The sequence below is a fragment of the Dendrobates tinctorius genome, unplaced genomic scaffold, assembly GCF_039654945.1.
Source record: "Dendrobates tinctorius isolate UK_male_01 unplaced genomic scaffold, ASM3965494v1 ptg000028l, whole genome shotgun sequence".
In the NCBI taxonomy this organism is placed as follows: Eukaryota; Metazoa; Chordata; class Amphibia; order Anura; family Dendrobatidae; genus Dendrobates; species Dendrobates tinctorius.
In genome coordinates, this window is record NW_027361696.1 from 65936381 (window position 1) to 66080559 (window position 144179).

Consider the following 144179-nt stretch of genomic DNA (forward strand, 5'->3'; position numbering starts at 1 on the left):
AAACTATAAAAAAAAAGTTTATTTACTCTATAAAATGAAGTGGATGCAGCAATAACACAGCACTTTAACAAGACGGGAAAATCCCTTTAAAGAAATGCTAAAGGAAACACTGTCATGTCTGCATCTAGAAATGATCAATACGTCTCCACAATTATCTTTTCTGAATGATGAGAAGGAAGGACAGGAATTAAGATATTCCTTTAATATTTTATGTTTTGGGACTTGGATGTTGTGTGAAATCAGTACGACTATGCTCCTTATTGCCACATTACTGCCACCACATTTACCTTTGCACAGCTGAATTTCATCTTTTTACTGCATATAATTATTTAAAGGGGTCGTTAAAGGTGACACTCAAGTAGTACCAGACCGTAGCCCTGCGACAAGAGATGACTGTTTTTTAGCCTATTTTTATACAACCACATTAAAAGCGACATATTATCCTCCCAGGAAGCAGGTGATTGTGTCCGGGGAAGTGTCGTTAGCTGTACATTTTCCCTCTAGCGGCCACTACTGGAGAAAAATAGTATTACTATGGAGTGAAACTAAGAAACCGTGTTATTATAAGAAGCATTTTACTGAGTTGCAGACAAAGCACTTTTGCTCAGAGCTGTATTATAAGCAGCCATAGTATGTTGCAAGTCTGTCTAGAAATAAGTTTCAAATAAAGTACCAAAAATGGCTAAAGATAAATATGTGTCCAAAGCTCTATTCAAAAGATTAGGAAAAAAATTGGCACTTTCCTTGGTGCCATCATCGTAGGTGCCCATTGCCATTATTGGGTCCCCGTGAGGTATGTTATAACTAGGCCTCATGCGACATCTTGAAGTTGCGGGAGACCTGGTAATCGTAGGAGGCACCAAGCAGGCCAACAACTGAGGAAGTTTGTACAGTCCTGGTCCGGGCGCCACGCAGTGCCGAGGGGCAAGCTGGACCAGGGTAGTGTGAATTTTTTTTTTTATCAAAGATATTATCTAGCAATATGCAAAAGAATAAATAAAATCTCTCTCTATGTACTGGAACATGAAAAAATATTAAAGTTTTTAGGCAGAGAAAATCCTCCCATAGACAACAGTGCAGCTGTGGCTCACTGTTAGTGGTTCTGCCTCTTACTCTTCCAGGTTCTAAAATTAACACCCTGCAGAGACCCATTTTAAAGAAGCCACTATTACAGTCATGGCCAAAAGTGTTAGCACTCTTTAAATTGTTCCAGTAAATGAAGTATTTCTCCCAGAAAATTATTGCAATTACAAATGTTTTGTTATACACATGTTTATTTCCTGTGTGTGTATTGGAGCAACACAGCAAAACAGAGAAAAAAAGACAAATTGGACATCATTTCACACAAAACCCCAAAAATGGGCCGCACAATATTACTGGCACCTTTCCAAAATTGTGGAAAAATAACTTTGTTTAAAGCATGTGATGCTCGTTCAAACTCACCTGTGGCAAGTAACAGGTGTGGGCAATATGACAATCACACCTGAAACCAGATAAAAAGGGGAGACGACTCAATCTTTGCATTGTGTGTCTGTGTGTGCCATACCAAGCCTGGGGAACAAAAAGAGGAGAAGGGAACTGTCTGAGGACTTGAGAACCAAAATTGTTGAAAAATAACAATCTCAAGGTTACAAGTCCATCTGCAGAGATCTTGATGTTCTTTTGCAAAAGGTGCGTAACATAATCAAGAAGTTTACAACCCATTGCACTGTATCTAATCTCTCTGGATGTGGATGGCAGGGAAAAATTGATGAAAGGTTGCAACGCAGAATAGTCCGGATGGTTGATAGCAAGCCCCAATCAAGTTCCAAACAAATTGAAGCAGTCCTGCAGGCTCAGGGTGTCAGTGTCAGCGTGAACTATCTGTCAATATTTGAATGAAATGAAAGGCTATGGCAGGAGACCCAGGAGGACCCCACTACTGACACAGAAACAAAAAAGCTAGTCTGCAGTTTGCCAAAATGTATTTGAGTAAGTCAAAATTCTTCTGGGAAAGTGTCTCATGGACAGATTAGAGCAAGAGAGAGTTTCTTGGTAAAATACATCATTCTACTTTTTACCAAAAACAGAATGAGGCCTACAAGAAAAAGAACACAGTACCTACAGTCAAATATGGTAGTGGTTCAAATATGTTTTGGGATTGTTTTACTGCCTCTGGCACTGGGTGCCTTGACTGAAGATTACCGAAGAATTTTGGGTCGTAATGTAGTGCCCAGTGTCAGAAAGCTGGGTTTGTGTCCTAGGTCATCGGTCTTCCAGCAGGATAATGACCCCAAACATACAACCAGACATTGATGGAAACAACAGTTCTGAACAGTTCTGAAGTGGCAGCAATGAATCTGGATCTAAATCCAATTGAATACCTGTGGATAGATCTAAAAATTGCTGATAGGAGAAGATATGAGGATATGAGAAACCTGGAGCAGTTTGCAAAAGAAGAGTGTTCCAAATTTCCAGGTGTAAGAAGCTTGTTGATGGTTATAAGAAGCCACTGATTGCAGTTATTTATTCCAAAGGGTGTGCAATGAAATATTAAGTTGAGGATGACAACAATTTTGTCAGCCCATTTTTGGAGTTTTGTGTGAAATTACCGTATGTCCAATTTGCCTAATTTCTCTGTTTCTGTTTTTTGCATTGTTCCAATACACACAAAGGAAATAAACATGCATATAACAAAACATGTCTAATTTCAGTAATTTTCTGGGACAAATACTTCATTTTCTGGAAGCATGTCAAGGGTGTTAACACTTTCAGCCATGACAGTATTTGTTTCTTCCAAATTTTTGCATGTCCTTCAGTTATTGCAGGCCACGAAGAAAATTTTGCTGGAAGAGTAAATTACAAAATTATTTACATATGATGATTAAAGGGCAAAGTCAAATTTTCTAGTCCACCAACAGAACGAGAAGCTTTGTGCAGGAACTTCTTGGGAAATTTTTTCTTTTGCAGAAATGCTTCATGTGTGTCTGTCCAGTACGGATATTTCATTCTTGCTCACTGTCAATGGCTGGAGATAAAGCAAAGCTTTCATTGCGCTACAGCAATAAGTTTTCTTTTGTGTTCATACTGCTCTTGCAAAGCCAACTTGATTACTGTCTCGGTCAAAAACGGTGTAATATCGACCAATGAAGACATCCCCAAAGATCCAAATAGGACCGGCGGGGGGTTGAATATCCAATCCCATGAATCCACTCAGGCATACGGTCTTTCCCATCTTTGATATCTGTACAGACAAGATGTAAAACAGTGAATACGATAGCATTTATTAGCCTAGTGGACTGAAGGGTCCCCATTTCTAGTTACCCCATCAGCCATTACTATTGTCTGCTGTTTTCATCTGCTGAAATGGAAACCAGTTTAGTACAGTAACCAAAAAGTCAGGGTCTGGGTGGTGCTATTGTCCCATTAATGGCAGAGGCATCTGGTGTCCTTTCTCTCATCCACACCCAGTCCACATCTGCTGATCTACAATATATGTGAGGTCCTTACCTGCAGCACATAATCTTCTCCGGAAAGATTGTACTGCGCTCCTCCCAGGATAAAAGTAATTGTGGGCAGAGATGGTATTTTATCGCAGTCAACCATATACTATTCAAGAGAAGGAAACATCATAAAGAAAACTAATTACATATATAAATATAAAAGCCAAAACATTCCAATAACTACTATACGCAAATGTTAGCTAAAAAAGTGCAGCTACATGATCTGTAACAATATTAGTGCTATTTCCTATAACTGCAGTTACACGTTCTGCAACAGTGCTAGTGATAATCCCTATAACTGTGCAGCCACATGCTTTGTATCACTGCTAGTGATATTCCCTATAACTGTGCTGTCACATGCTCTGTTACAGTGCTAGTGATAATCCCTGTAACAGTGCAGTCACATGATCTGTAACAGTGCTAGTGATAATCCCTATAACTGTGCGGCCACATGCTTTGTATCACTGCTAGTGATATTCCCTGTATCAGTGCAGTCACATGATCTGTAACAGTGCTAGTGATATTCCCTATAACTGTGCAGTCACATGCTCTGTTACAGTGCTAGTGTTATTTCCTATAACTGTGCAGCTACATGATCTGTAACAGTGCTAGTGATATTCCCTATAACTTTGCAGCCATATACTCTGTTACAGTGCTAGTGATATTCCTTGTAACAGTGCAGTGTAGCCATATGATCTGTAACAGGGCTAGTGATACACCCTATAACAGTGCAGCCACATCTTCTGTAACAGTGCTAGTGATATTCCCTGTAACACTGCAGCCACATGCCATGTAACAGTGCTAGTGATATTCCCTATAACAGCATAGCCACATCTTCTGTAACAGTGCTAGAGATACTCTATATAACTGTTCAGCCACATTCTGTAACATTGCTAGTGAGATTCCCTATGACCGTATCAGACACATAATCTGTTATGTCCCATGAATGAGACATTTTACAGACTGTCTTGTACATCTTACATGCTGTATTGCAGTCTCTCATATTGTTTACTGTTGTTATGTTTTCCTGTGTTTTGCATAGTTGAAATCCTCCCTCTCCATCAAGTTTGTCCCTCCTGTCTCCCTCTTCTGGGTGTCATGTCACTTCCTTCTTCTTCTCCCTGTGTCTCAGTCTCCATCTTGGCTTCATTAGAGGCACATGTGCTTTCAGCCTGTCTGAAGAAAGTCTTTTTCACCTGCTGCTGTTTGTATGCATTCAACAAGAATTCTTAAAGAAATCAAAGTCTCTTCTGGATTCTTTATAACATGTGTGCCAGCAGCTGAGTTAAGCTATCTGTGACCGTCGCCAATTGTAAGTAAGGTGAAGAGATCCAGCATCTCACAGAGCCATATTTGCAGCCACAGGCCCCCGGGACAGAATAGTAAAAAAGACTTACCAGATTCATATGTAAAGCCACCCACAGCTTCTATAAAGCTACAGAACTTCCTGCAGAGCATCCGCTCTTAGCATATAAGAGACTATACAGCTCCCCTTCTCCCTGTGAATCAGGATGGCTGAAGAAATGACTACACGGTCTCTGCCAGACCCATTGTTAGAGGCAGAGTGCATAGAACTTGATCCAACATTTAGTGAGAAGGCTAGATGTTCCGCAAAGCCTACATGGAAAGTAAGGGAGAATCTAGAATCCAGTAAACATGATCTTCTCCGTCCTATAGCAGAGCTATGGCAAAAACTGCTGAGTCATATAGACAGCCTGTTTCAGTCTGCTTCTCTCCAATGACCACCAGAGGGAACCCTTGCACAACTGTGTTCAGATTATCAACATTATGCAAAAATAGCAGGCCAGTACATCTCAGTGTTAAAGAGACTTAACCCATCAGTTACCTGCAAAGAGCTGCAAGCTTTCCAACAACTTAACTAGAGAGTAAGCATGGTGCATAATATAAAAGCCAAGACAGAGGCAAGAATCACGCTAATAGCCGAGATGTCATCTTGAATTTCTGGCTCAGCCAGACAGTCAAAGCGATCATCTAAGTCACCATTCTTCAAAATCCTCAACCCTTAGCGAACAGCTCGTAAAAGCATGTGCAGAAGCCAAGGCCACTAAAATACAAGCTGCCTTCGCTCAAAAGGAAACTGAGATGAAAATAGGGGCCCTAGAGAAGGAACGCGAACACTCCATAGCCATTGCAGCATTAAAGGTCCTGGAACAAGCCATCAGTGGGAGCCAAATAGACAGCATCAGTTTAAGTGATGTTGATACTGAAGACCCTCTTAAGCGTACTAGAGACTATGTACAAAGTCAATACAGTGCTACCACTGCTCCTGCAATCCTTCCTGACCGCACAGATGCTCCCCTGAGACAACAGTACACAGTGTTTACCCACATCCTGCACCCAAGGTCAGTACAATATGCTGCCAACCTTGCATCCTGATCCTCCTCTGTGCACCGAAATGTACCAGAAACCTGCACCTCACCAAATCTTATACACAGAAACATACATGCAGGCGAATACGTAGGCAAGTCACCATACTCCGGTCAGTCACACAATTCCAGTCCTATGTGTGGCAGAAACTAAGCTCATTAAGCCAGTTAATCGACTGAACACCTACGCTGCCCCATATGTACCTGCATTCCCATGTCAAAGCACAGACTGTAGGAACAATGCTATCCAGCCAGCAACGGTCCTTTCAAAATCGGAGAATGCTGATATGACTGGCCTTGCAAGGTACATGATTCGGCGTGATCTAACTAAGACCGGTCATACAGAGTTTGACGATAAACCTGAGAACTACAGGGGTTGGAAGTACACCTTTAAAACCACAATCAGTGACCTCTGCATCACCACCGCTGAAGAGCTAAACCTGCTAATCAGGTGGCTTGGGCCACAATCCACGGATCGGGTCAAGAGACTTAAATCCGTCCACATCAGTAATCCCATCGCGGGTCTCAACGCAGCATGGAAGAGGCTAGAAAGAAGCTATGGCAGCCCTGAGGCCATTGAAAAGGCCCTGTTCAAGCAACTAGAGGATTTTCCAAAGGTATCTAATAAGGACAGTACAAGGTTCCAAGAGCTCAGCGACCTCCTGTTAGAGGTTCAGCTGGCCAAAGCAGACCCGTAGCTTCCTGGCCTCAGCTACCTGGACACTACTCATGGGGCAACCACAATAGTTTCCAAGCTGCAGTCGAATATCCAAAATAAGTGGGCCATGCTTGGATCAAAATACAAAAGGGAAAACCAAGTTTCCTTCCTTCCATTTTCCTACTTCTGCGAGTTCATCGAAAATATTGCAGAGTGTAAGGCTGATCCAAGTTTTTCCTAGGGAGAACACAGCGACCCTGTTTCATCTCCTAAACACGACAGTCCACATCTTAACTACAGGAACCACAGAGCTCCAATGTCCATCAAGAAGACTGATGTTCTTCCAACACCTTCAGTATCACAAGATAAGAGCGACAAAGGTGAGAAGGTTGAGAATCCTAATCATATATGTCCCATTCACAAGAAACCTCACCCCTTTAAAGAAGTGCATCGGCTTCAGAAAGAAACCACTCCAGGAACGCAAAGAGCTTCTGAAGAACTTTGGGATATGTTACATGCGCTTCTACTGAACACTTTGCTAAGGACTGCAAAATATCTATTAAATGTTTGGAGTTTGACAGTGAGGAGCATGTGCAAGCGCTCCATCCATCCCAATCTAACACTGCACGACTTACACCTTTCCCCACCACAAAGCAAGGCGGGGAGGATGCTGTTCAAACAGTGAGTTCTATCTCAATATCTTCTTCATGCACAGAAGTCTGCGAAGAAGGCCTCTTGAACAAGTCGTGTGCGAATATATGCATATGTGTATCCCAAGGGTCGACCAGAGAAAACCGCAAGGGTTTATGTAATCCTGGACGATCAGAGCAACCGGTCACTTGCTGGGTCAGAGCTCTTTGACATGTTTGATTTAAAGGGAAACTCTCACCCCTACACCCTAGGCACCTGCAACGGTGTTACGGAGGTCTCTGGGAGAAGAGCCAATGGACTCACGGTGTTTTCTCTTGAGAACAATGTGGAGATACCCTTACCCACTCTGGTCGAATGCAACCAGATACCGTCCAACAGAGAGGAAATCCCAACTCCAGAGGCTGCACTCCATCACCCTCATCTAAGGACTTTGGCAGGCAAGATACCAGCTCTCGACAACAGCGCAAACATCCTGATCCTGCTTGGCAGAGACATTCTGCGATTACACAAGGTATGTCAGCAAATCAACGGGCCACACGATGCTCCTTTTGCTCAACGCTTAGACCTAGGTTGGGTTATCATAGGCAATGTCTGTATAGAGAAGATGAAGTAACCCGATATTTACCTGAGAGACCAGCATCCTCGCTGGTGCTGATCGCTGGTGAAGCAGCCTGTTTGGCAACTCACCAGCGATCATGTAGCGATGCACCAGCAAACCTGACAAGGTCGTATTGTTGTCGGGATTGCTGGTGCATCTTTATGTGTGATGGGGCCTTTACCGTGAGAGAAGACAGCAGAAACTGCCTCAGATTCCTATGGCACAAAGACAACGACGTCCGCAACAAGGTCATAGACTACAGGATGAAGGTGCACGTCTTTGGGAACAGCCCCTCGGCTGCAATGGCCATCTATGGACTAAGACGGACAGCACGGGAAGATGAGAGAGAGTATGGGTCTGATGCTCATCTATTTGTGGAAAGAAACTTCTACGTAGATGATGGGCTTAAGTCTCTTCCCACAAGTGAAGAGACTATCAATCTGCTCTCTAAGACTCAGGAAATGCTGTCAACAGCGAACCTTAGACTCCACAAAATCATCTCCAACAGTGAAAAGGTAATGAAAGCATTTCCATCTGAGGATCACGCTGCTGGTGTAAGGGATCTTGTTCTGGGTTCTGACGTTCCTCCCACGCAATGCAGCCTCGGTCTGCTTTGGGATATTAAGCAGGACACATTCACTTACCAGGTGTCAGCTCGGGATAAACCTTTCACTAAGCGAGGAGTCCTAACTGTTGTGAACAGCATCTATGATCCTCTCGGGTTTACTGCACTCATCACCATTCAAGGTAAGATACTGTTGAGACAGTTGACCGTCGAGAGTACGGATTGGGACACTCTGCTACCATCCCAGAAACAACAAAGGTGGGAGGCGTGAAAGAAGTCTCTGAAGGTCTTAGAGCATTTCCAAGTCCCACGTTGTTATTCCCCAGGCACCCTTTCAGCCACCATCAGAAGAGAAGTCCACATTTTCTCCAATGCTTCTACAGAGGCTATAGCTGCTGTAGCCTACCTGAAGACTTTAGAAGAAGGTAACAAGGTGCATTGTGGATTCATCTTCGGTAAGGCAAAACTATCTCCGAAACCTGCTCACTCTGTTCCAAGACTCGAACTTTGTGCCGCCGTTCTGGCAGTGGAGTTAGCTGAAGCTATAAAGGACGAAATGGACATTGCTATTGTTTCATTTACTTTCTACACAGACAGTAAAGTGGTACTTGGTTACATCTATAACCAAACAAAACAATTTTATGTCTACGTCAGCAATAGAGTAGAGCATATCAGAAGCTTTTCTACCCCTGACCAGTAGTACTACGTCCCTACTGACATGAATCTAGCTGACCGAGGGACGAGACTCACAGCCGCGTCTAAGCTCAATGACAACATATGGGTGTCACCTCCAAGGCTCCTGTACGAGGATTCCAGTTCAAGGGACTTCAACAACATATACGAGCTGGTGGAACCAGAGTCTGACAAAGAGATCAGACCAATCATTTCTACTCACTACACTTCTGTGTTGCCAAAATTGAAACTGAGATCTCTCCGCTTTGAGTGCTTCTCAAGATGGTCAGCTGTCGTGCGGGCCATAGCTCGTCTTATTCACATCACTCAGTCCTTTGTCGGTAACAAGATATCAGAGTGTTGTGACTGGCATATGTGTAGAGGACACCCTACCGTTGCTGATGTCAGACATGCCGAGCAATTTATCATCCGATGTGTGCAACAAGAAGGATATGGTCAGGAGATTGACAGTATCACAAGGGGTACTAGCCTGTCTAAGAACAGTTCTCTGTTTGAATTGAACCCAGTGATCGATCATCACGGATTACCAAAGGAGGACATCACATGAAAGTCGTTGTTTATGGACACAGCTCACGGCAGGGAGCCTACTGCCATATTTTCCTCCAGCTGTGTTGGAACATTATAACATTTGAACTTTCTCCAGCGGATTGTTGGGTTGGTGGAAGTGTTTGCACATTGCGGCTTCCCCAATCTGAAGATAGGTTTACATTTGGACTTGGACTTTTCCGCTATTGAGGACTTCATGCCTCCAACTGAAGATTGGACCATGCCAATTGGACTACAACTCTTGTTGTTATTACGTGCATGCTTGTTTTCCTTTTGTTTTTCAGGTCTACAGTGACATCTCCAGAGGACATCATAAAAATTATGAAATCTATAGATTTCTGATGGGGAGTGTTATGCCCCATGAATGAGACATTTTACAGACTGTCTTGTACCTTTTACATGCTGTATTGCAGTCTCTCATATTGTTTTATTGTTGCTATGTGTTCCTGTGTTTTGCATAGCTGAAATCCATGAAGTTTGTTCCTTCTGTCTCCCTGTCTCCCTCTTCTGGGTGTGATGTCACTTCCTTCTTCCCCCTGTGTCTCAGTCTCCATCTTGGCTTCATTAGAGGCACATGTGCTTTCAGCCTGTCTGAAGAAAGTCTTTTTTACCTGCTGCTGTGTATGCATTCAACAAGAATTCTTAAAGAAATCAAAGTCTCCTTTGGATTCTTCATAACGTGTGCCAGCAGCTGAGTTAAGCTATCTGTGACCATCGCCAATTGTAAGGAAGGTAACAGTAACATAGTAACATAGTTATTAAGGTTGAAGGGAGACTTTAAGTCCATCTAGTTCAACCCATATCCTGTCCTAACCTGCCCTAACATGTTGATCCAGAGGAAGGCAAAAAACCCCATGTGGCAAACAGTAAGCTTCACATAGGGGGAAAAAAATTCCTTCCCGACTCCACATACGGCAATCAGACTAGCTCCCTGGATCAACGCAATATTAAGGAAACTAGTGTATATACCCTGTAATATTATACTTTTCAAGAAAGGCATCCAGTCCCTTTTTAAATTTTAGTAGGGAATCACTCATTATAACATCATATGACAGAGAGTTCCATAGTCTCACTGCTCTTACAGTAAAGAATCCGCATCTATGAGTATGCTTAAACCTTCTTTCCTCCAGACGTAGAGGATGCCCCCTTGTCCCCGTCACAGGTCTAAGAGTAAAAAGATCATTAGAAAGGTCTTTGTACTGTCCCCGCATATATTTATACATTGTAATAAGATCACCCCTAAGCCTTCGATTCTCCAAACTAAATAACCCCAAGTGTAATAACCTGTCTTGGTATTTCAGACCCCCTAGTTCCCTAATAATTTTGGTCGCTCTTCTCTGCACCCGCTCCAGTTTAGCTATGTCTTTCTTATACACCGGAGACCAGAACTGTACACAGTATTCTAAGTGTGGTCGCACTAGTGACTTATATAGAGGTAAATTATGTTCTCCTCATGAGCATCTATGCCTCTTTTAATGCATCCCATTATTTTATTTGCCTTTGCAGCAGCTGCCTGACACTGGCCACTAAATGTGAGTTTGTCGTCCACCCATACACCCAGGTCTTTTTCAGTGACAGTTTTGCCCAGTGTTTTAGAATTAAGCACATAATTTTACATCTTATTCGTTCTACCCAAGTGCATGACCTTACATTTATCCCCATTAAAGCTCATTTGCCATTTATCAGCCCAAGCTTCTAGTTTACCTAAATCCTCCTGTAATATAAAATTGTCCTCCTCTGTATTGATTACCCTGCAGAGTTTAGTGTCATCTTCAAATATTGAAATTCTACTCTCTATGCCCCCTACAAGGTCATTAATAAATATGTTAAAAAGAAGCGGGCCCAAAACTGACCCCTGTGGTGCCCCACTGCTAACCGTGACCCAGTCCGAGAGTGCTCCATTAATAACCACCCTTTGTTTCCTATCCCTGAGCCAGCTCTTAACCCACCTACACATATTTTCCCCTATCCCCATTGTTCTCATTTTATGTATCAACCTTTTGTGTGGCACCGTATCAAAAGCTTTTGAAAAGTCCATGTACACCACGTCCACTGCATTCCCTTGGTCAAGTCCGGAACTTACCTCTTTATAAAAGCTTATCAGATTAGTCTGACAGGAACGGTCCCTTGTAAACCCATGTTGATATTGGGTCATGAGGGTATTCTTCTCCATATACTCCAGTATAGTATCTCTTAGAAGACCCTCCAGGATTTTACCCACAGTTGAGGTTAAACTTACTGGCCTATAATTTCCAAGTTCAGTTTTGTCCCCTTTTTGAATATTGGCACCACATTTGCTATACGCCAGTCCTGTGGTACAGACCCTGTTATTATGGAATCTTTAAAGATTAAAAATAATGGTCTATCTATGACTGTGCTTAATTCCTGCAGTACTCGGGGGTGTATCCCATCCGGTCCCGGGGATTTGTCAATTTTAGTGATTTTTAGACGCCGCCGTACTTCCTGCTGAGTTAAGCAGGTGACATTTAATGGAGAATTTTATCCCTGATCATGTTATCCGTCATGGGATTTTCTTGTGTAAATACTGTTGAAAAAAAGTAATTTAGCATATTGGCTTTTTCCTCATCCTCATCCACCATTTCACCCAGACTATTTTTAAGGGGACCAACACTATCATTTTTTAGTTTCTTACTATTTATGTAGTTGAAGAATATTTTGGGATTATTTTTACTTTCTCTGGCAATGAGTCTCTCTGTCTCAATCTTTGCTGTCTTGATTTGCTTTTTACAGAATTTATTTAATCTTCTGTATTTATTTAATGCCTCATCACTACTTACTTGCTTTAATTCTCTAAATGCTTTATTTTTATCTCTTATTGCGCCCCTTACAGCTCTATTTAGCCATAGTGGTTTCCTCCTATTTCTCGTATGTTTATTCCCATACGGTATATATTGTGCACAGGTCCTATTCAGGATGCTAATAAATGTCTCCCGTTTTCTTTGTGTATTTTTATGTCTCAGGATATCGCCCCGTTAATTGCACCAAGATCATCTCTCATCCGTTGGAAATTTGCTTTCCTGAAGTTTAGTGTCCTTGTAACCCCTCTACTACACATCTTATTAAAGGATACATGAAAACTTATTAATTTGTGATCACTATTACCCAAGTGACCTCCAACCCTTACATTTGATATGCGGTCTGGCCGGTTGGTTAATATTAGGTCTAGCAGTGCCCCCCCTCTTGTTGGGTCCTGAACCAGTTATGAAAGGTAATTGTCTCTCATAGTTGTCAAAAACCCATTACCTTTGCTGGAACTGCAGGTTTCGGTTCCCCAATATATTTCAGGGTAGTTGAAGTCCCCTATAATAATGACTTCTCCTTGAGTCGCTGCTTCATCTATTTGCTTTATGAGGATATTCTCCGTTGCTTCCATTATTTTTGGAGACTTATAACAAACCTCTATCAGTAATTTATTATTTTTCCCCCCTCCCCTTATCTCCACCCACAGGGACTCTACATTTTCATTAGATTCATATATATTATCACGAAGGATGGGTTTTAAGGATGATTTTACATATAAACACACGCCTCCCCCTCGTTTATTTGTACGGTCATTTCTGAACAGACTATAGCCCTGTAAATTAACCGCCCAGTCGTGGCTCTCGTCCAGCCATGTCTCAGATATCCCCACCATTTCATAATTATGTTCCAACAACATTAACTCCAATTCCTCCATTTTGTTGGCGAGGCTTCTGGCATTAGTATGCATGCACTTTATGTAACTCTCTGTACCTCTATTCTTTCTTAACTTATTAACTGTTCTAACCCCACCCCCCATGCCACCCCCACCCCCAATTTCATTATTTGCGCCCAGGTCTCTATCTGCACTGTCTTCCCCTTCTATAAAAGGAATACCCTACCCCCCGTCCCTAGTTTAAACACTCCTCCAACCTTCTAGCCATTTTCTCCCCCAGCACAGCTGCACCCTCCCCATTGAGGTGCAGCCCGTCCCTAGCATAGAACCTGTAGCCAACTGAGAAGTCGGCCCAGTTCTGCAGGAACCCAAACCCCTCCTTCCTACACCAATTCCTGAGCCACTTATTAACCTCCCTAATCTCCCGTTGCCTCTCTGGCGTGGCACGTGCTACAGGAAGTATTTCCGAAAATACCACCTTGGAGGTCCTTGCTTTAAGCTTACAGCCTAATTCCCTGAAATCATCTTTAAGGACCTTCCACCTACCTCTAACTTTGTCATTTGTGCCAATGTGCACCATGACAGCTGGATCCTCACCAGCCCCTCCCAGTAATCTGTCAACCCGATCAGCGATGTGTCGGACTCGAGCGCCAGGTAGGCAGCACACCGTTCGACGATCCCTGTCTTTGTGAAGTTATCCATCATCTCACAGAGCCATATTTGCAGCCACAGGCCCCGGGGACAGAATATGATCTGTAACAGTGCTAGTTATATTCCCTGTAACAGTGCAGCCACATGATCTGTAACAGGGCTAGCGATGTGCCCTATAGCTGTGCAGTCACATCTTCTGTAACAGTGCTGGTGATATTTCCTGTAACAGTGCAGCCACATGCTATGTAACAGTGCTAGTGATACTCCCTATAACAGCGTAGTCACATCTTCTGTAAAGCCCCCCGTCACAGCGAGATCGCTAGCGAGATCGGCGCTTAGAATCCCGCTGTTTACCTTGGATACCAGCTCCCAGCACCAGCACGCTGGTATCTAAGGTACACAGCAGGTAACTAAGCGACGCGCGCGCTTGTTACCCGTGTCGTTGCTGGTCCTGATTGCTGGTGAGATCTGCCTGTTTGGCAGCTCACTAGCGATCATGTAGCGACACCCCAGCGATCCTGACAAGGTCATATCATTGTCGGGATCGCTGGTGCGTCGCTATGTGTGACGGGGGCTTTCCAGTGCTAGCAATATTCCATATAACTGTGCAGCCACATTCTGTAACATTGCTAGTGATATTCCCTATGACAGTATCAGACACATGATCCGTAACAGTGCTAGTGATATTCCCTATAACTGTGCAGCCACCTGTCCTGCAACAGTGCTAGTGATATGTCCTATAACAGTACAGCCGCATGCCTTGCCATTTTATGCACAGGACCCCAGTGTAAATACTGAGGAGGGAGGGCACCACTAATGCATGGAAAAAAGTCTTACTGGGTTATGATTCTTTGTTTTATTGCTTTTGAAAAGGATCTGTCACCAAAAACACACTGCATGAATTATTATCTAGTTCTTAGACCTAATGAGGCTGGGGTACGTCTTTTGAAAATCTATATCAATACGGCTGGGCAACTCTCAAGATAAAATGAGCAGTTTATGAGTCCAATTTAAACTGTAAAGGATTATAGAACAAGGCTGAAATGAATTTTCAAAGTAAGTACATCAATCTCATCAGGTCCATCAGATTTATTTAATAATTTGGGCAGCCTGTATTGCGGAATCTGGCGATTGATCCACTTTAAAGTCTTTACTTTAAATGATAACAAGGAGGATTGTTATTTCTATGAGCCATTATAGGAAGACAGAATGAATGGCCCAAAGGGTGGAATAAGACCCGTGTGTCATCTCTCACCTCGCCATTGAACAGTGGAAGTGCTCCTATAGCAACGTGAAGTGCTCTGATTTCTGCGGCTGGACCTGTAATCAAAGACGTCCCAGTGTCCACAATGGCCTGGCAGCCTCCTTTACAGAGGATCAGTTGGCTTCCAACTCGGACTCTAAAGAGGGAAAAAAAGTAGCTTGGAAGATGGCTTAGAAGAAGAGAGATAAGGGTTACAGAGCCTTCTAATGGGATTCACTGTTTTTGTGCCACACCTGTGATACATAGATGCTGTAGAAGTCAAACAGCCCAATGTTTTTTGGGGTCTTTTTTAAACCCCATTACAAAAATTCTGGACTGACAAAAACACATGCATTTAAAGGGAGTCTGTCATCCCACTATTCAAGTATCAGCTGCCGGCACTGCCATATCCACACAGAGCGGCGCACACTGCCACAGTCAGGCGCGGGAGCGCCGCTCTGCCATACAGCGGGATAAGGTCCTGCACCACATAAAACGTCCAGGAATCAACATTGTGCTGTAACAGCGCTTTTTTGGCACCTTCCTAATTTTATTAGCTCATGGGACCACTTTATATCCTCACTGCACCATTGTGCTTTATTTCGTATATGCACTGCAATCTAAGCGATATATGATTATGACCCTGGCAGGGTCGAAACGTCATCTTTAATGGCATATGTAAATCTGCTCCCTGGCTTAATATTTGTATCACAATAAAATTTACTCTTTGTGCAAGTCATTCCACTTTAGTGTGCGGTGAATATTAATCCTACCCATCGGACCAAACCCGGACCCGGGACCGCCCCCCCGGTGAGTATAATATATCTCCTTTTTCTTCTCTTTCAGGTTACATCGGGGGCTTATCTACAGTATTACAGAATGCTGTAGATAAGCCCCTGATGGCGGTGCCGGCAGCTGATACTTGAAAAATGGGGTGACAGATTCCCTTTAAAAACGAAAAGGACATACTGTTTAAACAGAACCTGTCAGCGAAAAAAAACAAAAAACATATTTACAGTGGGGAAAAAAAGTATTTAGTCAGTCAGCAATAGTGCAAGTTCCACCACTTAAAAAGATGAGAGGCGTCTGTAATTTACATCATAGGTAGACCTCAACTATGGGAGACAAACTGAGAAAAAAAAATCCAGAAAATCACATTGTCTGTTTTTTTTTCATTTTATTTGCATATTATGGTGGAAAATAAGTATTTGGTCAGAAACAAAATTTCATCTCAATACTTTGTGATATATCCTTTGTTGGCAATGACAGAGGTCAAACGTTTTCTGTAAGTCTTCACAAGGTTGCCACATACTGTTGTTGGTATGTTGGCCCATTCCTCCATGCAGATCTCCTCTAGAGCAGTGATGTTTTTGGCTTTTCGCTTGGCAACACGGACTTTCAACTCCCTCCAAAGGTTTTCTATAGGGTTGAGATCTGGAGACTGGCTAGGCCACTCCAGGACCTTGAAATGCTTCTTACGAAACCACTCCTTCGTTGCCCTGGCGGTGTGCTTTGGATCATTGTCATGTTGAAAGACCCAGCCACGTTTCATCTTCAATGCCCTTGCTGATGGAAGGAGGTTTGCACTCAAAATCTCACGATACATGGCCCCATTCATTCTTTCATGTACCCGGATTAGTCGTCCTGGCCCCTTTGCATAGAAACAGCCCCAAAGCATGATGTTTCCACCACCATGCTTTACAGTAGGTATGGTGTTTGATGGATGCAACTCAGTATTCTTTTTCCTCCAAACACGACAAGTTGTGTTTCTACCAAACAGTTCCAGTTTGGTTTCATCAGACCATAGGACATTCTCCCAAAACTCCTCTGGATCATCCAAATGCTCTCTAGCAAACTTCAGACGGGCCCAGACATGTACAGGCTTAAGCAGTGGGACACGTCTGGCACTGCAGGATCTGAGTCCATGGTGGCGTAGTGTGATACTTATGGTAGGCCTTGTTACATTGGTCCCAGCTCTCTGCAGTTCATTCTCTAGGTCCCCCCGCGTGGTTCTGGGATTTTTGCTCACCGTTCTTGTGATCATTCTGACCCCACGGGGTGGGATTTTGCGTGGAGCACCAGATCGAGGGAGATTATCAGTGGTCTTGTATGTCTTCCATTTTCTAATTATTGCTCCCACAGTTGATTTCTTCACTCCAAGCTGGTTGGCTATTGCAGATTCAGTCTTCCCAGCCTGGTGCAGGGCTACAATTTTGTTTCTGGTATCCTTTGACAGCTCTTTGGTCTTCACCATAGTGGAGTTTGGAGTCAGACTGTTTGAGGGTGTGCACAGGTGTCTTTTTATACTGATAACAAGTTTAAACAGGTGCCATTACTACAGGTAATGAGTGGAGGAAAGAGGAGACTCTTAAAGAAGAAGTTACAGGTCTGTGAGAGCCAGAAATCTTGATTGCTTGTTTCTGACCAAATACTTATTTTCCACCATAATATGCAAATAAAATGAAAAAAAAACAGACAATGTGATTTTCTGGATTTTTTTTTCTCAGTTTGTCTCCCATAGTTGAGGTCTACCTATGATGTAAATTACAGACGCCTCTCATCTTTTTAAGTGGTGGAACTTGCACTATTGCTGACTGACTAAATACTTTTTTTCCCCACTGTATATATAGCCAGTGTTAATCTGCAGGCAAATACCCCCTTTTTATTTTTTTGTTAAAAGTTCCATTTAAAGTGAATGTGAGATCTACTGTTTAAGACCTTATTCACACGTCAGCATTTGGTCAGTATTTTGCTTCAGTTGCATGCCAAAGCCAGGAGTGGAACTTAAAGAGATTAATTATAACTGAAACATTGACATTTGTTCTGGGTTTTGGAGACACGTCTGGTTTTGGCATGCAAATACTGATGACATACTGATCAAAAATACTGATGTGTGAATGAGGCCTAAATCAGATTTTTATGTTAAATGTTTTTTTTAATTTTTTTTTAATTTTTTAGCCATGTGTCTTTTTCCCATACCAAGATCTGTAAAACAAAAAATAGAAATCTTGCAATTTACAGTGACCACTGATGCTTTATTAGATTCTAAATTCCCATAGTTTTATGAAAATCCTCAAAGAACAGACCCACGACCCTATCTTTTGTATTGTAGTGTCTAATGAGTGTGCGCAGAGGTCCATTGTGAAGGCTGGGGGCGCAGGGGAGCTGTGACATCTCCAATTGTGATTGGTGGATCCTGTGTTATCAGCTGTTTTTAGAGCTGTAACCAGTTATTGTAATCCTGCCTCTGATGATAAGGAGTCTGCTGAAACCAGAATGAAAGGACAGCTGTAAAAAAAGCCCCATTCACCAGTGTTAAAATTTATTTTAATATAGTAAAAAATGTGCAATTTTTTAAAAATACTTGTAACACAAAAACCTTATATAAACTATAGGTCATTTAATAAGGACTGCGTGACTGCTTCCCTTTCAAAGTGTATTTTTTGTTTAAGAAATAATGACTAGAATAAATAATCACTTACTCGTCAGTCTTGATTTGCCAGAAAGCCATGCGCGTTACATTCAAGTAATGGAAGTCCCCTGTATAGTATTTAGAGTCCATACCACCAAGTAAAAGTTCACCTCCAACTGGAGCAGTGGGGTCTCTTAAAAAAATGGAAGCATAATGTATCAGTGCATTTCAAGAATTGTACAAACCAAAGGAAGCAGAGTATACACTGCTACCTAATTGAAACAAACCATAAATAGGATAAAAAATTAGCTTTATTAGAAACAATTCCAAAAAAAAAAAAGCCACATATTCCAAGTTCACATAAAATACCCCAAGGGGGAACACTCCAATAAAACAAGGACAAAAAATACCAAGATAAATAAGAAATTATTTACGGCAAAATATAATATCAATATATATGGAATTGAACAAGCAGAGAAAAATACAAAGCATATGGATGATAGATCACTATGAGAAGCATCTATAAATTACTAAGTGCTCAAAGCATACTATCACATCCTCTTCCCATACAAACATAAAGCAATGTGCTTAAACCCACACCAATGTAATGGCGCCCTCGGAAGAAGCAAAAGGGCAAAACGCACGTCGGGGCACAGGGGGATCTCCATCTCACCACGGACTTAATCTCTGCTTATCTACTAATAGGTAATGGCACTTGCACTTTGATTATGCTGTATATTGGAGGGGTAGGATCAGGCTACTTACGTTGCAGGCATTACATTGGTGTGGGTTTAAGTACATTGCTTTATATTTGTATGGGAAGAGGATGTGATAGTATGCTTTGAGCACTTAGTAATTAATAGATGCTTCTAATAGTGATCTCTCATCCATATGCTTTGCATTTGTCTCTGCTTGTTCAAATGCATTTTTGGATATTATATTGTCCCGTAAATAATTTCTTAATTTATCTTGGTATTTTTTTTCCGTGTTTTATTTGGAGTGTTCCCCCTTGGGGTATTTTATGTGAACTTGGAATATGTAGCTTTTTTAATACTTTGGAATTGTTTCTAAGGCTGGTTTCACATTTGCGTTAAAACAACGCTGCGCCCTGCGTCGTTAAGCCCCGCCCCGAGCCGGCTCCCTGCCCGCCCCATCCGGGATCACCGCCTACTTTCGCATTTGCACGCATGCGATCGGCGCACCCTATCTTTAGCATAGGGTGCGCAGATCATGCGCTGCCAGTGTGAAAGTAGCGTGCTGCGCACTTTTGACGGTGCGCCGTGCGCGCCGAAATGCAACATGCTGCATTTCGGCGCGCACGGCGCACCGTCAAAGGTACGCAGCACGCTACTTTCACACTGGCAGCGCATGATCTGCGCACCCTATGCTAAAGATAGGGTGCGCCGATCGCATGCATGCAAATGCGAAAGTAGGCGGTGATCCCGGATGGGGCGGGCAGGGAGCCGGCTCGGGGCGGGGCTTAACGACGCAGGGCGCAGCGTTGTTTTAACGCAAATGTGAAACCAGCCTTATAAAGCAAATTTTTTTTCCTATTTATGGTTCGATTCAATTAGGTAGTAGTGTATACTCTGCTTCCTCTGGTTTGTACTTAATGTTTTGGAAGTGCAATTTTTTTCACTGTTGGACATTTTTTGAAGTAATTCTATTTCAAGAATTGGAACATTTTTCAATTAGTTTTGTCTTAATCTTGAGTTAAAGGGAACTTGTTTGCAGGTATTTTGCTATTTTATCTGAGAGCAGCATAATGTAGAACCCGAGACCCTGATTCCAGTGATGTGTCACTTGCTCACAGCTTGTGAGAGTTTCCAGTGTTTTATCAGCAGGAGATTATCATTGCAGGACTAGGTGCCTTGTGCCAGGCAGTCCAGCTAATCTGTATAAACCCGCCCCCACCACTGATTGGCAGCTTACTTACACTATACACAGGAATCTGCCAATCAGAGGTGTGAGCAGGGTTATATATCTACAGAAGAGAAAACAGGGATCTATCAAAATGTATTTCTTTATTCCAATAATCCTAGTTTAAGAAAATATTTGTTTGTCTCTTGACGCAGCCTTTTATGATATCACAATCAGAGTCGAGAGAATTTTTCAATATTCAGTTCAGATTACGATCGCCAGCGAATATTGTATTCGCAATATTCGCTGAACACAGCCGAACGTCATTGGAGTCAATGGGAGTTGAAATGATCGAATATGTTCAGAATCAATCATCAAACTTAACCCCTTAGTGACAGAGCCAGTTTGCAGCTTAATGTCCAGGCCAATTTTTACAATTCTGACCACTTTCACTTTATGAGGTTATAACTCTAACGCTTTAACGGATCTCGCTGATTCTGAGAATGTTTTTTTATGACATATTGTACTTCATGTTAGTGGTAAAATTCCTTCTATATGTCTTGTGTTTATTTATGAAAAAAACGGATATATGGCGAAAATTTAGCAATTTTAAGACTTTAAATTTTTATGCCCTTAAATCAGAGAGATGTATCACACAAATTTCTTAATAAATAACATTTCCCACATGTCTACTTTACATCAGTACAATTTTAGAAACAAAATTTTTTTGTTAGGAAGTTATAAGGGTTAAAAGTTGACCAGCGATTTCTCATTTTCACAATAAAATTTACAAAACCATTTTTTTTTAGGGACCACATCATATTTAAAGTCATTTTGAGGGGTGTACATGACAGATAATACCCAAAAGTGACACCATTCTAAAAACTAGACCCCTCAAGGTGCTCAAAACCAATTCAAGAAGTTTATTAACCCTTTACGTGCTTCACAGGAACTAAAGCAATGTGGAAGGAAAAAATTAACATTTAACTTTTTTTGCAAAAAATTTACTTCAGGACCAATTTTTTTATTTTCACAAGTGTTAAAAGAGAAAATGAACCACAAAATTTGTTGTGCAATTTCTCCTGAATACGCTGATACCCAAAATGTGGGGGTAAACCGCTTTTTCAGCGCACGGCAGAGCTCGCAAGGGAGGGAGCGCCGTTTGACTTTTTCAATGCAGAATTGGCTGGAATTGAGATTGGACGCCATGTCACTTTTGGAGAGCCTCTGGTGTGCCTAAACAGTGAAAACCCCCCACAAGTGACATTATTTTGGAAACTAGACCCCTGAAGGAGCTTATCTAGATATGTGGTGCGCACTTTGATCCCCCAAGTGCTTCACAGAAGTTTATAGATGCAGAGCCGTGAAAATTAAAAAATTTTTTTTCCTCAAAAATGATTTTTTAGCCCGTTATTTTTTATTTTCCTAAGGGTAACAGGAGAAATTGGACCCCAAAAGTTGTTGTGCAATTTGTCCTGAGTACGCTGATACCCCATATGTGGGGGGGGAACCACTGTTTGGGCGCATGGGAGAGCTTGCAAGGGAAGGAGCGCCATTTTGGAATGCAGACTTTGATGGAATAGTCTGCGGGCGTCATGTTGCGGTTTGCAGAGCCACTGATGTACCTAAACAGTATAAACCCCCCACAAGTGACCCCATTTTGGAAACTAGACCCCTGAAGGAGCTTATTTAGATATGTGGTGCGCACTTTGAACCCCCAAGTGCTTCACAGAAGTTTATAGACGCAGAGCCGTGAAAATTAAAAATCATTTTTTTTTCCTCAAAAATGATTTTTTGGCCCATTATTTTTTATTTTCCTAAGGGTAACAGGAGAAATTGGACCCCAAAAGTTGTTGTGCAATTTGTCCTGAGTACTCTGATACCCCATATGTGGGGGGAACCACTGTTTGGGCGCATGGGAGAGGTTGGAAGGGAAAGAGTGCCATTTTGGAATTCAGACTTTGATCGAATGGTCTGCGGGCGTCATGTTGCGTTTGCAGAGCCCTTCATGTGCCTAAACAGTATAAACCCCCCACAAGTGACCCCATCTTGGAAACTAGACCCCCGAAGGAGCTTATCTAGATATGTGGTGAGGACTTTGAACCCCCAAGTGCTTCACAGAAGTTTATAACGCAGAGCCGTGAAAATAAAAAAGGATTTTTGTTTTCCACAAAAGTGATTTTTTTAGCCCCCAATTTTTTTATTTTCCCAAGGGTTACAGGAGAAATTAGACCCCCAAAGTTGGTAAATAGTGGAAACCCCTCAATTCTTGCTCCAACCCTAATCCCAACACACCCCTAACTATAATCCCAACCCTAATCCCTAATCCTAATTCTAATCCTAATTCGCCCTAACCCTAATTAATAATAATAATAAATTGTATTTTTATAGCGCTGACATATTCCGCAGCACTTTACATTTCGGAGGGGATTTGTACAGACAATAGACATTAAAGCATAACAATAATCACATACAGTAGATTATAACAAATACCAAGAGGAAAGAGGGCCCTGCTCGCAAGCTTACAGTCTATGAGGAAAGAGGTAGACACGAAAGGTGGGTGGTAACAGTTGCCCTGATTGTATGGACCAGCCATAATGTTAAGTGTGTAACAGTACAGACACAGAGGGCTAATGGATGCATAAAGCATGTGGGAACATGATGCGGGAAATCTGGTTATGGTAAAACTTTTGGCTGTGCCACACAGGGATAGATTAGGTTAATGTGTTGAGGCGATAGGCCAGTCTGAATAAATGTGTTTTCAGGGCACGCTTAAAATTGTGGGGATTGGGGACTAATCGTATTGACCTGGGAAGTGCATTCCAAAGAATTGGCGTGGCACGTGTAAAGTCTTGGAGACGAGAGTGGGAGGTTCTGACTATTGAGGATGCTAACCTCAGGTCATCAGCAGAACGGAGGGCGCGGGTAGGGTGGTATACTGAAACAAGGGAGGAGATGTAGGGTGGTGCTGAGCCATGGAGGGCTTTGTGGGTGAGGGTAATAAGTTTATACTGAATTCTGGAGTGGATGGGTTGCCAGTGTAATGACCGGCACAAGGTAGAGGCATCGATGTAACGATTGGTGAGGAATATGATCCTGGCTGCAGCATTCAAGACAGATTGGAGAGGGGAGAGTTTGGTAAGAGGGAGACCGATTAGAAGAGAGTTACAATAGTCGAGACGAGAATGAATAAGAGAAACAGTAAGAGTTTTTGCAGAGTCAAAAGTAAGAAAAGGTCGAATTCTAGAAATGTTTTTGAGGTGCAGATGACAAGAGCGAGCCAGTGATCGAATGTGGGGGGCAAAGGAAAGCTCGGAATCAAGTATGACCCCAAGACAGCGGGCCTGTTGCTGGGGAGTAATAGTGGAACCACACACAGAAATAGCAATGTCGGGTATAGGTACATTAGTAGAGGGAGGAAACACAAGGAGTTCAGTCTTTGACAGGTTCAGTTTCAGATATAGTGAGGACATGATATTAGACACAGCGTTTAGACAATCGCTGGTGTTTTCTAAAAAGGCTGGCGTGATGTCAGGAGAAGAAGCGTATAATTGGGTGTCATCAGCATAGAGATGGTACTGGAAACCAAATCTACTGATTGTTTGACCAATAGGGGCAGTGTACAAGGAGAAGAGGAGGGGGCCTAGAACCGATCCTTGGGGGACCCCAACAGTAAGGGGAAGGTGAGAGGAGGAGGAACCGGCAAAAGATACAGTAAAGGAGCGGTCGGAGAGATAGGAGGAGAACCAGGAGAGAACGGTGTCCTTGAGGCCAATGGAACGGAGCATAGTGAGGAGGAGCTGATGATCCACAGTGTCGAATGCTGCAGAGAGATCCAAGAGAATTAGCATGGAGTAATGACCATTTGATTTAGCTGTTAGCAGATCATTAGAGACTTTAGTGAGGGCGGTTTCAGTGGAGTGTAAAGAGCGGAACAGAGTTTTCTGAGAGATATCGGATAAGATGGGAGTGGACCAGGCGTTCCAGGAGTTTAGAGATGAAGGGAAGATTAGAGACAGGTCTATAGTTAGCGGCACAGTTTTGGTCGAGGGATGGTTTTTTAAGTAGTGGATGTATGATGGCATGCTTAAATGAGGGAAAAATACCAGAAGAGAAGGAGAGGTTAAATATTTTAGTTAGGTGAGGGGTGACAGCAGGGGAAAGGGACTGGAGGATATGTGACGGAAATGGGTCACTGGTGCAAGTAGTTGGGCGAGAAGACGCAAGGAGCCTGCTTACTTCTTCTTCTGTGACTGGTTCAAAATCAGAGAGTGAGCTAGTTGAAGTGGGGGAGGGAGGACAGTGCATGGTATGAGGTGATTGGGAGATAATTTCCTGTCGAATCTGGTCAATTTTTTCTTTGAAGTAATTGGCCAGATCGTCAGCTCGGAGCTCCGTGGTTGGGGCCTGTACACTTGGATTGAGTAGAGAATGAAAAGTGTCAAAGACACGTTTCGGGTTATTGGACAGTGAGGTGATGAGGGTGTTGAAATAGGCTTGTTTGGAGAGGTGAAGGGCAGTGTTGTATGTTCTAAGCATAAACTTAAAATGGATGAAATCTTCGTGTAGATTGGATTTTCTCCACAGACGTTCGGTGCACCTGGAGCACCGCTGCAGGAAACGTGTTTGCACCGTGTGTCATGGTTGTCGCCGTCTGCGTTGTGGTGTTCTATTTATAGGGGGTGCAAATTCATCCAGGGCACTTTGAAGTGTTTCATTGTAATGCTTCAATGCAGAATCAGGACATGAGAGGGAGGAGATAGGGGCCAATGAAGACTGCACGTTCTTCATAAGTTTATGGGTGTTAATGGCCTGTATGTTTCTATAAGTCTGGACAGTGGGGGTGACCTGAGCAGCCTGGCAGTTCTTGATAGAGAATGAAAGAAGATTGTGGTCAGAGAGTGGGAGAGGGGAGTTTGCAAAATCATCCACTGCACAAAGCCGAGAGAAGACCAAGTCGAGGGAGTTCCCATCTTCATGCGTTGGAGAATTAGTAAGCTGCGAAAGGCCAAATGAAGAGGTTAGAGATAAAAGGTGAGTAGCAGATGGTAAGAGGGGAAGAACAATGGGGATGTTGAAATCTCCCATGATGAGGGTAGGGATGTCACAGGAGAGAAAATGTGGAAGCCAAGTGGCAAAATGATCCAGGAACTGATGGGAGGGGCCGGGAGGACGATACACCACCGCCACTCGCATGGAGAAGGGGGTATAGAGTCTGACGGCATGGACCTCAAAAGAAGGGAAGACAAGTGAGGGTAGTTGAGGGATAACCTGAAAGGTACATTTTGGTGATAGGAGCAGACCAACGCCTCCACCTGCTCTATTGTCTGATCTTGGGGTATGAGAGAAGTGTAGCCCCCCCGTATGAAAGAGCAGCAGCAGCGGTAGTGTCTGACTGCTGGATCCAGGTTTCAGTAAGAGCCAGGAGGTTAAGAGAATTAGAAAGGAAGAAGTCATGGATGAAGGAGAGTTTGTTACACACTGAGTGAGAATTCCAAAGTGCACAATTAAGAGAGACAGATGGCATGCAGGGAATATTAATAAGATTAGAGAAGTTTCTAAGAGTAGCAGTCGGGGGGTTTGACTTTCTATAACATGGGGGACCAGGGTTGGGAGCAATGTCTCCTGCGACTAGGAGAAGGAGGATAGAAAGAGTGAGCAGATGGTTAAGTGATTTGTGAGAGCATCTCTGATGTTGAATGGTGGGACTGACTGGATCTGTGCAATTTAACAATGTGAAAAGAGCGTGAGTGCTATACATAGGAGAGGAAAGGTGCGAGGGGCCGATATGGATGGAGTGTAGAGAGTTAATGCCAGGGTGGTGGATGTGTGTGAATGCAGCGGCCAGGATATAAATTACACAAATGCATATGGTATATATTTGTTGTACTCCTAATGTACAGGGAGTAGATGTATATAAATGTCTTACCTGTCTCCTGCCCTGTCTAACTACCATGTTATAACTGCCAGTAGTACTTTGATACATGTACTTCGATTATATGTGCATAAATACCACCCCTGCATAAATGCTCCCCCTAGCTAGGTCTGAATATATAGGAGGTTAAGGCTAAGATTTTTTTTTTTTTTTCTTTTGGTCTCTCTCTTCTCGTTAATCAATCACACTAAATTGAGACACCAGGACCCAATAAAGTGTTGTGGTCAAATAAACACATGTCCAGCACTACATGGACTACATAAAGCACTTTGAAAAGTTTCTTGACCTCACAACATAAGGGGACAAGCAGAGTAAGTTGAAAAAATAACTATATACCAGATATAAGCTTGCATAGTTGCAAACACATAGATAGCATTCAGGAATAACTGCTTGCTGACATTGAATGGAGACACAGGAGTGGATTCAGAGCAGAGATTGGAAAAGCTGGTTACCAGATATAAGCTTGCATAGTTGCAAACACATAGATAGCATTCAGGATTAACTGCTTGCTGACATTGAATGGAGACACAGGAGTGGATTCAGAGCAGAGATTGGAAAAGCTGGTTACCAGATATAAGCTTGCATAGTTGCAAACACATAGATAGCATTCAGGATTAACTGCTTGCTGACATTGAATGGAGACACAGGAGTGGATTCAGAGCAGAGATTGGAAAAGCTGGTTACCTGTATGAAGAGAATAGAGATGCGTGTCATATTCATCCATGTTATAACTGCCAGTAGTACTTTGATACATGTACTTCGATTATATGTGCATAAATGCCACCCCTTTCTATGTTCATCCATCTTTTATTTTATATTTGTAACTGTACATAATTAATGTCTCAATTTTATAGCAACTTTTATCTGTAACCACTGCCCTACTTTTTCGGGGAATAAATGACAAAATTATTTAGTTCTGTCTCTATGCTCTAAGAATCGAACTATACGCCTTGGTTAGATAATCGCTACTAATTTGTCGGGTTGGCTTCGAACCCCTCCCTTGAGTCTATAACTTAAGCGGAGAAACCAGGAGCTGGTGGCAGCGCGTTGTGCACGGTGATTGCGGCTTGCTGGCAGTCCAGAAGGGTCTTATATTGCTGAATGAGGGGCTGCGTGCACAGCATTGATAATCCCCTTACTGCAGAAGCCTAATTGCCGGTTCACAACAGGCAGCCCATCCGGCGACTAATTATCCTATGTGCAGTTCCCTGACTGACCTGAGGGTAAGGGGGGCGCCGGAGAGCTGCGAGTTCCAAAGTGGAACTGAGAGAAAGTGGGATGTACATAAATCCCTGCAGTACTTGGAAGATTGATAGCAGTGGTGGGGCATCCAAAATACTCCCCTGCGGCAAATTGTAGAGCGAGATTAGCTTGCTGGATAATTTTTGGTCACACGGTGCCAGTGGTGGGATAACTAAGATAAGCCCCCACTGTGACTGTGATAGCCGTGTGCCGGCATTGTGTCTCGTCCCTCCGTCCGCTGATACACAGGTGTCAGTGGTGGGATTGTGACATAGTGGTGACACAGGGTCCGCTGTCCGTCGCGTTTTGGTGGCAGTGGGACCCCCGGCAGTCGCCCGTATTTGGACGAACGGCGGTGGGCTGTTCGTCACATATTGGTAATTCTAACCCTAACCCTAATTCCAACCCTAACCCTAATTCCAACCCTAACCCTAATTCTAGCCATAACCCTAGCCCTAACCCTTATTACAACCCTAACCCTAATTCCAACCCTAACCCTAGCCCTAGCTCTAACCCTAGCCCCAGCCCTAACCCTAGCCCTAACCCTAATGGAAAAATGAAAAAAAAATATTTTCTTTATTTCATTATGTTTGCCTAACTAAGGGGGTGATAAACGGGGGGGTTATTTACTATTTTTTTTATTTTGATCACTATGATAGTTTATCAGTGATCAAAATGAATGAATGGAATCTGCCAGCTGGCAGATTCGCAGCGGGCGCACTGCGCATGCGCCTGACATTTTCTTCCGGATCCAAGATGGCGGCGCCCACCGGAGGACGCCGGCGAGACAGAGGACCACCGGGAGGGAATTCAGGACCACCGGGAGGTACAGGGTGGGGATCAGGGACCCTATTTCTCTCTCCTCTGGTGTGCGATCACATCAGAGGAAAGAGAAATTAAATGCAAAATCGCGGCTTTTTTTTTTCGATCGCCGTTATAGGGTTAATAACGGCGATCGCAAAAGCGGGGTCGGTAAAAACTGACCCGATTCATGTTCTCTGGGGTCTCGGCTACCCCCGGCAGCCGAGACCCCGGAAAAAATCCGACACTGGGTGGCGCTATTTACTTACTTCACAGCGCCGTGAATTAAAGCTGTGGTTTAAGTACCCTTAATTACCGCCGTTAAAAGGCGTATCGGCGGTCGTTAAGGGGATAAATTTGGCACAAATAGGGTACCAATATGGCAAATTCAGATTCAGCGACTGATTCCGAACATATTTGCTCAACTTCAATCACAATGTGATATCTGTAATTTTACATAGGACTATAGGTAAATTTAGTGCAGGATTTGCAATAAACGCTGACACCTGTTGCTCGGGTCTCATTGTTTTGGCTGGAGAAGTTACATCACTTCTGGAGCCATTCACATGGTAGAAGGAGCGAGCCGCTGAGCTCAGTGATTGGCTACAGTGGTGATGTCACAGCTGCAGCCACAACACCGAAATTCAAGCAGTGGCGGAGAGATGGCGTCAGACCCAGGGAGGATGAGTAAAATCCTAAGTCAAGGCATTGTGGCTTGATAGCATGCACCCAGTTTCCTGCATTCGGGGCACCAGTCTCTCTAGCCCCCTCCTAGCTGAGGACTTGCTTTAGGACTATCCTTGAAATGAAATCTTACAATTTGCATTATTCCCATATCTATAATAGCCAGAACCGACGCGTGTCAAGAGAGAATAAATGCCACTGACAGCAGCCAGCCAGGGACGCATCACTTGTGCACAGAGTTTACAACGTTATTGCAGATGAAAAGCCTCAGACATTTTCTGCATGTATTACATTAGCAGAGAATTCTTACCCATTGAGTGTTTGTGTGTGTAGTACTAATTACTAACTATGTCTGTCATAAATTCATTAGCAACATTTATTCAGATGGTGCAGGGCTAATGATGGGATATCGTTAAATAGATCCATCCTTATGTAACATGCGGTATATGGATTTTCCTATCACAGCGTCTCTCTCGCTTTCTCTCCTTAACGCCTTGAACTGGTGCCAAGCTGATTAATACCAGCCAATACGTTATTATATCCTTACTGGCCCAGACTCCGAGAACAGCAGGTACATTGACTGCGACTAAGAACTGGCATCCACAACTTCCTATTGAAGAAGGAATGGTGAAATAATAGAGAAACAGTCCATTAGATAAGCATAAAATGACCACATTCACACAATGTGTGGGAACGATCGGTTCCCGATAATCAGTCTGTCTCAACAGGCCGTCAAAAATGCGAAAAGTGAACAAAAGGCTCATTACTAGGGTGAAATGATAATCTATGAGCACAGAACGATCATATTAATGATCGTTCTGTGCACATTAACTGCGGTCAGCCTGTCTAAATAGGCCATGGAACCATGGTAGGTGGGCTTCTATGCAGCCTATAGGCAGTTGATTAATGGTCACCATCAGTCCCTCAAGTACACACATACAGCGGATTAAATAAGTATTGACACATAACCAATTTTCTTACCAAATATATTTCTAAAGGTGCTATTGACATGAAATTCTCAACAGATGATGGTAACAACCCATCCAATCCACACAGGCAAAGAAATCAAAGCATAGCTTTCCATAAATTCCATAAATTATGTTTAATAATGAGAAATGACACAGGGAAAAGTATTAAACACGCTCAATGAAATTTAATTAAAATTTCATACAAAAGCCTTTGTTGGTGATGACAGCTTCAAGATGACTCCTGTACGGAGATACTAGTCACAGGCATTGCTCAGGTGTGATTTTCGCCCATTCTGCCACACAAATACTCTTCAAATCCTCAAGGTCCCGGGGGCTCCTTCTAAGAACTCTGAGCTTTAGTTCCTTCCATAAATTCTTTATAGGATTCAGGTCCGGTGATTGACTAGGAAACTTTAGTAGCTTTATTTTCTTTCTCTGAAAAAAACAGCGTTTCCTTGGTTGTGTGTTTGGGATCATTGTCTTGCTGAAATATCCACCCTCATTTCATCTTCATCATCCTGGTAGATGGCAGATTTTTTTCAACAATGTCTTAGCATATTAGTCCATTCATCCTTTCTTTAATTATATGAAATTTGTCAGTGCCGTATGCTGAAAGACAGTCCCACATCATGATGTTCCCATCTCCAAACTTCACTGTTTTTATGGTGTTTTTGAGGTAATATGCAGTGCCTTTTGGCATTAAAACGTGCTGTATTTTATGGCATCCAAAGAGTTCAATTTTTGTCTCATCTGACCAGACAATATTCTCCCAGAATTTCACCAACTTGTGCTTGAACATGCTTTTTGTTCACCAATGGAGTCTTTCATGGTGAGAGTGCATACAGGTCACGAAGAATGAGTGCATTACTTATTATTTTCTTTCAGACAATTGAACCTGCCGATTTCGAATCTTTCTGTAGCTCTACACAAGTTGTCCTTGGCTCTTGGACAACTCTGATAATTATTTTCACTCCTCTGTCTGAAATCTTGCAGGGAGCATCTGGTCATGACTGGTTAATAGTGAAATGATCCTATTTCCACTTTCTGATTATGGCCCCAACAGTGCTCACTAGAGCATTCAGTAGTTTAGAAATTCTTCTGTAAACAATGCCACCTGTATATTTTCCAACAATAAGGTTGTGATGGTCTTGAGACAGCTCACTGGTTTTACCCATCATGAGATGTTTCTAGTGTGGCACCTTGGTAATAACACACGTCTTTATAGGCCAACAGTAGAACCAGCTAATATTATTTTTCACCAAGTGGCAGGAATGCTTTCTAATTACTGATAAATCTCAGCTGGTGTAATGACAATCCATGGCTTTTTGCACCTCTCTTTCTTCATGTGTTCAATACTTTTTTCCTGTGTCATTCCTCACTTTTTTCCTGTGTCATTCCTCATTATTAACAGGTTACATCGTATAGCATGTACTATTGGTCTGGATTTGGATTTATTATATGGGACCAACAGCGCAGATTTTCCGCAAATCCTCCTTATCTGTGATTTCTCATTATTACACATAACTTATTGACACCTCTTGTTTGATTTGTTTACCTGTGTGAACTGGATGGGTTGTTACCGACATCTGGTGAAAATTTCAAGTCGACAGCTCCTTTAGAAATATATTTACTTTGAAAATTGTTGACGTGTTCAATATTTATTTCACATGCTGAATGTTTTGTTACAGTGCACTAAAGTGGTAGACCTGGAGTCCATGAAAATTTATTAGCACCTGGTGATGGCATCATGGGGGGAACAATAGGGACAAAGGGAGCTTCCTTCATCTGGTCAATCAATTAGATGCTACAGTCACTATTGTCCAAAGCATCTAAAGAGGTATATGGCCAGAATCGGATTTATGGCCGATCCAGGCTGTTGTGGAGAGTATTAGATGTCATTTACAGCTGAAACTCACTACATATGGAGCAGGCTCAGCGCTTGAGCCTGCTCTATATGCTACCAGCAATAAATGAATGTGACCAAAGTTCCAGTTGATCCCACTCTTGCTGACGCTGCCTTGGAATGATTATTTGCATGGGAAGACGGACAATTTTACGACCCCAGTTTTACCAAGTCAATCTTGAGTTTTAGTTTAATGGGGATCCGTCTGACATTTTGATGTATAGAATAAGCACGGCAAGTCTGATTGCAAGACGGCTACGAATAAAACATCTGAAGCAAATGTTGAGTCATCCCCACAACATGATGTATGAATAGCTAGAACATTTCTCACCTATTCAAGTAAAATGAAAAGACGTTCTTCTCAAACAATTTCTGGCGCATCATGTTGTCAAACAGAGGCTGGACGCCATCCACAGAGATGTGAGGGTAGCCCATACCGAGGATGCCATCAAATTGGGCAGCAACAAAAACAAATCCAGGCTGCTTTACTGCCTCGGCAAACGTCTGATTCACAACTTGCAGCTCGCCGATCTGTAGAAAGGATTAACATGGTGACATGGAAACATGATCTAACATATGCACGCAACCTCTAGAAGAATTACAATAACTACTCGCTGTTTTTTAATTTTTTCAAGGGGCAATGATATAAAATATGTGCACCACAATGATAAAATACTGAATATGAGAATATTTGAGAAAGTACTTTGATTGGGCACAGATGTATAATATACATATCGTAGAGGAGAGGTGTAGAAGGCTTGGACCACCACTTGACCCATGAAAAGGGGTATTCCCATCTTTATAGATGGATGGCACTTTTGGAGATCATAGCCCAAGAAATGCATTAGGATATGAGGAACGGAGCTTGAAATGTGTTGACCCATTAGAAGTCACTGTAGTTTGGTCACCACAAGCCAGGTCAGATATACTCCCCTCAATAGTGTGCATCAGAAACACCAACCTTGGCTAGAAAACAACATTTCAAACTTTGTTTTAGCAAAAAGCCCCTAAACCATATCATGTTGCATAATGATTAAAATTAATAATGCATGCCCGGCAGCCGACCATTGCAATTTTCAGCACCTCAGCCTCTGGAAAAGAAAATATCCATCTTTATAATTATGGAAATCTTATGTTCATCACGGAAGCGATTGCTCCAGAGCTTCTCATCGGTGGTCACAACTATGCAAAAATTAGGCTGATATTTCTGTGGCTCATCTCCTCCAATGCAAAATAACTGAAGTCCTCTGGCAGCATATGACTCTAAAAATGCCCCACATCAGTTCGAGAACAGGTTGTATGAGCAAAAACGCTTAAAAATATATATTTTTTCATCTTTTACCTTTACCATTAACCCTAGAGCCCTTTAAAAACAGTCTAAAATTGTGTCCTTCACAGATGGGTTTATTTTAAAGAAATTTTCTATTAATTTTGAAGACCTTACACGAGCTGTAATTCACTTGACATAAAACCTAAAGTTATCTGTGTTACTCTTAGGGCTCGTGCACACCACGCCATATTAGCACTTGTAACAATGATATTCTCTGGGGCTGTCCACATGTCCAAATCTTTTCATCGGCCCAAGTGGTCCTAGGAAAAAAACTGGAGATATATACAATTATGAACCAAGTGTCGGATCAAAATCAACGAAGCAAGTCTAATGGTTTGTGAAAAACGTGATAGAATAGAGTGGAGAAACTTTTTTTATTTTTCCATTTACCTCTGAGAAAAACTGATTCCGCTCTGAAAAAACTCTGATCAGACTCTAATCAGAATAATAGGACCGTTTTTCTTGGATGGAGAGAAAATAGTCATGTGCACCTGACCTTAGAGTGGAATTATTTTTATGCCACTCCAATGTACAAAATATACTACATAGTGTGGGTTGCCAGCGCCCAGGGCAAAACAAGAATTACACCCCATAAGTGCCCCCTTTAAGTAAATAATGCCTCCTGAGTTCCCACTTTAGAAAGTATTAATGCCACCAGAGTGCCCCCTCCAATTATAATAATGTCATCTTTTTGCCACCTATCGAAAGTTAACGTAGTGTGCGCTACAACATCTTTAGACATCAAAGCACCCACTGAGATTTTGTAGCAGAGGACGCTTGAGGAAACGGATGACTGTGTTTTTATTGAATCATCTTCTTTAGTGACTACTCTGATTCTTTTTTTAAAACATACAAATATATTCAGTGTTCCAGAAAATCATTTTTTTTCCTCCGAAAAATATTGTAATTACACGTTTTGTTATACACCTTTATTTCCTTTGTGTGTATTGGGTCAACACAAAAAAATGAGAGAAAAAAAAGGGCAAATTGGACATCATTTCATACAAAACCCCAAATATGGGCCAGACAAAATTGTTGGCACCTTTCCAAAATTGTGGGAAACAAACCTTGTGTCAAGGATGTGATGCTCATTCAAACTCACCTGTGGCAAGTAATAGGTGTGGAAAATATGAAAATCACACCTGAAACCAGATAAAAAGGGGATAAGTTGACTCAATCTTTTATTGCGTGTCTGTGTGTGCCGCACTAAGCATGTACAGAAAGAGTAGTAGAGAACTGTCTGAAGACTTGAGAACCAGAATTATTGAACAATATCACCAATCTCAAGGGTACAAGTCCATCTCCAGAGATCTTGATGTTCGTTTGTCCATGGCGTGCAACATAATCAAGAAGTTTACAACCCATGGTACTGTTGCTAATCTCCCTGGATGCGGACAGCAGAGGAAAAATTGATGAAAGATTGCAACGCAGGATAGTCTGGAAGATGTATAAGCAGCCCCAATCAAATTACAAAGAAATTCAAGCTGTCCTGCAGGCTCAGGGTGCATCAGTATCAGTGAGAAGTATCCATCCACATGTGAATGAAATGAAACACTATGGCAGGGGAACCAGGAGGACCCTACTGTTGACACAGAGACATAAAGAAAGCTAGACTGCTGTTTGCTAAAATGTACTTGCATGCCAAAGTCCTTCTGGGAAAGTGTTTTGTAGACAGAGGAGACCAAGAAAGGGCTTTTTGGTAAAGCACATCATTTTGCTGATTAACAAAAGCAGAAAGAGGCCTACAAAGAAAAGAACACAGCACCTACAGTCAAATATAGTGGAGGGTCAAAGATGTTTTGGGGCTGTCGTGTAGCCTCAAGCACTGGATGCCTTGACTGTGTGCAATGCATCTTGAAATATGAAGTCTACCAAAGGATCTCGTGACGCATTGTTGTGCCCAGTGTCAGGAAGCTGGGTTTACGTCCTAGGTCATGGGTCTTCCAGCAAGATAATGACCCCAAGAATACTTCAAGAAGCACCCAGAAACAGATGGAATTAAAATGCTGGAGAGTTCTGAAGGCGCCTTCAAATATGAGAAACCTGGAGCAGTTTGCAAAAGAAGAGGGGTCCAAACCAAAAATTCAGTTGAGAGGTTTAAGAAGCTTGTTGATGGTTATTGGAAGCGACTGATTGCAGATATTCATTCCAATGGGTGTGAAACCAAATTTTAAGATGAGGGAGCCAACAATTTTATCCGGCCCATTTTTAGATTTTTGTGTGAGAATATGTCCAATTTGCCTTTTCTTCCTCTTTTTTTGTGTTGTTCCAATACACACAAGGAGATAAATGTTTATAACAAAACGTGTATTTGCAAAAATTTTCAGGAAAAACGACTTCATTTTCTCGAACAACTTGAAAGGTCCCAACACTTTCGGCCATGATTGAAAATGAGCAAGTAGATTCCAAACAGAAGCTGCTTGAAAAATGGCCAGGTCACTTCTTTTATCCACTTTACTGTTTTAGAAACCTGACGAGCTTAAAAAAAGCTAAAAAAAACATGGAACATGTGCACAGCAAGTTTCTGTTAGGCGTCAGATTCCTGCGTTGGCTCTGCAGGAATCCAGACCCTCACATTCTGCAGTCTCCTGCTGTTTATCTACTGCAGAGGAGATTGCAGAGGAGATTGCCTTGCAGCAAATCTCTCCAGAGGAGTCCTTCTGTCCATCTTCTGAGCATGCTCATGAGACGATCTGCTATTGGGGATCGGGAGTCATGTGCTCAGGTCATGCTTCAGATCTCATTGGTCCAGCTCGGAGATCTGGAGGCTTCCGAAGGTCCTGGCTGCTATAAAAGGCGCGCATGGCTGTTCCGCCATGCGCAAGTATAGTCATACTTGCTGCTGTGTGAATGAGGATGGATGCATGATTCTGGTGAATGACTCATTTGAAACCCCTACCCTCTGATATTACGTTTGTGGTTAAGGATTGAGTTTAGTACCAGCGCCAGCGCGCCTCTGCTTCATCATCCACAGTTGCTAGCGTCCGACATTGCGCTTGCGTACTAGCATTGTCATGTAGCGGCAGTGTCCCACGCCGCGCTGCAGTAGCAGCACTCCTTGGTGTCCGCAGTTGCGACGTCGCACCCACGGTAGGTCTATAGGAACGCAGTCCCGCTGTCCTTGGCTCTGCTCCTGTCACCTGATACTGTGTGTGCAACTATTCTGAGCACTGTGACTTTAACAGGCTCAGCCCTATTGTATTTGTCTTGTGTTTGGCATCTCTGTGACTCAACAGAGATTGCTCTGCGCACCTGGGTGAAGTTTAACCTCGTGCTCACCTCCGCCATATTGCTCCTGCCACCACTTAGCAGCGGTTATATCACCTACTGCACAGTGGACCCCGAGCAGCGAACGCACTTTATTAGTTTTTTATTTAGTGCGTTCCGCCGTTCCTAACAGCTTCTTTAGCATTGCTGTGCATATTTTATTTTTTTTGTACTTTTAGAATGCTTTTTCAGTCCTCTTCTTCTCTGACCACAGCATGGTATGGCACAGTTGACATAATGCATTGTGCCTCTTGCATTGGGATGCAGACGTCTACTGCAGTCTGTAACCTTTCTGGATGACCTACAAGATCTAACTCTATTGACATGACATTGACCCCAACAGAGTTCAAGGTGAAGCCTTCTCAGAGATCTGGGGTATATGCAGTTGCCTGGATCTTCAGCGCTAGCAACGCCACTTCATAGTTGAGCAACATTTTCAAAGAAAAAAAAGGAAGAAAGTAGTAATTACCTTTTGTTTTGAAAGTCTGAACCGTTAACAATTTTGCGGCAAAGAGAACAGCCGCAAGATATGCCACTAAATGTGTGGCAAAGTATAACATTTTGCTCTGATTTTCAGGGACAACAAAAATGGTTTCTTCTAGGGGCTTCAGCTATGAACTCATTGCTCAATAGGTGATTATGTAGCTTTAAGGCTGGTTTCACATTAGCGCATTTTCAGCGCGCGCACGGCCGGGGGTAGCTCCGCCCCCGAGCCGGCTCTCTGCCCGGCGTGCCCGCCCCTTCCTTGTAGCGCCGCCTCCTAGCGGACAGCGGCGCCTGCGATCGGCGCACCCTATCTTTAGCATAGGGTGCGCCGATCGTGCGCAGGCCGTGCGCTAGTTGCGCTTTGACCTGCGCTGCGCACTTTTGACGGTGCGCCGTGCGCGCCAAAATCAAACTTTTCGGATTTTGGCGCACACGGCGCACCGTCAAAAGTGCGCAGCGCAGGTCAAAGCGCAACTAGCGCACGGCCTGCGCACGATCGGCGCACCCTATGCTAAAGATAGGGTGCGCCGATCGCAGGCGCCGCTGTCCGCTAGGAGGCGGCGCTACAAGGAAGGGGCGGGCACGCCGGACAGAGAGCCGGCTCGGGGGCGGAGCTACCCCCGGCCGTGCGCGCGCTGAAAATGCGCTAATGTGAAACCGGCCTTACTTAAACTATTGGAGCCAAGTTCTTCCGACTTCACAGTTAACTAGAAGGAATGTGGTAGCCAAGTATGCATGCTTCTTGCGATTAGCAGAAGAGTGTCCCGGACTGGTGAAAGGATTGTTTATGTTAAATATAAATTTGCCATTGTTTACCATTTATAGGATCTGCAAACAATTATTGGACAATGAAGGATGAGATCCCAATACCAAAAGAGGGGAATACTGGAAACCAATGAAGCATCAATAAATTTGCACAATAAATATGATTGTAATTAAGTGTCCTCAATAAAGTGCAGGTGTAAAATAATTGTTATAACATAACATATGTCATGATGAATTTTTACCAACATAACATGACAACATAACATGATTGGCCTAAATAGTATAGTCACAAATAATGGGCAGTAGATACCAATACTAAATAGTATAAGCATACATGTTTCACTGCAGACTGGTGCCAATATAATAGGAATAAGTATACAATTCCACAATGCACATTTATATACTGTGAACTAATGCCACTCTATATGCACCAATGTGCTGCAAACTAAATGGCCATGCCATATTGTATACAATTATAAGAGTCACATGTTAGGAAAGTAACAATAAATACCTAATATCAGTTAAGCCTTAATATCATGTAGTCAGGTGACTATCAGAAGGCATAATACTCTGTAAAATATCCCCTGATGAAGGCAGACGCTGAAACGCGCGTCGGGGTCGGACGTGTACTGGGAACCTGGCACCAACTGATATTAGGTATTTATTGTTATTTTCCTAACATGTGTCTCTTATAATTGTATACAATATGGCACGGCCATTTAGTTGCAGCACATTGGTGCATATAGAGTGGCATTAGATCCCTATGAGCTGTTTTCTTTGCAACCTTTTACAGAGTATTATGCCTTCTGATAGTCACCTGACTACATGATATTAAGGCTTAAGGCTTATATTGGCACCAGTGTGCAGTGAAACATGTATGCTTATACTATTTAGTATTGGTATCTACTGCCCATTATTTGTGACTATACTATTTAGGCCAATCATGTTATGTTGTCATGTTATGTTGGTAAAAATTCATCATGACATATGTTATGTTATAACAATTTTTTTACACCTGCACTTTATTGAGGACACTTAATTACAATCATATTTATTGTGCAAATTTATTGATGCTTCATTGGTTTCCAGTATTCCCCTCTTTTGGTATTGGGATCTCATCCTTCTTTGTACATATATATATATTTTTTGTATATGTTTTAACAAATAAAAATCTTGGATACTTGTTCGGTTTTTCGTAGTTTGATTTTAGTCAATTTTCCGAATTGTCCTTTTACTTGTCCATTTGTGTGCAAAAATTGGTTTATTATAACTAATTTATTGAGTTAGGATAAGCACTATTGTCTTGGAATCTATATTAAACAATTATTGGAGAAGGAATCCTTGGTTATTTTTTTGCGGAGGAGCCTCCACCAACCTTGATCCATCTCTGACAGTCCCATTCGAGTGCCAACGAGAACATCTGACCTTCAAACACTTTGATACGATGTGAACTTACCGTGACCGTATCCTGGCTTAAGAATCCAGTGAGACTTCCAGTTCCATACTGTATTGAAAATGTTGTATCATTCTTTTCGTAAGTTTTGGAGGCCCCAGAATTATATTTTTTGTGGAACCCTGTAAAATAGCAAAGCAGTAAAAGTTATTACACCATATATTAGAAATACAGTATATTGTATTCAATTGAGCCAAAAGTAGATATTGCGAGTGGACTTTGTACAGCAGCACAGAGTATTTATGGTTTGTATTTTGTACTTGCACAGGCAGTGAATGTTCCCGTATGGTTCCTCCATGACTGTATGGACTTGCAGCTACACAGAGGTATCCATAAGGGCTCACAGAAAAGTATAAGTGCAGTATCACATACCCATGCTATGCAACCTCAAAATATGACTATGCATATGAAGTATTAGCATAAGTCTGTGTTGTGCCATGAACACACTACCTGCATCAGAAAGTCCACGCGCTATTTTCAGTATTTGAATGGTCACTTTTTTTCAGAAAACTTTATATTATTTAATAGATAATGTGATAACTATACAATGTGCAAATCACTGTGTATATAAAAATAGTATTTTAACCCCAAAAATATCACTACAAGATGTTTCTTTTCTGTCTATGTCTCTCTACAATAAGTGTTGATTGACTTTGTCTCTTTAATGGAAATGAGGGTAAGTATTTGTTTCTCTACAGGAAGTGGGGATGGACTTTGTCTCTCTATAGGAAGTGAGGGTAGGTCTTTGTCGCTCTACAGGAAGTGAGGGTGAGTCTTTGTCTTTCTACAGGAATTGAGGGTGGGTCTTTCTTTTGTCTTACTACAGTAAGTGGGAGTCAGACTTTGTCTCACTGCAGGAAGTGTGGCTCTAGCTTTGTTTTTTTTTACATGAAGTGGGGGCGGTCTTTGTTTCCCTAGAGGAAGTGGGGACCGGTCTGTGTTTCTCTCCTGGAAGTGGGGACCAGTCTTTGTCTCTCTAGAGGAAGTAGGGGCTGATGTTTCTCTCTCTACAGGAAGTGGAGGATAGTGTTGGTCTCTCTACAGGAAATTGAGGCCAGTCTTTGTCTGTCTACAGGAAGTGGGATTTGGGTCTTTATGTCTCTGCTCATAATCTTCTGTCTGTCAAACTGCAAACAGGCATAACAAACAAATGGGCTTTATGTTAAGGACAGCCAAGGTTTAATAAAAAACAGGTGCAATGCATTCTGGGAAGAAAAGAAATAGTAAGTCCCAGTACCTATCATGTTGGCAAAATGCTGACGAAGACAAACATCCCACTCAATAACATTGGATGGGAAATATCAAAACAGGAGAATGAGCAAAATTCCTGGACAAATAAGTCATGTGCACCAAAAGCAATTTTAATTTGTGGGTGATGATTTAAGAAAGACCGTGCTACAGGAATTGTCTAACAGGATGGGTATGAGTTGAGTAAACTTTTTACTTTCCTAGAATCATAGAATGTTGTTAGATTAAGACGGGACCTCTGTTGTGAGTTCATTCTATGGTTGACCAGTTGTGAGTTCTCCTTCCAGACTCCCTCTGGTGGTTACAGGAGGTAGAGAGGCTGATTTAATCGGTGATCTGTCAACAGAGAATGAGGATGACGATTGGATCCCAGGAGTCTCAGATTGGATTTAAGACAGCCGACGCCCTATTCAGTTGCTGGTGATTCCTTCTGGCTTGTCAGCTCTTGGTTTTCAGCTCTGTTCCAGTCATCTAAAGCTAAGTTTTTCTGCTAATGTTCACACTTGATTTTGTTGGTCTATTCAGTTTTTTGGTGTGGTCAGCCAGCCCCGGCTGGGGGCTGTGCTGAATTTCCACTCTTATTTATCAGTATTTTGCCAATTGGCTTTTTGTCCCTTACTAGTTCGGTCTCTTTTTGCTCTGTCTCAGAATATTTCAGAGTGCTGATATAGTGGGAGAAGTCTAGTGACTTCAGGGTTAATTTTGCTATCAAAAGTGTTGGACATGATTTTTGCAGGGTTTTTTTGCAGGTTGCAGACTGTGTCTTTCCTTTCCTGTCTAGTTAGTTTGGGCCCCATCATTTGCTCAGCCTATTTTCCTGACTGTGTTTGTGCCTTCATCTTGTTTCACTGTCAATACATGTGTGGGGCTATCTATTCCTTTGGGGTCTGCTCTTGGGCAGTTAGTTTTCCCTTTTCTTGCTTTAGGCTTATTTAGCCCACCGGCTGTGACGAGGCGTCTAGGAACATCGTAGGCACGCTCCACGGCTACTGCTAGTTGTGTGGTAAGATCAGGGATCTGCAATCTGTATAGTTACCAACCTCTCTGGTTTTCTGTGACTTAATAACACCAGAAGCACAAAAAGAATAACCCCTAAAATTTAGCTTTTAATTCAATGACTAAAAACATTAATGTTTTTAGTCATTGAATTAAAAGCTAAATTTTAGGGGTTATTCTTTTTGTGCTTCTGGTGTTATTATTGAATATATAATCCCACTGATTAATTTTGAGGTCTGTCTTTTCTGTGACTTAGCTTGTTTTGCTTTTTCCTCCTCGGTGACCCATTCTTAACAGACCTCCAGGGTCATCGTGTCCAACCCCCTGCTCAATGCGGGACTCACTAAACCATCTCATACAGATATCTGTGCAGTGCCTGATTGAAGACTTCCATTGAAGGAGAACTCACCACCTCTCGCAGTAGCCTGTTCCACTCATTGATCACCCTCACTGTCAAAAATGTTGTCTAATATCTAATCTATATCTTCTTTTCAGTTTCATTCCATGGCTTCTCATGTTTCCATGTGCAAATGAGAATAAGGATGATCCCTCTATCCCTCTACACTGTGACATCCCTTCAGATATTTGTAGACAGTTATTAAGTCTCCTCTTCGCCATATTTTTTTGCAAGTTAAACATTCCCAGATCTTTTAACCGTTCCTCGTAGGACATAATTTGCAGTGCGCTCACCATCCTGTTAGCTCATCTTTCAATGTCTTTTTAAAAATGTGATGCCCAGAACTGGACACAGTATTCCAGATGAGGAGAATTAGAGGAGAATAATTACTTCATGTGATCTAGACTCTATGCTTCTAATACATCCTAGAACTGTGTTTGCCTTTTTTTGCTGCTGCATCCATCACACTGTTGACTCATCTGCAGTTTGTGATCTAATAGTATACCCAAGTCTTTTTCACACGTGCTGTTGCTTAGTTCTATTCCTCCCATTCTGTAGATGTAATTTTGTTTTTCCTGCCCACATGTAGAATCTTGCATTTCTCCCTGTTAAATACCATTCTATTAGTCGCTGCCCATTGTTCAAGCTTATCTAGATCCTTATGAATCCTATCCCTGTCTTCTCTAGTGTTAACTATACCTCCTAGCTTTGCATCGTCTCCAAATTTGATTAGTTTAGTTTCAGTTCCCTTATCTAGATCATTTATGAAAATGTTGAAGAACACTTTGGCCAGGACAGAGCGTTGTGGTACCCCACTTGAAACACTCTTCCAATTGATTTTGCAACCACTTATTACTACGCTTTGAGTACTATCACTGAGCCACTTATGAATTTACTTAACTGTAGACTTGTCAATCCTTTACTTGTTCATTTTTTCAATAAGGATAGTATGAGATACTTTATCAAATGCTTTGCTAAAGTTGAGATATACTATATCTACGGCATTTCCCTGATCCACTCAGTCAGTGATTCCATCATTGAAGGAAATTATTTTAGTCTGGAATTATTTGTTTGCTACAAACCCATGCTTGCGCTAGTTAATTACTCTATTCTTAGCCAAGTATTTACATACATTTTGTTTAATAATTTGTTCAAAGATCTTTCCTGGTATAGATGGCCTTTAATTTCCTGACTTCATCTTCTTTCCTTTTTTGACGACAGGGGTAATATTTGTTCTTCTCCAATTGTGGTACTTCTCCAGTTCTCTTAGTAGCCTATGAGGATTACATACGTACATGTGCAGATTCTCTCTACCCATAAATTTAATTCAATTCAAAAGATAGGGTCAGAGTCTATTCATTGCTTTCAATGTACATGTGTTGTTTCCTAAAACTACCTTAAGTTAGAGTCTAAAAATGCCCCAGCGGCAGGTGTGAGAATTGTAAGATTTCAAACTTTTATTTTTAAAACAGATTGAGATATATATAAATGAAAAATAGCCAACATAATTTTTAAAATACATTTAACACACAAAAAAAATCTGACTTAAACAATAGGTCAATTTCTGATGACACTTTGTTTTCAAGCATGAGGCCCACCTGAAATAACTCTTCCCTCTTTAGTAGCCCTGACCTATGATCTCTCTCTAAAATGAGAACTTGCTTAACATACTGTAATGATACTTGTAATGATACTGTAATATCTGATCTAAGGTTCCCTGATTATTACACTACAGAGGAGACTTTGCCTCCTAGCAGCTGCGGCCCCTCCTCCTTCCCCCCGCAGCTCACACACACACACATTCCAGCTCTGTGCCTGTATCTGTAACAGGACACCAGACTCTTCCTGTGCCAACCTTCCCCTCCCCAACTTAAGAATGTCCTTTGTCTTCACCATGCGGCGAATTCAAGTGTGGGAAAATATTAAAAAAGGTCGTACAGCAGACCGAATCCGCGGCACAAATATGAAAATGGCATATTGGTAACGTGCCCCGATTGGGCTCCACTACTGTGGTTCTTTCTAATTCCTGGTACCAACAGAACCTGAGAATTGGAGTTCTCCTATCCAGAGTGGAATAAACAGCTGGTGTTTGGTGTCATTACGAAGCTAATTTCAATATAAGATGAATGATGGTCCTGCCGATACTCTGCTAGGTTCTCAAGCCCAGATATGGTGGTAATAAGCTTTCCGGACCCACATCTGTACTTTGAACAGGAGGCGGACCATCACCAGCCAGTCCCTTTAGTGATGTCACCGACCCTAGGTTATAAGGTATTCCTTCCCTAAAATTCAGCCATTCCTGCCAGAGATCTCATGCCAAGAGGTTCTCAGAGTGGAGACATGTGCCTGGCTGTCCCTCCTCCCCACATGGTTAGCCTAAGACCATCTAAGCACATGTAAGTGTTAATTTCTGTTTTTAAACCTGTTTGTTTTTTATTTGCATTGTACATATCTAATGTATCAACTTTGTAAGATCTTTTATCTCTGTAAACACTGCCCGCCTTTTGGGGAATAAATTATAACTTTATAAGGCTAGTTTCACACTAGCGTTTATGAGCGCAGCGACGGCCTGCGCACGGCCGCCGCTAAGCCCCGCCCCCTGCCGCGCCTCAGCCGGTAGCTCCGCCTACCGGCGCATGACGCTGCATGCACCCTGCGTCCCCTATCTTTATCACTGGGGGCACAGGCCGTGCGCAGTATGCGTTTGGCGGCGCATGCGCCTTTTTGACGGTGCGCCAGCGCAACCAAACTGCAGCAGGTTGCGTTTGGCGCAGGTCGGCGCACCGTCAAAAGGACGCATGCGCCGCCAAATGCATACTGCACACGGCCTGCGCCCCCAGTGATAAAGATAGGGGACGCAGGGCGCATGCAGCGTCATGCGCCGGTAGGCGGAGCTACCGGCGGAGGCGCAGCAGGGGGCAGGGCTTAGCGGCAGCCGTGCGCAGGCCGTCGCTGCGCTCATAAACGCTAGTGTGAAACTAGCCTTAGTCTGTCTTAATGCTCTAAGATGAATTTACGTGCCTTTCAGATAATTATGCTACTGAATTGGTTTGGCTTCGAACCCCTCTATTAAGTTTATAAACTAATAAGAGAAATCTGGAGCTGGTGGCGGCGAAGTGTGGTCTGGGTCCCAGGTACTGCTGACAGTGACGGAAAGGGATTTTATAAGCTAATTGGGTGGCTGCGGCCAGAGCATTTTATAATTCCCTCACTGCAGCATGCTGGGTGGCCAGACCTCATTGAAGCAGCCGGACGGCGACCAATTATCCCAGGTGTAGTTCCCTGACTGACCTGAGGGTAAGGGGGGCACCAGAGAGCTGCGAGTTCCAAAGTGGAACTGAAAAGTTTCGTGAAGTACTGTTGGCAGTGGTGGGACACCCAAAAAAAAACCCCTGCGATAAATTGTTAGGGCAAGACTAGCTTGCTGTTTTTTTATCACATGGTGGGATAACCCAGCGGTGGGATAACTAAGTTAAGCCACCTCTGCCTGTGATAGCCATATGCTGGCAGTACATCATGTCCCTCCGTCTGTGACATACCAGTGTCAGCAGCGGGATCGTGACACATACAATTGTCTAACTACCTCTGACAGGGTGTCTTTGTGCCCTTCTCCCCATGCCATTTCCATTCCTGTACATTTTTCACTTTTGTGTTCTAATATTGTAAAACCACATGAAGACAACAAAAGACCACATATGAAGACCACATCCCTTTTCTTTCTTACGAGTGTAAGACCAACCAAGAATGGGACCATCGGAAACTCATGGATTGCCCTTACTCTATCCAGTGCTAGCCTATAGAGGCAATATTAATTTCTAAACGGGACCTGGACTAATGACCCCTCCCCTTCTTATTGACTACTGAAAAGCCACTTGGTATACTCTTATTTTCTCCTCCTAATATTGAGGAAGTTGAGTCTACAGTTTAGCCTTCAATGGTCATAAGTAAAAAGTCCTTAGCTCTGTGTTCCTCCTAATACATTTCATTAGGACGGCATGAATATTTGAGGACATTGCTCTTTTCTATTTTTTTTAAGGAAGGAGAGAACGGGGAAGGTTTATAATGTCATTGTCTCCTAAAGGAAGCAATCTCTCTTCTGCCTCTTGACTGATTTCTTATTGTATAGCTTGCTAAGGAAGATTTAAAACGGAGTGCTAAACCATTTAAGTGCTTTGATAGTCTATGTTTCCTTCAAAACATTTTTTTTCTTGCAGTGACTGCACCATTGAAACAGAATTTAAATGAACCTCTGGATAAGCATCTGAAGCCATATATCTAAACAACCATAGATCAGAAGAGAGAAGAGAAGCAAAGGCCGCATCCCTGCTTGAAGCCAGTGCTCGCTCTGTGAAGTGTTCCCTGTTGCTCTGACTGATGATCTATTCCCCATATGGATCCGAGAGTAAATAATAATCTGCCGAATTCTCAGAACGGTAACTAATATGAAGGTGAAAACCACCAAAGTATTTCTGGACCAACAACGGGAATAATTGGCCCCGGGAGGCCATATTTATTTCTAAAAGTGAATTGATGGCGCTGATAAAGTTCTGCAAATAGATAATTCATTAATAAATAAAGCCCTTGGAGTGGTTTCCTATACAGAGAATTAAGATGCTTAACGTGACATGGAGGGGCAACGATCACTTTTGCTTTATTACTCACAACAGGCTAGGTCAAAGAAGGAGCAACGGATGGAAGGGACCCAGAGGTTGGAGGAACCCGTGTCAAAGATGACAGTAAACTTCTGTGGAGGCGTTCCAATGGAGATCTCTCCATAGTACTGGGCCTATGAGATAAAAGAAAAAAGTGGTCAGGACGCCGAGAGAGCGCATTTATCACAAGAGCAGGGTTGGTCGTAGTGCTGCACACCATGTGGTTCCCCGCACCACAGTGCTGCTAGCTCCGTCTTTTTTTAATCATTTACGTATTATTATTTATTGACTTTAATACATGACTTTCTAAATACTACCTTATCTTGTGCTGATCCTTTATTATACCCCAGAGCTGCATTCGCTATTCTGCTTGGAAACAATTAAAGAGTCACAAACGTTGCATAAATTAATGGTATAAGGAAATATAAGAAATTTCGTAATGTATCTGATCAGCAAAATAAGCTTCTTTCTCCACTTCCCTGCTTTTTTTCTGGACTCATCATGTACTTTTAAACAATAACTAAAAGCCGTCTTACTCAAGACAAGTCGGACTGTCAACTCGTAAGGGATCAGAATACAGCTGCCGATTTAAGTCTATAGAGAAGGAAGGGGAGAAGGCTAAAGAGGAGCGTGAGAAAGAAAGGCAGATGGACATGGTGCTGCTGTTTTCTAGTAAGTGTTGATCTCACTTCTGTTTGTGCTGGATTCACAGATACACTGCTCAGTAGTGTTGTATAACATCCTCCATGCTGAAGCTGATGCTGAACATGTGTTACATAGAAGCATGAGAGAAGAAATGCCTCATGTCTCTGTGTTCTGTATATAGGACCATCAGTGTAACTAGCTTCCACCTACCATCTCAGAGACAACTCAAGACTTAAAGCTCGCAGAGGAGAAAATTGGTGATATAATAGCCGGAAAAAGTGTTATTCCTCATGCACACACATGACAACTGAAAATTCAACTGATCTCCTGGAATTCAGGGGCACATCTAGATTTCCCGACATTGCCTGGTGTTAATACTGATTTTGCCCACTGCAAATAAGTCATCTCTGTACTATAACTCAAGATCAGCACAAAACACTTACTGAACTTATTTTATGCTTTCCTTAAAGTGTATCTGCACTTTAATGACATGAGGAAGAATGATCTAGATCAGCGTTCCCCAACTCCAGTCCTCAAGGCCCACCAACAGATCGTGTTTTCAGGATTTCCTTTGTATTGCACAGGTGAAGCAATTATCACCTGGGCAATACTAAGGAAATCCTGAAAACATGATCTGTTGGTGGGCCTTGAGAACTGGAGTTGGGGAACCCTGGTCTAGGTGATAAGATACCCACTAATCGTGAAAACGAAGGGACAAAGGTGATCAGTCAAGTGGTTTCCTCCTCTGAGGCTGAAGATGGCCTCAATAGAAAGTCCATAGAGTCCTTCCTCAGAGGAAAGCAGAGCTTAAGTGAGTGATTATTTGGCAATCAGTGGGAGTCATTGCACCCCACCAAACTGATTTTCAGTCATACTAGCATCATTGCTTAAAGGGAATCTGTCACCCCTTTTTTGAGATATCATATAATGATACCATTCAATTGTGTGTCACATAAGGATTCTCTTAGTACTTTTGCTTCCCCCTGACCCCGCACCTTTCATGCATAAATACCTTGTTTATATCGGTTCAGATGTATGTAAACTGCCACGGTCTGGTCCGATGGGCGGGGCTTATTCAACTGCTCCCCCCCTCCCTGTCTTGCTCTACACAAGAAGAAATGCGTAGAGCAAGACAGGGACAGGGAAGGGGGGGAGCTGGTGAATAAGCCCCGCCCAGCGGACCAGACAGCGGCAGTTTACATACATCTGAACCGATATAAAAAAGGTATTTATGCATGAAAGGTGCGGGGTCAGGGGGAAGCAAAAGTACTAAGAGAATCCTTATGTGACACACAATTGAATGATATCATTATATGATATCTCAAAAAAGGGGTGACAGATTCCCTTTAAAACAACTAAAAACATACAAAACCACAAGGCAGTTAGATGACCCATGCTTATGGCTAATATCCCCGGCGATCCAAAACTGACAAACATTCACCAAGTTTTTTTGTCCTTCTTACATCCAAGTAATTGGTGAGTTTTTCTGGGATTTGTGTCAAATAATTAACTGGCTTTAGGTTCACTCCTTTATTTTCCAAAAGTTGGCTGTCTAGATCCTGTGTGGTAACAAGGTCACTCAGCGTATGCCTGATGGATTGGACCTTCTTGAGGGGAATCCTGAAACACAAAGAAATTTATTTTAACATCCTGTCAATGCCCCATCTTGTATCCTGATTTTAGTCGTGTAGGACACATCCAGATGGCTGGTTCCTCTCTGCACTTATGTTTGAAGGTATAGATAAGGCCTGGTCCCAGGGGAACCTTGACAGCCCATTTGTTAGGTTTGGAGTGTAGTAGTGATGAACGAACGTGCTGGGATAAGGTGTTATCTGAGCATACTCGGGTGTCAACCATGTGTCGTCGACGTGCTCGAAAAATATGTTCAAGACCCCGAACCTGCATGCCTAGCGGCTGTTAGACAGATGCCACACATATGCGGATTGCCAAAAATTGCCAACAATATCTAGTTTTGGCTGTATTTTAAAATGGATAAAGTAATTATTTTATAGTAGGGGTTTGCATATGTAAACTATTATTTTTGAGACCGCTCTGATTCTTGCCAGAAAATTCTAAATACCTAGGGGTTCCCTGGCCTTCATCCTTTAATCCATATACAGATATCAGGACTTATGCAGGGTCCCCAGGTTACATCCATGGAACGGCTGCTGGCAGGTGGTGCAAACTGGCAGAGAATACTTGACTAAGACTTGCGACAATATTTGTTGGCAATTTCCTCAGCAGCACCTCCATCACTCTTCAACATTCAGCAGCGCAGCCCAAACTCTGGTCACAACCCCCTTCAAGGTCACCTCTTTATCAATAGCTTGCCGGGCAATTTACACACACTTGCCGGACGACCATTCTTAGTTACCATATAAAAGTTCCCCTGCACACAGAAGTCAAGTTTCTTAACCATCTTCTACCATGGCATTCCTCTTTACACTTAGGCATTAGTTTTCAAACTTTTCTGGTGTGGTTCTCTATGGTGCATGCAATCTTCACTCTTTCGTCTGCTGTGGCAACACCCTTCAAATGCAGGTTCTTTATTGCACATGCAAACAAGTGTACTTCACCTGGGACAGACCTCACACACTACAGATCAGACTGGACCTTCTTGGCCCTATCTAAGCCATAGAGTGTGGTACTTTAATGACGAGTGCTTACCCTCCTGCTATCTTGTAGCGCTGCATGAGATCTTTGACCCCTACTGGAAGAAAAGTCCCTTTTGTGCTCTCTAAGCACTACAGAGGGCTTAATGACCCACTCCAGGCTGACCACATGTTGACTCATTTAGCTGTTTCACCTTCAACCCAGTGCTATCATGCTAGGTGATGGAGAAGCAAGGTGCACAACAATGGGAAGAGGGAGGGGAAGAGCAAACATTAGGGAAGGAGGGAGTGAAGACCCCTAGGCAGAACTAGCAACACTCTCTCGCCTGACATCCCTAAATAGGTTCCGCACCTATCGCTGAGCAGGAACCTAATCCCTGCCTGACCCTAGTGACAAGCCCTGGAGATGGAGTGGATAGGGTGAGCGCTAGTCAGCCACCACTACAACTAAATACAGAGAGGGTGGACAAACGAGGGGTTACACCGGGATATCACGCCAGCAATCCTCCAAGAGTACAATAGCCGACTGCTAGTACTTCCAACCAGACAGAGGGAAATTGAGCTAAGACCAGCACGTTGCTGAAGAGGCTGAAAGTATTTAAACCATCAGCAAGGGTGTGTTAATTAGCAGTAGAAGGTGGGAGTAACTGTTCTAGAGGGAGAAGGCTATCATTCCACAACAGAGATGCAATAATCAAGAAGGTGCTTGCAGAGCTAATCACAATGACCTTCTTCCAGGATGACTGTCTGTCACATCTGACACACCCGTGACAAGTGACATTAAGGATGCAATGTACAGATCTTGAACATTTTGCAGGACAATCTGATATTATGCAACCTACTGTATATTTTTCACTTCTTTGACCTGTAACATAAAGACATCGAAAAAATTCCAGGCAGTTTTACTATCTTGTAATTTCATTATAGGCTTCCATTGCATCAGCCAGAAAGGTTTTATATTCTTACAATCACTTGACAAATATTTGCAAGAGAAGCAGATGTCTCAATGTAAGGAGTATGTCTCTTAAAATGATTGCATTATAAATAATACAGGATGCATATCTAATGTATCGGGTAAATGGAAAGTTATTGAGTGCGTCCTCACCAGACTTCCATTTGGTCTTGTTAAAAAGCGATGTGCCACACGTCTGTAGGACAATAGACAAATCAAAGACACTTATTCTCAAGTAGCTGAGCTTGAAGTCTCACCCTGGCACCCTTGAAACTTCAAGCTCTTAAAGAAAAAGTATGTTCATGGTCGTAAAAGAGGGGACCGATCCAGGTTAGTCCCATCTTTTTTTTTTCTCGGCTGGCAGGAACATGCTTGTACTTCCCCATACTGAACGATAAAAAGAGGGTTAGGAATGGCCCAGTGATCATAGAAAGGGTCTAAAATGGGGAAAACAAACACCAGTCTTTCTGTCCTGTAATCAGCACTACAGACAGGGGAACATGCTCAGGGGCCTCCATCACTTTGGGGATTTAATGATACCATAATGGGGGTTCATTTTGATCTCAGCTATGCCCATCTCTTCTATGTTTGTCACTGTGTGTGAGGAGTTCGCATACATTTTTTCACAAATGCAGCCAAATATAATGATCGCTAGTAATTATCATTAGTCTGTGATTCAAAAATAATCAGTTCTCGGATGGTTTTTTTTTTGGATGTCTTTCAAACTTTTTCTTAGTGGGTATAGCCAAAATTCCAGTCCAATATGGCGTTTCTCAGCCCTGTTCTTAGAATAGGCGGGGGGTCCGAGCGGTGAGACCCCCAGAAGTCAGTGAATTATTACATAATTAAATAAACAGTCAGACATATGCAGAGATTGGACCTCAATGCATGGTCTGGCTAGCGAGTTTCCCAACCCGAGCGTGACAGCTTTATAGATCTCGATCCAATTTATACGGACATCTGACTGTGAATTTAACTATTACATGTAACTAGTTTTTTAAAAAAATCACTGAACTCTTGCAGTTTTCACTTTCACCACTAAAGCTCATAATTGGTTGACATATTCTGTAGAGATCACTTTTCAACAATCATCTCATTTCCATCACAGGCAGGACTACAAGGATGGGTATAATAACACCTACGTATAGTTTATAAAGACCTCCTGTGTTTCAGTGTACTGCCTGTCGTCAGTTCAAAGTGTGAGATCTGGTCAGAAGTCTCTCACCCAGCCAATCAAGGTCTCACACTTTGCACTGATGAGGGGCAGTACCCCCCAAAACACAGTGTCTGCAAATTGAGATTTTGGTTTTCACTGTTATCCTAAGTCATGAGACAAAGCTTGCCAGAGAGTCAATATTGCCTTTTAGGATAGCCACAATAGGTGGCACTAGAGTTCTAGTCCTCTTCCTCTCTGAAGAGACAATTTTGTTTTAGGGTGTTTCCCCATTTTCTCTTTAACTGGCCTTGAATAACTGCCCAGTTTGTTTTTTTGTATTAAATACATCTGGGAGTACATATCTGATAAAGATACATGTGAATGAGATTGTGTGACAGGAAGTCTATGCAAACTGCCCCCAACTTATCACATTTTATCAAAAGATCTGAAAAAGATGTGAAACTATAGCTTATTCTTTTGCACAGACCTACCTTATATTATGTGTTACACAGCTCAAGAAAGTAAAGAGTTCTGTAAAAAATTTTTACATTTGCAAGTACTTTTGTAGTTTTATACAGGACTCAGGAAGATAAAGAAGGCCACATAATTATAGGGAAACCCTTGTGAAACGTGCAAGTACGAAACCAAGTTCTGCAAAACACGTGTTGGCTTGTGAACTGCAGGATCCCCAGGAATCAGCACGTTATCTCCTATAGATAGAGGATAGATTGCTGTTTGATAATGACCCTTTAAAGTTTTTTTGTAATAAGTGAACATATTGATGGCTCTTCCACACATACACTACCGTTCAAAAGTTTGGGGTCACCCAGACAATTTTGTGTTTTCCATGAAAACTCATACTTTATTAATCAAATGAGTTGCCAAATGAATTTAAAATCTAGTCCAGACATTGACAAGGTTCGAAAAAAAGATTTTTATTTGAAATAATTTTCTCCTTCAAACTTTGCTTTCTTCAAAGAATGCTCCCTTTGCAGCAATTACAGCATTGCAGACCTTTGACATCCTAGCAGTTAATTTGCTGAGGTAATCTGGAGAAATTTCACCCCATGCTTCCAGAAGCCCCTCCCACAAATTGGTTTGGCTTGATGGGCACTTTATGCCCACCATACGTCAAGCTGCTCCCACAACAGCTCAATGGGGTTGAGATCTGGTGACTACGCTGGCCACTCCATTACAGATAGAATACCAGCTGCCTGCTTCTTCCCTAAATAGTTCTTGCATAATTTGGAGGTGTGCGTTGGGTCATTGTCCTGTTGTAGGATGAAATTGGCTCTAATCAAGCGCTGTCCTGAGGGTATGGCATGGCGTTGCAAAATGAAGTGATAGCCGTCCTTATTCAAAATCCCTTTTACCTTGTACAAATCTCCCATTTTACCAGCCCCAAAGCAACCCCAGACCATCACATTACCTCCACCATGCTTGACAGATGGCGTCAGGCACTGTTCCAGCATCTTATCAGTTGTTCTGCATCTCACAAATGTTCTTCTGTGTGATCCAAACACCTCAAACTTGGTTTCATTTGTCCATAACACTTTTTTCCAATCTTCCTCTGTCCAATGTCTGTGTTCTTTTGCCCTTATTATTCTTTTCCTTTTATTAGCCAGTCTCAGATATGGCTTTTCCTTTGCCACTCTGCCCTGAAGGCCAGCATCCCGGAGTCGCCTCTTCAATGTAGACATTGACACTGGTGTTTTGCGTGTACTATTCAATGAAGCTGCCAGTTGAGGACCTGTGAGGCGTCAATTTCTCAAACTACAGACTCTAATGTACTTGTCTTGTTGCTCAGTTGTGCAGCGGGGCCTCCCACTTCTCTTTCTACTCTGGTTAGAGCCTGTTTGTGCTCTCCTCTGAAGGGAATAGTACACACCGTTGTAGGAAAGCTTCAGTTTCTTAGCAATTTCTCACATGGAATAGCCTTCATTTCTAAGAACAAGAATAGACTGTCGAGTTTCACATGAAAGTTCTTTTTTTCTGGTCATTTTGAGAGTTTAATGGAACCAAGAAATGTAATGCTCCAAATTCTCAACTAGCTCAAAGGAAGGTCAGGTTTATAGCTTCTCTATTCAGCCAAACTGTTTTCAGCTGTGCTAACATACTTGCACAAGGGTTTTCAAGGGTATTCTAATCATCGAATATCCTTCTTACACAGTTAGCAAACACAAAGTACCATAAGAACACTGGAGTGATGGTTGTTGGAAATGGGCCTCTATACATCTATGAATATATTGCATTACAAACCAGACGTTTGCAGCTAAAATAGTCATTTACCACATTAACAATGTATAGAGTGTATTTCTGAATCATTTAATAATAGCTTCATTGGAAAAAACTGTGGTTTTCCTTCAAAAATGAGGAAATTTCTAAGTGACCCTAAACTTTTGAATGGTAGTGTAGGTGCAGAGCTCTGATCATACACTAAAGCTGCTGTACACTGACGTTCACATCGGCCATTATTATTTCACTGTACATAGCAGCAAGTCGGAACAAATTGACACAGATTACCCACCATCTGATAACGGATAAGAGCATAAAGAGTTAACCACATTCTGAGATACCAATCTGAACAGTTGGGCAGGGATATGAGAAGGGAGAATGTGTTAAAAAATGTTTAAAGATTAAAACATCTTTGTACAGAATATTTTTCATAATGTATTTCTTAAATACAAATCTAACCCTATCATGACATCCGCCGTATATGTACGGCGCATGTCGGAAGCGGGTGTATGGAGCGTGCCTGCCCCATACCCAGCAGGTGATAGCTGTTTATTACAGCCAGGACATGCCCCTAATAACTGAGGGTAAACCGGTGCTCCGTCTGCGATTGTCAGCCTGTTAAATGTCGCTGTCAATCTCTGATAGTGGCATGTAACATGAGCCAACGCGTGGTTGTTTTAACTCTGCCCATCAGTGCACCCATGATATGCTCACAGGGCGCTGATGGGTGGTCCTTACAGCCAGCTGATGACCTCCGTGCTTGTCATTACAGAGCTCCTTTAAAACCCTGTCTAAGGTCGGGCTTCAAAGGAGACTGTGATTTCTGCTATATACAGCGATTCAGTGACATCACTGTATATAGCGCAAACGATTGGACGATCGCATATTCAAGACCAAAAAGAACAGTAAAAAAAGGTTTTAAAAAATATGAAAAAAGTAAAAAAGTAAAAGTTCAAATCACCCTTTCTTTCCCCCATATTGAAAATAAAGATATTAAAAAAAATAAAATATAGATGTGGTATCGTCACGATCAGAAAAGTGCAATCTATCAAAATCTAAAAATAATTAACACCATAAAACAGAAAAAATTCAAGAATGTTAAAATTATCTTTTTTTGGTCGCTGCAAAATGCTGTAACAAGTGATCAAAAAGTCACATCTATCCAAATGTGGTACCAATAAAAATGTATTCTTGCCCCGCAAAAAATAAGCCATCAAACAGCGCCATTGGTCGAAAAATAAAAAAATGTTCCAGGTCTCAGAAAATGTATGCACAATAACAAATATTTTCTTTTGCAAACTTCTGATTTTTTTTTCATCACTAAGGCTGGTTTCTCACTTGCGTAGGGCATTGTTGCGGAGGGCTGCGTAGTTCAGTTAAGCCCCGCCCACTGCCACACCTCTTCCATTCAGCTCCGCCTACATCCGCATGCATCCTGCGTACCTATCTTTAACATTGGGTACGCAGGCCATGAGTATGTATGCAGATGCCTCTGCATGCATCATTTTGACGCTGTGCTGACCGCAACAAAATGCAACCTGTTGCGTTCGACGCAGTTCGGTGCAGCGTCAAGACGATGCATGCGGAGGCATCCACATACATTCGCATGGCCTGCAAGCCCAATGTTAAAGATAGGCATGCAGGACGTATGCTGACGTAGGCGGAGCTGAATGAAAGAGGTGTGTCAGTAGGCGGGGCTTAACGATGGAACTACGCATCCCTCCGCAGCTCTGCCCAACGCAAGTGTGAAACCAGCCTAAAACAGTAAAAAAAAACTGGATATTTGGTATCGCTGTAATGGTACTGATGAGGACAATCATATTGTATGGTTATTGATATACAAAATGTACACCGTAGAAACAATTTTCAAAAAAAAATGTCAGAATTATGGGTTTTTTTGCACAATTTTACCGCACTTCGAATTTTTTTCCCATTTTCAAGTACACTATGTGGTAAAATGAATGGCGCCATTCAAAAGTACAACTCATCCCGCAGAAATCAAGAGCTCATACGTCTATGTGGACAGAAAAATAAGAGCTATGGCTCTGAGAAGAAGGGGAGGAAAAAATGGAAACTGGCTGTGGGATGAAAGAGTTAAGCAACATAAATTCTACCATTTTGCTGCTGGAGAGTCTGTCAGCTCTTTATCTACTGATCTGTGAAGAAAAAGTTTCCAATCCATCAGAGCTCATGGTTCTCTCTGCTCCTCTCTCTGTGTTAGATATAGTATTAGGGAGAGGGTTGTGTAAAGATTTCCACAATATGGAGAAGGTATCTACAGTTTTAGGGAGTGCAGAAAATGGCTACAGAAAAAGGGGAAAGCACATGAAGAGGAAATAGGTGCTGGCTAATAGCTGTTCTGATACATGAGCTAGTAAAGACAGTTGCACCCTGAATACAAATAAAGCTCATATCCAGCCTATATTACTGGGAAACACACAAAGCTTACATACAGCTTATACTACTGGGAGACAGAGCTCACACCCAGCCTATATTACTGGGGGAGACATACAGACCTCACATCCAGATTATATTACTGGGAGAGACACACAAAACTCACAACAAGCCTACACTACTAGGAACACACAAAGGTCACATCCAGCCTAAATTACTGGAAAAAACACTCAAAACTCACACCCTTCCTAAACTAAAAGGAGAGAATCATAGAGTTCACATCTCACTGGGAGACTCACAGAGCTCACATACAGTCTATATTACTGGGAGAGACAGACATCACATTCAGCCTATATTACTCAGAGAGACACACAGACCTTGGCTGAATGGCACACGCCGGGGGTTGTGGCTCCACTGTGCCACAAACCAGACTATCTTGGATGGGGCATGACTACGACAGCTACCTCGGTCTTCGCTGGAGTCTGTGATGGTGAGGTCAGGCTGGTGCGGCAGGTAGCTGCTGGTTGCCACTCCAGGGTGTGGCTGAGACACAGGGCAAGCAGGCACGGCTTGAGACACTGGCAGGCGGGCACGGCTTGAGGCACAGGGCAAGCGGGTGTGGGGAAGGTGACTTGACGGACAGACTTGACTGGGAGTAGGAGGGGACGATTTGTGCACTACAGACGGAGATTGGCAATGACAGAAAGGTAACAGCAGGGAAAGACAGAAAAGGAAGTGCAGTACCAAAATTTGACCACAAGATGGCAGGGGGGAGTGTAGTTCAGGACTTAACATCAGCTTACGGCTATAGAAACTGCTTAGTCATGGGGGCGGGGAGATAGGAACCCAGGAGGGAAATGCCCAGTGAGAGAGGGGATAAATAGGACTGGTTGGGGTTCCAGAGGCTAGGCTAGTTCAGGGAGGAGCTCGGCAGAAGACGGTGAAGAGAGAAGAGCTCGACCAGAGGACAGACAGCAAAGAGACAGTCAGGGGGTGGCCCTGACCCGACAGACCGCAGGACAGACGAGGCTCCAGGGGTACCGATTGAACGATGACCTCGGGCAGGTGAAGCGTTGGCGGTAGATTGGTCTAGGACAGCCCCAGGGAAAGATCCGCGAGGGATGTTACTTCGACTGGAGCAAAGGTGCAGGTACCCGGGCCTGGAGACAGAGAACTGTAAAGAGGCTGCGGTGCGTGGTTGTGGTCGTCAGGAGGACGACGAATAAATCCGGAACTGTTACTAGTGAAATCTGTCTCCGCCTCGTCCTTGCATCGCCTGGTGTCTGTGTCATCCGGACAGGGCAAGCAGTGGTCCACCCCCCAATCCTGGCCTGTCATGAACTCATTTTCTGCTACACCAGTTGAGAGTTCCCCTTCCGTTCTCCCTCTGGTGGTGACAGGAGGTAGTGCGGTTGGTTTAAGTGGTAGTGATCTGCCACCTGATGAGGAAGATAACGATTGGATCTCTGGAGTATCAGACTGGATATGACAGCCGACGCCCTATCCGGGTGCTGTTGATTCAGTCTGCTTCTCAGGTCCTGGACTTCAGTCTTCTCAAGTTAAGTTTGTTTTTTGTTAATGTTCACACTTGCTCTGGTTGGTCAATTCAGTTTTTTGTGTAATCAGCCTGCCCCTGCTGGGGCTATGCTGAAATTCCACTCCTATTAATCAGTTTTTGCCAATCTGCTTTTTGTCCCTTATTAGATTGGCCTCTTTTTTGCTCTGTCTCAGAATATTTCAGAGTGCTGATATAGGTTTAGAAGTCTAGTGACTTCAGGGTTAATTTTGCTATCAGAAGTGTTGGACAATATTTTTTGTAGGTTTTTTTGGCAGATTGCAGATAGTGTCTTTCCTTTTCTGTCCTTTTTAGATGGCCGGGCCCCATCGTTTGCTCAGCCTATTTTCCTGCCTTTGTTTGTATTTTCATCTTGTTTCACCGTCAATACATGTGGGGGGCTGTCTTTCCTTTGGGGTCTGCTCTGGGGCAGTTAGTTTTCCTCTTTTCCTGCTTTAGGCTTATGTAGTTCTCCGGTTGTGACGAGGCGTCTAGGACCAACGTAGGAACGCTCCACGACTGCTGCTAGTTGTGCGGGTAAGATCAGGGATCTGCAATCTGCATAGTTACCAACTTCTCTGGTTTTCTGAGACTTAGCTTGGTGTCTTTTTTTCCTCCTCGGTTTCCCATTCATAACACCGGCTCCTACCACACGGGCACGGCTTGAGACACAGGGCAGGCGGGCACGGCTTGAGACATAGGGCAGTCGGGCACAGCTTGAGACACAGGGCAGGTGGGCACGGCTTGAGACACTGGCAGGCGGGCACGGCTTGAGTCACAGGGCAGGCGGGCATAGCTTGAGACACAGGGCAGGCAGGCATGGCTTGAGACACAGGGCAGGCAGGCATGGCTTGAGACACAGGGCAGGCAGGCACGGCTTGGGACACAGGGTAGGCAGGAGTGGTATATGAAGAATAGCAGGCACCGGTACTGATACAGGCAGGAAGGAGTGGAATATGAAGGAACAGGTTTGGACCTGTTCACACAGCGGGTGCAGGTACGGATACAGGCAGGAAGGAGTGGAATATGAAGGAACAGGTTTTGGACCTGTTCACACAGGAGGTGCAGGTACGGATACAGGCAGGAAGGAATGGAATATGCGGAGCCGCAGGAGTGCGGAGTAAGTGGAGCTGCAGGAGTGAGGAGTAGGCGGAGCCACAGGAGTGCGGAGTAAAGCTGAACCACAAGGTCTGTGGAGAGAAGCTGCAGCAAGAGGTTCTGCAGCGGCAGCAGGAGCGTAGCAAAGCTGAATCACAAGGTCTGTGGAGAGAAGCAGCAGCAGGAGCAGAGCAGGCAGAGCTGCAAGGGTGCAGAGCCGGCAGAGCTGCAAGGGTGCAGAGCTGCAAGGGTGCAGAGCCGGCAGAGCTGCAAGGGTGCAGAGCCGGCAGAGCTGCAAGGATGCAGAGCACAGACAAGGAGAACACAAGGAAAGACACAGCAGGGAAAGAAGCCAAAGACAAGGAGGCAGGGTAAGGACAGAGTTCAGACAAGGTACAGGGACAAAGACTCAAGGACCAGGATATTCTGCCTCCTGGCAGGCGGACAAGGTACTAGGCAAGACAAGGAGTATTCCTCCAGAGAAGGAGGATATACACAGGAAAGGACCTGGCAGGCTCAGTAGCAAGATACTAACTGAGTTTAGACATTGCACCAGCAATGTTCCAGTGGATGGGGCAGGCCTAAATAGTCGAGGGCTCTAGGTAATTGGTGAGGGACAAATTAGACAGGTGCACCCTGACTGCATAAGAAGCAGAGAGTTCAGGCGCCGCCCCCCTATACACACAGTCAGTTAGAGGGACAGAGCATGGAGCTGGCAGTATACAGAAATCACAGCAAGGCTTGGAGCAGTGAGCAAGTTGGTGAGTGGGGGATGGGAGGCCATGCAGTGACACCAGCGGGGATGTTACAGTGAGACACACAGAGCTCACATCCATTCTATATTAATGGGAGAGACACAGACCTCACATTCAGCCTACATTACTGGGAGAGACACAGAGCTTACATCCAGCCTATATTACTGGAAGAGACACAAAGACCTCACATCCAGCCTATATTACTGGGAGAGACACACAGAGCTCACTTCCAGCCAATATTAATGGAAGAGACACAGACCTCACATTCAGCCTATAATACTCGGAGAGACACGAAGACCTCACATCCAGCCTATATTACTTGGAGAGACTCACAGAGCTCACATCCATTCTATATTAATGGGAGAGACACAGACCTCACATTCAGCCTATATTACTGAGAGAGACACAGAGCTTACAGCCAGCCTATATTACTGGGAGAGACACGAAGACCTCACAACCAGCTTATATTACTGGGAGAGACACACAGAGCTCACATCCAACCTATATTAATGGGAGAGACACAGACCTCACATTCAGCCTATATTACTGGGAGAGACACAGAGCTTACATCCAGCCTATATTACTGGGAGATATACAGATCTCACATCCCACCTTTATTACTGTGAGACACACACAGACCTCACACACATCTCACTGGGAAACACACACAGCTCATATCCAGCCAATATTTTTGGGAAAGACACACAGACCTCACATGCATCCTATATTACTGGGAGACAAACACAGAGCTCACATCCAGCCTATATTACTGGGAGACAAACATAGAGCACACACATGTAGGGTCGGTGGGCCGAGCTGGGGGGTGGTCCCTCTCTTACCGCGCAGAGACAAAACAGAGACAAGATGGAGGCAGGTTCTGGGTGCAACAGGTCCAAGTTTATTCCACTCGCCGTCCGCCTGACGGCCTCTGCAGTACACCGCACTTCTCTTCACCTCACGGCCCTCCGTTTCTAGGGCCTGTTTACACACCGTACCTTCACACTAGGGACGTACATGCACATACCGTCCCTTCTTCACTGTTTGACGCTCCTGACAGGTCCGTCACTGTGGCCGCCTTAGGCCCGTAAACCAACAGCAATTTTACTGGTCAGGCGTCGTGTCAAATACGGTGTCCCACACCCGGTGTCTCGTCTCTTCTGCGGTACTTTCCTGTCAGGACCACCCCCCTGACGTTCTCTCTCCTCAGTCCCCCTGGTTCAGTTCTCCTCAGAGTGCACAAACTGTCGTAGTCCTCCTGTCACCTGAGCTCCCCCTGGGGACTGGAACTTTCTGGAACCCTCCCTCAGTATTTATACCTTTCCTGGTTCCCTGTGACTCCGCCCCCCATGACCTACGGTTTCCTAAGCCCTAATCTGATGTCATGTCCTTTGCTCACACTCCTCCCTGCCCTCTAATGGTCAACCCAGGTACTGCACGTCCACTACTCTTTCCTAGCTGTTTCCCCACTGTAGTAACTGACAACTATCTGACCTGTGCAAACCATTCCTTCTCTATACTGACAAGTCCGTCCGTCAGGTCACCTTCCCTACACACACATCTCACTGGGAAACACACACAGCTCATATCCAGCCAATATTACTGGGAGAGACACAGACAGCTCACATCTAGACTACATTACTGGGAGAAACACTCCTATAAGAGAAAATCTGAATCTTGGATTAGACTGCGAACTACATATCAGGAGGTCTGAAAATGGAGGATATGGGGCTATAATGAGCATCCATATCTCCAATGGGTTCATGGAAAATTAAAAAAAAGTGTAATATACTACAACCTAGAAAAAAATGCTAGACAAGGCACTTTATGGCGGTACATGTGGCTATGAGTCCATAATACAAAAGAGTGGAGACAAGAGTGTGCATGAACCCTAAAAAGTGATGCAAGGAATATTGCACCAATACCATCAATTTATATGATCTCAAGGAAAAGCGAATTATAATATAGGGGAAACATGTGACCGATAGACCTTGTAGTAGGTTTCAGGACAGCTAACTGTTTTGTCCACTGCTCAGTTTGCTCCTGGGCAAGTATACCCTCTTGCCACACAAATCTAGTGATGACTCCTTCATTCGGCAGTTGTAGTCTATCTGCACAGCAGGTCCTTATGGCTCTGTGCACAGTCTCCTAATTTTGTCCTTATGGTCAGTGACTCTCTAGAAATTTCATAGTGCAGTGTTTAGTGCTGCAACACTTCTGTAGTTCAGCATCAGGTCCTGCATGGTGCCAAGCGTAACTAGAGAGGGTGTAAAGGTTGTGTTCACACCCCAGAGCTTCGGGAGTTGCAAAAGGTCCCATTGACTCATGAAAAGACCTTTAATGTTTGGGGGCCCTGTGGAAATTCTGCATTGGACCCTATAAGCTTCAACTTATGCCTTTACACCATGATATTCCTCCTGCAAATTGGCAGGGTTATACATTGCTGCCACATACAGGTGCTTACTGAATATCTGCCATAAAAGGGGCATCATAAAAAAGGACCAACACTCAGGGACAAAACGTAGGGGGGACACACCAAAGAAAACCAAAAACCAACGCAAAAGGAAAAATGGAAAAATGCTAAAAGGGCATATTCAGATGTCCGTGAAACACAGTCCTTGTACTGTTGTCCACCTCATAGGGATATATGAGGCTGATAAGTTCAGGTCTGGAGACCTGTGTCAGTGTGTCCATGGATTGAGTTTGATGGACGTCTAGGGGTTACCCACTTAGCCATATCTTATAGATTTTTGCTCTTTGGCTAAGCGGTTTCACCAATGATGGGCTAAAGCCAAGTAGCGCACTGAGCTCAGCGATATTCATAGTATCTGCACTTACCGAATCATTGCTTTTGTGCTCCACGAGAAAAAGAAAAGCAGAAAAAGTCTCTGAATCTTCATTGTGCTTCTCATGGTGCCTCTGGTCAGGGCAGAGCGCTTGCTCAGTTTTTCTGCATACCGGTGAGCAGTCAGATTAAAACGCACTTCTCTGGGCGTCACACAATTGGTCCTTGAATTTGTCATTCCTGGCATTTGGATGATAATTGTCTAACAAGTGCACATGACTAATCACGAGATGAAGCTGCTGACGGTCAACGAGCTCAACAGTGGAAGGGAAGCCGCTCGTTTCCAATTAACCCTTCAACACGATTACAGCTGCCAGAGTTTTTTTTTTTTTTGCAAAAAGTTTTGTAATTTATGTATAATAATCACAAAAGAGGTAACTAAAAATTGAGGGGTGTAGAAGGGCTCGTCTATAAGGGTACGTCCGCATGGCTTATACACCTCTGGCAAAAATTAAGAGACCACTTTCAAATGTTCAGTTTGTCTGATTTTTCTCTTTATAGGTATTGTGAGGCAGTGACCGGAGTCATATGTGAGGGTCGCTATGTGTCCCCCAGGATGTGCTCAGAAGCGTGTTAATTCCGCTGGAGTGCCTTGTGGTCACAGCAGCGTGCCTGTGAGTCACAAGGCAGAATAAAAGTAAGCTTGAACCTGGTCAAGTTATTTTGACCAAGGAACTTGTTCAGGAAAACCCGGTATGGGCATTTATTTTTGAAACGGACAGCAGGAAGGTAGTGGGGTCTGGTCCATTTCCTCCAGCCCAGATCTTATAAGTGGCCTATGACCACAGATTGGAGTGAAGGAAAAAAAACCCTGCAGGAAGAGTTTGGGTGCTTCAGTTTTGCTCTGGCAAGCAGACAGAGCAGTTGGCCTGCAGAGCACTCCCTGTGCGAGGCAACACAGGGCCAAGCGGAGCCAAAGGGTCTGGCACCCCCTGCATACACGCAGAGAGGTCGCTCACGGCAACTAGCCCGGACTGTCTCTTTATACTAATAACAATAATAATACATTTTATTTCTATAGCGCCGACATATTCCGCAACACTTTACATTTCAGAGGGGACTTGTACAGATGATAGACATTACAGCATAACAATAATCACATAGATCATAACAGATACCAAGAGGAATGAGGGCCCTGCTCGCAAGCCTACAATCTATGAGGAAAAAGGTAGACATGAAAGATGGGTAGTAACAATTGCCCTGATTGCTTGGACCAACCATAATGTTAAGTGTGTAACAGTACAGACACAGAGGGCTAATGGATGCATAAAGCATGTGGGAACATGATACGGGGAATCTAGTTATGGTAAAACTTTTGACTGTGCCACACAGAGATAGTTAGGTTAATGTGTTGAGGCGGTAGACCAGTCTGAATAAATGTGTTTTCAGGGCACGCTTAAAATTGTGGGGATTGGGGACTAATCGTATTGACCTGGGAAGTGCATTCCAAAGAATTGACGCAGCACGTGTATAGTCTTGGAGACGGGAGTTTGAGGTTCTGATTATTGAGGATGCTGACCTCAGGTCATCAGCAGAATGGAGGGCATAGGTAGGGTGGTAAACTGAAACAGGGGAGGAGATGTAGGGTGGTGCTGAGCCATGGAGAGCTTTGTGGGTGAGGGTAATAAGTTTGTACTGGATTCTGGAGTGTATTGGTAGCCAGTGTAATGACTGGCACAAGGTAGAAGCATTGGTGTAACGATTGGTGAGGAATATGATCCTGGCTGCAGCATTCAAGACAGATTGAGAGGGGAGAGTTTGGTAAGAGATAGACCAATTAGAAGAGAGTTACAACAGTTCAGGCGAGAATGAATAAGAGAAACAGTAAGCGTTTTTGCAGAGTCAAAAGTAAGAAAAGGTCGAATTCTAGAAATGTTTTTGAGGTGCAGATAACAAGAGCGAGCCAGTGATTGGATGTAGGGGCAAAGGAAAGCTCGGAGTCAAGTATGACCCCAAGACAGCGGGCATGTTGCTGGGGAGTAATAGTGGAGCCACACACAGAAATGGCAATGTTGGGTATAGGTACATTAGTAGAGGGAGGAAACACAAGGAGTTCAGTCTTTGACAGGTCTAGTTTCAGATATAGTGAGGACATGATGTTAGACACAGCGTTTAGACAATCGCTGGTGTTTTCTAAAAAGGCTGGCGTGATGTCAGGAGAAGAAGCGTATAATTGGGTGTCATCAGCATAGAGATGGTACTGGAAACCAAATCTACTGATTGTTTGACCAATAGGGGCAGTATACAGTGAGAAGAGGAGGGGGCCTAGAGCCGATCCTTGAGGAACCCCAACAGTAAGGGGAAAATGAGAGGAGGAGGAACCAGCAAAAGATACAGTAAAGGAGCGGTCAGAGAGATAGGAGGAAAATCAGGAGAGAACGGTGTCCTTGATGCCGATGGAGTAGAGCATAGTGAGGAGGAGCTGATGATCCACAGTGTCGAGTGCTGCAGAGAGATCCAAGAGAATTAGCATGGAGTAGTGACCATTAGATTTAGCTGTTAGTAGATCATAAGAGACTTTAGTGAGGGCAGTTTCAGTAGAGTGTAAAGAGCAGAAACCGGATTGGAGAGGGTCGAGAAGAGAGTTATCAGAGAGATAGCAGATCAGACGGGAGTGGACAAGGCATTCCAGGAGTTTTTTAGAGATGAAGGGAAGATTAGAGACAGGTCTATAGTTAGCGGCTCAGTTTTGGTCGAGGGATGGTTTTTTAAGTTGTAGATGTATGATGGCATGCTTAAATGAGGAGGGAAAGATACCAGAAGAGAGAGGTTAAATATTTTAGTTAGGTGAGGGGTGACAGCAGGGGAAAGGGACTGGAGGAGATGTGACAGAAATGGGTCACTGGTGCAAGTGGTTGGGCGAGAAGATGCAAGGAGCCTGCTTACTTCTTCTTCTGTGACTGGTTCAAAATCAGAGAATGAGCTAGATGCAGTGGGGGAGGGAGGACAGTGCATGGTATGAGAGGATTGAGAGATAAATTCCTGTCAGATATGGTCAATTTTTTCTTTGAAGTAATTGGCCAGATCGTCAGCTCGAAGCTCCGTGGTTAGGGCCTGCACTCTTGGGTTGAGCTGGGAATGAAAAGTGTCAAAGAGACGTTTAGGGTTATTATACTGAGGTGATGAGGGTGTTGAAATAGGTTTGCTTGGAGAGGTGAAGGGCAGTGTTGTATGTTCTAAGCATAAACTTATAATGGATGAAATCTTCGTGTAGATTGGATTTTCTCCACAGACGTTCGGCTCACCTGGAGCACCGCTGCAGGAAACGTGTTTGCAGGGTGTGCCAGGGTTGTCGCCATCTGTGTCGTGTTGTTCTATGTATAGGAGGTGCAAATTCATCCAGGGCACTTTGAAGTGTTTCATTATAATGATAGCAAAGAGTAAGGAGGGCACCGCTAATAATAAAAATCAGGGATACACCAATAGTCAGTATGGAGAAATCATGCAATAAAAAGAGAAAAAGATACTGACCAAAAAATGGGATCACCACTATCAAAACTGGACATGTAAGTTTTATTAGGTCACTCAGACAAAAAACAATATAAAAACATTTAAAAAGTCACAAAATGACAATTAAACCCTTGTGGGTTAATAATATAACCCTAACAGACTCCCCTCTCATCTGAGGTAATAATAGAAACTGACAAGTGGTCCATGTGATATCAAGCATATGGTACAATTGCACGGATATTAGAAAACCCCAATTGGGGCACTATCAAACAAAAGCTGCTAAGCTCGATATATATATGCAGTACATTAATATATCAGCAATATCACAGTTGTTTATGAAGCATTGATAAATGCACTGTGGGACCGAAAACCATGAAAATACAATGTGCTAAAGCATGCACCAGATGTCAAACCAACCCCCTAAATCAGAGAAGGACATGGTATGGAGGTAAAAAATGCAAAGACATATGTCTGTGCCCTGAAATTGTACATTCAGAGCCCAATGGACAACCTCCAAAAAGTGCATACAATATGCACTAGGTGCTGTGGCAGCATACTATACCCAAACAAGGGGGAGCCTGTGGACGTGCCCAGGCTCCCCCTTGTTTGGGTATAGTATGCTGTCAGGGCACGGACATATGTCTTTGCATTTTTTACCTCCATACCATGTCCTTCTCTGATTTAGGGGGTTGGTTTGACATCTGGTGCATGCTTTAGCACATTGTATTTTCATGGTTTTCGGTCCCACAGTGCATTTATCGATGCTTCATAAGTATTTTCATGGTTTTCGGTCCCACAGTGCATTTATCGATGCTTCATAAGTATTTTCATGGTTTTCGGTCCCACAGTGCATTTATCGATGCTTCATAAGTATTTTCATGGTTTTCGGTCCCACAGTGCATTTATCGATGCTTCATAAACAACTGTGATATTGCTGATATATTAATGCACTGCATATATATATCGAGCTTAGCAGCTTTTGTTTGATAGTGCCCCAATTGGGGTTTTCTAATATCTGTGTAATTGTACCATATGCTTGATATCACATGGACCACTTGTCAGTTTCTATTATTACCTCAGATGAGAGGGGAGTCTGTTAGGGTTATATTATTAACCCACAAGGGTTTAATTGTCATTTTGTGACTTTTTAAATGTTTTTATATTGTTTTTTGTCTGAGTGACCTAATAAAACTTACATGTCCAGTTTTGATAGTGGTGATCCCATTTTTTGGTCAGTATCTTTGTCTCTTTTTATTGCATGTTTCATTGTAATGCTTCAGTGCAGAATCAGGACATGAGAGGGAGCGATCGGGAGGATACAGCGTGCTGTGCAGCATGTGAGTTTTGTTGGACATTAAAACACGTTTTGTTTTGAACTTGCTTGGGTCACTGCCTCATCACTGCACAGCGTGAACACTGCTGCTTTACAGTACATTTTTGAGTAAAATGTAAATTGTTCTTTTAGGCTATGTGCCCACGTTGCGTTTAAATCCAGACACTGAAAACCGGACTCCTTCACAGAAATCGTGCGTTTTTTCCGCTCGACTTTACCGCGATTATGTTCGCGATTTTGCCACAATTTTCGAGTGTGATATTCATTTGAAGCATCGCTTGGAAAGTGATTGACAGGTTGGTCACACTCGTCAAACATAGTGTTTGACAAGTGTGACCAGGTTTTTACTTTTGAGGCCGCCTATGCGGCATCAATAGTAAAAGAAAGAATGTAAAAGATAATTAAAATAAAAAATCGGGGTATATTTACCTTCCGACGTCCCGCGCAGCCTCAGCGACGCTCCCGTTTCCAGCGATGCCTTGCGAGACCTGTGATGACGTTGGTCTCGCGTTGCTATAGTGATCTCACGAGACCGCTAGAGTAACGCGAGACTACGTCATCACAGGACCTTGCCGTAAGGCATTACTGGGAACGCTGGGGCCCGGGAAGGCAGCGCGGGATGTCGGAAGGTAAATATACCCCGATTTTTTATTTTTTATTCTTTTTTTTACAGGGGTATGGTACCCAGGGCCTGGAGGACAGTCATTCCAGAGGTTTGCAATGGGGTTCGGGTCTGGAGAATGGGCTGCCCATGACAGGGTTTTGATGTGGTGGTCTCTTTATTTTTGCCAGAGCTGTATATGCTGTGGCTTCCAAACCTGCAGGGAAGTTTGCTAGAAAAGTCATAGCCAACCTGAACCCTGTAGACATACCTGTATTTTTTCTGCACCAAAATACACATTGCGAATTGTATTTTTATTGCGTTTTACCTTTATTTTTAAATATGTTTTTGCCTCAGCATTTTTTATGATTTTTTTTGTGCTTATATTCTTTTGTGCTTATATTCTGCAATTAAAAACGCAGTTTGCAATTTTTACATAAAATTTTTCAGGCTCTCCATAGAAGCCTATAGGGAAAAAAAAACATGGCAAGAAAAAAAATCCAGCATTCAAAAGTGTCTTTAACCCCCCGGGGGTATTTGCGTTTTCATTTTTTGCTTCCCTTCTTCTCAGAGCCATAACCTTTTTATTTTTCCTTCATGTAAGAGCTTGTTTTTTGCGGGAAGAGTTGTACTTTTGAACGACACCATTGGTTTTACCATGTTGTGTAATAGAAAACAGGAAAAAAAATTCCAAGTGCGGTGAAACTGCAAAAAAAAAATTGCAATCTCACACTTGTTTTTTGCTTTGCTTTTTAACTAGGTTCACTAAATGCTAAAACTGACCGGCCATTATGATTCTCTAAGTCATTACAAGTTCATAGGTGGTGAAAAAAAATTCCAAACGTTGTTAAAAAAAAAAAAAAAAAAATTGCGCCGTTTTCCGATACCCATAGCATATCCATTTTTCGTGATCTTGGGTTGGGTGAGGGCTTACTTTTTGCGAGCCGAACTGACATTTTTAATTATACCATTTTGGTGTAGATACTATCTTTTGATCGCCTGTTATTACATTTTAATGCAATGATGCGGCGACCAAAAAAAGTAATTCTGGCGTTTTTAATATTTTGCTGCTGCGCCGTTTAGCGATTTTTTTATCGATAGTTCGGGCGATTCTGAACGCAGCGATATCAAATATGTGTATGGTTTTTTTTTTGTTTTTTTTGCTTTATTTTGAATAGAGTGGAAGGGGGGTGATTTGAACTTTTATATTTTTTTAATATTTTTAAAAACTTTTTTTTTACTTTTGGCATGCTTAAATAGTCTCGCCTGTATGTAATAGATTTACTGACTCGCTATGAGTGCCGACCACCAGGCGGCACTCATAGCAATATGGCATTGACAACCATAGAGGTCTCCAGGAGACCTCTGGTTGAGATGCCAACCCACCGGTGACCTGCGATCACGTGACAGGGTTCACCTGTGGGCGAATTTCCGGTGCGATTGCACATGTTAAATGCCGCTGTCAGCGTTTGACAGTGGCATTTAACTGGTTAATAGCTGCAGGTGGATCGCGATTCCACCCGCAGCTATTCTGGGCAGATGTCACCGCCGGAGCACACATCAAAAGGAGGAAGTCCGACATCGGCGTACTATTATGCCTGATGTTGGAAAGGGGTTAAATCATACACTGGGCATGAATTTTTGTTGTTTCATGAAATCACATCCATTTAGCTTGAACTGGTAGGCCTAATTCAGATGACCAATTTTCACAAACGATTGCTATCCCTGTTTTTCATGAATAACACTTGTACCTTTGATAAACTATGGGGCCATTCACATGTCCGAGTTTTTTCTTCGGTCTGGATGGTCTTCGGAAAATATTGGATACGTGTCCGATTTTGATCCGAAGGTCGGATCACACTCAACAATGCAAGTCAACGGGTCCGTAAAGAAAAAAAACAGATTGCACTTGTATGACATCCGAGTGCTGCCCAATTTCCACGGACTGTCAGAATGAAAAAGGTGGAGAATCTGCTGGGTTCTGCAGAACAACTCTTAGTTTTTTACCCACAAGCTGCCACTACTCTTTGAAAGAAACTACAAAACAGCCAAGAGTCATACCCCTACTGATCTGCTATTGATAACCTATCCCGTAGATAAGTCACCAAATAACTATATGTGGACAACCCTCTTTCAAAGCTGTATGTGACATACAATATCTTTATATATTTTTTCCATTCCTAAATCACAGAAAAAGAAATGTAAAAATTTCAAGCAATTCTGCAAATGTGATTTCCTGTCAAATGTCACATAAAATCAAGGTCATTAGACCAGCAGGAGTTCTGCCGCGATGCGTCTAAAAAGTAGCCTAAAATCTCTGCTCATATATGCAACATGGTTTTCATTTATGATGGTTTTCAAAATTTTATGATGGTTTGCAAATTCCACAAGGACTCCCCACCCACAGGTGTTTGGCTCAACCTCCTACCTCTGCTCCTTGGGAAATAATTGGCTAAAACAGTCCAAAGACGAAACTATAACACAAAAGCAGCATTATTTCTTCCCCACAAAAAAAGTGAGTATGACTGCAGAGTCAAACTACAGAGAAGGACTTCATGGTCCCGGAATAAAAGGAACAAGGTGAAGAGGAAGTCCAGCAACTCGATGGCTTGATACTATCAAGATAATGGCAGAGAAGACCCTGGTGAACCTATCTAGGCTTACATAAGATCAACCATCCTACAGAATATCCAACCATCAAGTCACCGTGGCTCTTGATTGAGCCGAAGGCCGTTAAAAATAAACTAATTAATAAATCAGTAGTCAAATTAATTAACAAACCTAAAACATGAATATTTAATAACGTAAAAATGCAGTTTTGTCTTAGGCCTCTTTCAGACATCCGGTGTCAGGGGTCCGGCGACGTGCGGCCTGCAGCGGTTACACCGGATGTACATGCGGCGCCTGATGCGGCTTGGAGGACATTTAAAGGAGCCTCAGCACCAGGGGACAAGAGAGCCAGCCGGAGAGAGATCGGGAGGCGAGAGAGCAGCCAGAGAGACAGCGGGGGACGAGAGAGCAGCCAAAGAGACAGCGGGGGACGAGAGAGCAGCCAGAGAGACAGCGGGGGACGTGAGAGCAGCCAAAGAGAGAGCGGGGGACGAGAGAGCAGCCAAAGAGAGAGCGGGGGACGAGAGCAGCCAGAGAGACAGCAGGGGGCGAGAGAGCAGCCAGAGAGACAGCGGGGGACGAGAGAGCCAGCCAAAGAAAGGTATAAAGCTTATGGAGAGAGAGGGAGAGAGAGAAGGGGAGGGGGAGAGAGAGAGATTCGCCCCAGGCACTTGTGGGGTTAAAACTCACAGTGCCCGGGCATGCGCTGTTGAAAAAGTCGGTCCGGCGCTGCAAAAAAAGTTGCAGCCAACGTTTTTTGCAGACGCCGGACGGCGAATGTTTGCCATATCCGGCAAAACCCGGAGGCGCCGCATGTCCATCCGGCACGATGCGGCGATCATTACATTCTATGTGAAAAAACCAGATCCAATTCCGGATCCGGTTTTCACAATTTTTGCCGCATCGTGCCGGGTTTAAAAAAACGGATGTGCGAAAGCAGCCTTAGGAGAATATCTATGTGTGCAAAATTATTGTGCAACTTAATTAAAAACGTAAATTTCCCTTCTCATCTGTTTATTCTGATCAGTGCGAAGAAAAAACAACCGACAAAATGTACAAAAATATTTCTGACATTTCCATAAAAATTTTCAGTGACCAATATAGTAATATAGCCGCCCCTTTTTCTCAATAATGGTCATAAGCTCAATCCCTTGAGTCTCTCATTTCTTCATTTGTTGACAAGTTTTTGGCCAGTACCAATCACAGTCTCAGACACTGTTCAGAGAGGTGACTGGTTTCCTTCACTGTAAATCTCCCATTTAAGAAGGACCCACAAGTTCTCACTAGAGTTTAGGTCCGGTAACGAAGGGACCATTTCATTTTTCCTCCATCTTTAAGGCCTATACTGGCAGCTGAGCAGTGGAAACTTTGATTCTCTGATGGAGCATTATCCAGCATAGAAGTCATAGTTTTCTTGAAAGATGCATACTTTTCCTGGACCACTCCTTGAAGAAAGTGTCTTCTAAAAGGTGGCAGTTTGTTTGGGAGTTTGCGTTTGAGTCCTTCTTCAACCCAAAAAGGTCCAACTAGCTCATCTTTAATAATTCTAGCCCACAGCAGTACCCCACACCCTCGATGCTGGCGTTGGAGAAAAAGTGAAGGTTTCTGCCATTATCCAGAATCAAGAGTCATGCTCCAGTGATTGCTCTCTTCGTATGATGAGTCCAAAGTAGGCAAGTCATAGCTTGGTGATCCTTGCTTCCAGTGACATGTCTGGCTTGATTTGTTCCAAGATTGATTTGTTTGTTCTTCTTGCCATCCATGGTATTGATAACATCCTTCTCCAGCACCACATTTCGATGTCGTCAATTCTTCTGTCTTGTTTCTTTATCGTCCAGGTTTCACATCCGTATGATGCCAGCACTGTAGTTGTTCAATAATACAAATTGCCAAATACTTGTGCATATAGTGTAGGCAATCAGACCCTGCTTCCTTAGTATCATTCGAGAAATGTCATCTCTTTCGGATCCAGCACTGATCCGTGTTGGCAAAAGACACAAGGTACTCAGTATAATAGTAAAAGAATCGGTAAGTGAGACAGAAATAAGTATAAAATAAGAGAAAAGCTATTAACGGCAATTACATGGAATTTGCCCGTATGTGCTTTGACTCGTAGGTCAGCCTGTTTCATTTTTGATAACATTAGATTTGCTGCCGCTTCTGGAAATGAATTGTTTAGCTCCATCTTTTGTTCTCTATTCACTTGATCAGACAACCAATTAATAATTGTGTTCTGATAGTTTCTGCAGAAAAGCTAATGGAGTCATCTAACTGCACAAGCTGCAATTAAGATCAGTAATCTGCTGCCTTTTCAGATTTCTCTTTTTATTTTTTACAAGTCAAGTTGATGGAGACTTGACAGGCCAAGCTGCTTCACATATACTATAAATCATATATATGATTCTAACAATGAGATGACTCATGTAAAAGTGACTCAGTATCCTCTGGGTATTTCCTGCCCGTTCCTGCACATTTTATATTTTGGCTTCTTTTGGATCTGAGATTTGGAGATTAGATTTTGGGGAAGGAGATACAGCTGACACCTGATGAAACCATGGAGTCTGGCTGGGTCATTGCAGCTGTGTATTTTTTACTTCAAAACACTATCCTTCAAATAACTGTTTGAGGACGGTACCTGGTGCTTTCTTCTCACCCCAATCCCCTAAACAGACAGGTATCACACATATCATAGAATCTTAGAGTTGGAAGGGACCTCCAGGGTCATCGTGTCTAACCCCCTGCTCAGTGCAGGATTCACTAAACCATCTCAGACTGATGTCTGTTCAGCCTGTTTGAAGACTTCTATTGAAGGAGAACTCACCACCTCTCGTGGCAGCCTGTTCCACTCATTGATCACCCTCACTGTCAAAAAGTTTTTTTCCAATATCTAATCTGTATCTTCTCCCTTTCAGTTTCATTACATTGCTTCTAGTGTTTTCATGTGCAAGTGAGAATAATGATGATCTCTCTACACTGTGACAGCCCTTCAGATATTTGTAGACAGCTATTAAGTCTCCTCAGTCTTCTTTTTTGCAAGCTAAACATTCCCAAATCCTGTAACCGTTCCTCATAAGACATGCTTTGCAGACCGCTCACCTTCTTGGTCGCTCTTCTCTGAACTTGCTCCAGTTTGTTGGTCTTTTTTTAAAATGTGGTGCCCAAAACTGGACACAGTATTCCAGATGAGGCCTGACAAAAGAGGAGTAGAGGGGGATAATTATGTAGGGAAGGTGACCTGACAGACGGACTTTTCTGTAGGGAGGAAGGATGGTTGGTGCACTATAGATGGACGTTTGTCATAGTAGAAGGGAAACAGCTGGGGAAAATGGAATAGGAGTGCAGTACCTAGGTTTGACCACAAGATGGCAGGGGGGAGCGTGAGAACAGGACTTGACAGCAGCTTAAAGCTAGGAAAACGCTTAATCATGGGGGGCGGAAAGATAGGAACCCAGGAGGGAAATTCCCGAGGAGGGAGATAAATAGGACAGGAGAGGGTTCCAGAGGTTTCCAGTCCCAGGAGGAGCTCAGGAGGAGAAGAGAGAGTCAAGGAGAATGAACAGCAGTGGAGAGCTCAACCAGGGGACTGAGGAGAGAAGTCAGGGGGGTGGCCCCGACATGAAGAACCGCAGAATAGACGAGGCCTCGGACTGGTGAAGCGTAGATAGGCCTAGGGCAGCCCCAGTGAAAGAGCCGCGAGGAACGTCACTACGACAGAAGGAAGGTGCAGGTACCCGGGCCTGAATACGGAAAGCTGTAAAGGTGCTGCGGTGTATTGCTACGGTCGTCAGGAGGACGGCCAATAAACTCGGACCTGTTGTACCCGAAAATCTGCCTTCGTCTCGTCTCTGTGTCGTCTGTGCGCGGTAAGCAGTGGACCACCCCCCAATCTGGTCCTTACTACAATTACTTCACATGATCTAGACTTTATGCTTCTCATAATACATCCTAGAACTGTGTTTGCCTTTTTGCTGCTGCAATACACAGTTTTAATCAAAAAACGTGTGATCCATAAGTACCATGTGCTAGAAAGATAGCATGAAAATCCCGTCTGTGACACTATTATTCTCTAATACTGACAGAAAAGTGACCAGAAAAAGCACAAAAAGGAGAATTATCTTATAAAAGTCAATTGCAATTTTTATTAATATACAAGTGAAATAACACAAACAAAAATGAAAAAATAAATATAAAACAAATACCTTCAATGTGTGGGACGCAAGTAGCTAGGGATACCATTAAACACACATTACTAGTAATTATATACTGCAATTTACAGATAAATATATCCAACCATAAGGTGTAGAAAAAAATGAGTTGGTATAAAATGCCATCTGTCTAATACAGCCTATATGGAATGCCTCAAACTGTATTCTGTAGTATGAAAAGTGCATGTACTTCAGTGGAACAAAAATGGCAGACAGCATCCTAACCATTAGTATATGGATATACTAAGGCCTCTTTCACACATCAGTTTTTTGCCTTCAGGCGCGATCCGGCTTTTTTTTGTAAAACCGGATCCGGCAAAATGCAATGCCGGATCCAGTTTTTCCCCATTGACTTACATTAGCGCCGGATCGTGCCGGATGGCATTGCGTTTCATCCGTTTTTTGCCGGATCCGGCAACTTGTCTCATTCCGGCGTCTGGAAAAAACGGCTACTGTAACGTTTTTTGTCTCCGGCGAAAAAGCCGGAAGCGCCGGATCCGGCGCTTCCAGCTTTTTGCTACAATGAAAGTCTATGGGCGCCGGAATGCGCCGGATCCAGAAAAAGACGGATCCAGCCACCGGATCCGTTTTTTTAAGTCTGCGCATGCTCAGATCCAATTGGCCAGCCCCCAGGAACAGATATAACCTGCTAGACGGATCCAGCAAAAAAACGGATCCGTTTCTACAGTTCTCCAAAATTTATGCCGGATCCGTTTTTTCTAAAAATAGCCGGATCCTGCCTGACGGCAAAAAACTGATGTGTGAAAGTAGCCTAAGAGCAAAAAGCCTCGCAATGGGACTCCACTTAGATCATGGATAGTAGCCACCAAAATGATCATGAATGAGGCTATATGTATAGGAATCAAAATCCACTCCACTGATAATTAGAATTGCAGGTTAAATGTGCAGGATTCAACTTACTTTTGTGTGTGATGTCCGTACTTGCGTCCCTCCACTCCGATGCGAGTTTCATCCACACTTCTTCAGGGGGCCCCCCTGAAGAAGTGTGGACGATATGCGCGTTGGTGTGGAGGGACAAAAGCACAGATTCTGCACATAATGTGCAAGCAGGACTCTTTTACCCAAATGCAAAATTTTAGCCTATAACTCCTACAAAGCTAAGCGACACTACTCTGTCTTCCTCCTACTGGACCGATCCTCTGCCTTCGACACAGTGGACCATTCCCTCTTACTACAGAACCTCTCATATTTTGGCATCACAGACTTGGCCCTATCTTGGATCTCCTCATACCTAACATACCTAATATTCAGCATCTCCCACTCACACACCACCTTCTCATCTTCAGTGTCCCCCAAGGTTCAGTTCTAGGACTCATGCTCTTCTCCACCTACACCTTCAGCCTAGGACAGCTCATAGAGTGCCACGGCTTTAAGTATCACCTAAATGCTGATGACACACACATCTACCTCTCTGGACCCGATATCACCTCCAGAATCCCACAATGTCTGTCTGCTATTTCATCCTTCTTCTCTGCTCGATTTCTAAAACATAAAATGGACAAAACAGAACGCATCATCTTTACCCCATCTCAAGCAACCTCCCAACAAACCTACCACTAAAGTCAAGGCTGCTTACTCTCTGCAGTCTCACAAGCTCACTGCCTCATGGTAACCCTTGACTCTGATCTCTTCTTCAAACCACATATCCAAGCCTTTTCCACTTCCTGCCTGCTCCAACTCAAAAGTATTTTCCAGGTCCACACATTCCTTACTCAAGAAGCTGCAAAAAACACTCGTCCATGTGCTCTTCATCTCCTGCCTCAACTACTGCAACCTCCTGCTCTGTGGCCTCCCTTCTAACACTATTGCACCTCTCCAATCCATCCTAAACTCTGCTGACTGACTAATCCACCTATCCCCCCACTATTCCCCGGCCTCTCCTCCCTGTCAAACCCTTCACTGGCTCCCCATTGCCCAGAATATCCAGTTCAATACCCCAGCATACAAAGCCATCCACAACCTGGGTTCTCCATACATCTGTAACTTCATCTTCTGATACTTACCTGCTGTAGTGCAGCGGTAGCACACTTATGCAGTGAGGAGGCAGTGACCCACAAAGTTCCAAAACAGTCTCTTTAATGTGTTACTTCACAACATTAAATGTCCATTTCACACAGGTGCATAGCATGCATGTTTAGTTCACACAAGTGCATAGCCTTAATGTCCAGTTCACCCAAACACAGCACTACATAGTACATGGCATCTTTCCATTTACAGTCACTAAACATGCTGGACGTCCCATTGTCCAGTTACCGTGGGTGACTGCAGCACTGTGTCAATGTCTCTTACTCACAGCTTTTCACAAGACACGTCCTCCTTCAGTTTATACTGTCACTAAACATGCTGGACCTCCCTCTGTCCAGTTACCATGGGTGACTGCACTGCCTTGTCATTGTCTCTTACAGCTTTCCACAGTCCATGATATCCTCCGGATTACAGCCAGGAAGAATATCCTCCTGTTTGCAGTTGTTACACATGCCAGTCCTCCTCTGACCAGTTACCATGGACGACTGCAGCGCTGTGTATGCTGCGGGTGCCAGGCTATTCAGCTGCTCTGGCTGGTGGCTCCACTGGCCTGTGTTTCCTCACACAAGTACAGCTCTGCAAAGCCGACAGCTCTGCACAATAGCATACACCAGACTGACACTGACATTATACCTGACACACCCATATCCTTTCCTGCAGGGTTTTTAACAAAGGAACCTGTGGCCTTCAGCCACATGGAAAACCTGGGCCTGGAATGAAACCGACTGCACGACTACCATCCTGCAGTCTGTTTCACAACACAACATCCCAGAGCAGGTTTTCCCTACATCTGCCTTGGACACTAGCTTGTGCAAGGCCAACACTTATTTTCAATATTTTAATCTGCATTGCAGTCACAACTACACCCATGACTGCCATGCACTCCTATGGCATATAAGCCCCTCATGGCCTCAATACGCCTCCGTGCGTATCCTGGGGAGAACACACAGTGACCCCTACCTGTGACATGGGTCACTGTCTCACACAGCACGCAACTTTCAATCGTCACAAGATGTCCTTCTCTATTCCCCTCTTACAAAAAATAAAAAGTCGCCCATCCCTCGGTATTACACTTTTACTAAAACATGAATTGTATGCATTTTTTTCTGCCTTTTTATCTGTGGTCATATATTAGTGGAAAGTCAATAGATCAATATGAAACACACTACAAACCATTGCTTTTAGTGGCATTTTCTTCTCTTTTGTTGTAACATAACAAAAAGAATTAGACTTACCGGTAATTGGGTTTCTAATAATCCCCCATGACAGCACACATGAGCATGTCCCCTCACCCTAAGGCTGTGTGCCCACGTTAGCGTTTTTGAAGCGTCTTTCGGGATCAAACCGCTTCAAAAATGCTTAAAATAAGCATCCCATTCATTTTAATGCATTTTGGCCTTTTTGTGCCAATGGATGCGTTTTTTTCCGCATAGGAAACGCTTAGGCTGGTTTCACATTTGCGTTTTTTAGCGCTGGAAAAAAACGCATACGTGCGCATGCGATTTTTCCCCTATATTTAACATGGGTGCGCATACCTGCGCGCTGGCATGCGCACGTATGCGATTTTCATGCGCTGCGTTTTTTTGGGGTGTGCGTTGGTATTTTCCAGACGCAGCATGTTGCATTTTTTGGCCCTGGAAAAAAGCGCATGCGCACTTATGCGCACGTTTTGCGCTAAAAATGGCCATTATAGCCTATGGATGCGCATACGTGCGCACTGGCATGCGCATGTATGCTTTTTTTTAGCGCTGCGTTTTTTTGGTGGTGTCCACTTGTTGTCCTAGTTATAATCTTCTAAAGTCAAAAAAAATAAGTCTATATAAAGGAGGTGCCTGCCAAAACTCTGCCACTACTACACTGACAGATTGAAGAGCAGACAGTCAACCAAGAACCCATTATATCAGCGAAGAATGTGAGTATATTACATTATATGCCTGTCCTTTTAAATTATGTATGTACTAATGATTTTTATTATTTTTACATGCAGTATGTCTTCAAAATCCGAGTATTCCCCATCGCGGCAGGAATTGGCGCAAGCAGACCGTGAGGTGATTATTTTCGTGCATCTGGTAAGTATATCTGCTGCTTCTCCAAATCTCTTACGTTTTTTTCAACTTTTTTAAGACATCGTCATCATCATCTGCGGACGGGACTAGTGAGGGCGAAGAGCAGGAGCAGCGAAGCCAAGTCCCGGTGGTGATACGGAATGTAAGTATCAAATGATTTGTAATGTTCTTTATTTTTTATCTTCTATTTTTACTCTTTTTTATGTTTCTTTTTTTGTAACTTTTTATTCAATTTAAATTTGATTATTCTAATGAATGTGTTTTGTCTAGGTTCCACAACGGGATGAAGACGTCTACCTGGATAATGAGCAGCTCATCAGCCTGGTCCAGGAGCGTTCGCCGTTGTGGGACAGCTGTGACCGGCTGCACAAGGACATTGTGGTGACCCGGCGGCTATGGAATGAGGTGGCCGCAGCATTGATGGATGGCTGGGACAGCGCCACAGCATCCTCCAAAAAGGCGTTTAGTGAGTATTCCCCTGCTCTGTATTGTGCCGCAGTGACTGTTGTCCTTGACGGCACTGTTGGGTTTCGTGCTAGGTGTATTCTAGCAGGAAACCCAACAGTGTCATCGTGGTCTACAGTGACTGCCTTGAGTATTGTATTGCTACATTGTGCCGCAGTGACTGTTGTCCTTGACGGCACTGTTGGGTTTCGTGCTAGGTGTATTCTAGCAGGAAACCCAACAGTGTCATCGGGGTCTACAGTGACTGCTTTGAGTATTGTATTGCTACATTGTGCCGCAGTGACTGTTGTCCTTGACGGCACTGTTGGGTTTCGTGCTAGGTGTATTCTAGCAGGAAACCCAACAGTGTCATCGGGGTCTACAGTGACTGCTTTGAGTATTGTATTGCTACATTGTGCCGCAGTGACTGTTGTCCTTGACGGCACTGTTGGGTTTCGTGCTAGGTGTATTCTAGCAGGAAACCCAACAGTGTCATCGGGGTCTACAGTGACTGCTTTGAGTATTGTATTGCTACATTGTGCCGCAGTGACTGTTGTCCTTGACGGCACTGTTGGGTTTCGTGCTAGGTGTATTCTAGCAGGAAACCCAACAGTGTCATCGGGTTCTACAGTGACTGCTTTGAGTATTGTATTGCTACATTGTGCCGCAGTGACTGTTGTCCTTGACGGCACTGTTGGGTTTCGTGCTAGGTGTATTCTAGCAGGAAACCCAACAGTGTCATCGGGGTCTACAGTGACTGCTTTGAGTATTGTATTGCTACATTGTGCCGCAGTGACTGTTGTCCTTGACGGCACTGTTGGGTTTCGTGCTAGGTGTATTCTAGCAGGAAACCCAACAGTGTCATCGGGGTCTACAGTGACTGCTTTGAGTATTGTATTGCTACATTGTGCCGCAGTGACTGTTGTCCTTGACGGCACTGTTTTTTTTTTATCAACAGTGGACAAAGTCCGAACACGTTGGCGTTCGATCAAGGACCGCTTCAACAGTGATGTTCGTGCTGAGGGCCAGGTTCGCAGTGGATCTGCGTCAAGGACCAGAACTAGGTACCGTCACTATCACGCATTGCAGTTCCTAAGACCGGTCCTTGCCACGAGATCGTAAGTATTATAAATTTTGGGTTTTTATTTTTATTAATCTGTGTTTTTCTAATCCACAGCTGATGCTTCTTGTAAAGGCATGGTAGTAATGATTTTCCTTTCTTCCACAGCACCTGGAGCAGCACCCTGCAACCTGGCCCTGGAGCGGTCCTTCCTCGGACGTCCTCTGACCCGTCCCAGCCATCCGACAGCCAGGAAGCACCTTGCAGGTCAACCACACACACAGCTGGTGACCAGGAAGCTGGGCCATCAGGTGTTCCCCTGTCCCAGGTCTCTGCCACTGGTTATGCGGGCACTACCCGCCAGCGGCAGAGGGCCTTGGACAGGAATGTCTTGCCCGAGTTTATGCATTTGAGCGAGACATTTAATTCCAGCCTCAAGTCACTGTCCGACAGAGTTGAAAGCGGTTTTGCACTCATGGAACGTGGTTTTAACCACTTTGAACACCGCTTCAATTCTGTAGAACAGCGCCTTGACCGTCTGGAGGCCGACCTCAACAGACCAGCACACCATTTTTTTAGTAAGATTGAAAAGGGCATGGCGGAACACCTTAGTCCTGAGCAACAGCTGAATGTGCTGCAGGCCTGCAACAATGCTTTCTTGCAGGCTATGCAGCATAATCGGTACGGTCAGCAGTCAGTGGTGTCCTTTCCACCTGTGCCACCATTGACTCGCTTCACCTCACTACCGACTTGTGCTGCATACCACTGCACGGACACCTCTATTCAAAGCCAGGACACCCACCGTTACACCACCACAAGTCTGAGTGCAGCTGGTCACTTCACCGACACCACCATGGCAAGCGCTGCTCCTGTCTGGAGCACCACCGCCACTCCCATGCATGCGTGGAGCTCAGCCACCACTAGGCAAACATGGAACAGCCCTGCCGCTACAACAACATGTAGTAGCCCTGCCACCACCACTCTGCAAACCTGGACCATCACTGCCGCCACCAGTCCTCCTGCAAGGACGAGCACTGCCAACGAAGAGCAGCAGCAGCAGCCACCTCAGCAGCAGCAGCCACCTCAGCAGCAGCCACCGCAGCAGCAGCCACCTCAGCAGCAGCAGCAGCCACCTCAGCAGCAGCAGCAACCACCTCAGCAGCAGCAACCACCTCAGCAGCAGCAGCCACCTCAGCAGCATCCGCCACCTCAGCAGCAGCCGCCACCTCAGCAGCAGCAGCCGCCACCTCAGCAGCAGCCGCCACCTCAGCAGCAGCAGCCGCCACCTCAGCAGCAGCAGCAGCCATACCAGCAGACGGGGGACCTACATTCAATATTTGCCCCTAGTTCAAGGCGAAATCTATCAAGGCGGGCATTGGGCCAAAGTCGGTCCAGGCACACAAGCCTACGGCAACATGCCATTACAACTAATGTACCTGAACAGATTTCCTCTCCTCCAAGTGTTCCTAGTTTAATTCCCTTAACTGGACTACCTTCCCCCACAAGTTTTGTTGCCCCTTCCCCTCAAACACCGTCTTCAACTGCAAGTGTTGCATATTCCCTGCACACCCCCAAATTGAAACCATCTGGCCCCAAACGCCGGAAAAAATAATTTTTTGGTTTATTTTTGTGATAAAAAATAAATTTACATTTGTGGTTCACCATTACTAAGTTTCATTAATGTTGTTTGCGCCGCTCACACACACTGATGGGTAAATACATGTTAAAAACCAACCCAAGGCCTAGTATAGTCATATGTGAAATAACACGGACTAGTATAGTCATACCAAGGCCTAGTGTAATAACTCGAGTTTTACCAACTTGGATCTGGTTTCATGAAAAACAAACTGTTGAAACTTGTCTTAAAAATAAGTTTCTTTCTAGTTTCACCAGTTTGTTTTTTGTGAAACAAGATGCTAGTTGTTAAAAATCGAGTTATTACAGTAGGCCTTGGTATGACTATACTAGGCCGTGGTATTTCACATATTACTATACTACTAGCCCCAAGGCCTACTATACTCATATTTGAAATACCACGGCCTAGTATAGTCATTACAAGGCCTAGTGTAATAACTCTAGTTTCACCAACTAGAATCTGGTTTCATGAAAAACAAACTGTTGAAACTTGTCAAGTTTCACCAGTTTGTTTTTCGTGAAACAAGATCCTAGTTGGTAAAATTCGAGTAGGCCTTGGTATGACTATACTAGGCCGTGGTATTTCACATATTACTATACTACTAGCCCCAAGGCCTACTATACTCATATTTGAAATACCACGGCCTAGTATAGTCATTCCAAGGCCTAGTGTAATAACTCTAGTTTTACCAACTAGAATCTGGTTTCATGAAAAACAAACTGTTGAAACTTGTCAAGTTTCACCCGTTTGTTTTTCGGGAAACAAGATCCTAGTTGGCAAAAATCGAGTAGGCCTTGTTATGACTATACTAGGCCGTGGTATTTCACATATGACTATACTAGTAGGCCCAAGGCCTACTATACTCATATTTGAAATACCACGGCCTAGTATAGTCATTCCAAGGCCTAGTGTAATAACTTGTAAGTTGGAATGGAGCAGATTACATTCATCCACTCAATGCTGACTTGTATTCCCCATGGACTTTCATTGGGGTTGGGTTTTGAGGGTTGTGTTTTGAGAAAATCACATACTTTGTTTTCAACTAGTTGCACAATTTTCTCTTGAAAAAAAATGGTTTCCTGATTCATGGCCTGCAGCTTTGCTCGTTCCAATATATTTCACGCAGACTAGCAATGCTGCATTGTAACTCATATGTGTATTTACCTGCCCAGGTGTGTGAACATCAAAAAATTCAGTTATACATGGGAAGTTTTTTATTTAATTGGAGTTTAAAAAATATAGTGCACTCAGTAATGGTATCAAATAAGGTTTTTTATTACCATAAACAAACAAAAACATTACACCATTTCATCTTGCCAGTGCACCCGTCCTACATCAGAAATAAAGTAGGCCGCAAATTGGTCCCTCATTTGGCCAACTTCAACGGATGACCTGAGAGTGTGCTGAGTGAATTCAGGCAATGGGTTAGGAGCATCATCGTCCAGTTCAAAGGTCGGGTGCTCTTTAGCCATCACAAAGTTATGTAGAACCACACAGGCCTTCACCACCTCATCGACTGTTTCAAGTTTAAGATTAATGGCCGTGCCCAGAATTCGCCATCTGGAAACAAGAATCCCAAAAGCACACTCGACAGTTCTTCTGGCCCTGGTCAGCCTGTAATTAAATATTTTTTTGGTGTGGTCCAAGTCCCGGCTGGAGTAGGGTTTCAGTAAGTTTCCGCACATTTGAAAAGCCTCATCGCCAACCATTACAAAGGGCAGTGGCGGAGCTTCGGTGTGAGGAAGAGGCCGTGGCATAGGGAAATTAAATTGGTTGCCATACAACCTCCGGCCCATGTCTGAGTTTTTAAAAGCCTGTGAGTCATTACCACGGCCAAATGCTCCAATGTCCACTGCTACAAACATACATCCGGCATCCGCAATCGCAATGAGTACTATTGAAAAGTACTTTTTGTAATTATAGTACTCAGATCCCGTTCTTTGGGGTTTGATGATCCGTATGTGTTTCCCATCAACAGCTCCCAAACAGTTGGGAAAATTGCATACTGTCCAGAATTTGTCAGCAATTTCCATCCACTTTTCAGCGGTGGGCAGGGGCATAAATTCTGGGCAAAGAACATTCCAGAGAGCCCGGCAGGTGTCAGCAACAATTCCAGACAAGGTAGAGATTCCAATACGGTACTGGAAGTGTAGTGAAGATAGGGTTTCTCCAGTCGCCAGGAATCTGTGAACAGACAAAGAAGTAAAATTAATATTTATGTATATTATTTTAAAAAACTATAAAATAAAATATTAGTACATTCACGAAAACTAATTACCCAAGGTTTTGAATACTAAATTTAAAAAAAACCCATCAGACCGCACCCCTTGGTTTTTAAAACATACCGTAATGTCACCAGTAGCCGTTCCTCAGGAGGAATCGCACGACGGAGCTGTGTGTCCTGTCTCCGGATGGATTGTTGGACACGAGCAAGCAAATCCATGAAACTTTCGTGGGACATCCTGATATAATCTGTAAATTTCTCCGGGTTTGCCTGTAGCTCGCTGTAGAGGGTGTGGTATGCCCCACGGCTCTCCCGGAGTTCAACAATCGGATGTATCCACATACGCCGCCGTCTTCGCTGCCTCTCTCTCTTCCTTTGTTCATGGCAAGCAACTGCATACGCCTGAGCCATCGCGATGTCCAAATCCAAGTTGAAGTGAAAACTCTTCCAGCGCAGATCCATGGTCACGAGAAGAATCAAGCAAATGTGAAGAATACTGTAGACAGGGTCTATATATATTAACATACCACACCCACAATGAAGTCCCATTGGTCTTGTGTGTTGTTGAATGGTTGTTTTTTCTTTTTTGTGGGGTTTTTCCAAAATCTGTAAAAAAACGCAAACGCACAAAAAACACATACAAACGCGCAAAAACGCTGCGTTTTTTTCCTGCATGCGCATAAAAATGCTTGAAAAAAACGCAGCGTTTGTATGCATTTGTATGCGTTTTTTTAATGCGTTTTTTTGCGGGAAAAACGCACTGCAAAAAAAAGCAAGTGTGAAACTAGCCTTAACGGTTAAAAACGCAGTATGCTCATTAATTTTGCAGAAAAGTCCACATTTTTAGCTATTTCCTATAGTCCAGAAGACGTGCGGAAAAAAACGCATAAAAAACGTGCGGTTTTTGAGCAAGAAACGCACGGAAATCAAGCAAAAACGCGCGGAAAAAAACGTGCATTTTCTGGGAAGGAGTTCGTTTCTGAAGCAGAAATTTTCTGCATACGTGGGCACATAGCCTTAAAGGGACAGAAAACCCAAATGTGGTCAAATAGCCCATCTCATCCTCTCTCCAGTGTTATTATAAAGGACCACAAGAGTATGAATGCTTCAAACTATATTTATTATCACCTGATGCAAATAATGTAAAATAATTGAGCAGAGGGAGGGAATTACCTGTGCTGATGTGTGTGTGTGGGGGGGTTATTAGAAACCGAATTACTGGTAAGTCTAATTCTATTTTCCCTAATAACCCCCCATGACAGCACACAGGAGGAATACCAAAGACTAATGCCTAGGGAGGGACAATAGCCTGGAGAACTTTTCTCACAAAAGCCAAATCTCTAATGGATGCAAAGTCAAGTCTGTAATGCTGGAAAAATATGGACTGATGACCAGGTAGCAGCTTTGCTTTATGGAAGTGCCGGCTTTCTCAGTCCAGACCGATACCACCCTAGTGGAGTGAGCCATGAATTTCTCTGGATGCGAGAGATTCTGGATCCGATATGCTTCGGTAATCGCTCTTTTTATCCAGTTGGCAATCGTGGTCTTGGAAGTCTTCTCCTTATTCAGGCCACAAAGCTGAACAAACAGATTTTGGTCTTTCCGCCACTCCTGGAGATAATGAAGGACCACTCTTCTTACATTCAGTGTATGGAATTCTTCCTTCTTGTTCGTTGGATTCTGGCAGATGGAATGTAGAATTATCTCCTGAGATCTATGAAATTCTGAGACTACCTTGGGTGGAAACGACAGGTCAAGGCAAAGCACAAGTCAGTCTTCCAGTATTCTCAAGTGTGGTTCATTTATTGACAGAGCCTGTAGTTTGCTGTAGTTTGCTCACCCATCTAGCTGTGGTGATCGCTTCCAGGAAAGCGGTCTTTCAGTACAGTGTGTCCAGTTTTATCGATGATAAGAGCTCAAATGGTGGAATTGTCAGCCCCTTAAGGATGATATTGTAGGAGGAGAGGCCTCCGCCGAGTATCCGGGCCGGAACCGAGGGGACCGTCTTCCAGGTTTCTGGGGTATCTGTTTCTAGGGAGCAGAGCTAGGGGATGGACTGCTGAGACTGACAGGGCAGTTGGGGGAGGAGTCCAGAGAAGAGGGGCGGAGAGGGCCAGACTGTGTGAGTGAGCAGAACAAGGGAGAAGGAGGTGGAGACTTGGGGAGGGCCAGAGAGTGAGAGCCACGAGCAGCTTCGAGAGAGGAGGACAGCGACAGGAGGGAGACTCTCAGTGGACCGCAGGGAGACAGGGCCAAGCTTATCGACAAAAGAAGACTGCTGCCTCACTCCAGCTCTCGGCTATGGCCTACTCACAGCCGTCTGCGGCTGACGCCGCCTCACTCCAGCTCGCGGCTGCGGCCTCCTCGCTGCTGCCCGCAGCCACCGCCGCTTCACTCCTGACCACGGCGGTGACTCCTCCTTTACTGCCCGCAGCTGCCACCGCCCCGCTCCAGTCCGCGGTAGAGACTGGGCCTGTGCCCGCTGCGGATCCTCCAGTGCGGCCTCAGACTGCGCCTGTGGCCTATCAACCGCCACTTATCACCGCCGCTGCCAGTCCCTGTCAGGGAGTTGCGGCCTCCACTCTCCCACTCCCAGGCGGTATCCCGCTGCCTCCGCTGGGGGACATCCCGCCCAAGAACTCTCCGCGGGCCTGTTGTGCCCCTGCTCCTCCTGGGCGTCAGAACGCCTGAAGACTACGCCAGATCTTCAGCGGCTGGGCCCAGTGGCTGCGACGCAGACACACCGTGGAGCAGAACGCCGAGGGACATCAGGACAGATAAGTGATACATAGTGACTAAGGACCCGTAGTCGGCCACTCCGCGGCCATATAGTGACCGGTCTTTGCCGGATTAGTCATGTTCTCCCAATCCTTGTTTATGTGTATTGGCTCCATGCGAGGACAACTACTGTTATTCTGTTGGTTGTGTGGGGAGGAGGACTCCCAGTCAGTGAATGGGCAGGTACCCAGGGGACCGCCATCAGGGTTCCTGAGGGAACGATACTGGGAGGACAGTAAAAGGAAAGACTTGACTGGAGTTGTCAGGGTAACAGGGGGAGGGGCAAGCTTAAAAGGAGCAGGGGGCGCGCTGAAGTGGCAGTTGACAGAGAGCCAGACAACAGACAGGGAGCCGTGTGAAAGGGAGAGGACCGAGGGAGCGGAGGGTGTGTTTTGGAGAGACCAGGAGGGGTCTGTGAGGGGAAAGTTACAGACTTACCGACAAGTGACACGTGAGAGATTGGCAACGATGGCCGCTCCCCGCATACGGTCGCATACAGCCACTCCCGCTGCTTCCCACCCTGTTGTGACAAGGCTGCTACCTCAAGTGACCGCTGCGACGCGAGATCATTCCGTTACAGCATCCAGGGCACTACCCCCCTGCCTTCTCCCACAGCTGCGACCCCGTCATCACCGCCCCGGGGGGGCGCCACCCTGCTACAAGCGTCCGTAGAGGCCCCCGTCTGGTTTGCTGAGGGACTCTGGGCCGAGATTGGTGAGCGGTTAGATTTAGAGACTGCGTCACTGCCGCACCCCTCCCCGGCATCATTTCTTCAGGGCCTGTTGCGCCCCACCGGCACCGTTTCTTCAGGGCCTGTTGCGCCCCACCGGCATCATTTCTTCAGGGCCTGTTGCGCCCCACCGGCACCGTTTCTTCAAGGCCTGTTGTGCCCCACCGGCATTGTTTCTTCAGGGCCTGTTGCGCCCCACCGGTACCGTTTCTTCAGGGCCTGTTGTGCCCACCGGCATCGTTTCTTCAGGGCCTGTTGCGCCCCACAGGTACAGTTTCTTCAGGGCCCGACGAGCCCAAACCTTCCCGGAAGATCAAGGCGTCAAGGCAGTCGCATCAACGACCTCTAAGCGGCTGCATCTGCAATCCCAAGCGACACATGGAAGGATAAGTGGACGTTAGAAATAAGTGTATTAGTTTGGCCATATTCTGGCCTCTGACACCCGGACAAGCCGGGTTACTCCCAGTTACACAGAAAGTATTGTTTGTCTTATTGAGTCCCTGCGAGGACAGATTGTTTGTTACCCCTTTTTGCCCGCTCAGCCTAGCCCCAGTGGCTTCAATTTATAAAAGTTTATTATACAAGTCATACCCTGTCTCGTGTCTCGTCACTGCATCCTGAGAACCTGCTAGAACCCTACAGTTGCGTAACAATAGCCCTAACGGCATTTATCTATAAAAGTTAACGTTTAAAGTCATTTCTGTCTCGTGTCTCGTGTCTCGTCACTGCATCCTACGTACCTGCTATTACCACATTATTAAGGTTTAATTTTATTGCAGGTTTAAAATTTTTGGATTTTAGCTTTGCCCGGAGAGTCATCATCAGCACTAGTTTAATACCACCAGCTTGCACATCTATTTTTCTGGTCTTTCTCTGATCAGTGTCTTGTGGCAGCTGCATATACCTGTATACTGATTTCATGTTGCTAGCTTGCAACCATACCAGGTGAGTGGTTACAAATCTCTTATTTATCTGTACCATCGGATAAGACCCTTTTACGCTTCTTGACTCCTAGTTTTCTAGGAGATCAAAAGTGGTAATCCCGTTGGGATCCTCTGGTATTGCGCTGCTGCGTTCCACCGTGGATCACATAAACCGGAAGTTACCTCATCAAAAGAGGCCTGGCTGAAGTCACTTCCAGCTACCGGACCGTATCACATGCTTTCCAGTGAGGGACAAGTCTGAAGCCGGCATCCTTCACTTCTCAAGTCCGGAGATGTGCTGGAGAGCTCAGAGAGGCCTCTAGTCTGAAGACCCCCCAGACCTTAACTGAAGGTGCAGACTGAAGGGGAAGAGTTCTATGTCCATAGGAGACAGGAGCAGCGCCTGGAGAGGAAGGCCCAATTGAGCTCCCGCAGCTCAGCTATCTTTCCCAGTGTCTGCCACCGGCACAAAGCACTTTAGGAGGACCTCTTCATCTTCAAAGGGACAGACTGGAGGAAATATGTGGGAGGGGCTATTTCACCTCCTTGTGTTTCCTGCCCCTATTAGGGTGAGGTGACATCCTCCTGTGCGCTGTCGTGGGGGATTATTGGAGAAAAAAAGCATTTAAACACAAAAATTTAGAGTATCTTTCAAGCAAAAAAAAAAATTAAATGAAAAAAGCCTAAAATCACTTGTGTCTTTTTTCCTGGTATTTTTTAGTTCGTTGAAAACCAATCACTAAAAATCAAACGCCCTATATACAATATATTGGTGTTTGTGGAGATTTTCACCTTGGGTGTTTTTTATCCTTCCAAGCAGTTTTTATTTTTCTAGGCAGAATATTGTCGGCGTGGAGCTGTGTGTTCACACTGCGTTTCTTTTGTGTGTGGAAAATCCACTGTATCTGTCCCCTTTATTCCCTCATACCCATGGTTCACCTTTTCCCCTTAGCTATTTTGTCATTTAATGTTTTGTTTGATTACCGTACATCCTTCGTGTGTATTGTTCCCCCTCCCTTAAAGCCTAATAAAATAATTTGGTGAATATCTCCTGCATTGAACAGTTCAATCAAAGGGGATGTAATTTCACAAAAATTCCTGCCCATTTTCGTGCATTTAAAGATTTCGAAAAGATATGTAGGTTTTTTCTTTAGGGCTCATGCCCACTTGAGATTAAATTGGACGAATTCAATCTTATAAAAAATCGGATTGAATTCGTACCAATGTTAATCTATCATTGTGTCTTCATCTGCATTTTTTTTTCCAGATCGGAACTCGATCGGGCTGGAAAAAAAATCACAGCATGCTGCGATTATCGGACGAGACTCGCCAATGCAAGTCAATGGATGCGAGAAAAAAACGCACAGCACACACATCATGTGTGTGTGCTGTCCATTTTTTACGCACCAGTGTCCTTAGAAAAGCTGGCATTTCATATGCGGCTACTGTAAAATCACACTGACATGTTAAATAAAAAAGAATATATGTATACACATAGAATAGGTGTGTATATATACAGTATATATACAAGTTGTCACCTATCCACTCGTCCTGTAGCAAACTGGTAGATTGAAAGGGGGGCGATGTTCAGGAACTGCACCATATTCCAGAAAGTCTAGTTTAGAAAGAACATTGGAGAATATAGAACCCAATAGGATTTATAGTAAATTTGGGTGGGTCAGGTGATGAGTTCACAGTTAAGGATAATTTTTTAGGAGACAATAGAGAATAGGCGCAATAAGCATTTCCTGAGTTCCCATGATCAGTCTGGTACGTAATTTTCTCCAGTGGTTACACGGCAGGGAAATTGAAGACTTAATGCCAGGTTTCCATGCAGATCCAATTTGACTGTTGGGGTTTCATACAGGGGGGAACTATTTCTTACCTTCCACGGGTCCGACACCAGAGAGTCTTCTTTGACACAATCTCTGTTGCCTGTTTTCAGTGCTGATGTCATGTTGACATCTCTACAGCCAGTCAATGAGCTCAGCTATTTTGGTCTACAATGCAAACTCCATGAGCTTAGTGGTTGACTGCAGCACTGTCAGTGGGTCCAGTGCTGGCTCTCCGGCGCTGCCCCAGTCTCTGTATGTCTGCAGCGCCGGAGATCCAGCACTGCACCCACTTTGCATTTCAATTACAGTAACTTTTAGCAGAAAGTTTTCTGAAAGTGGAAATCCCCTTTAAAGGACCCTTTCAACAAGCTGCGATCATCTAAATTGGAGATCTTATTTATTGTCCATTGGATAGGGAAGAAGACAGTAAGTGCAATCTCTTTCTCCACCTCATTTTCCCTTTGAGACACATCCTAAATGATACTGGAATACCAATAAGGAGTTCTGCAAATGGCTGGGTGTCTAGTAACAACATGTTCGGAATGTCTGTTTTGGTCATTCCTTTTTTATGAAATCACTAGCTGAAGAGCCCGGCGTTGCCCGGGCATTATACCTAACTGTGGGTCCCGCTGTCTTCCTTAACATCCCTGCTCTCCACCCGCTGTCCCATTCTATCCCTCCGCAGCCGCGCTCTACATCCATGCCCCGCTCTCTTCTTCCACAGCCCCGGTCTCTTCATCCACAGCCCTGCTCTCCCACTCTCTCCCTCCACAGCCCCGTTCTCTTCTTTCACAGCCCTGCTCTCCCCGTCCACAGCCCTGCTCTCCCACTCTCTCCATCCACAGCCCCGTTCACTTCCTTCACAGCCTTGCTCTCCCCGTCCACAGCCCCGTTCTCTTCCTTCACAGCCCTGGTCTCCCGCTCTCTCCATCCACAGCCCCGTTCTCTTCCTTCACATCCCTGCTCTCCCGCTCTCTCCCTCTACAGCAGGGGTCTCAAACTCGGCAGAGTTAATGGGTCCCACACGGCTCCGCTCCATACACTTCGTACACACAGGGCTCCGCTCCTTACACCTCGTACACACAGGGCTCCGCTCCTTACACCTCATACACACAGAGCTCCGCTCCTTACACCTCGTACACACAGGGCTCCGCTACGTACACCTCGTACATACAAGGCTCCGCTCCGTACACCTCGTACACACAGGGCTCCGCTCCATACACCTCGAACACACAGGGCTCCGCTCCATACACCTCGAACACACAGGGCTCTGCTCCATCCTCCCTGTAAACCCCTCCTGACCCCACGCATAAACTTACCTTCATCCAGTACCATGACAACCAGCACACAGACAGCAGCGTCCGTCCTGCACACACTGGGGCCTCTGATCATGTGACCCCTGACTCCTCCCCCTCCTGTGACCTCATCACAGGTCCTGTGCAGTGTGTGCATACAGAACAGCCAATGCCATCGCCGCTCCTTAATGCGTGCATTCCCCTTGCCTCAGGGAGTGAGACATGTGGTGCACTGCGGGCCGCAGATGCCTGCCTCAGAAGCCGCATGCGGCCCGCGTGTTTGAGACCCCTGCACTACAGCCCCGCTGTCTTCCTTCCTCCACAGCCCTGCTCTCCATGCACCACACGCGTTGACACCGGGACCAGGAGAGAGAGGTGCGCATATTGTTTATTTGGCCAGAGTGGGTGGAGCAAGAGCGGAGCTGGAGCGCATGTGATTGGGCGGCCTGCAGGGGACGTGGCCTAGCGCGGGTGGCCGGAGTGGGCAGAGCTAGAGTGGAACTGCAGCGCGTGTGATTGGGCGGCCTGCGAGGGGCGTGGCCTAGCGCTGTAGTAGGCCGCAGTAGAAGCCAGGGACTAAATTTAGGCCAGGAAGCTGCAGGGGAGAGGGGGATAGTGCAGTTGGCGACGGGGAGCGCCGACTGAGCCGGGACAGGGCAGGGAGGGTGCCGGCACTATTTGGCCCCTGTCCTGAAGACTGTCTTCCTCACAGCCCCGCTCTCCATGCACTGCCCTGTCGGCACCGTCGTCTAGCGGCGATAGTTACCACCGCGCCTGCGCTTAGCAGTCCACTGGCGTTCGCGGTTGCGACGCCACCCGCTGGTTACCTTGTGCGTTTAACAAGGCCAGCGTTTCTGTATTTATTTGTTTAAGGTTCTCTGTGCGTGAACAGAGCCTGCCTTAGCCACTCGGGTGACGTTAACCCGAGCGCACTACTTCACTCATTGGAGTATCTGCCATTGATCAGCAGCGGTCTTGTCATCTACCGAACGGTGGGCCCCGGGCGGCGAAGGCACCTTATATTATTTTTATTAGGTGCGTTCCGCCGTCCAAACAGTAGTGGTCTGGGTCAATGTACCAGCAAAATCATCTAGCGGTGGCTGGGCATCAGTGCACTTGTGGCGTCCCAAGGAGTACGGTCGCCACAGTGGCATTACCTTCCTCCTAGGGAGTGTGATGTCATGCTTGGGAGCAACGAAGGATCTCTCTAGCAGTTAAACCAAGACACAACACATTTCCCACTCCAGGCCAGCAGGGAGACCTCTGAACCTGACTGCTGAGGAGCTGCTCTCTGTGGTCAGGAGGAGGTAAGTTAGGGCACTCTGTGCAGGGAAGGGGAAGTGTGTGGACGTGAGAAGGGGAGCTGGAGGATGAGCAGAGTTAAGGCTCACTCCTAGCTGGAGCGCATGGTCCGGATTCCGGTCTCCGAGTTTGTAGGGACACTGACGTTCCTTCAGCAGAAACTGGAGGAAGTCGCAGCTATAAATGCTCTGTACCCAACTAAGGCTCGGAGGCCCCAGCATCGACATGTGGGAGCCAGAAGGAAAAGGCTACGGCTGCCTGCCATACGAGAAAGTTCCAAAAGAGAGTCGACAGGGGGAACTTCATTGAATTCAGCACTGCGAGTAACTCAGATAAGCACTAGAACGGAGGCCACACTACCTATCTACAGAGAGAGAATTCAAAATTGGCTTCCATGCTGACCAACTCCTCCATCTTTACTCTGGGTCCTGGATGGCAGTTACCAAGTACAGGTAAAGGAACTACATGGCTGTGTCTGTCATCTTTCTCCTGCACCTGGTGCACGGCTCTGCTACATCCTGCACTGCACACCATCTACCAACTCTTTCATCTGCCCTGCGACTACGGCCCTACCTCTGCAGGGCTTCTACATCTTAGCTGCACCACAACATCTGTCCCAGAGAAGCAACACTGCAGCGCTGGTCAATCTAATCAGAAACCACAGGTGGCGTCACGTATCATTCACCTATAAACGTAATTCACCCCTTTGCATGGACGCCCAGGGCCACGGAACGGGTTACCACCACCATGACACATCCCTGTGAGACACCGGCCAGGTACCGATTAACCCCACTGCCCTGGCTGGCCACCCACACTCCATGTCAGATTCATTTTGGACTTGGGAGTTCACGATTTGACTTGATAACCCAGGCATGGTATGATAGAAAGAGCTACATGGACTAATCTGAAGTGTGGCCTGCTGCATCATTCACTTTTGGTGGGGGTGAAGGACACAAGGAAAGGGGTTCTTCCTGACCAGGAGCCAGCACTTGATGACTCAGTGCTTGCATTTTTTGAAACTTCAGAAGAGGAGGGCATATTTGCTGGAGTCTGTTTCGGCAATGTAAGCCAAAACCAGTTCCACATGCTCCGCCTTTAAAAGCGGTTAACCTACTCCCAGAAAAGGTAGCCTTCCAGGCGTTCCGGAGCCAGACCATGACGCAGGCTCAACACCTCCTGCCTTAGCTGCTATTGTGCTTTTGTTACTACCAGCAGATGCACCACTACCATCAACACCAGCTGGCCCCCCCACGCCCACGTCCGCGGCCTCTTCCACCAAACTTCAAAATTTTGCAGAAAATAGACCCAAAATAACATCAGATATATGGCACTGTATCAAAAGCGTACAGCTCTATTCAGTCAAAGGATAATTGTCAATCTCGTTATATATATTCCATCAGTCACACAGAGACGTTCACAGGCTCAGTATGGATTAGACAAGAATATAAAAATTAGACAAAGTGTACAGTATCATCAGATAGCAGGTATATATAGTATAGTTTAAAAATTCTAAATCTCCGTTGATATTTGAGGAGGCACACACAGACACTCTCAGGCTCAGTACTGGATTACAACACAATCTAAAAAGCCGTAAAATGGTAATGGATCTCAAGAGTGCAGCTGTACACAGTGTAGGTGTCATTGTTGTCAATCTCAGTATTTATTTCCACAGTCAGAAAATAACTCTCACTTGGTCAGTTTGGATTAGACCAGAATATAACAAGCAGTAAATGGTTAATGTATCACAAGCGTAGAGCTGTATACAGTGTTGGGGTCATTTTTAAATGTACATCTAAATTGCAGGAGTAACCCATAGACACTCACACGCTCAGGATGGATCACACCACAATATAACAAGAAGATCCGCAAGAAATAATCACACATGTGGGACAATGTTACAGGTGTCAATGATACACTTAGAGTGTTGGTTGGAGGTGGACTTCCTGGCAGAAAGGGTACAGTATCACCAGATACCAGGTATATATAGCATAGTTTAAACAATAACAATGTACGTCTATATATCAGGAGTAGTGTTGAGCCACCCCGCTAGTGTTTTAGTTCGTCGCACAGGAGGCAAGTTCGTCGAATGTTCGTCAAACGTTCGACGAACACCGTCGAACCCCATTGAAAACAATGGCAGGCAAACACAAACACATACAAATACATAGAAAACAGTTACAAAACACCTTAACCCCTTAGCGACAGAGCCAGTTTGCAGCTTAATGACCAGGCCAATTTTTACAATTCTGACCACTGTCCCTTTATGAGGTTATAACTCTGGAACGCTTTAATGGATCCCGCTGATTCTGAGATTGTTTTTTCGTGACATTTTGTACTTCATGATAGTGGTAAAATTTCTTTGATAAGTCTTGTGTTTATTTATGAAAAAATGAAAATATGGCGAAAATTTTGAAAATTTTGCAATTTTAAAAATTTTAATTTTTATGCCCTTAAATCAGAGAGATGTGTCACAAAAATTTCTTAATAAATAACATTTCCCACATGTCTACTTTACATCACCACAATTTTGGAAGCAAAATTTTTTTTTGTTAGGAAGTTATAAGGGTTAAAAGTTGACCAGCGATTTCTCATTTTTGCAACAAAATTTACAAAACCATTTTTTTTAGGGACCACATCATATTTAAAGTCATTTTGAGGGGTGTACGTGATAGAAAATACCCAAAAGTGGCACTATTCTAAAAGCTAGACCCCTCAAGGTGCTCAAAACCACATTCAAGAAGTTTATTAACCCTTTAAGTGCTTCACAGGAACTGAAGCAATGTGGAAGGAAAAAATTAACATTTAACTTTTTTTTGCAAAAAATTTACTTCAGAACCAATTTTTTTTGTTTTCACAAGTGTTAAAAGAGAAAATCAGCCACAAAATTTGTTGTGCAATTTCTCCTGAATACGCCGATACCCCATATTTGGGGGTAAACCACTTTTTCAGCACATGGCAGAGCTCGCAAGGGATGGAGTGCCGTTTGACTTTTTCAGCGCAGAATTGGCTGGAATTGAGATCGGATGCCATGTTGCGCTCGGAGAGCCATTAATGTGCCTAAACAGTGGAAACCTCCAACAAGTGACCCCATTTTGGAAGCTAGACCCATTAAGGAACTTATCTAGATGTCTGGTGAGCACTTTGAACCTTCAAGTGCTTCACAGAAGTTTATAACGTAGAGCCGTGAAAATAAAAAATCCATTTTTTTCCCACAAAAATGATATTTTCGCCCCCAAATTTTTATTTTAACAAAGGTGACAGGAGAAATCATACCCCCACAGTTATTGTGCGATTTGTCCTGAATACGCTGATACCCCTTATGTGGGGGGGAACCACTGTTTGGGTGCATGGGAGAGCTTGGAAGGGAAGGAGTTCCATTTTGGAATGCAGACTTTGAAGGAATGGTCTGCGGGCATCATGTTGCGTTTGCAGAGCCTCTGATGGGCCTAAACAGTGGAAACTTCCAACAATGACCCGATTTTGGAAACTAGACCCATTAAGGAACTTATCTAGATGTGTGGTGAGCACTTTCAACCTTCAAGTGTTTCACAGAAGTTTATAACGTAGAGCCGTGAAAATAAAAAATCCATTTTTTTCCACAAAAATGATCTTTTCGCCCCCAAATTTTTATTTTTACAAAGGTAACAGGAGAAATCATGCCCCCACAGTTGTTATGCGATTTGTCCTGAGTACGTCGATACCCCATATGTGGGGGGAACCACTGTTTGGGCGCATGGGAGTGCTCGGAAAGGAAGGAGTGCCATTTTGGAATGCAGACTTTGATAGAATGGTCTGCGGGCGTCATGTTGCGTTTGCTGAGCCCCTGATGGACCTAAACAGTGGAAACCCCCCACAAGTAACCCCATTTTGGAAATTAGACCCCCTAAGGAACTTATCTAGATGTGTGGTGAGCACTTTGAACCCCCAAGCGCTTCACAGAAGTTTATAAACGCAGAGCCGTGAAAATAAAAAGTCTTTTTTATTTCCACAAAAGTGATTTTTTTAGACCCAATTTTTAGACCCCCAAAGTTGGTAAATAGTGGAAACCCCTCAATTCTTGCTCCAACCCTAACCCCAACACACCCCTAATAGAGATGAGCGACTTTTGGTTTTTTAGGGTCGCGTTTCGTTTCGTGAAACCCGACTTTTCCAAAAGTCGGGTCGAGCAAGATCGTCCGATTATAGGGAAAAGTCGGGGTCGTCCCGAAACACGAAACCCAATGTAAGTCAATGGGGAATAAAAGTCGGCAGTGAGAGGAGGACAGGAAATACACCTACAGTGCCCATTTGAATTCCAAAAGCATCAATTCTTCTTACTTAAGCTTGTCAACCTTAATTAACTTCATAATACAAGTTACGCACTGAAAAATGGGGGTTATTTGGCTAAAGTTGTGGGGGGTAGGGCTGGCTCCAGGTTTTCATGTGCCCTGGGCGAAAGAGCGCCCCATTAACACATACCACAACTCATCATGCTCCGATACGGCAGAGAAATAGCGGTATAGTACAATGAAAAATACTTCACTTTTTACATCTCATGACGAGGCCCATCTATTTCTCCATACAGAATCATTGGTCCCATATAATGTTTGAAACAGTATATGATGAGCTCCACATAATGCTACAGTATATGTTGGTCCCCATGGATGAAGCTCCACTGTCTTATGGGCCCAAATAATGCTCCAAACATAATGGGCCCCATTTCTAATGCTCTAGTGTATAATGGGCCCTGTAAATGCTGCTCCAGTGTCTGATGTCCACCTTTGGAATGTTCCAGTGTATGGTGGGCCCCATCTATCATTCTCCAGAGTATAGTGCTCCCCAAAAATTGCTGTCCCAACATTGAAAACAATCAAATAAGTCTCCTCGCTAGGGAATCCCTGTACTTGTCTGGACTCCTCGTCGTCCCCATCTTCCATCTCACTGCACAGTACTTCAACTTTGCAAGTGCTGTGATCCTGAGCAAGCGGGGGGGGCCCACTCGTTGGCGATGGCACTGGCACAGGGCCCCTGATAGTATGGTGGTGTGTCTGATGGCGGGTGGGCCGAACCTGCACTTTCATCTGCAGCTTCCTCTTTGTCACCGTGTAAGATGGAACTGTATATGGGAAGGGTAACCTGAGTTTCATCAGGGTCAGATTCAGGTCGTGTAGCGTGCGAGGGGAATGTAGTGGTCTGGGTCAATGTACCAGCAGATTCATCGAGCAGTGGCTGGGCATCAGTGCACTTGTGTCGCCCCCAGGAGTACGGTCGCCACAGTGGCATTACCTTCTTCCTAGGGAGTGTGATGTCATGCTTGGGAGCAACGAACGATCTCTCTAGCAGGTTAACTGATTGGGCGGCGTTATTCCCACGAGTCATGACCCTCCAAACAGCGTTCATGAAGGCAAAGTGTTTGTTTTACGTGGGCAGTATGGTTGCAAAGCTGAACCTTAAAGGAATGTCCAGAAGGGCACCACCAGGAGTGGAGCCTACGGTTAAATTCGACTCCACCTGGGAAACCTCAACCATGCCAGCTACAGATCAGATGCACACATTGCAAGCTTAATTCCGTTAACGAACGAGACTCCGTCATGCCCCGCGGTCCGAGTCCGGCTTACTAGAGGGACACGTGAGGCTCTGGCACATGAGATTGGCCAATAACTGGTGTGTCATGCCATTACATGTCCGTGGCTGCATGTGCGCTACACTGAAAAGGCCAGCGTTTGTCGCTTACAGGTGCAGATAACCCGCTGAACAACGTTAGTGATGGAGATCACTGATGACAATTATTACCCGCGAACAATGATTTCCCAGTAAGTGCAGGTCAACCGCAGTTCCGGAATTAGGCCTAACTGTCATTCCTGAAAAAATGAAAAACTTACGTGTGCAAACCACAGGTGCTGTAGCTTGCTTAACAGCTCGCCAGCCGTACTCACGCCCAGTATGGATTGCCCGTGATTGCACAAAGGTTAGAAAGGGTACCGTATCCCTGGATAACATGTATGGATAGCGTACACATTCAAAATATATGTCTGTACATCAGGAGGCAGGCTCAGACGGTGTTAGGCCCAGTATGGATTGCCCGTGATTGCACAAAGGTTAGAAAGGGTACCGTATCCCTGGATAACATGTATGGATAGCGTACACATTCAAAATATATGTCTGTACATCAGGAGGCAGGCTCAGACGGTGTTAGGCCCAGTATGGATTGCACGTGATTGCACAAAGGTTAGAAAGGGTACCGTATCCCCGGATAACATGTATGGATAGCGTACACATTCAAAATATATGTCTATACATCAGGAGGCAGACTCAGACGGTGTTAGGCCCAGTATGGATTGCACGTGATTGCACAAAGGTTAGAAAGGGTACCATATCCCTGGATAACATGTATGGATAGCGTACACATTCAAAATATATGTCTGTACATCAGGAGGCAGGCTCAGACGGTGTTAGGCCCAGTATGGATTGCACGTGATTGCACAAAGGTTAGAAAGGGTACCGTATCCCCGGATTACATGTATGGATAGCGTACACATTCAAAATATATGTCTGTACATCAGGAGGCAGGCTCAGACGGTGTCAGGCACAGTATGGATTGCACGTGATTGCACAAAGGTTAGAAAGGGTACCGTATCCCCGGATAACATGTATGGATAGCGTACACATTCAAAATATATGTCTGTACATCAGGAGGCAGGCTCAGACGGTGTCAGGCACAGTATGGATTTGATGGCCCAGATTACACAGCGGAGGAGCAGGGAGAGGTAAAGATTGCAAATGCTGGGGCCCTGCCCAAGCAAGGGGGGCCCACTCGTGGGCATCGGTACTGGCACTGGGCCCCTCATAGTACGGCGGTGTGTCTGACGGCGGGTGTGCACCACCACCATCAGAGACACTTGATTGCACTATGAGGGACCCTGTGCCAGTGCCCGCACCCAAGAGTCGGCCTACCCACCTGTCCAGGGCAACGGCACTCGCATGGTGTCGTGCGCTAGGTGGTGACCCCGGCCATGGGGGGGGAGGCAGCACAGTTAGGGAGTTTTAGAAAGTGGCATATGTTGATGTTGGACATTCAGCTGATGCAAAAGGCGAAATAGGTGAAGTCCCAGGAAGAGGTGGACCAAAGCAAGCCATTTTTCTGTCACCCTATGTGTCATCAGGGGAAGGTGGGACAAAATCCTTGGAAACCCATGCATTGTTCATTTTAATGAAGGTTAGATCATCCACATTTTGGGTTGACAGACAGGTCCTTTTTTCTGTCAGGATTGATCCAGCTGCACTGAAGACTCTTTCCGATAGCACACTTGCAGCTGGGCAAGCGAGCTCCTGTAAGGCATATTGGGCCAATTCAGGCCAGGTGTCCAGTTTAGCGGCCCAATAGTCAAAGGGGAATGACCTGTGTGGGAGAACATCGATATGGGAGGAAAAGTAGTTTGTAACCATAGTTGACAACTGCTGTCTCCTGTCACTTTCCATCGATGCAGTATTACCAGTTGTGTGAGCGGTATTTGAAAAATCAGTCCACAACATTGTCATGAAACCCCTGTCTCCAACGCCACTTCTGCTGTGTGCACCACGAACACCTATGCCAAGCTGCCCCCGGCCCGTACGGCTCGTGTGAGAACCATCACCGCTGCTGTGTGCTGGGAATGCCTCAAGCAACCGATTTACCAGAGTTGCTTGTTTATTAGCCAATATTAGGTCAAGGTTCTCCTGTGGCATGATGTTTTGTAATTTGCCTTTATAGCGTGGATCCAGGATGCTGGCCAACCAGTAGTCGTCATCGTTCATCATTTTGGCAATGCGTGGGTCCCTTTTTAGGATCTGTAAGGCATAATCTGACATGTGGGCCAATGTTGCCGGTGTCAATGATGCACTGCGAGTGCTGGTTGGAGGAGCACTTTCTGGCAAATCCACATCCCTCCAGTCACGCACAAACCCTGTACCAGACCTTGCCACGCCAACATTTTCACTTGCCCCACGAGATGCATCCTCCTCCCCTAAGTAATCATCCCCATCATCATCCTCCTCCTCCTCTTCTTCCTCCACCTCGTCCAGGAGAGGTCCCTGAGCAGACAATGGCTGAATGTCATCAAGGATTCCCTCCTCCTCTTCCTCCTCATCAACATTGGCTGCAGACGCCTGCTCCTTAAGGTGCGTCAAAGTTTGCATGAGCAGACGCATAAGTGGGATGCTCATGCTTAGGATGGCGTCGTCTGCGCTTACCAGCCGTGTGCATTCCTCAAAACACTGAAGGACTTTACAGAGGTCTTTCAGCTTCGACCACTGCACACCTGTCAACTCCATGTCTGCTCTCAAAGTGCCTGGCCGTGTATCCTCCCACAAATGCATTATGGCCTGCCTCTGCTCGCACAGCCGCTCCACCATGTGCAGGGTGGAGTTCCACCTTGTTGCAATGTCGATAATGAGGCGGTGGTTGGGAAGGTGGAGCAATCGCTGCAGCTTCTGCATACGAACGGAGTGTACAGGCGACCGGCGGATGTGCGCGCACAGTCTTCGCACCTTCTGGAGCATGGCTGTTAACTCCGGATAATTTTTGAGGAAGCACTGCACCACCAGGTTCAAGGTGTGAGCCAAGCAAGGTATATGGCTGAGTTTTGAAAGGGCTATGGCTGCCACAAAATTACGGCCGTTATCACTAACTACCTTGCCTGCCTCAAGATGTACACTACCCAGCCATGACTCAGTTTGTCGCTTCAAGTACTCGGCCAGCACCTCGGCGGTGTGTCTGTTGCCCAAACACATCATCTGCAACACAGCCTGCTGACGCTTTCCACTAGCTGCTCGATAGGGGGACACATCGTGTGCAACAGTGGCAGCTGCAGATGGAGTGCTCGTACGACAGCGCTCTGTGGATGAGCTTTCGCTTCTGGAGGAGGAGGAGGAGGAGGGTCGAACGCCTACAGCCAACTGTTTCCTATACCGTGGGCTAGGCAGCACTGTCCCACCACCGCTGTCCCCTGTGGACCCTGCATCCACCACATTAACCCAGTGCGCAGTGATGGACACGTAACGGCCCTGGCCATGCCGACTGGACCATGCATCAGTTGTGAGGTGCACCTTTCCGCTCACTGACTGCTTGAGTGCATGGACAATGCGGTCCTTCACATGATGGTGGAGGGCTGGGATGGCTTTGCGAGAGAAGAAGTGGCGACTGGGTAGGTCATAGCGTGGTACTGCATAGGCCATGAGTTCGCGGAAAGCTGTGCTTTCCACCAACCGAGAGGGCATCATCTCAAACGAGATTAGTTTGGCAATGTGGGCGTTCAAACCCAGTGTACGCGGATGAGAGACTGAGTACTTTCTTGACCTACTCATAGTGTCTGGGAGGGTGAGCTGGACTTGAGAGCTGCATATGGTGGAAGTAGCGGTGGACAGGGCGGACTGAGAGAGGGTTGATGATGGTGATGGAGTTGGTGTTCTTTCTGATGGCCTAGAATCAGTCTTTCGTTGATATAACAGTGGTATTCCCTGACTGCTGTGGCCTTGCAACGACACCTCAACATTTGCTGCTGTGCTAACCGGTGGGCTTACAGTGGGGGAAACAATGTAGCGTTGCTGACTACCTTCGTTGTGATCAGTTGCACATGTGGCACTTAAGGTTTGGTGTTGTGTCCACGCTTGCAAGTGCATGCTGGTTAAATGTCTAAGCATGCAACTGGTATTCAAATTTTTCAGATTTTTCCCTCGGCTAAAGGTCTTTGCGCACTTCTTACAGATAACCTTGGCCTGATCATGAGGATTTTGGTCAAAAAAGTGCCACACTGCACTCTTCCTACTTTGGCAGACATTTTGCGGCCTAGCACGCTGTGATCTTTTGACCCTCTGGACAAGCTGTCCAGCAACTCTTTTGATGTTTGGAACCTGTCTTTGGAGTGCTCCGGGCCTGCCAGATAACAGCTGTTGCGATGTCGATGTCTGCTGTGGATGCTCCTCATCTGAGCTATTGGAAGCAGCACCCTCTTCCCCCAATGGATGCCAATCTGGGTCAACAACTGAGTCATCCATCACCTCCTCTTCTATGTCATGTGCACCTTCCTCTGTGTCACCGTGTATGGTGGTATAGTGTGCGGGAAGGGGCACCTGAGTCTCATCAGGGTCAGAATCTGGCTCTGTACACTGCGAGGACAATGTAGTGCTCTGAGTGAATGTACCAGCAGAATCATCCATCAGCGGCTGTGCATCAGTGCACTCCATGTCAGATTCATCTTGGCCTGGGTAATTCACCATTTCACTTGATAATCCAGGCATGGTATGTGAAAACAGCTCCATGGAGTAATCAGTAGTATGGCCTGCGTCATCCTTCAATCTTGGTTGGGGTGAAGGACACAAGGAAAGGTGTGGTTCATGAACATGAGCCTCCAATGACGACTCAGTGCTTTTACTTTTTACAACTGAAGAAGAGGAGGCGATAGAGCTGGAGGCTGAGTCAGCAATGTAAGACAAAACTTTTTCCTGATGCTCTGGCTTTAAAAGCGGTTTGCCAACTCCTAGAAAACTAAGCGTTCGAGGCCTTATGTAGCCAGACGATGACGCAGGCTCAACACCTCCTGCATTCAGTCCTATTTTGCTCTTGCCACTACCATCAGATCCACCACCAACACCATCATTACCAGCTGCCAACCCCCGCCCAATTCCATGGCCTCTTCCACCAGCCTTCCTCATTTTTGGTAGAAATGTAGACAAAATCCAACAAACTATATAGTAATGTAAAACAAGGCACAAGGTGTCTATAGGACAGGGGAGATTTTGAATTTCTGCAGACACTTGTGGACACTGGACACTTTTGGATTGTGTGAGGCCCACTGATATCTGAGCGCTATGTCACAGGCTCGATGGCACAGCTGTGACAAAAGTGACGAGAGGATAAGGGAGATTTTGAATTTCTGCACACACTTGTGGACACTGGACACTTTTGGATTGTGTGAGGCCCACTGATATCTGAGCGCTATGTCACAGGCTCGATGGCACAGCTGTGACAAAAGTGACGAGAGGATAAGGGAGATTTTGAATTTCTGCACACACTTGTGGACACTGGACACTTTTGGATTGTGTGAGGCCCAATGAATATCTGAGCGCTATGTGACAGGCTCGATGGCACAGCTGTGACAAAAGTGACGAGAGGATAAGGGAGATTTTGAATTTCTGCAGACACTTGTGGACACTGGACACTTTTGGATTGTGTGAGGCCCACCGATATCTGAGCGCTATGTCACAGGCTCGATGGCACAGCTGTGACAAAAGTGACGAGAGGATAAGGGAGATTTTGAATTTCTGCACACACTTGTGGACACTGGACACTTTTGGATTGTGTGAGGCCCACTGATATCTGAGCGCTATGTCACAGGCTCGATGGCACAGCTGTGACAAAAGTGACGAGAGGATAAGGGAGATTTTGAATTTCTGCACACACTTGTGGACACTGGACACTTTTGGATTGTGTGAGGCCCACTGATATCTGAGCGCTATGTCACAGGCTCGATGGCACAGCTGTGACAAAAGTGACGAGAGGATAAGGGAGATTTTGAATTTCTGCACACACTTGTGGACACTGGACACTTTTGGATTGTGTGAGGCCCAATGAATATCTGAGCACTATGTGACAGGCTCGATGGCACAGCTGTGACAAAAGTGACGAGAGGATAAGGGAGATTTTGAATTTCTGCACACACTTGTGGACACTGGACACTTTTGGATTGTGTGAGGCCCAATGAATATCTGAGCGCTATGTGACAGGCTCGATGGCACAGCTGTGAGAAAAGTGACGAGAGGATAAGGGAGATTTTGAATTTCTGCACACACTTGTGGACACTGGACACTTTTGGATTGTGTGAGGCCCACTGATATCTGAGCGCTATGTCACAGGCTCGATGGCACAGCTGTGACAAAAGTGACGAGAGGATAAGGGAGATTTTGAATTTCTGCACACACTTGTGGACACTGGACACTTTTGGATTGTGTGAGGCCCACTGATATCTGAGCGCTATGTCACAGGCTCGATGGCACAGCTGTGACAAAAGTGACGAGAGGATAAGGGAGATTTTGAATTTCTGCACACACTTGTGGACACTGGACACTTTTGGATTGTGTGAGGCCCAATGAATATCTGAGCGCTATGTGACAGGCTCGATGGCACAGCTGTGACAAAAGTGACGAGAGTATAAGGGAGATTTTGAATTTCTGCACACACTTGTGGACACTGGACACTTTTGGATTGTGTGAGGCCCAATGAATATCTGAGCGCTATGTGACAGGCTCGATGGCACAGCTGTGACAAAAGTGACGAGAGGATAAGGGAGATTTTGAATTTCTGCACACACTTGTGGACACTGGACACTTTTGGATTGTGTGAGGCCCACTGATATCTGAGCGCTATGTCACAGGCTCGATGGCACAGCTGTGACAAAAGTGACGAGAGGATAAGGGAGATTTTGAATTTCTGCACACACTTGTGGACACTGGACACTTTTGGATTGTGTGAGGCCCAATGAATACCTGAGCGCTATGTCACAGGCTCGATGGCACAGCTGTGACAAAAGTGACTAGAGGATAAGGGAGATTTTGAATTTCTGCAGACACTTGTGGACACTGGACACTTTTGGATTGTGTGAGGCCCACTGATATCTGAGCGCTTGTGAGGCTCTGAGCCATGTTCCTGTTCTGTTTGACTTTGCCCTTACTTTTGCCCTTATCAAAGATGGAGTAAGTAGCTTCACAAGGGGCCATCCTGTTCCTGTTTGACTTTGCCCTTACTTTTGCCCTTATCAAAGATGGAGTAAGTAGCTTCACAAGGGGCCATCTTGTTCCTGTTTGACTCTTCCTGTTTCCTGCCTGCTGTGTACAAAAGGGACTCAGCACATTATACCTGTGTTTGTGTATCTGGATCTTCACCTGCTGCCAAGCTTGGAGAACTCGCATTGTGCCTGCTTCTTCTATACCTCGGGATTCCCCGTTTATTGCTTACCTGCCGTCCTGCCTGACCGCCTCTCCTGTCCGGATCTGCTCTGCTTCATTCATCTCTGCGGCCTGCTCTCCGCTTGAAGCCTGGTCCAGGCTCAGGACTTTAGGACTGTGTGCTCCCGGACCTCAGACTCTCGCCAGTTGGTTCGTACAGACTCTACCTGTTGCCAGAACTTATATCTGCTTACCGTGTAATACTGAAGCCTGCTTCCTGCAATACCCCTGAACTATCTTTGCATAGTACTGTGACCTGTTGCTACAATACAATACTGAACCTTTGAACATATACTGTGTCTGTCTTCTCTGACCCATGCTACCGAGTTCCATAGAACCTATAGTACCAATTTGACAGGATACACAAGCCAATAATATGGAGCTCGCTGGGTCAGATTCTGTGGAAGTACGCCTTAAAAAGATATGCACATTTATCTCAGGACTTCAAGGGGAGCTTCAGGCTACCAAAACAAAATTGTCGGCACTAGAGACTCAAGCTAACCATAATGCTACCATAGCCGATACGTCCATTCAGGCGTTAGCTACTCGTCTCTCAAAACTAGAGACTACAGTTTCAGCCCCAGCCGCAACCCCACCTTCGATTCCAGCTTTCCCTAAACTCCCGCCATTCAGGTTCGGTGGCGAAAGAGAAAAGTTCCGAGGGTTCCTAAATCAGTGTCAGCTGTATTTTGCTGCGCATGCGGCTCAGTTTCCAACAGGACGAGACAAGGTGTTAGCTATGATAATGCTGTTAACCAACAAGGCTCTTGCTTGGGCAAATCCCCTGATTGAAACTAATGATGTCTGTTTGAATTCTTTAAATGACTTTATTTCCGCAATGTGTCAGATGTTCGATGACCCCAACCGAAGTGCCACAGCAGAAACCGCATTGCTGGCCCTCCATCAGGGAAAGCGTCCTGTCGTAGAATACGCGATGGAATTTCGGAGGTGGGTGTTGGATACCACATGGTGCGACTCAGCAAAATACGCAGTGTTTAGGAGGGGGTTATCTGCCGCAATTAAAGACGAATTGGCTAGAGGCGAGTCACCCACTGCCCTGGGAGACTTCATAAACCATTGCATTCGTATTGATATTCGTCTTGCAGAACGCCGGCAAGAGAGATGGGCAGATGCTTACCGCAGTAATTTTTTAACCTTGCCGTCTCCCTCCAGGGAAGCTCAGAACAAGTCTTTCCTCCCGGTTGAGTCAGAACCTATGCAGGTCGATGCAGTCCGGAGAAGTCCTCCTGACCCACGCAAGGAGCACCGTTTTAGAGAAAATTTATGCTTCTATTGTGGAAAATCAGGTCACTATATTTCAAATTGTCCCGGTAAGAATCGCAAGACCACGGCTGCGGTAATTGAATGTGACTTTTCGGATGTATCTTCAGTAGTTTCCCACTCAAACCCTCCTAGGAAGGAAATAGTCGACTGGAATCACGACTTCTCCGACTGTACTTCAGAAATATTCTCACCGGTGAATGCAGCCATCTCATCAGTAAGTTCCACTACTTCGACCTTGGACGGCTCAAGGAAGGACTCGCACTGTTATATCCCCATCAAGATATGGACCCAGTCCCAGTGGATTACTAGTTTCGCTATGGTTGACTCAGGGGCCAGCGGCAATTTTATGGACATTACATTCGCTAAAAAACACAGTATATGTTCACAAAGGAGGATTTCTCCGGTATTGATGGAAACTGTGGATGGTTCCCCACTGGTATCCGGGCCCGTAGACCTTGAAACAACGTCACTGAAAGTCCGTATGGGGGCGGATCACTCAGAAAGACTGTCCTTCATGTTAATTTCTTCCCCTCATTTTCCCATAATCCTAAGATTACCATGGCTACGACTGCAAAACCCTACTATCAATTGGGAGACGAAAGAAATACAGTTTCCAAGAAGACAGATATCATCTAAAGAACCAGCTTTAGTTGGGTCAGCATGCTCAGTTGACCTAAATCTACCAATAGAGTATCAGGATTTCATCGATGTATGTGATAAAAAAAATGCAGACAAATTACCTCCACATCGGCCGTACGATTGCCTTGTGGAACTGCTACCTGGTGCCGCGATTCCGTTCAGTAACATTTACCCTTTGGCTGGGCCAGAACTAAAAGCCCTCAAGGAGTATATCGATGAGAACCTAGCCAAGGGATTTATACGACCATCTTCCTCTCCAGCGGGTGCCCCAATCTTCTTCGTAAAAAAAAAGGATGGTTCACTTCGCCCATGTATTGATTACCGAGAACTCAACAAAATTACGATCAGGAACTCCTATCCACTTCCATTAATTCCTGAACAACTTGAAAGGGTGCGACACTCTAAAATCTTCACGAAATTATATCTCCGTGGAGCATACAATCTAGTACGGATCCGCCCCGGTGACGAGTGGAAAACAGCCTTCCGGTCACGCTATGGGCATTTTGAGTACCTCGTCATGTCTTTTGGTCTCCGTAATGCGCCGGCTACATTTCAACACTTGGTGAATGACATTTTCAGAGACATACTCGATATTTTTGTTGTTGTTTATTTGGATGACATTTTGATCTTTTCCAGCAACATCGAGGAGCATCAGCAGCACGTGAGAGTAGTCTTGGATCGTCTACGGCAGAATCACTTGTATATCAAGTTGGAGAAATGCGAATTTCACAAGACGGAAATCCAATTCTTGGGGTATGTTATCTCTCCTCAGGGTCTCAGCATGGATGCCAGTAAAACTCAAGCCATTCAGGAGTGGCCAATTCCCAAGTCTGTGAAAGAAGTACAACGATTTATTGGATTCGCCAATTTTTACAGACGATTCATTAAAAATTTTTCGGAGATCGTCATACCCATCACCCAATTGACCCGGAAGAAGATACCATTTGTCTGGTCACTGCAAGCGCAGACAGCATTTTCCAAGTTAAAAGCTAAATTCACATCAGCACCGATCCTCGTACACCCGGATCCGGATCGAGCTTTCATAATGGAAGTAGACGCTTCCGACTGTGCGATAGGGGCCATACTCTCGCAAAGAACAGGTGAGAAAGATCTTTTACACCCTTGTGCCTTTCTTTCCCAGAAATTGTCGCCCGCAGAGAGAAATTACGATGTCGGGAATAAAGAGCTATTGGCCATTATAACCGCATTCAAGGAATGGAGGCATCTACTACAGGGAGCATCTCACCAGATTGTTGTATTTACGGATCATCGGAACCTCGAATTCATGAGATCGGCAAGGTGTCTAAAACCTAGACAGGCCCGATGGACTTTATTTCTTAATCAGTTTGACTTCATTGTTTCCTACAGGCCAGGCTCTCGTAATGGGAAGGCCGATGCACTATCTAGGATTCACTCAGGAAACGTAACTCCAGCATTACCTCCGAGGACTATACTCTCAGAAAGAAACTTCATAGGAGTGTTACACAATCAAGATCTATTAACAGGTATTAAGGAAGCCTACGCTGGAGACCCACTACTGATCCGACCCCCAAATCAGGTAAACCTAACCTTGAAAAACAGACTTTGGTTTCAGGGGCAACGCCTGTATATTCCGGAAACGGTCAGACTAAGTGTACTAAAATTAATGCATGACTCAAAGATCGCCGGTCATAGAGGAGTCCAGAAGACTCAGGAATTCTTGTCTCGCTTCTTTTGGTGGCCGACCTACCGGAGAGACGTTCAGCATTACGTCTCGTCATGTGAGGTATGTGCAAGATCAAAGGTTCCCCACTCCTCACCTACGGGACTGTTACAACCCCTCCCTATTCCAGCTCGCCCTTGGGGGTCTGTTTCAATGGATTTCATTGTAGAATTGCCTACTTCTAAGGGGAAAAACACTATCCTAGTAGTGATCGACCGTTTGACCAAGGCTGCCCATCTCATTCCCTGTATCGGTCTTCCGACAGCCAAACAGACAGCGGACCTCATCGTACAAAATGTTTTTCGGCTACATGGAGTTCCTGACGAAGTGATATCAGATCGAGGGGTCCAATTTACCTCAAAATTTTGGTGAAGCTTCTGTGCCGCCCTGGACATCAAGGTAAATCTATCATCTGCTTTTCATCCGCAGTCTAACGGAGAAACGGAACGGACTAATCAAACCTTGGAGCAGTATTTACGTTGCTACGTATGCCACTTGCAAGATGATTGGGTAAACTTACTCCCGATGGCCGAATTTACATATAACAACTCGCAGAGTGCCTCCACCAAGCAGTCTCCTTTCTTCGCCAATAAGGGGTATCATCCCAGCATCCTCCCTCGACTCCCGATAGACACGTCTGTACCCGCAGCAGCTGACCGAATTACGTGTTTACAACAGAATTTAGAGTCTTTGAAACAAACGCTGGCTACAGCTCAAGAGAGATACAAGAGAGCTGCAGACAGGTTCCGTAAACCAGCACCAACATACAAGGTAGGAGACATGGTCTGGCTTTCGACAAGAAATTTGAAATTAAGGATTCCGACATCTAAGTTGGGACAGAAATATGTTGGCCCATACAAAATCGACAACATAGTGAGTCCTGTAGCCTGCCGTCTTAAGTTGCCTACATCTTTGAAAATACACCCTGTTTTTCATGTCTCCTTGCTTAAACCGGTAGTACCGAATCCTTTTCCTGGACGTACACCTGTTCCACCTGGTCCGGTTCTCATTGACGGGCAAGAAGAATTTATCGTGGAAGGGATCATCGACTCTCGGATCCATAGGGGGAAACTTCAGTACTTGGTGAAATGGCAGGGTTACCCATCGGAGGAGAATTCCTGGGAACCTCAGGAGAACATTCGAGCTCCCCGTCTGATCCAACGGTTCCACAGCCGATACCCCAATAAACCCGATCTAAGGTCGTCCGGAGGACATCCTTGAAGGAGGGAATAGTGTGAGGCTCTGAGCCATGTTCCTGTTCTGTTTGACTTTGCCCTTACTTTTGCCCTTATCAAAGATGGAGTAAGTAGCTTCACAAGGGGCCATCTTGTTCCTGTTTGACTCTTCCTGTTTCCTGCCTGCTGTGTACAAAAGGGACTCAGCACATTATATCTGTGCTTGTGTATCTGGATCTTCACCTGCTGCCAAGCTTGGAGAACTCGCATTGTGCCTGCTTCTTCTATACCTCTGGATTCCCCGTTTGTTACTTACCTGCCGTCCTGCCTGACCGCCTCTCCTGTCCGGATCTGCTCTGCTTCATTCATCTCTGCGGCCTGCTCTCCGCTTGAAGCCTGGTCCAGGCTCAGGACTTTAGGACTGTGTGCTCCCGGACCTCAGACTCTCGCCAGTTGGTTCGTACAGACTCTACCTGTTGCCAGAACTTATATCTGCTTACCGTGTAATACTGAAGCCTGCTTCCTGCAATACCCCTGAACTATCTTTGCATAGTACTGTGACCTGTTGCTACAATACAATACTGAACCTTTGAACATATACTGTGTCTGTCTTCTCTGACCCATGCTACCGAGTTCCATAGAACCTATAGTACCAATTTGACAGCGCTATGTCACAGGCTCGATGGCACAGCTGTGACAAAAGTGACGAGAGGATAAGGGAGATTTTGAATTTCTGCACACACTTGTGGACACTGGACACTTTTGGATTGTGTGAGGCCCACTGATATCTGAGCGCTATGTCACAGGCTCGATGGCACAGCTGTGACAAAAGTGACGAGAGGATAAGGGAGATTTTGAATTTCTGCACACACTTGTGGACACTGGACACTTTTGGATTGTGTGAGGCCCACTGATATCTGAGCGCTATGTGACAGGCTTGATGGCACAGCTGTGACAAAAGTGACGAGAGGATAAGGGAGATTTTGAATTTCTGCACACACTTGTGGACACTGGACACTTTTGGATTGTGTGAGGCCCAATGAATATCTGAGCGCTATGTGACAGGCTCGATGGCACAGCTGTGACAAAAGTGACGAGAGGATAAGGGAGATTTTGAATTTCTGCACACACTTGTGGACACTGGACACTTTTGGATTGTGTGAGGCCCACTGATATCTGAGCGCTATGTCACAGGCTCGATGGCACAGCTGTGACAAAAGTGACGAGAGGATAAGGGAGATTTTGAATTTCTGCACACACTTGTGGACACTGGACACTTTTGGATTGTGTGAGGCCCAATGAATATCTGAGCGCTATGTGACAGGCTCGATGGCACAGCTGTGACAAAAGTGACGAGAGGATAAGGGAGATTTTGAATTTCTGCACACACTTGTGGACACTGGACACTTTTGGATTGTGTGAGGCCCAATGAATATCTGAGCGCTATGTGACAGGCTCGATGGCACAGCTGTGACCAAAGTGACTAGAGGATAAGGGAGATTTTGAATTTCTGCACACACTTGTGGACACTGGACACTTTTGGATTGTGTGAGGGCCACTGATATCTGAGCGCTATGTCACAGGCTCGATGGCACAGCTGTGACAAAAGTGATGAGAGGATAAGGGAGATTTTGAATTTCTGCAGACACTTGTGGACACTGGACACTTTTGGATTGTGTGAGGCCCACTGATATCTGAGCGCTATGTCACAGGCTCGATGGCACAGCTGTGACAAAAGTGACTAGAGGATAAGGGAGATTGGATTGCTTTTAAAAAAGCAGTTTGCAAAGCAGTGGGTAAACAGCAATGCCAGCCTGTCAGGAAGCCTTAAAAGGCAGCCCAACAACCAACACCACTGATACACCACAATATAGCCTCCCCTTGCACTGCACACACAGTGACTGGTGTGTTGTGCAGGCCAAATCGCTAGCAGCAGAAGCAGTTTTTTTTTCTTCTCAGCAGGACAAAAAAAAAAAATTGGGATTGCTTTTAAAAAAGTAGTTTGCGGAGCAGTGGGTAAACAGCAATGCAGGAATGTCAGGAAGCCTTAGAAGGCAGCCCAACAACCAGCACCACTGATACACCACTATATAGCCTCCCCTTGCACTGCACACACAGTGACTGGTGTGTTGTACAGGCCAAATCACTAGCAGCAGAAGCAGTTTTTTTTTCTTCTCAGCAGGACAAAAAAAAAAAATTGGGATTGCTTTTAAAAAAGCAGTTTGCGGAGCAGTGGGTAAACAGCAATGCCAGCCTGTCAGGAAGCCTTAGAAGGCAGCCCAACAACCAACACCACTGATACACCACTATATAGCCTCCCCTTGCACTGCACACACAGTGACTGGTGTGTTGTGCAGGCCAAATCGCTAGCAGCAGAAGCAGTTTTTTTGTCTTCTTCCCTGCCTAACGCTCTCCCTACAGAATCAGCAGCAACCTCTCCCTATACTGAGATCGGCAGAAGTAAGATGGCGGTCGGCGTGCACGCCCTTTTATACCCCCTGTGACGCCCACCAAAGCAAGCCAATCACTTGCATGCCCTTCTGAAAGATGGTGGTGACCCCTGCCTATGTCATCACGTTGCCCACAGTGTCCGTGGATCCTGATTGGCTGAAAAAGAGCGCAAAACAAACTTTTGAAACGCGACTTTGGCGCGTAAGTCGCCGACCTCGTGGCCGACCTCATCCTAGGGTCGGGTTTCGTTTCATGAAACCCGACTTTGCCAAAAGTCGGCGACTTTTGAAATTTTTCGACCCGTTTCGCTCAACTCTAACCCCTAACCCTAATCCCAACCCTAACCTTAATCCCAACCCTAATCCCTAATCCTAATTCTAACCCTAATCCTAGTTCGGCCTAACCCTAATTCTAACCCTAGCCCTAATCCGAGCCCTAACCCTAGCCCTAACCCTAGTCTAACCCTAACCTTAACCCTAACCCAACCCTAACCCTAGCCCTGGCCCTAACCCTAGCCCAACCCTAACCCTAACCCAAGCCCTAGCCCTAACCCTAGCCCAACCCTAACCCTAGCCCAACCCTAACCCTAGCCCTAACCCTAATGGAAAGCTGAAAAAAAAATATTTTCTTTATTTCGTTATGTTGGCCTAACTAAGGGGGTGATAAACGGGGAGATTATGTACTATTTTGTTTATTTTGATCACGATGATAGTTTATCATCGTGATTAAAATGAATGAATGGAATCTGCCAGCCGGTGCCGGCAGATTCCCAGCAGGCGCACTGCGCATGCGCCCGCCATTTTCCCCGGATCCAAGATGGCGGCTCCCACCGGAGGACGCCGGCGAGACGCAGGACCACTGGGAGGGGACCCTGGAGCACGGAGAGGTACCGGGGGGGATCGGGGACCCTCTTTCTCTCTCCTCTGATGTGCGATCACATCAGAGGAAAGAGAAATGAAATGTAAAATCGCTGGGTTTTTTTTGCGGTCGCCATTATAGGGTTAATAACGGCGATCGCAAAAGCGGGGTCGGTAAAAACCGACCGATTCATGTTCTCTGGGGTCTCGGCTACCCCTGGCAGCCAAGACCCTGGAGAAAATCGACACTGGGGGGCGCTATTCACTTTCTCCACAGCACCGTGAATTAGCGGCGCTGTGGTTTTAGTACCCTTAATTACCGCCGTTAAAAGGTGTATCGGCGGTCGCTAAGGGGTTAAAAGTAGTGTTGAGTGATACCATCCGATAAAGAGAAATATTGGATTGGCCCGATACAAAAAAAGTATCGGGTATCGCCGATTCCGATACCGGAAGTCCCATTCTAGTCAATGAGACAGAAATATCGGAATGAAAAAAAACCCTTTCTTTCCTTGTACATCCAGTTCGGGAGGGGGGAAGAGTGTGGGCAGTGCGTGTCTGTGTGTGCGGGCGGGGTCTGTGCGGGCCTGCCGGGGGTCTGTACGGGCCTGCCGGGGGCTTGTGCCGGCTGCCGGGGGTCTGTACGGGCCTGCCGGGGGCTTGTGCCGGCTGCCGGGGGTCTGTGCGGGCTTGCTGGGGGTCTTGTGTGTGTGCAGGCATCGCCCGATGGGACTACGAGTCCCATCGGGCGTTGCCTGCTACAATGACAGTGATTGACACATTAGCCAATGATGGGACAGTAGTAGTCCCATCATCTGGCTAATGTGTTGAATGTTAAAAAAAATATATATATACAGTGGGGAAAAAAAGTATTTAGTCAGTCAGCAATAGTGCAAGTTCCACCACTTAAAAAGATGAGAGGCGTCTGTAATTTACATCATAGGTAGACCTCAACTATGGGAGACAAACTGAGAAAAAAAAATCCAAAAAATCACATTACCTGTTTTTTTTTCATTTTATTTGCATATTATGGTGGAAAATAAGTATTTGGTCAGAAACAAGCAATCAAGATTTCTGGCTCTCACAGACCTGTAACTTCTTCTTTAAGAGTCTCCTCTTTCCTCCACTCATTACCTGTAGTAATGGCACCTGTTTAAACTTGTTATCAGTATAAAAAGACACCTGTGCACACGCCCAAACAGTCTGACTCCAAACTCCACTATGGTGAAGACCAAAGAGCTGTCAAAGGACACCAGAAACAAAATTGTAGCCCTGCACCAGGCTGGGAAGACTGAATCTGCAATAGCCAACCAGCTTGGAGTGAAGAAATCAACTGTGGGAGCAATAATTAGAAAATGGAAGACAAACAAGACCACTGATAATCTCCCTCGATCTGGTGCTCCACGCAAAATCCCACCCCGTGGGGTCAGAATGATCACAAGAACGGTGAGCAAAAATCCCAGAACCACGCGGGGGGACCTAGTGAATGAACTGCAGAGAGTTTGGACCAATGTAACAAGGCCTACCATAAGTAACACACTACGCCACCATGGACTCAGATCCTGCAGTGCCAGACGTGTCCCACTGCTTAAGCCTGTACGTGTCCGGGCCCGTCTGAAGTTTGCTAGAGAGCATTTGGATGATCCAGAGGAGTTTTGGGAGAATGTCCTATGGTCTGATGAAACCAAACTGGAACTGTTTGGTAGAAACAGAACTTGTCGTGTTTGGAGGAAAAAGAATACTGAGTTGCATCCATCAAACACCATACCTACTGTAAAGCATGGTGGTGGAAACATCATGCTTTGGGGCTGTTTCTCTGCAAAGGGGCCAGGACGACTGATCCGTACATGAAAGAATGAATGGGGCCATGTATCGTGAGATTTTGAGTGCAAACCTCCTTCCATCAGCAAGGGCATTGAAGATGAAACGTGGCTGGGTCTTTCAACATGACAATGATCCAAAGCACACCACCAGGGCAACGAAGGAGTGGCTTCGTAAGAAGCATTTCAAGGTCCTGGAGTGGCCTAGCCAGTCTCCAGATCTCAACCCTATAGAAAACCTTTGGAGGGAGTTGAAAGTCCGTGTTGCCAAGCGAAAAGCCAAAAACATCACTGCTCTAGAGGAGATCTGCATGGAGGAATGGGCCAACATACCAACAACAGTGTGTGGCAACCTTGTGAAGACTTACAGAAAACGTTTGACCTCTGTCCTTGCCAACAAAGGATATATCACAAAGTATTGAGATGAAATTTTGTTTCTGACCAAATACTTATTTTCCACCATAATATGCAAATAAAATGAAAAAAAAACAGACAATGTGATTTTCTGGATTTTTTTTTCTCAGTTTGTCTCCCATAGTTGAGGTCTACCTATGATGTAAATTACAGACGCCTCTCATCTTTTTAAGTGGTGGAACTTGCACTATTGCTGACTGACTAAATACTTTTTTCCCCACTGTATATATACATACTACATACATACTACATATATGCTACATTCATACATACATACATACTTACTACATACATACATACAACATGCTACATACATACAACATACATACTACATTCATACTACATATATACTACATTCATACAACATACATACATACTACATACTAAATACATACAACATACATACAACATGCTACAGACATACTACATACAACATACATACATTCATACAATATATACATACTACATTCATACAACATACATACATAGTACATACTACATACATACTACATACATACAACATGCTACAGACATACAACATACATACATTCATACAATACATACATACTACATACAATAAATTCATACATTCATACAATACATACATATAGACATACAGTACATATAACATAGAGTACATACTCACCAAAACTTGTCACTTTGATCCCCGAAGCCAATGTCATCTATAAAAAAATATGAAAATAACAAACAAGCCATATACTCCCTGATCCGCAGAAATCCACGAGGGTCCCACGCCGATTTCCCATGGAGAACAGCAGCATCAGTTGATGCGACCGTTCTCTAGGGACTCCAGGAATCCAATGATGGGAGTTAGGTATCCTTCCGCACTGTATTCCTCCGCCACTGTAAAAAAAATAGTCCCTAGTCTCACTTTTGGCATTGCTGTGTGAAAAAGTTCCCACGCAGCTTTTGCCATAAAGTGAGACCAGGGACTATTTTTTTACAGTGGCGGAGGATTACAGTGTGGAAGGATACCTACCTCCCATCATTGGATTCCTGGAGCCCCGTAGAGAGCGGTCGCATCAGCCAATGCTGCTGTTCTCCACGGGAAATCGGCGTGGGACCCTCGTGAATTTCTGCGGATCAGGGAGTATATGGCTTGTTTGTTATTTTCATATTTTTTCATAGATGACACTGGCTTCAGGGAACAATGTGACAAGTATTGGTGAGTATGTACTCTATGTTATATGTACTGTATGTCTATATGTATTGTATGAATGTATGAATGTATTGTATGTAGTATGTATGTATGTATTGTATGAATGTATGTATGTTGTATGTATGTTGTATGTCTGTAGCATGTTGTATGTATGTATGTTGTATGAATGTAGTATGTATGTAGTATGAATGTAGTATATATGTAGTATGTATGTAGTATGTACTGTATGTATGTAGTATGAATGTAGTATATATATGTAGTGTGTATGTATGTATGTTGTATGAATGTAGTATATATGTATGTTGTATGAATGTAGTATATATGTATGTAGTATGTACTGTATGTCTGTAGCATGTTGTATGTATGTAGTATGTATGTAGTATGTATGTAGTATCAATGTAGTATATATGTAGTATGTACTGTATGTCTGTAGCATGTAGTATGTATGTAGTATGTATGTATGTTGTATGAATGTAGTATGTATGTAGTATGTACTGTATGTTTGTAGCATGTTGTATGTATGTAGTATATATGTAGTATGAATGTAGTGTATATGTAGTATGTATGTAGTATCAATGTAGTATATATGTAGTATGTATGTAGTATGTACTGTATGTCTGTAGCATGTACTATGTATGTAGTATCTATGTAGTATGAATGTAGTATATATGTAGTATGTATGTATGTTGTATGAATGTAGTATATATGTAGTATGTATGTAGAATGAATGTAGTATATATGTAGTATGTATGTAGTATGTACTGTATGTCTGTAGCATGTTGTATGTATGTAGTATGAATGTAGTATATATGTAGTATGTATGTATATATATATATATATATATATATATATATATATATATATATATATATATATATATATATATATATTTATTTTTTTTTTTACATTCAACACATTAGCCGGATGATGGGACTACTACTGTCCCATCATTGGCTAATGTGTCAATCACTGTCATTGTAGCAGGCATCGCCCAATGGGACTTGTAGTCCCATCGGACGATGCCTGCACACACACAAGACCCCCGGCAGGCCCGCACGACCCCCGGCAGCCGGCACAGGCACCCGGCAGGCCCATACAGACCCCCGGCAGCCGGCACAAGCCCCCGGCAGACCCGTACAGACCCCCGGCAGCCGGCACAAGCCCCCGGCAGACCCGTACAGACCCCCGGCAGCCGGCACAAGCCCCTGGCAGGCCCGTACAGACCCCCGGCAGCCGGCACAAGCCTCCGGTAGGCCCGTACAGACCCACGGCAGCTGTCACAAGCCCCTGGCAGGCCCATACAGACCCCCGACAGCCGGTACAGGCACCCGGCAGGCCTGTACAGACCCCCCGCAGTCGGCACAGACCGCGCATCATGATGCGCACAGACCGAGCATTATGATGACATCATTTCGGCAGCCAATCAGAGCCACAACAGTGGTTCATTGCATTATGGGGACTTCCGATTCCGGTATCTGATATTGAAAAAATATCGGTACACGGTATCGGAATTCTGATACAGCGAATATTGGCCGATACCCGATATTTGCAGTATCGGAATGCTCAACACTAGTTAAAAGGTGTCCCAAAGCAGACAAAATGCTCAGAAGACAAAAATAACATATGAAAAAGGGCAACTACATTTAGAAAAGAGGTGGAGGAGTAAAAGGAGGAGGTGCAGGAAACACAGATATAGGCTTGTCATGCCCTTATGAAGTTAAGAAAGGGTGGAATAAAAATGTAAAATACAAACACAAAAAAAAAAAAATTTGGCTCAGACGGTCTCAGGCCCAGTAAGGATTAGACGTGATTGGACAAAGGTGAGAAAGGGTAACGTATCACCGGATTTCAGGTATGTATAGCATAGTTTACACATTAAAAACCTATGTCTATATATCAGGAGGCAGGCTCAGACAGTCTCAGGCCCAGTATGGATTAGACGTGATTGGACAAAGGTGAGAAACGGTAACGTATTACCGGATTGCAGGTATGTGTAGCATAGTTTACACATTAAAAACCTATGTCTATATATCAGGAGGCAGGCTCAGACGGTCTCAGGCCCAGTATGGATTTGACCAGATTGCACAAAGTTGAGAAAGGGTACATTATCACTGGATAGCAGGTATATATAGCATAGTTTAAACATTTAAAATCTCCGTGTTCTCAGTATGGATTAGACAACAATCTAAAAAGTAGAAAAAAGGAAATGTATTTGAAGCGTACACCAGTATACACTTTTGGTGGTATTTTTAAATCTTCATATATATTTCTGTCTCAGTAAGACAGTCCAGCCTCTCCACATTAGGAAATGAGATGCATACAATTACTGACATATAGTTTAGTGATTTCAGAAATCTAGGAATTACTAATCACGGGAAAAACTTCCATCACAATTCTCAGAGGCGATGCTGACCCTCAATTAATTTGTGTGTGGAGACAGCGAAAACATTTCTTTGTGAAGAAAGTGTTGCTGTATCGCAGTACCGTTGATCCCATCACCGTTACTCATCTCCATCAAATTTTTATCACAGGGAGAAATGTAAACATCGTGCTCACTGCCTATCATGATCTGTCACTTAACTTTGGAGTGCAAAAGACAGAAGCCACAGGCCGTAGGCGATTCTATGGGATTGGCATGAGAGGGCACATTTAAAAATGTGCGCCGGAATGCCACACGTTTGTGAGTAAGAAAACTGTGAAAGCTGATGATAAACCACCACTGCATGTCATTGTGAGTTGACGTCCATAAGAAATGGAAGCCATTGATCATCTGAAGCTAGAGCCCGGCCAGCGGGACAGGGCATAGCTACGTCTTAACCATCATCTATCAGTTCAACAAATTTGTAGTGGCAGTCCTAGTGAAGGATTTGACAGCCCAGACAACGCAGCGGAGGAGCAGGGAGAGGTAAACATTGCAAATGCTGTGGCCCTGCCCAAGCAAGGGGGGCACACTCGTGGGCGTCGGTACTGGCACTGGGCCCCTCATAGTACAGCGGTGTGTCTGATGGTGGATGTGCACCCCCACCGTCAGAGACACTTGATTGCACTATGAGGGACCCTGTGCCAGTGCCCATGCCCAAGAGTCGGCCTACCCACCTGTCCAGGGCAACGGCACTCGCACGGTTGCGTGCGCTAGGTGGTGACCCCGGCCATGGGGGGGAGGCAGCCCAGTTAGGGAGGTTTACAAAATGGCATATGTTGATGTGGGACATTCAGCTGCTGCTAAAGGCGAAATTGGTCAAGTCTGAGGAAGAGGAGGACCAAAGCAAGCCATTTTTCTGGCAACCTATGTGTCATCAGGGTAAGGTGGGACAAAATCCTTGGAAACCCATGCATGGTTCATTTTAATGAAGGTTAGATCATCCACATTTTGGGTCGACAGACGGGTCCTTTTTTCTGTCTCGATTTATCCAGCTGCACTGAAGACTCTTTCCGATAGCACACTTGCAGCTGGGCAAGCGAGCTCCTGTAAGGCATATTGGGCCAATTCAGGCCAGGTTTCCAGTTTAGCGGCCCAATAGTCAAATGGGAATGACCTGTGAGCGAGAACATCGATATGGGACGAGAAGTAGTTTGTAACCATAGTTGACAAATGCTGTCTCCTGTCACTTTCATATGATGCAGTATTACCAGTCGTGTGAGCGGGACTTGAAAAATCAGTCCACAACATGGTCATGAAACCCCTCTCTCCAATGCCACTTCTGATGTGTGCACCACAAACACCTCTTCCAAGCTGCCCCAGGCCCCTACGGCTCGTGTGAGAACCATCATCGCTGCTGTGTGCTGGGAATGCCTCAACCAACTGGTTTACCAGAGTTGCTTGTTTGTTAGCCAATATTAGGTCAAGGTTCTCCTGTGGCATTATGTTTTGGAATTTGCCTTTATAGCGTGGATCCAGGATGCTGGCCAACCAGTAGTCGTCATCGTTCATCATTTTGGCAATGCGGGGGTCCCTTTTTAGGATCTGCAAGGCATAATCTGACATGTGGGCCAATGTTCCCAGTGTCAATGATGCACTGCGAGTGCTGGGTGGAGGAGCACTTTCTGGCTAATCCACATCCCTCCAGTCACGCACAAACCCTGTACCAGACCTTGCCACGCCAACATTTTCTCTTGCCCCACGAGAAGTATCCTCCTCCCCTAAATAATCATCCCCATCATCATCCTCCTCCTCTTCTTCCTCCACCTCGTCCAGGAGAGGTCCTGGATCAGGCAATGGCTGAATGTCATCAAGGCTTCCCTCCTCCTCTTCCTCCTCATCAACCTCAGCTGCAGACACCTGCTCCTTAATGTGCGTCAAAGTTTGCATGAGCAGACACATAAGTGGGATGCTCATGCTTATGATGGCATCGTCTGCGCTTACCAGCCGTGTGCATTCCTCAAAACACTGAAGGACTTCACAGAGGTCTTTCAGCTTCGACCACTGCACACCTGTCAACTCCATGTCTGCCCTCAAAGTGCCAGCCTGTGTATCCTCCCAGAAGTGCATTACGGCCTGCCTCTGTTCGCACAGCCACTCAACCATGTGCAGGGTGGAGTTCCACCTTGTTGCAACGTCGATAATTAGGCAGTGCTTGGGAAGATGGAGCAATCGCTGCAGCTTCTGCATACGACTGGAGTGTACCGGCGACCGGCGGATGTGCGAGCACAGTCTTCGAACCTTATGGAGCCGGCCTGTTAACTCCGGATAATTATTGAGGAAGCACTGCACCACCAGGTTCAGGGTGTGAGCCAAGCAAGGTATGTGTCTGAGTTTTGAAAGGGCTATGGCTGCCACAAAATTCCGGCCGTTATCACTAACTACCTTGCCTGCCTCAAGATGTAGACTGCCCAGTCATGACTCAGTTTGTCGCTGAAAGTAGTCGGCCAGTACCTCCGCGGTGTGTCTGTAGCCCAAACACATCATCTGCAACACAGCCTGCTGACGCTTTCCACTAGCTGATCGATAGGGGGACACCTCGTGTGCAACACTGGCAGCTGCGGATGGAGTGCTCGTGCGACTGTGCTCTGTGGACGAGCTTTCGCTTCTGGAGGAGGAGGGTCGAACGCCTACATCCAACTGTTTCCTATACCGTGGGCTAGGCAGCACTATCCCACCACCGCTGTCCCCTGTGGACCCTGCATCCACCACATTAACCCAGTGCGCAGTGATGGACACGTAACGGCCCTGGCCATGCCTACTGGACCATGCATCAGTTGTGAGGTGCACCTTCCCACTCACTGATTGCTTGAGTGCATGGACAATGCGGTCTTTCAAATGAAGGTGGAGGGCTGAGATGGCTTTGCGAGAAAAGACGTGGTGGCTGGGTAGGTCATAGCGTGGTACTGCGTAGGCCATGAGTTCGCGGAAAGCTGCGCTTTCAACCAAGCGATAGGGCATCATCTCTAACGAGATTAGTTTGGCAATGTGGGCGTTCAAACCCAGTGTACGTGGATGAGAGGATGAGTACTTTCTTGTCCTTCTCATAGTCTCTGGAAGGGTTAGCTGGACTTGAGAGCTGCATATGGTGGAACTAGCGTTGGACATGGCGGACTGAGAGAGGGTTGATGATGGTGATGGAGTTGGTGTTCTTTCTGATGGCCTAGATTCAGACTTTCATTGATATAACATTGTGATTCCCTGACTGCTTTGGCCTTGCGATGACACTTCAACATTTGCTGCTGGTGGTGTGCTAACTGGTGGGCTTACAGTGGGGGAAACAATGTAATGTTGCTGACTACCTTCATTGGGAGCAGTTGCACATGTGGTACGTGAGGTTTGGTAGTCTGTCCACGCTTGCAAGTGCATGGTGGTTAAATGTCTAAGCATGCAACTGGTATTCAAATTTCTCAGATTTTTCCCTCGGCTAAAGGTCTTTGCGCACTTCTTACAGATAACCTTTGCCTGATCATTAGGATTTTGTTCAAAAAAGTGCCACACTGCACTCTTCCTACTATGGAAGACATTTTGAGGCCTTGCACGCTGTGCTATTTTGACCGTGTGGCCAAGCTGTCCTGCAACTCTTTTGGTTTTTGTAACCCGTTTTTGGACTGCTCCGGGCCTGCCACATAACAGCTGTTGCGATGTCGATGCCTGCTGCTGCTCCTCCTCCTGTTCTGAGCTATTGGCAGCGGCACCCTCTTCCCCCAATGGATGCCAATCTGGGTCAACAACTGGGTCATCCATCACCTCCTCTTCAATGTCATGTGCACCTTCCTCTGTGTCACCGTGTATGGTGGTATAGTATGCAGGAAGGGGCACCCGAGTTTCATCAGGGTCAGATTCTGGCTCAGTACACTACGAGGACAATGTAGTGCTCTGAGTGAATGTTCCAGCAGATAAATCTAGCAGTGGCTGTGCATCAGTGCACTCCATGTCAGATTCATCTTGGCCTGGGTAATTCACGATTTGACTTGATAACCCAGGCATGGTATGTGAAAACAGCTCCATGGAGTAATCTGTAGTGTGACTTGCCGCATCCTTCAATTTTGGTTGGGGTGAAGGACACAAGGAAAGGTGTGGTTCATGACCATGAGCCTCCAATGACGACTCAGTGTTTTTATTTTTTAAAACTTCAGAAGAGGAGGCGATAGAGCTGGAGGCTGAGTCAGCAATGTAAGCCAAAACTTGTTCCTGAAGCTCCGGCTTTAAAAGTGGTTTACCTACCCCCAGAAAAGGGAGCCTTCGATGCCTTGTGGAGCCAGACTATGACGCAGGCTCAACACCTCCTGCATTTGGTGCTATTTTGCTTTTGCCACTACCAGCAGATCCACCACCAATACCAACACCATCATTACCAGCTGCCAACCCCCGTCCACTTCCACGTGCTCTTCCACCACACTTCCTCATTTTTGTGGAAAATGTACCCAAAATACCACTATATGGTACTGTAAAACAAGGTACAAGGTGTATATAGTAGTGGGGAGTATTTGAATCTCTCTACAGACTTCAGGACACAGTTGGATTCTGTCACGCCCTGTGTATATTACACCTCAAATTAACAGGCTGATTCTGGATGGTGTAAAAAAGGTGTATGGAGGACTGGGGAGAAATAGAATCTCTCTACAGACTTCAGGAGACAGTTGGATTCTGTCAGGCCCTGGGTATATTACACCTCAAATTAACAGGCTGATTCTGGATGGTGTAAAAAAGGTGTATGGAGGACTGGGGAGAAATGGAATCTCTCTACAGACTTCAGGACACAGTTGGATTCTGTCAGGCCCTGTGTATATTACACCTCAAATTAACAGGCTGGTTCTGGATGGTGTAAAAAAGGTGTATAGAGGACTGGGGAGAAATGGAATCTCTCTACAGACTTCAGGACACAGTTGGATTCTGTCAGGCCCTGTGTATATTACACCTCAAATTAACAGGCTGATTCTGGATGGTGTAAAAAAGGTGTATGGAGGACTGGGGAGAAATGGAATCTCTCTACAGACTTCAGGACACAGTTGGATTCTGTCAGGCCCTGTGTATATTACACCTCAAATTAACAGGCTGATTCTGGATGGTGCAAAAAAGGTGTATAGAGGACTGGGGAGAAATGGAATCTCTCTACAGACTTCAGGACACAGTTGGATTCTGTCAGGCCCTGGGTATATTACACCTCAAATTAACAGGCTGGTTCTGGATGGTGTAAAAAAGGTGTATAGAGGACTGGGGAGAAATGGAATCTCTCTACAGACTTCAGGACACAGTTGGATTCTGCCAGGCCCTGTGTATATTACACCTCAAATTAATAGGCTGATTCTGGATGGTGTAAAAAAGGTGTATGGAGGACTGGGGAGAAATAGAATCTCTCTACAGACTTCAGGAGACAGTTGGATTCTGTCAGGCCCTGGGTATATTACACCTCAAATTAACAGGCTGATTCTGGATGGTGTAAAAAAGGTGTATGGAGGACTGGGGAGAAATGGAATCTCTCTACAGACTTCAGGACACAGTTGGATTCTGTCAGGCCCTGTGTATATTACACCTCAAATTAACAGGCTGGTTCTGGATGGTGTAAAAAAGGTGTATAGAGGACTGGGGAGAAATGGAATCTCTCTACAGACTTCAGGACACAGTTGGATTCTGTCAGGCCCTGTGTATATTACACCTCAAATTAACAGGCTGATTCTGGATGGTGTAAAAAAGGTGTATGGAGGACTGGGGAGAAATGGAATCTCTCTACAGACTTCAGGACACAGTTGGATTCTGTCAGGCCCTGTGTATATTACACCTCAAATTAACAGGCTGATTCTGGATGGTGCAAAAAAGGTGTATAGAGGACTGGGGAGAAATGGAATCTCTCTACAGACTTCAGGACACAGTTGGATTCTGTCAGGCCCTGGGTATATTACACCTCAAATTAACAGGCTGATTCTGGATGGTGTAAAAAAGGTGTATAGAGGACTGGGGAGAAATGGAATCTCTCTACAGACTTCAGGACACAGTTGGATTCTGTCAAGCCCTGTGTATATTACACCTCAAATTAACAGGCTGATTCTGGATGGTGTAAAAAAGGTGTATAGAGGACTGGGGAGAAATGGAATCTCTCTACAGACTTCAGGACACAGTTGGATTCTGTCAGGCCCTGTGTATATTAAACCGCAATGTAACAGGCAGAAATTGCCTAGTGTATGACAAACTACAAGGTGTATATAGAATTGGGCAGAATTGGAATCTCCCTAGCATGTAGGTCTGTAAGAACAGACAAACTCCTCGGCTTTTTCTTACAGAGTCACACCCAGATAGCTTCAGTTTGGCCGTGATACCAGCCGGTACACGGTACTGTGTGAGGAGCATACATGTACACCGCTGTACAGTGTGTGTATGTAAAATTGTCAAGCTCCGTGTTTTTGTATACGGACTGACACACGCTGTCTCTAGTTTTGAATGTAATCAAACAGCAGATATACGAAACTGTTTGAAAAACGGACAAAACTCTAAGGTGTAGGTCTGTAAGAATGGACAAACTCCTCGGCTTTTCTTTAGAGTCACACACAGATTGTCAAGCTCTGTGTTTTTGTATACAGACTGACACATTCTGTCTCTAGTTTTGAATGTAATCAAACAGCAGATATGCGAAACTGTTTGAAAAACGGACAAAACTCTAAGGTGTAGGTCTGTAAGAACGGACAAACTCCTCGGCTTTTCCTTACAGAGTCACACACAGCTTCAATTTGGCCGTGATAACAGCCGGTACACGGTAGTGTGTGAGGAGCGTACACGTACACCGCTGTACGGTGTGGGCATGTAAAATTGTCAAGCTCCGTGTTTTTGTATACGGACTGACACACGCTCTCTCTAGTTTTGAATGTAATCAAACAGCAAATATACGAAACTGTTTGAAAAACAGACAAAACTCTAAGGTGTAGGTCTATAAGAAAGGACAAACACCTCGACTTTTCCTTACAGAGTCACACACAGATAACTTCAATTTGGCCGTGATAACAGCCGGAACATGGTACTGTGTGAGGAGCGTACACTGCTGTACAATGTGTGAAAAAATGAACGCTCAGTACCTCACCAGGACAAAACAATAAAATTTGGATTGCTTTTAAAAAAGCAGTTTGAACAGCAGTGTGCACACAGCAATGCAGGTAGCCTTAAAAGGCAGCCTAATCACCACCAGCGCTGCTGCACAAAAGCAAAAATCTTCACCTTTCACTGCACATTAACTACAGTGAAAACCGCTATCAGCAGAAGCAGTTTTGCTTTTTTCTTTTGGCCTTCCTAACGCTCTCCCTACAAAAGCAGCAGCAGCAGCTCTCCCTATTCTGAGATCAGAATAAGTAACATGGCGGTCGGCGTGCACGCCCTTTTATACCCCCTGTGATGCCACACAAAGCAAGCCAATCACTTGCATGCCCTTCTGAAAGATGGTGGTGACCGCTGCCTATGTCATCACGTTGCTCACAGTGTCCGTTCATTCTGATTGGCTGAAAAAGGGCGCTAAAGCATCTTTTGAAACGCGACTTTGGCGCGATGGTCGCCGACCTCGTGGCCGACCTCACTCTAAGGTCGGGTTTCGTTTCATGAAACCCGACTTTGGCGAAAGTCGGCGACTTTTGAATTTTTTAGACCCGTTTCGCTCAACTCTACCAGTGGGTATTGGAAGGTTCCCGTGGCAGAGGCAGACAAGGATCAAACAGCATTTACCACTCCAATGGGTCTCTGTGAGTTCAGTTATATGCCATTTGGGCTCTGCACTGCTTCAGGAACATTTCAACGGCTGATGGAGTGCTGCCTGGGACACATGAACTTTGAGACAGTCCTGTTGTACCTGGATGATGTCATTGTTTTCTCCAAAACCTATGAAGATCATCTGGAACACCTGGCTGAAGTATTTGAAGCTTTGTCCAATTTTGGCCTGAAGGTGAAGCCCTCCAAGTGCCACCTCCTGAAGCCTAAGGTGCAGTACCTCGGTCATGTGGTCAGTGCAGAAGGTGTGGCACCAGATCCTGACAAGGTCACAGTCATCCGGGACTGGCCGAAGCCCAGCAACCTTCATGAAGTACACCAATTCCTTGGACTGGTAGGCTACTACCGAAGATTCATCAAAGGCTTTACTGAAATAGCCACCCCTATGCAAAATCTTCTGGTGGGGCAGTCCAAGAAGACTAAACAGAAAAATTCCACGTTTGAATGGACTGAAGAGTTGGAAAGGTCCTTCACCAGATTGAAGATGGCTCTCACAGGTGATGAAGTTCTGGCCTACCCAGATTATGACAAACCCTTTGTGCTGTACACAGATGCCAGCAACGTGGGACTAGGAGCAGTACTGTCGCAGGTACAGATTGGAAAGGAAAGAGTGATCCTATGCCAGCAGGAAGCTGCGCCCCACTGAAAGGAACCCTGATAACTACAGTTCTTTCAAGCTGGAGTTCCTTGCCATAGTCTGGGCTGTCATCGAATGGTTCAAACATTACCTAGCCTCCGCCAAGTTCACTATCTTCACAGACAACAACCCGTTGACGCACTTGGACACTGCAAAACTTGGTGCACTGAAACAGCGATGGATGGCTCGGCTATCTAACTATGAGTTTACTATCAAGTACCGGGCAGGGCACAAGAATGCAAATGCTGATACGCTGTCCAGGGGCCTAACCTACCAGATGCAGGAGAAGTCCCTGAGGCTCTTGAAGAAATAGAGTTACCTCCCTTCCACCGGCCACTTGCGGCTCAGCGAGCTCAAGGAGTGAGAAACAGATGGTCTGGCTTGAAGGAGGTCACCCTGAATCCGTTGCCCCATCATGATTGGGCAGAAACACAAGATAGTGACCCTACAGTCCACCTGGTGAAGGAGCTGCTGACACGAGCTGACTCACGTCCAGAGTCGGATGCTCCTGAAGAAACTCAGCAGTTGTGGAAGGAGAGAGGCCGGCTGTTCATTTATGAAAGGAAGCCGTGTCAGAGGAGTATCAATGCCCGCACTCATGAGCTGGTTTGGCAGGTGATAGTTCCAAAGAGAGAGGCATCAATGGTCCTGGAAGCATACCACAATGGAGCTGGACACTTCGGATGGAAGAAGTTGGAAGCATTGCTCCGAGAGAGGTTCTACTGGGCTGGTATGAGGAAAACCATTGAGAGGTTGTGCCGGGAATGTGGACAATGTAACCTGTGCAGAAAGGATCGGGACAGCCAGGTGGCTCCTCTGCAGCCAATCATCACCAAACAGCCCCTTGAGTTGGTAGCCCTGGATCATGTGAAGCTGGTTCCAAGCCGGTCAGGCTACATCTACGCTCTTACCATTGTGGACCACTACTCAAGATTCCTGGTAGTTGTGCCTGTCAAAGATCAGACAGCCAGGACAGCAGCTAGAGCATTCCAACAGCACTTCTGTAGACCACATGGATACCCTGAAAGAGTGCTTACAGATCAAGGTCCAGCTTTCAAGGCAAAAGTGTTCCAAGAATTCTGTAACTTGTATGGTTGTAAGAAGATCTGGACAACACTGTACCACCCACAGACTAATGGCATGTGTGAGAAGATGAACCAGGTAGTGATTGACCTCCTGAAGACTTTGCCCTTGGAGGAGAGGAATCTGTGGCCAGAGAAGTTGCCAGATCTGGTAGACCTCTACAACCATATTCCAGTGAACTCTACCAACTGTACCCCTGCCTACTTAATGAGAGCAAGACCTGGTAAACTGCCTATCAATCTGGACATGGGAGTCCCGACACCCGAAGTAACGTCACCAGATGCTGACTGGGACACAGAAAGACAACAGCAGTGCAGAAGAGTTCAAGAATGCGTGGAAAAGAGTCTAGCCCAGGCAAGACAAAAGCAGGAGAAGCATTACAATCAAAATGCACCTGCCGTTTCTTTGTCGCCGGGAGAGCAAGTCTTGAAAAGGAAGAGAAGATTGCACAAATTGGATGATCAATGGGAAGCTGAACCTTATACCATTCTGCCCTCGAACTTTGATAATACTAAGGTATGCCTTGTTAGTAAAGATGGAGGAGAGACCTCAGCAGCGGTATCGACAGATCATTTGAAGTTATGCCTTGACCAGTTAAAAGAAAGAAAACAAGAACTGTTATGATTGAGTCACCGTAGGAGGCAAAAACAGAAATACAAGCTAAGTCCAGAAAACCAGAGAAGTTGGCAACTATCAGATTGCAGACCCCTGAACCTATCAACACAACTAGCAGTAGCCGTGGGGGGTTCCTACGATGCCCTAGACCCCTCGAACACAGCCAGAGAATTAAATAGGCCTAAAGAAAGGAAGGGGAAATCTAAACTGCCCCAGAGCAGACCCCAAAGCAATAGGCAGCCCCCAACATATAATGACGGTGAAGCAAGATGAAAACACTAACACAGACAGAAAGATAGACTGAGCAAAGCCAGGGCCCAAAACTACCTAGATAGGAAAGGACAGGAAGGCTGCTGTCTGCAATCTGCCAAAACCCTATCAAAGACATAAGCCAACAAGCTGATATGAAAAAGACCCTGAAGCAGCTAGGCTTCAAAAACTAAATCAGCACTCAGGTATTTTCAGAAGACAGAGCTAAAGGAATTCAGCACACCCCAGCAGGGAATGGCAGAAATCCAGAAAAACAAAGTCAAAGCGCAAATGCAAAAAGCCGAGCAGCAAACTTAGCTTTAGAGGAGCAGGAATTCAGACTGGTCTCCAAGGATCCCACAGAGAAATCACCCGCAGGGCAGAAGGGCGTCGGCAGCCTTATATCCAGTCAGTAACTCCACTCAGCCAGTCATCATCATCAGCCTCAGGTGTTTGATAATCAGGCTCACTACCTTTCTTTACCAGAAGAGGGAGTTCCTCGGGCCTCAGTATTGAAGGGGAAAATGAACTCACAACAGTACCTCCCCCTTGAGGAGGGGTCACCGAACCCTCAACCACGCCACCAGGGCGATCAGGGTGAGCCCGATGAAAGGCACGCACCAATCTTTTGGCATGAATATCAGAGGCAGAGACCCAGGAATTATCCTCCTGACCATAACCCTTCCACTTAACCAAATACTGGAGTCTCCGTCTAGCCAGACGGGAATCCAGTACTTTCTCTACCTCATATTCCATGTTACCTTCAACCAATACAGGGTCTGGAGGTGCCACCCCCGGAACAACAGGTTCAACAAACCTCTTCAACAAAGATTTATGGAACATATTATGGATTTTAAATGTGACAGGAAGAGCCAAACGAAAAGAGACCGGATTAATAATCTCCACAATCTTGTAAGGTCCAATAAATCTAGGCTTAAACTTAGGAGAAGCCACCTTCATAGCAATATTTTTTGATGATAACTACACCATATCACCAACTTTAAACTGGGGACCAATGGTCCTATGTCGGTTGGAAAACCGCTGGGCCTTTTCCTGGGAGAGAGATAACTTATCCACCACATGGTCCCAGATCTGGTGCATTCTCTCCACCACAGTGTCAACACCTGGGCAGGCAGAGGGCTCCACCTGCCCTGAAGAAAATCGAGGATGAAACCCAAAGTTACAAAAAAAAGGTGACATCAAAGTGGCAGAACTAGCTCTATTATTTAAAGCAAATTCGGCCAAGGGCAAAAATGAAACCCAATCATCCTGGTCAGCAGAAATAAAACATCTCAAATATGACTCCAAGGTCTGGTTTGTTCTCTCTGCCCATTGGTCTGAGGGTGAAAAGCAGAGGAGAAGGACAACTGAATTCCCAGCCTGGAACAGAAAGTTCTCCAAAATCTAGACACAAACTGGACTCCTCTGTCAGATACAATGTTCTCAGGAATCCCGTGCAAATGAACCACCTGTTGTAAAAACAGGGGCACCAACTCAGAGGAAGACGGCAACTTAGGGAGTGGTACAAGATGAACCATCTTAGAGAACCTATCACAAATCACCCAAATAACAGTCATCCTTTGAGAGACAGGCATATCATAGATGAAATCCATTGAAATATGGGTCCATGGCCTCTTGGGGACAGGCAAAGGCATCAACAACCCACTAGAGCGAGAACACGATTTAGACCGGGAGCACGTCCCACAGGACTGCACAAAATTCCTGACATCACGAGACAAGGAGGGCCACCAAAAAAACTGACTCACCAGATCTCTAGTACCAAAAATACCTGGATGACCAGCCAAAGCAGAGCAATGAACTTCAGACATCACTCTCTTCTTCCACTGGTCAGGAACATACAACTTTCCACTGGGACAACGCTCAGGTTTGTCCTCCTGGAACTCTTCCAGAGCACGTCTCAAATCGGGCGAGATGGCAGAAAGAACTACCCCTTCGCCTAAGATGGTAGCAGGCTTGGTCACCACAGGAGAATCAGCAAAGAAGCTCCTAGAGAGGGCGTCTGCCTTGACATTCTTCGTTCCAGGAAGAAAAGAAACCACAAAATCAAAACGTGTAAAAAACAAGGCCCACCTAGCCTGTCTAGGGTTCAAGCGCTTAGCCGACTCTAGGTAAATCAAATTCTTGTGGTCAGTGAGGACCACGACTTGATGCTTAGCTCCCTGCAACCAATGTCTCCACTCCTCAAATGCCCATTTCATGGCCAACAGTTCCCGATTCCCCACATCATAGTTACGTTCAGATGGAGAGAACTTTCGGGAAAAGAAAGCACAGGGATTCATTTTAGATGTTACAGGATCCTTTTGGGACAAAACAGCTCCTGCACCAATCTCAGAAGCATCCACCTCTACCTTAAATGGAAGTGAGACCTCAGGTTGCTGCAAAACCGGGGCGGAGGTGAATCTTCGCTTCAGCTCCTGAAAGGAAGAAACAGCCTCCGGAGACCAATTTAACACATCAGCACCCTTCTTAGTCAAATCAGTCAATGGCTTGGCAATACTAGAAAATTTTGCTATAAATTTCCGATAAAAATTAGCAAAACCCAAAAACTTCTGGAGGGCCTTCAAAGAAGTGGGCTGAACCCAATCGTAAATGGCCTGTACCTTGGCCGGGTCCATTTCAATAGTTGACGGGGACAAAATAAATCCCAAAAAAGAAATCCTCTGTACTCCAAAAAGGCATTTAGATCCTTTGACATACAGGGAATTCTCCCTCAAGATCCGGAACACAGTCCGAATATGTTCCACATGAGAATCCCAATCCTTGGAGAAGATCAAAATATCATCCAGATAGATAATCAAAAATTTATCGACAAAATCTCGGAAAATATTGTTCATGAAGCACTGGAAGACAGAAGGGGCATTAGTGAGCCCAAAAGGCATCACCAGGTACTCAAAATGTCCCTCCGGAGTATTAAAAGCCGTCTTCCATTCATCCCCATGCTTAATGCGAATAAGATTATACGCCCCCCTGAGGTCAAGCTTGGTAAACCAGCAAGCACCTTTAACTCTGGAAAATAGATCAGAAATCAGGGGTAACGGATACTGATATTTAACAGTAATTTTGTTGAGGGCATGATAATCAATACAAGGTCTTAATGATCCATCCTTTTTGGCTACAAAAAAAAACCCGGCACCTAAGGGTGACGAGGATGGTCTAATATGACCCTTCTCCAATGCCTCCTTAATATAGGATCGCATAGCCTCGTGCTCGGGTACAGATAAATTGAAGAGCCGACCCTTGGGAAATTTACACCCCGGGCTCAGTTCAATTGCACAGTCATAACTCCTATGAGGAGGCAGAGACGCAGACTCATTCTCACTAAATACATCATAAAAGTCCGCCAAATAATCAGGAACATCATGCGACTGAGGAGAGGTGGAAAACACCGGAGCCTCACTAAAGGCACACCGACAACCCCAACTCACCACAGACACAGATTTCCAATCCAAAACTGGATTATGAATTTGTAACCAGGGAAACCCCAGAACAATAGTATCATGCAGATTATGCAACACCAAAAATCTGCAATTTTCTTGATGGTCTGGGGCGACCCGCATTACCACCTGGGTCCAAAACTGAGGTTTATTTTTAGCCAAAGGAGTAGCATCAATCCCCCTCAAAGGGATAGGCGTCTGTAGAGGTGTCATCGGAAATCCACAACGTTTAGCAAAATCCAAGTCCATTAGGTTTAGGGCTGCTCCCGAATCCACAAAAGCCTTGGCGGAAAATGTGGACAGGGAGCAGATCAGAGTAATAGCCAGAAGAAACTTAGGTTGAACACCCCCAACAGAAAACGTGTGTGCAAAGCGTTTCTCTCGTTTAGGACAGACAGAAATAATATGCGAGGCATCTCCACAGAAAAAACACAACTTATTACGCCTTCTGAACTCCTGACGCTGCTCTCTGGAAAAAACTCTATCACATTGCATAGGTTCAGACATTTGTTCAACAGGTGGCAACACCTCTCGTGCAGCTTTGCGTTCACGCAAACGCCGATCAACCTGAATTGCTAATGACATAGAATCGTCAAGACCAGAGGGAACAGGAAATCCCACCATAGTATCTTTTACGGCTTCTGACAAGCCCTTCCGAAAGAGAGCAGCCAAGGCATTATCATTCCAGGTAGTAAGTACTGCTCACTTTTGGAATTTTTGACAGTACAATTCTGCAGAATCACGACCCTGGTTCAATGCCAGCAGGGTCTTTTCAGCCTGATCAATGGCATTAGGTTCGTCATACAACAACCCCAAGGCCTGAAAAAATGCGTTCACATTAGTCAGAATAGGATCATCTGGTTTCAAAGAAAACGCCCAATCCTGGGGATCGCCACGCAGCAAAGAGATGACAATTTTAACCTTCTGCGCGGAGCTCCCTGACGAGTTAGGCTTCAAGGCAAAAAATAATTTACAATTATTTTTGAAATTCAAAAATTTAGACCGATCCCCAAAAAATACATCAGGTGTAGGAATCTTTGGTTCAGCAGCATGTGAATGAGCAAGGTAGGCGGAAATTCCCCGCAATTCCGCAGCAAGCTGCTCCACACGATCAGACAATTGCTCTCCATTGAGAGAAAAAAAAATTCCCCCTACGGCCTCAGAGATATAGAGGAAAAAATATACACACTTTTTTTTTTTTTTACTATTCTTTCCTGCTATTGAGTACCCTAGGATCTGCGGTATGGCGGGTGATTCTGTTATGATTGAGTCACCGTAGGAGGCAAAAACAGAAATACAAGCTAAGTCCAGAAAACCAGAGAAGTTGGCAACTATCAGATTGCAGACCCCTGAACCTATCAACACAACTAGCAGTAGCCGTGGGGGGTTCCTACGATGCCCTAGACCCCTCGAACACAGCCAGAGAATTAAATAGGCCTAAAGAAAGAAAGGGGAAATCTAAACTGCCCCAGAGCAGACCCCAAAGCAATAGGCAGCCCCCAACATATAATGACGGTGAAGCAAGATGAAAACACTAACACAGACAGAAAGATAGACTGAGCAAAGCCAGGGCCCAAAACTACCTAGATAGGAAAGGACAGGAAGGCTGCTGTCTGCAATCTGCCAAAACCCTATCAAAGACATAAGCCAACAAGCTGATATGAAAAAGACCCTGAAGCAGCTAGGCTTCAAAAACTAAATCAGCACTCAGGTATTTTCAGAAGACAGAGCTAAAGGAATACAGCACACCCCAGCAGGGAATGGCAGAAATCCAGAAAAACAAAGCAAACAAAGTCAAAGCGCAAATGCAAAAAGCCGAGCAGCAAACTTAGCTTTAGAGGAGCAGGAATTCAGACTGGTCTCCAAGGATCCCACAGAGAAATCACCCGCAGGGCAGAAGGGCGTCGGCAGCCTTATATCCAGTCAGTAACTCCACTCAGCCAGTCATCATCATCAGCCTCAGGTGTTTGATAATCAGGCTCACTACCTTTCTTTACCAGAAGAGGGAGTTCCTCGGGCCTCAGTATTGAAGGGGAAAATGAACTCACAACAAAGAACCCGATAACATCCAGCCCAAAGAGGAAGAAGAGAAGGTCAGCACAGTGCTTGGGGAATTCCCTGCGAATTGGACAAAAGTAAATGATGCTATAGTGGTGCCAGTGTTGATATTTCCCCAATTGGTAGCCCAGGAAGATGTGACTCAAGAAAATCCTGAGGATCAGGAAAATCAGGCAGCAGAAGCCACACCAGCAGTGGAGCCAGAGAACCCTCGCCCTGCCAGTGGTGAGCCTATTATGCCCCTGGTGAGTCTAAGAGTTCACAGACAATCTAGGATCCCTGTGCCACGCAGAACCCCCAGTAGTGTATCCAGTACATTACCCACTACACCAGTTTTGCGTAGGTCTACCCGGATTACACAAGGGATACCACCCATCAGATACCGTATATAGATGAATGTTAATGTTGAAATTGTATGTGTAAATATATAACTGTTTTTCCAGTTGGAAGAATGTCTCAAGTGGGGTACCACAGGGCTCTGTCCTGGGCCCTGTATTGTTCAACATCTTTATCAACGATTTAGATGAAGGAATTGAGGGTAAACTGATTAAATTTGCTGATGACACAAAGCTAGGAGGGATAGCTAATACTAGAGAAGAGAGAGAGAGGATTCAAAAAGATTTAAATAAACTGGAGAAGTGGGCAGCAACTAACAGAATGGTTTTTAACAGGGAGAAATGCAAAGTACTACATCTGGGCAATAAAAATGAAAAAAGCATATATAGAATGGGAGGAATAGGGCTAAGTGACAGCACATGTGAAAAAGACTTGGGTATACTAATAGATCACAGACTGAATATGAGTCAACAGTGTGATGCAGCAGCAAAAAAGGCAAATGCAATTCTAGGATGTATTAACAGAAGCATACAGTCTAGATCACGTGAAGTCATTATTTCCCTCTACTCCTCTTTGGTCAGACCTCATCTGGAATATTGTGTCCAGTTTTGGGCACCACATTTTAAAAAAGACATCAACAAACTGGAGCAAGTTCAGAAAAGAGCGACCAGAATGGTGACCGGTCTGCAAACCCTGTCTTATGAGGAAAGGTTGCAGGATTTGGGAATGTTTAGTTTGCAAAAGAGAAGACTGAGAGGAGACTTAATAGCTGTCTACAAATATCTAAAGGGCTGTCACATTGTAGAAGGATCAACTTTATTCTCATTTGCACAAGGAAAGACTAGAAGCAATGGGATGAAACTGAATGGGAAGAGACACAGATTAGATATTAGAAAAAACTTTTTGACAGTTAGAGTGATCAATGAGTGGAACAGGCTGCCACGAGAAGTGGTGAGTTCTCCTTCAATGGAAGTCTTCAAACAGAGGCTGGACAGACATCTGACTGGGATGATTTAGCGAATCCTGCTTTGAGCAGGGGGTTGGACCAGATGGCCCAGGAGGTCCCTTCCAACTCTACGATTCTATGATTCTATGATTCTATTCAAGTTTTGTGCCTACAGGTAACCTGTAAGAGTTTCCTTTGGATTTGCCAGTTTTATTTTATGGACATTGTACCACCGGACTTGTGTGGTCAAAAACTTTCCTGTATATAGTTCACCATTTGCCCAGGAATGGACCATGGACATTGATGCTGGACTTATCATCATAGGACCATTTTTGAAGCACTTGGTTTTTGTACATTTTTCCTTTTTACAAATCTTGTACAATTATTATTGTGTCACTGTTTATATGTTTTTCATGTTTTTGTTCAGCCCAGGAGTGCTGACTTGCACTAGGGGGGAATGTGGCGCCCCCAGGAGTATGGCCGCCACAGTGGCTTTGCCTTCCTCCAGGGGAGGGTATTGCCAGGCTTGGAGGCAATGATGGGTCTCTCTCGCAGTCAATCCATACATGCAACACAGTTCCACTCAGGCCAGCAGGGGGAGCTCTGAACCGGAATTAAGGGGAGGAGTGCTCTCTGAGGGCCAGGAGGAAGGAGTGGTCAGTTAGTCTGCGAAGGGTGAAGTGTGCAGACGTGTAGAGATAAGCTGGAGGTTGAGCTAGGAAAGGAGAGCTCCCTCACAGTGAGAGTGCATGAACTGGAGCCTGGTCTCCACGGTTGTACGGATACTAACGGTCCTGTAACAGACACCAGAGGAGTAGGAGGCTGTAAATGCCCTACTCCCATCTAAGACTTGAGGGCACAACAGCAGCTTGGATAGTGAGCCAGGACTCAGGAGAAAAGAGTCCCTGAGAGAGGCTACAGCTGTCTGCCGTGCAAGTAAGGTTCTTGGGAACATCTGACAGGAGGAACTTCAGTGTAACTCAGTACTTGGAGTACTTCATTCAAACAAGTGCTAGGAAGGAGACTGCACAGCCCATCTGCTGAGAGAGAATCCCTGAGTTGCTTCCAGGCTAGCCTGCTCCGTTACCATCTGTAATCAGGACCCTGGAATGCAGTTATCAAGTAAAGGTACAGAAATTGCACCCCGCTGTGTCTTGTCTGCTTCCTACCTTTCTGGCACTGCTACATCCCCGTGCCAGCCACATCTACACTGCCCTGGGACTATAGCTTCACCTGTGGGGAGCTTTTACATCTTTGCTGCACCATGCCATCTGTCCCAGAGGATCTGTTTGCAGCGTCGGCTTAACACCTCCCTTGCCGAACACCACAGGTGGCGTCGCGAACTGTTCATTTAAACCATTACATTCCCCCATTACTTGGGCGCCCAGGGCCACGGTCCGGGTCACCGCTGCTGTGACACCTCCCACTGACACCGGCCCAGTACAGAGTACCACACAGCCCTGGGAGGGCGACCCATCTATCTTCTTAAGTAAGATGTCTGAGTATAAAAGCTGCACATTAGCTACTAAATTACTAAGGAATGGATATTGTATATGCAGAGCAGTGGTAGTGTCGCAGTGTGACTGCGGTATAGCAAATGTGCTACTGACCCTCACGCTATAGGGTCCCTAGCTATCCCTGTCTCCAGGATTACCCCGGAAGATGGGAATGCCTGGGCCTCATTCCTTATTGTGCTCCTAAGCAGAGCTCATCAGTAAAGTCAATTGGGAGAATACAGACAGGGCAAAACTTAAGCACATTCACACAACACGCTCTAAGGGAAAACCACTAAGGAATTAAAGTGTAAAGCCCGTGAGGCAACAAACCAATGTAAAGACATCTAGTGAAAAATGAAAGAGTTAACCAAACACCGCTCGCAACAACTTTGGAAATAACCACTAGCAACCAGGGTAGAGAAAATAATTACCTGTAAGGCAGAGGCAGCTTAAATAGAGAAAGAAGACATGACAGGTTCTCTCGCAGAATGTGAACTAAAGCCAATCAACAACCTCACCCCAGCAAAGACTTAACTCTTGCTACCCTGCCTCCTAGCTGCAGTTCTAAGAGTTGACAACGAAGTCACTCTGTGAAGACCATAACTATTTATGGAGTTACAAGGAGGGAATGAATCTGTGGAATCCACAGACCCAGACGCCGCCATGACAGTTGGTGATGTTTGAAAAATCCCCCTTGAGTCATGTACACACGGAAGATGGGGAACACCATAACGAAAATCATAGTGGGCCACGGAAATAAGGCTGGGTTCTGCCATCCATGAAGGACTGATCCTTATTCTCCACACATTTTCCATGACACTTGGGCCACACAATTATTTGCTACCAATGTCAAGTTGGTGACTTGTCCTTGACCAACCAGGTGAAGAGTGTGGGACCAACAAGGATTGGGCCTCATTCTCTCCAAAGGGCCTAATGTATCTGCATAGACTGAATGCATGGGATGAACACACTTATTTTTCAGAATAGCAGCAGGAGGATCTGCAATATAAAATCATATCTATAATAATAAATGCCCTAACCAGCTTCCGGTTGTAACAAAAAAATCAGAAAATCACATTGTCTGTTTTTTTTTCATTTTATTTGCATATTATGGTGGAAAATAAGTATTTGGTCAGAAACAAAATTTCATCTCAATACTTTGTGATATATCCTTTGTTGGCAAGGACAGAGGTCAAACGTTTTCTGTAAGTCTTCACAAGGTTGCCACACACTGTTGTTGGTATGTTGGCCCATTCCTCCATGCAGATCTCCTCTAGAGCAGTGATGTTTTTGGCTTTTCGCTTGGCAACACAGACTTTCAACTCCCTCCAAAGGTTTTCTATAGGGTTGAGATCTGGAGACTGGCTAGGCCACTCCAGGACCTTGAAATGCTTCTTACGAAGCCACTCCTTCGTTGCCCTGGCGGTGTGCTTTGGATCATTGTCATGTTGAAAGACCCAGCCACGTTTCATCTTCAATGCCCTTGCTGATGGAAGGAGGTTTGCACTCAAAATCTCACGATACATGGCCCCATTCATTCTTTCATGTACCCGGATCAGTCGTCCAGGCCCCTTTGCAGAGAAACAGCCCCAAAGCATGATGTTTCCACCACCATGCTTTACAGTAGGTATGGTGTTTGATGGATGCAACTCAGTATTCTTTTTCCTCCAAACACGACAAGTTGTGTTTCTACCAAACAGTTCCAGTTTGGTTTCATCAGACCATAGGACATTCTCCCAAAACTCCTCTGGATCATCCAAATGCTCTCTAGCAAACTTCAGACAGGCCCGGACATGTACAGGCTTAAGCAGTGGGACACGTCTGGCACTGCAGGATCTGAGTCCATGGTGGCGTAGTGTGTTACTTATGGTAGGCCTTGTTACATTGGTCCCAGCTCTCTGCAGTTCATTCACTAGGTCCCCCCGCGTGGTTCTGGGATTTTTGCTCACCGTTCTTGTGATCATTCTGACCCCACGGGGTGGGATTTTGCGTGGAGCACCAGATCGAGGGAGATTATCAGTGGTCTTGTTTGTCTTCCATTTTCTAATTATTGCTCCCACAGTTGATTTCTTCACTCCAAGCTGGTTGGCTATTGCAGATTCAGTCTTCCCAGCCTGGTGCAGGGCTACAATTTTGTTTCTGGTGTCCTTTGACAGCTCTTTGGTCTTCACCATAGTGGAGTTTGGAGTCAGACTGTTTGAGGGTGTGCACAGGTTTCTTTTTATACTGATAACAAGTTTAAACAGGTGCCATTACTACAGGTAATGAGTGGAGGAAAGAGGTGACTCTTAAAGAAGAAGTTACAGGTCTGTGAGAGCCAGAAATCTTGATTGCTTGTTTCTGACCAAATACTTATTTTCCACTATAATATGCAAATAAAATGAAAAAAAAACAGACAATGTGATTTTCTGGATTTTTTTTTTCTCAGTTTGTCTCCCATAGTTGAGGTCTACCTATGATGTAAATTACAGACGCCTCTCATCTTTTTAAGTGGTGGAACTTGCACTATTGCTGACTGACTAAATACTTTTTTCCCCACTGTACGTTCCTTTCTCTCACTCCGTTTCTCATACTCACACCGTCATCGTCGCTGCCCCGACATCTTCCTCCGCCGCCGCGATCCAGGATCCAGACGTTCTCCAGGCCGCCGACATGTTGTTGCGGGACGCCAGCTTGGATTTCGTGAAATCCTGCGATATTAAAGATGGCGTCGCCGCAACATGTCGCTGGCGTGGACGACATCGGGATCCAAAAAGATGGCGTCGGCGAAATCTCGCGAGATTACGCCGACGCCATTTTGGATCCCGATGTCGCCGACGCCAGCGACATATTCTTGCGGGACGCCATCTTGGATTTCGTGAAGTCCCACGATATTCAAGATGGCGTCGCCGCAACAACATGTCGCTGGCATGGTGACATCGGGATCCAAAATGGCGTCGGCGTAATCTCGCGAGATTTCGCCGACGCCATCTTTTTGGATCCCGATGTCGTCCACGCCAGCGACATGTTGTTGCAGCGACGCCATCTTTAATATCACGGGATTTCACGAAATCCAAGATGGCGTCGCCGCAAGAACATGTCGGCGGCCTGGAGAACGTCTGGATCCAGGATCGCGGCGGCGGAGGAAGATGTCGGGGCAGCGACGATGACGGTGTGAGTATGAGAGATGGAGTGAGAGAGAAAGGGTCATATGTGGAGTGAAAGAGTGAGTGGATGCGAGTGGAGATGGTGAAAGGTGAGAGGAGTGTGTGTGTTGAGGGTTAATATGGCAAGAGGTGTGATGCTATCGCATCCTCCCGATGCGATAACATCGGGCCATAATCTAGTAGCATATAAAAGGAATCGTCTTCATTCTAAAATGAAGCTGTCATGGTGATTATTTGATTTCCGCAGGTTCTGCTTCTCTCACCAACAATGATTAGCGGTTATCATCAGAAGAAACAGTCACATCTTACCAGTGTGTGGTATTACATAGTTCCTCATTCTGGCATACAGAGGGAGGTCTCTATCTGGAGACCCCTCATCTACGACATCCAAATGCCCTAATAGGGAATGTGCACAGAGGTCTTCTTGCAACAACCCCTTTAAAGGGAATCTGTCACCTCATTTTTCCGATATGAGATGCGGCCACCGCTATCAGGGGCTTATCTACAGCATTCTGTAAGGCTGTAGATAAGTCCCTGATGCAACCTGAAAGATAAGAAAAACAAATTAGATTATTCTCACCAAGGGGTCCGATACGGTCCGATGGGTGTCGCTGTCCGGTCCGGCGCCTCCCATCTTCTAGTGATGACGTCCTCCTCCTTATCTCTGCTCCTGCGCAGGCGTACCCTGTTGAGGGCAGTGTACAGTTCTGCAGTGCGCAGGCGCCAGGAAAGGGCAGAGAGGTCTGGCGCCTGCGCACTGCAGTACTTTACTCTGCCCTCAACAGGGCAGATAAAGTACGCCTGTGCAGGAGCCGCGGCAGAAGTAAGGAGGAAGACGTCATTGCTAGAAGATGGGAGGCACCAGACCGCGACACCCATCAGACCGGACCAGACCCCGGGGTGAGTATAATCTAACTCGTTTCTTTTCACTATTCCGTAGTGTGCAGTAAATTTCTGTGATCTCTAGAATTGCTAAAAAGCTTTTAAAAAAACTGGGTAGGCCTTCCTTTTTCAGACATACAGTGTTACGTGGACAGTGAATTTTTTGTGATCTGGTAAACTGCAAACAAGCTTTTAAAAAGTCTCCATTTCTCAGACGTACAGTGTTGCATGGTCTGTGAACATTTTTCTGATCTGTAAAGCTGCAAAAAATCTTTTACAAAGTTTGTAGGTCTCCATTTCTCATATGTAATGTTACACGGTCTGTAAACATTTTTGTGATCCATAAACCTGCTAAAAAGCTTTGAAAAAAATTCTAGGCCTCCATTTCTGAAACATACAGTGTTACTTTTGTGAATATTTCTATGAGGTCTAAAAGTGAACCAAATCTTTAAAAAATTTTGTATGTTTCCATTTCTCAGACATACAGTATTACGTGGACTAAACATTTTTGTGATTTGTAAAACTGTAAAAAACCCTTTTAAAAATTATGTAGGCCTCCATTTCTCAGACCTATTGTTGTGTGGTCTGTGAACATTTTTGTGATCTCTAAAACTGAGAACAAGCATTGAAACATTTTTCTGGATTGAAATTTATTGTCATCTATACAATTTTGCATTCTTTCTGTTACATTACAAAGGAGTAAACTCATAAAAAGTGGTTTGATTGCAACAGGCGACCAATATTTTTTTCCTTTAATTAAAAATAAACTTGGTTCCAAGCATTCTAGCAACTATAAAATGCGTGAATTAAGGGATGTGGATGAGCTGATGAAGGTGCACACAGATACTGAGGACGTGGAGCAGGTGTTACTATGCCTGTTGCTGGAGCACAAGAAACACGTTCATCCAAGACACATAGGTTCCTGTCCCACTTTGCAGAGACGCATGGTCCGCCATTTCTGACATCTTCCACATGGTCCAGTCTCACCAGCCTAAAGTCTGGATCACTTATTCCTCACCCTGATCTTCCTTCCTCCTACCATGTTAAGTCCCAGGTGACTATTGATCCCACACTAGGCCACTCCGAGGAGATCTTTATTACAACATTCTTGATTGTGGCCTCTCAACATGCATGCTCCAAAAGGGACAGGACGACATACTATTTAGTGATGCCCAGAACTTAGAGCAGCCATGGTGCACCGCCAGTGCCGTGGGAATACTCGATACCAGGCCGGTTCTTAAGGGGATGTGTCACGGCAGCAGTGACCCGGTCCGTGGCCCTGGGCATCCAAAGAAAATGATGATAAAAGGGGAATAACGTTTATA

General features: G+C 44.9%; 1 protein-coding gene across 1 annotated transcript; it reads right to left on the reverse strand.

Annotated features, from left to right (window-relative positions):
- Positions 1 to 558: 558 nt before the first annotated feature.
- Positions 559 to 62899, reverse strand: LOC141085485 (cathepsin D-like). The gene is made up of 9 exons (XM_073570884.1): positions 62766 to 62899; positions 48637 to 48793; positions 46539 to 46662; positions 39239 to 39357; positions 32266 to 32465; positions 18612 to 18734; positions 15142 to 15286; positions 3490 to 3588; positions 559 to 3223 (listed from the first exon to the last, which is right to left on the reverse strand). Exons 1-9 carry the CDS (start codon positions 62837 to 62839, stop codon positions 3062 to 3064), a joined length of 1203 nt encoding a protein of 400 aa, XP_073426985.1. The 5' UTR covers positions 62840 to 62899; the 3' UTR covers positions 559 to 3061.
- Positions 62900 to 144179: the final 81280 nt, after the last annotated feature.

Excerpts from the sequence above, each read along its gene's own strand:
- LOC141085485 (XM_073570884.1), bottom strand. The coding sequence starts at position 62,839 with ATGAGAAGCACAATGAAGATTCAGAGACTTTTTCTGCTTTTCTTTTTC. Across the intron at positions 48,794-62,765 it reads AGCACAAAAGCAATGATTCG|GATTCCCCTCAAGAAGGTCC; the intron begins GTAAGTGCAGAT and ends TTTGTGTTTCAG. Across the intron at positions 32,466-39,238 it reads TAAGCCAGGATACGGTCACG|ATCGGCGAGCTGCAAGTTGT; the intron begins GTAAGTTCACAT and ends TCCTTTCTACAG.